Source organism: Drosophila subpulchrella, chromosome X, assembly GCF_014743375.2.
Source record: "Drosophila subpulchrella strain 33 F10 #4 breed RU33 chromosome X, RU_Dsub_v1.1 Primary Assembly, whole genome shotgun sequence".
Taxonomy (NCBI): domain Eukaryota; kingdom Metazoa; phylum Arthropoda; class Insecta; order Diptera; family Drosophilidae; genus Drosophila; species Drosophila subpulchrella.
Window position 1 is genome coordinate 11,597,001 of NC_050613.1, and position 144,179 is coordinate 11,741,179.

At 40.5% G+C, this 144,179-nt stretch overlaps 3 protein-coding genes across 5 annotated transcripts in view; 1 reads left to right on the forward strand and 2 right to left on the reverse strand.

Annotated features, from left to right (window-relative positions):
* The window catches only part of LOC119556430 (zinc finger CCCH domain-containing protein 18), a 5,622-nt gene extending 3,052 nt beyond the window's left edge, over positions 1-2,570 (forward strand). For all 3 annotated transcript variants that reach the window (XM_037868656.1, XM_037868657.1, XM_037868658.1), the window contains 4 exons: positions 1-996; positions 1,063-1,203; positions 1,268-1,405; positions 1,935-2,570. The exon at positions 1-996 is cut by the window's left edge and continues 580 nt beyond it. In XM_037868656.1, coding sequence (XP_037724584.1) covers positions 1-996; positions 1,063-1,203; positions 1,268-1,405; positions 1,935-2,245 — 1,586 coding nt within the window. In that variant the 3' untranslated portion in view covers positions 2,246-2,570. The remainder of the gene's footprint in view (positions 997-1,062; positions 1,204-1,267; positions 1,406-1,934) is intronic.
* Positions 2,571-21,341: 18,771 nt separating this feature from the next.
* Positions 21,342-22,465, reverse strand: LOC119557130. Its single transcript, XM_037869713.1, has one exon. It carries the CDS (start codon positions 22,332-22,334, stop codon positions 21,642-21,644), a length of 693 nt encoding a protein of 230 aa, XP_037725641.1. The 5' UTR covers positions 22,335-22,465; the 3' UTR covers positions 21,342-21,641.
* Positions 22,466-58,549: 36,084 nt separating this feature from the next.
* On the reverse strand, positions 58,550-108,826 carry LOC119557348. Its single transcript, XM_037870085.1, has 4 exons — positions 108,775-108,826; positions 68,988-69,419; positions 67,944-68,240; positions 58,550-63,646 (listed from the first exon to the last, which is right to left on the reverse strand). The coding sequence occupies exons 1-4, from the start codon at positions 108,809-108,811 to the stop codon at positions 60,705-60,707; spliced, it is 3,708 nt and encodes a 1,235-aa protein (XP_037726013.1). The 5' UTR covers positions 108,812-108,826; the 3' UTR covers positions 58,550-60,704.
* Positions 108,827-144,179: the final 35,353 nt, after the last annotated feature.

The window sequence follows — 144,179 nt, forward strand, 5'->3', positions numbered from 1 at the left end:
CGGGTCCATCGATAGCTGCTGCTCGGGCCGGAGCGGGTGCCTATAGCGCGCACCCCTCGGCGGCGGCCGAGTATCATGACTATCGGAATGAGCGTCCAGCGCTGCACCACCGGCCGGCGCTCCTCCATGCGCCCAGTATTTACGGTGCCCACGCTCACGACTCTCGCCCCTTGCTCCCCGACGGAGCACCGGTGGTGGTGGAGAATGCCTGGGAACGTGGCCTGCGCACTGCCAAGGAGATGATGCGTAAGGCCAACAAGCGCAAGGAGCAGGACATGGACTTTGAGGACAAGAAGATGAACTTAACCCTGTCGCCCGATGAAATGGAGAAGGATTCGTACTACCTCAAGGATCGCGGCGGCAGTAGCGCTCGTTCACCGCCCCCGCCTTCGGCCTCTGCGCGCGAGCAGCCACTCAATCCGCTCAGCATGCCGATCTCCATGCATCCGCATGCCGTTGGCCATGCCAATCCGCGTGCCCTCCTGCCCCTGCAGTACTCCGTGTACGGACCGCCGCCGGATCGCTACGGCCGCGCTCAGTATATGCCACCGCAGTATGAGGATGTGGATGCGTACGGTCGGATGGCAAGATATCGCGAGCTCCCGCCCCATCGGATGCCGCACTACGAGGACGATCGGCGATCGAGGCCAACGCGCGAGGTGATTGTCCAGCGAGTGGAGGCCGCCGGACGGGGTGATGAGTGGAGTGATCCCTGGATGCGATCCAAGTCGATTGGACGGGGTTCCTACGATCGAGAGGATCGCCGGCGTAGGGACAGGCGAAGCTACAGCAGCAACTCGTCGTACTCCACCTCGAACAGCTCGCAGAGCGACTCCAGTTCGGACTCGTCGCGGTCGAGCAGTCCCTCCGACCACAAGCGGCGCTACGGTGGCGGTTCGCACAAGCTAGCCGGCACCTCCGCTTCCTCACGCCGTCATGGTGGTCGGGCGGCCCGCTCGCCTAGCCAGATACCGCGCCGGCCCAGGCACTCTTCCAGTGAGTACTGCGCTTATCCATTAAATGCCTCGAACATGGTCTTAATCCTTTAATTTCCCTTTATAGAAGGAAGCCTCTCGCCTTCGTACAAGCGACCCGCTTTGGACAAGCGGGGCACTGGCCTTAGTCCTGCTACCAAGCGGAAGAAGATGTCGTCGCCGGCACCCAAGCTAAGGCGACGGCGCAGTTCCAGTACATCCGACTCAGGTAAGAATATTCGGTTTATCTGCCCCCATCTATCTATTCTAATTTGGTATTGAATCTTTCACAGACTCATCGGACACCTCGTACTCCGAATCGGAATCGGGCTCCTCGTCGTCGGACAGCTCGTCCGGATCAAGGGATACACCCCAAAAGCGTGTGAGAGCCACTGACAAGGCGCTCAACGAGCGCAAGCTTATTAAGAAGCGTAAGCATCACAATTGGGGGCTATAACTGAAAAACAGTCCATAATTTGATAGCTATTTTGTAGTCTAAAGAAATTTTGGAAACAGGCAGCTTTTTTAAATACGTCTAAATAATATTTTTTTTAAGTAGGGCTTTTGTAGATTGAATGTATTTAAATAATTACAATAGGCCTTTGTATCCTAGGTGATCATTGTCAAGCTTTGTAAAGAACCATTTGTTTATACAACTGTCAAACAATTGTCAAGTCTGCAATAATAACAGTTTCCAGACTAATCCAAATATTCATAATTTTGTTAAGACTAACATATATTTCTAATATACTTGTATAGTAAAATTTAATGATTATATTTATTTTTTTTATGAAGCTGACTTAAATTTAACAACTATAAGCTAACTGTTAACCAGGAGCACTAAGCCACTCGTCAGGGATGACAAAGATATTATATTATTTTAATATTATATACGATACCTTGCTTGCTCATTTTATAAAGTACATAAAAACTAATTCATTTCGATGTCCATCTCCACAGCCGCTGAACAAGCAACCAAGAAGCGATCGCCTATTTCCATTGAGATTAAGAAAACGTCGAACATGGTCGGAGTTTCGGCACTGGCCTCACCCAACAACTCAGTCGACTCCGACAAGGAGAAGGAGCACGGCAACGGCACCGGCAAGGACAAGGAGAAGGATCACAGCAAGGACAAGGAGAAGGATGTCAAGGAGAAGGACAAGGATGGCGGCAAGGATAAGGATGGCAAGAAGTCGCGTCGAGAGGAGCTGCTGAAGCAATTGCGCGCCGTCGAGGATGCGATTGCCAAAAAGCGCTCCAAGCTAAACTGATCCGACTTGCTTCCGTCACTCCGCGCCTTTGTTCTCCTACTCGCTTTCGTTTTCCTTGCCTCCCAGCTCCACCCACAACCGATCCCCACCCGCAGCCGGATGATCTTCGGTCGGCGTCAATCAATACTTAGAAGTTACGCAACATTCGCATCGTATTCGATATTGCCTTGGCGTGTCTGCAGCCACTCGATTGCAATACAATTCAATGCATTTAGGTTAAAGCATCATTATGTCCTTTTTTTTCCTCCCCTGACTACCGCCAATTATGGAGCATTAAATACTATGTTTATAATAGTTTATAAATAAAAGCCAACACTAATATTGAGAACTATTCTTTTCAACTGACGAATTCGAATCTAATTACTTCAGAAGTTTTAAAGGTATGCCACTTTAAAATCGGGCTGGAATTCGTTGAGAGGAATTGCAAATTTGGGTCACCTTTCAGTTACCAATTTGAAACATAAAGGTGACTAAAATAAAAGTGGTTCATAAAAAAAATTACTGTCGTTGATGATTGATTTCGTTGAAAATTTTTATAGAATTGAAAAGTTTTGGGTCACCTTTCTGTAGCTCCTTAGAAACTTATAAAGAGCTATCATAAAATTGGGTCAGTAAAATTAAGAACGGATCTAAACATATATATTTTGTAAAAGGCAAGTCGAAGTTGATAAACCCTGGGAGGAGCCTAAACCTAAAATGATACACGTATATTAAAGATATCGTATATTCTAAAGTTTTGTTCCTATGATCTATACTATATTATTGTTGTGCGTACTTTTTGATAACATACAAAATTCGAAATCCTGAAATCTTTACCCCAGAATGGAAGAGAATATAATCGAAAACAACGAAGCTATAATTCTGTTTCTTTTATTTTTCCCAACATTCCTATGAAAGCCATAGGATATAACAATCCTATACGGTTCATTCCGACTTATTTCATACCTGCAATAAAAATACGACTTTTTGAGAAAGTTTTATTCCGATAGCTTTAAAACTAATACAAATTTGCGTATAAACGTGGGATGCTGATCTAGAATATTCGTATTTATAGAGTCGGAAACATAATAACCTCTGCAAGGCTATAACCAGTAAAACACAGTCCCGAAACAAAAATTTTAAATACCTTAGAGGTTTAAATAATGTAAAATTCGGTTGTCAAACCCTTGGAAAACGTGGACCTCCCTTTTCATAACGAACCTGCCCAGCTGCGGAGCATTTTTCCCATAGATTGGACAATTTTCCCCGGCCAGTGTGTGCGTGTGTGTAATGCGTGGCAATTCCGCGCAGTGTGTGTGTGTGTGGGTGTGGGTGTGGGAGGGGAAAACCTATTTAGATGACGAATCACAGAAATTTGGCCTCATCAATGTCTGTGGTTCAGGGATCGGAGTGCGTGTGAGTGTATTACATTTCAGGGTTTCATTTTTTATACATGCACATATATATTATGGTTTATTTTTTTTCCTTTCGCTTTGCAATCTCTCGTTCCCGTCATCGTGTCGCATTTTTGGCAATCACAGGCGGCAGCAGAAGCTGTCAGAAGACATTGTCATCATCCAGCGACCAAGTCAAGAGCCACACCACACACCACCCAGAAAAAACACACACCCACCGAGGGGGAGGGAGCCATCCACCCACCTGGTCACGTCTCCAAGTGCGTGAAACGACCATACATGTGTCCGTAATCGACTGAGTTCGCAGCTCAGCTTATGCACTGGCAGAAAAATAATAATAAAAAGGTTATTACACTTACATATTTAATATTCCAAAGATATCGCTTTAGAAATATGTTGAAAAGTATGCTACAATATCATTTATATCAAGGAGTTCCAAGGACCTTCCATTTTTATAGCCTTCTTTTGGACATACATTTAGGACATATAGTTAAAACTTTTTTTGGGACTTGCTAACTTGTATTTAAATTCAAGTAGTGATTAATAGATTACAAAAATGTTATTGTATAAATGTAATATTATTTTTAACAAAATAATACCTAGCAATATTTAAATATCATTAAAAATGAATAATCGTATATTATAAACAAGTTTAAGGATATTTAATAAAATTTCTAAAAATCCGAAAAGGTCATAATATATAGGTATTTTTTTTAGTGTATTCCTTTCCTTTTTTTGAGCCTAGCGGACTGCTTAGGGAATAGTGTAATAAAGGCCAGCTGAAGCTCCCGTCGAAACCGCAGATTCAGATTCAGATCCAGATTTACATTCGGCTGAAAATGAAACTGAAACTGAGACCGAGTGTCTGAACTCCGCCTCCTTTACCAGGATTAGCGAATTCCTCTGCCATTTTTTTATTTTTTGGACACCTCGCCACCACCCACAGCCCACCGAAAAAAAAAAAAAACACACATGTGTGTGCGCGCGAAAAAAAAAAGAAAAAAACAATCACGAACAGATTTATCGCATTCATATTCAGCCTGATGCGAAATGTGACCAAGAGGGTGAAAAACGGGAAGGGAGGCCGCAAAAAATGAGTCCAACTCCCCCGCTCCCACCACACCGACCCCCTTTCCCTACCCCTTCCCCGCCCCTGAAGACCGCAAAATGGGATTACATTACTCAAAGAAATTTATTTTGACAGAACTAATATTTTGTCGCAGAGATCAGCCCTGGTCCTCATGTGCTGGCCTGCCCATGGAAATCTGGACTCTGATTGCCTGCTTAGTGGAGTGGGAGGGGTGGGGACTCAAAAAGGTGGCTGGAGGGGGTTAAGGAGAGGGTGGTGCAGGGGTGGTGTGCGGTGGGGTTGCGGTTGTGTGTGGGGTTTATTTTCGGGAGGTGTTCTATACGATCTGTCCGCCGAAATGTGGTTCAAAGATAAGATTTTTGTGTGTTTAAGTATCCAAAGTTATTATTTTCTTATTCCATTTGGCATATTTCAAAACTATTCCCTACGAATCACATTTTATGCATAAATATATTTTAAAATATACCAAGTGATTCCTGTTTAGATATGTTTGTTATGAGTTTTGTATACTGATCATTAAAAAGTTCTTGTTAAAAACTTATTTAAAATGTAAAAAGGTCTAATTATTTTTTTAAGCCCAACTATACACCTTATCAAATAATTCAAAACAAGTAGAAGACCTTAAAAATTACTTGCTTTTAATTTCGATATAAACTTTGCAATAATTAAATTAACTAGGTCATTATTATATCTACACTTAAGATCAATACACAGTATTTTTGATATTTTTAAATTTAGAAGAGTGGAGAATTTCTAAGGTAGATCAAAATATTTAAAGGATACTGGGAGTTTATTAAAGGTATTATTGGGATTTCCCCTGGCCAGTGTCAATATCCGCGCCTTGACTTGATAAACGTCCACAAAGTTGGGCGTAAAAATGAATTGGGGGCGTGGTTAGGGACTAGGTTGTTTGCTTGGATACACCCAGCAATACATAGATGTACAATGCATACATAGAGGTATGTACAATGTACATGTGTGGATTTGCACACACGTATTTGGCCATGTCCTTTGGCGTTGTCCCCTGTCCGTTTGTTGCCATAGCCGTTTTCTTTTACCCCGCCCGCCTTTTCCCTCCCACTTTCCCCATTTGTGCCCACTTTTGCCCACTTCTGCCCATTTCCATTGCGACTGCGTGTGGTGTGCTTTATTTTTACCCAGGCAAAAGTTTTCTTTGATGCAATATGTACAAACGACCCGACCAGCTAACGGCCACCAGAAAGGACCAAATGCGAATGGCTGATGTCCTGTGAGCAGGCTCCTGCTCCTGCTCCTGCCCCGCTGGCCTCCTCCCTCCATTTGCAACTCGACCCTCACGTACAAACTTTGGCCATAACAACAACTGTGGCCATTACGAAGCCAAGGCATGTGATGCGAAATCACACACACATGTGCACTGGGAGAAAAACGGTGTTACCTTTGTGAAATGTTAAGAAATTTGTTATCTAGAATTTTGACATTTGACATTTTTCATAACGTTATTATAATTTTCCAAAAATATTCTTATATAGTATTAATAACATTAATTAATATTTTAATTAAAACTGTAATTAATACTAATAATTTTTGAACTATTTATAACTTGACTTAGTTTTATACTTATATTCCTAAAATTTAGTATATTCATAAGGAATTTTTTTAACATTGATAAACATTGGTTGAATATATTTTAAGTTGGGAGATAACTTTTGGTATTTTCTAAAAAAAAATCTTTAGAGAAGGTATTTTTTTGAAGTAGGTATTATTAATGAAACTTTATTAAAACAACATTATACTAATATTCTTAATATTTAAGGTTTTATTTATACTAACAATTTAAGTGTGCACATCTTAGGTACTTAATGCACTTTATAAGTTATTTAGTATTTAATAAACCATTAATGGCGCTGACAGCTGGAACTTTAGGTTCCTATGTAAGTCATAGTTTTTTTAAATGTTCAGCATCATAAAAAAAGATAACAAATTAATATAAATAAATTCTAAACATGCTTGAAGAAGTTGTTGAAATTTTTTCTCAGTGTAGCGGGTCCCTTGGTCCTTTTGGACATTCCGTGCAGAGGCGCGTTGGCAACCGCCTGCTACCTTGCCAGGACCTTCCACCACCGACAACCGAACAGCCGAGGAACTGAGCAACGCCAGCATCCAGGGCAGCCATCAAAAAGGGCTTTCAATGGTAGACGAGGTCCTGCCACTGCCACCACCCACTTGCCTCCGCCCCCTCCCCCGCAGCCCCCTCCTCCTTGGCCTCGTCGAACTCGCCATCCTGCAAAGTCTACATTGAAAGTCCTGTTGTCCGTTTTCCCGTTGCCATGTTGGACGGCAATGGCGATATTTGCTTTCCTTTCCGCCATGAAAGTGGAATGAATTGCGAGGAGGCGGGAAAAGGGGGTGGCCAGGGGGTGGAAAGCGCCGGACTGGCCTGCAAAATGTGGGTGGGCCGCGCACATGGGGTGGATTTTTCGCCATTATTGTAGCAGTTTTGATCAATGGCCCTATATTTCGGGGGACGCTGTCCGCCAGCCCAAAAAGGACGAAGGACCAAGAACCTGGATTCAGGAACCTGCCGTTCAAAACGTATGTATTTAAATATCTTTTTGAAACCAGCTAAAAAGATTCTATATTACAAGAACTTTGGAATATAGTTTAATACATTACAATATTGTAATTAAATATTTAAAATCATTAAACGTATCTTTCTATTTTGCATATTTTCGTATTTAATTTACCAAGTTTTCTATATCTATAAAAGTGTTATGGGCTATAGGTACCCTATATATTCAATAACAATTTTAGGATCTCTAAATAATAATCTGATTAATATTTTAGAGTACAAATATCTTAAAGTTGTTCTTCCTCACAAATTTGTAAATATATATTTTTATAAATTTAGAAATTTGTGTGTCACATATCATAAGAGGATCCAATATATCTAAGAACATCTAGGACATTTTCGCGACTTCTTCTCATGGCTTTCCTTTAGCCACGGATAACTTCTTCAATCGGTCTACGATTTTTATTATTTATTTTTGCCGCGTCTGCAGAAACTCGATGGGGAAATCAGGGGGTGTTGGGTGGTTATTATTTGAGCCTTGGCCCCATGACCACACATATGTACGTACGTATTTAGACCCCCCTTTGGAAAACGGGAAACCGAAGGACGACACATATGTGCGACCACAGGCCATGACAACATTTCGGGCTAATCGAAGTTAACCCCTGGCTGCCAGCCCCTTAACCCCACGCACGCCCGTTGGCTTTGGCAATTTTTTATGCATGGCTCCCAGTTTGCCATTCAATTCGTTTCGATTCCTTTTCGATTCTGCCACTGCGACTGCCCATTAAATTTACGACACAAAACGCAACCGGGCAAACAAACAAACAACAGCACACACTCACGCACTGCCATGCACTGCGAAAAATTGAATAAAATATTTTATGATTTATAAAATAAAATTGTAGTACCAATGCATGTTAAATAAAAATATATTATAATAAATAAAAATAAATAAACATCTCCTAACTAATTAAAAAATAAAATATTAATTCTAATATGGAAACTGTTTTATAAAATGATTTACATTTTAAACACCAAAATTAACACACACAAGTTATGAATACTATATAAATTATTTGAAATATTGGAATAATATTATAATATCATATCATTAAGATAAGCCATAGAAATTATTTGAAATATTGGAATAATATTATAATATCATATCATTTGGGTATGAAGTTCGTTTAAGATATTTTAATCAACAGCACTTTTGGGGACATTTCATCTGGGATATTGAATATTACATTTTTTTTTCACTGCACAGACAGACAAACAAATCGAGGCATAGACAAACAAGCAAACCGAAGGGCAAACATTTTTATAAAGTCGCCGACGACGCCAATGAGCAGCCAGGAAAAAATAAGAAAGGAAGGAAAATAAAAGAGTTGCTTATGATTGGGGGCTGGGGTGGCGATTGGGGGTTAAGGGTTTGGGTTTTCAGGAGGAAGGGGGAACCCCCCACCCAAAATGAAGGCAACTGTGACTGGGCCACATGTTTGTGGACATTTATGCAAACTTTTCGCATTTCTTTTGCGCATTTGGTTTCGGGTGGTTGGGGCCAGTGGGGGGTTAAGGATATGGGTCCAGTCTGGGAATGTGTGTGTCCGGGGGGTTAAGGTCCGTGTGTTTGCCTATTTGGTGGCTTTTACTCAAATTTGATTTAGATTCGATTTGGGTTTAATGTGTATTCAGTGGGCTTGAGAAGAAAGGTAATAATGCAAAGATCGAACAATATTTTATAGAATTTTCTTAAAAAGTTATAGTAAAAATTCTGATATCATTGGTCTCTTTTACATAACCATTTACCTTCACCTTGATATCTTTCTAGCGATCAAACCAGCATATTTCCTCTTGTCCTTTTCCCCCCAACCCCCTATCGATAAGAACAGATGTTGCCTGGCCAGCATAATATATAAAATTACCGACAAGAAAACAAAGAAAGATAACAAAACAAATAATAAATAAAAATTGCCCAACAAGGTGCAAATTAAATGAATTCAAATTTCGACTGCGGTCGCCACTATTTTTTGTCGAAGGGGAGTTGGGCGAACGAGGGAGATGCACCCATATGGGACAGATGTCTTTAAAAGCGACTTTTTTATATTATTACTCACACACTCCAGCGAGTCCTGTTCCTATCTGTCCGTTTGGCTGAAGGTGATATTTAAGGACACGGGGTATATGGCCTATCGGGTTGGATTATTGCATTATATTTACAGATAAAGTGTCATAGGTATGTTATTTTAAACGATTGAAATCCTGGGATAAATAAATGTAATTGTAATGTTCAAAGATTTCAAAAACAAAATAAGGGATAGGTATGTCGTTTAAATCATTAAATATTTTTAGCCCATTAAAAAGAAAAGTCCTAAAAAAATATATTTTAAGACTCACTCAAATTCAAGTAAACAAATTAATCTGTAATATTATCTAAGTAATTTTTTTATACACACATTTTTTAAAGCAAAATAAATATACTTCATAAATAGTAAAAATAAGTTAAATACTATTTAAAAGTCAATACTTAAAACCCTAAATCTTACATTCTAAAATAATAACAATATTTGACAAATATTTTATAATGGAAAATAATTATACTTCAGAAATGGTTATAATATAAAAAATTGGATTTTAATGTCAATATATAAAACCTTAAATCATTCCTTTTTTTTTAAATAAAATCAATTTGTGTATAACAATATTTTCAAATGCAAATTAAATTCACTTTATAAGTAGTTAAAAAATCAAACTATGTCTCAAGGTCCATAAAAAAGTTTACTTATATACCCTTAATTATAATATTTTTTTATAAATATTAATAAAAATGTATTTTAATGTAAAATAAATCCTGGGCTAGGGTATTTCCCCACCGTTGTGCTTCGAAAGCAATGAGGTGCCTTTCTTGTTTTTGAACAAAATGAAAAATTTGTAAACGTTCGCGATCTCATATGACGAAACGGGACATGCAAACTACAAAGGACGAGCAATAACAACAACGCGGCAACATGAGGGCCATTTCCACACCGAGTGTGTGTGCGTGTGTGTGTGCCGCCAGATTGCCGCAAGGTAAAAAAAAAGTGCACACAAAATCAACGCGACGCGAGTATCTCGCATGTCCTGTATGTCCTGCCGTCCCGAGTCCTGTGTGCGTATTTCTACCTATTTGGCTTTCTTTTTCCACCGCTCCGCTCCGCTTCTTTTTTTTTTTTTTTTTGCATATCACAGGGGGTTGGAATCATCATTTGAATAATTCGACATTTGCGGCATCCTTTTCCGAGTCCTTCCACCTTTGATTTCCACCTTTCCACGCGCCACAGCCGCGCATCGAATGACGAAAATTTCGTAATAAATAAATAATCCTTCTCCCCCCTTTCCACTGTTCGGAAAGGAAAAACTGAAAAACTATGCCACGGCAGCGGGGAAAATTCGCTCGCAATTTGAAATTATGGATGAAAAGAAATGAGGCCATGCAAATGTGCGCTCGTATGTAGATACAATGTGGGTATTAAGGGTTGTGTGTTTTTTGGGATGGGGTTAGGGGAGTGGGAAAGGTAAAGGGAAAGGGAAAGGGTAGGTGCTGGTGCCAATATCCGGAATCCGGACCTCATAAGCCGCATCCCAGTTTTCCCAACGCACAACACCTGGCCAACATCAATCGGCAATCGATATCCGCGGACAGTTGCTAGCCGAGATTCGAAATTCAATCGGATGAGTTTGAGGATGCGGGATCTCGAATTAAACATATCTGTGTATATCCCTGGGCTGGGGGCAAGGAATTCGATTGATCTGAATTGATGAGACCGCCATTTGATCAACTTGACAGGCAAATATTGTTGAAGAATTACGCTATCGTTGTAAATATTGATAATAATAGTATTGTAATAATGGCTAAAATTCTTAAGGCATTGCTATATAACATCAAATATATAATACTGATTATAAAATATTAATCCGGGAAATCTCTTATTAAGAAATATCTAAAAATATATCTTTTTTAATAGATACTTTAACAATACAACTTTTTTATTGAAATGAAAATATAAAATTCCAGTGTCTACCTAACAATTATATTAAAATCAGTTTAAGATACAGAATGTTTAATATCTGCACCTTTTAAAACCCTTAGCAAAATTAGCATTAGTTATGTAAGTTCCTATATTATTTAGCAGGAATAAGCAAAATAATGAAAATATTCAAAACAACCCAAAAAATATTTCATTTGGATCTTTAAAAATTAGAAACCGCTTGTTACTATCAATCTGAATTACATTTCAAACTTAAATTTTCAAAAATTCCAAACCCTTAACAAATTCTCCCAGTGCATCGCAGTGGGCATTAGCATCGTTAAATTTGTGTATTCGAAAACAGTTTTTCAAAAATGTACTTTCATTCTTTACGCTGCTGTCGTTTTGCAACCCTAAAGTAAAAAAAAATCAGCGAAATTTGCCTGTTGTGCCATTTTTTAATTTTTCGCCTTTTGTCATTGTCCTCATCCTCGTCCCCTGTAACCCCCTAAAGCCCTTAACCCTTTTTTACCCACCCATCATCCTGGCAGACACAGACACACATAGAGACCCTCGAACCCAGACCAATTGCAATTGCAGTTTCGCCAATGTGCCGGAAAAATGCACAAAATCGCATAAAAAACCAAATTGTAAAAGGGTAAGGGTAAAAATTCGGGAAACCCAAATCCAAAATCCCAAATCCATCACTAGGTGTACAGTTGTGCGACCTTATCCGATCCGATTTTGCGATTTCGCTCAACTCATTAACCACTTGACTAATTGCCGATGCCAATGAATAGGATAACTGGAATGGTATTTCCCCTAGTTTTGCGCTTGTATTTTTTTCACCCAAAAATAGATAGATAGAGGAACTCAATCACAATGGGATTGGCGCCTTATCGCATTACACGGACTCCTGTTTTGGCTTTGTGGCCCTAATCGCTGCCTTCACACCTTTAACACAATGCGGCAGCATCCGCACAGCCTCAAGTTCACACGCACTTTGAACCCAGGGAGCACGGAAAACAGGATTCCCATTCAGGAGATGTGGTCCAGGTTCAGCATCCCCTAACCTCTCATCATCTACCTCTACCTCTCCCTTCCCTTTTTTTTTTTTGGGGTAAAAAACAAAGTTTTTGACATTAAACTGCAAACATGATGTTATATAATACACATAATTGCTCGGCTCATGGGACGAAACAGCATCATTCATTGGCTCATTGGCCGGGCCGGGAAGTCAAGGACCCTTGAAATGATCTGAAAAAATCCCTTTTTCCCCTCTCATCTCTTTTCTCTGTTTTCATTTATTATTTTTCCACCAATTTTTTGTCCTTTTTTTTGGGTGTTTTGTTGCTCATAAATTGCCGCTAAATGGCGCAGGGGGTAGCCATGGCCATATAGCCTGTCATTGGTTTGTTTAGGGTTTGATGTGTCAATATTTGACAGATCAAATTGATATTTATACGTTTATGGTATAATATGGGGACTCCCCCTCTTCCGATGTGCGTGTGTTTTGGCAGCGGCTACTCAAAGCCGGCTAATTGCCTGATTAATGAATTGGCCGGAATGAGAGAGGTCAATCGGCGGACCAGGGGTCAGTTGACGCCAAAGGGACCATTGGTGGGTTAATCACTTGGTGGGGGAGGGTCTATGAATTATCGATCGGAATCAATTGCTTATGTTTTATTAAAATTCAGCTAATTAATGAAAAGGGAGCAAGTGAGATTGCGCTTTATTATTCTACAAATTAATTAATGTTTATTCATTTATTTATATTGAATGGTCTATTAGGTTATTATTGTGGCAAAAATATAGATTACATATTATTAAAATAATAATAAAATTTAACATACACTGGTGAAAAAAGAGTTGTAAAATTAAATAATTGCATATCGAATTCTAAATGTCGCATTTGTTATTTAAATTTAAAACAAACATATTATAAGAAGACTTTTAAGTTATTAGACTTCATATGAAAATATTTAAATCATGGTAAAACGTATTAGATAAGTTGTAAATCATCTTCACTTTTAGCATTTAATACTCCACAAGAATAAGAATTTCCTTTAGAAATCGATGTAAAAAGTCCTTAAATTAACTATAATTATTATATTTAACATTTCCATATTTAAAATTAATAAAAATATCAATAGATGAACATCATGGCAAAATATGATTAATGTTCTTACTACGTTTTTTATCAGTGAATGTTTTCTTAATTTGGTAATTTCAAAATAATTAATAAAATTTAATATGCATACATACATACGTATATAAATTAGTCAAAACGTACGACCTTCGTAATATGAAATAAGTTTTTTTAGTTATGATTGATGATAAAGGTGAGTAGTAAGAATAGTAATTATTTATATAAAACCGAATTGAATTGAATGAATTTCTTAATAATAATAATATTTTTGATAGATATTTTAAGCCAAAAGAGTTCTTTGAATGTATCCCGGATATCCCAATAGTAATCCTCACCTCAAGCTACCCACTTACCTCCCCGGGACGAACTCCTTGAGGCAACCCCGAAGCAAACCGATTGTGGATCAATCATCTCGTTAGGGAATGTGCCGTTGTGCCATTGTTGTCTGCTCGAGGACTGTTCTATTATCCTGCAAGGATCCCGGCCCTTGGAACCTGTGAAATTAAGGATCACAGCTGGCCAAGGACCTCTGAGGAGCATCGGCACCCCGGGTCCTTCACGGCCGACCCCTTGCCGAGGGATGACGCCTCTGTCGCGGTCGGCAGCCTCCGTTATCCCTCGAAGGATCTACAAGGATCTAACCCCCCCCCCCCTGTCTCAGCCAAAGGATGCGTCCGTCTTTTCGCTGCAGCAACTGTTACCTTTTCCTTTACCTCGAACGGTACCTAATCATTATAAATTATAGATGTGGCCTCGAAGGGGTTAACAACTTTCTCACGATCTATAAAAAAATCGAAAAGAGGCTGGCTGCCAGGATGCTAACAAATGGAAATCCATTAAAACGGATCGAAGGAAAACTGCGAATGTCTTGTGCAATAATTCTTTGTTATGAAATGTAACGGATTTTCTATCCCTCTAAGAAAAATCTATAAAATTTGGGAACCCATTGACTGACGTTCGACAAATGGGCAAAAGTGTTTGCAAAGGTCTGTCACTTGGATTTATGATCGAATTTGGAAAAACAAAAAGGATTAGGGGGAAAATGGGATTTCTTATGAATTTCGTTTTCACTGAGAAATAGTTTACCTACTCTTAGATTATTCACAGTGCCATATTATTTCAATAACACATCCTTAAGCTTATATTTTTTTCTGTCTAAATAGCTGAATCAAGTTACCCCCGCAAAATGCAAAATGTTTTTCGGTTTGATTCTTGTTTGTTTGGCAACTTTTCCTATTTCCAGTTTGTTTGTTTATCGTATTTATTCTCGTTATTCGTTATTATTATTATTATTATTATTGGCATATGGGTTGTCTGTCTGTGTGACTGAGTGCAGCCACGGAAAAGTGTATAATTTCATTTATGTCCTGCCCCAACCACTCGCCGTGTCCTTGTGTCCTTGCAGAATTTAGCCGGCAAATGTAGCAAACGCAGCGCGGGTGGGCAAAAAAAAAAACTAATGCGAAAAAGCAGAGAGAAAAGTTCCAAATGAAGCAGGACCATGTAAACTGGATAACATTTCAGCGGCATCGGGTCCAAGGATCCAAGGATCATAAGAGGGGGCGAGGGGTGGGTTGGCGAACAGGAGCAGGACTCAACGATGAAGTTGCTACGGAAATTCGTTATTGTGTTACCACAGGCGATGTGTCTGTGTCCCAATGTTGCCCCGTCCACCATTACCCATCCCCCACATCAACATCCACAGTTCCCAATAACAACAGCTTACAGTGGGATGAAAATATACGATAGAAATCGAATTATTATTATGTTATTTTTAGATTTCCCCAAGCTACAGAGTAAAGGATTAATCACATATCATAAAATATGGTTTATATAATATGATTTATATCACTTATAATCACATATAATATATGATATGGCTTATATCACTCTAGCTATAATTTTCATGTTTGTGTACCAAAACAATTGATTTGGCATATTTTTTTAACATATTAAAATATAATGTCGCTTATACCACTTTCTGTCATGTATAAAATATAATATGGGTTATATCACTCCTAAGAACTAATAATATTCATGATAATTTGACAAAACAATGCATTTTGACATATATTTCTTTAACATTGTTAAATATAATATGGTTTATATCACTTTACATCATGTATAAAATATGATTTGGTTTATATCACTCTTAAGAGCTAATAATATACATGATAATTTACCAAAAAAAATGAGTTTTATTTTATTTTTTCAACAAATTTAAATTATTTTTTATTTTTTTAATTCTTATTATAATAAAATCTTAAAAAACCCACAACTTTAACCACAGTTCCCTGAAGAAACAAGCAGCGACGCACGGCGCCGGGCACCTTTTTCCTTTTTCCGTATTCCTTTTTTCCCTTCGAAGGAGCGACCTTTGCATGCACGACAATATTTTAATATGCAAAATTTCAAATACGACGCACACTCACACATACGCAGACGAAGGACCTGCCTTTTGGTCAGGACGACAGACGACAGAGGTCCGTTGAAAGGGATGGAAATGGCGAGAAGCGGGATGGGTGGGGGGAGCGGGAAGGGTAAGGGGAAGGGGAAGGGGAGTGGGAGTGCCAGCGGTATCCAATTCAAAATTTTGCAATCCAACCGGGCGGAATCGGCAAGGACGACGGAACGCCACACGGACAGTTCGTCCTGTTTCTCTCTTTCATTTTTTTCATTTCCTCTTCCGCTGGGCGGCGTCCACCCAAGCGCATCATCAACAAGGAGCACACACCCACACAACAGCCAACACACACCCACACACGCACATGTGGGGGGGGAGGGGTCCAAAAAGGACCCCAGCATTAAGGACACACCGCTGGAAAATATCACCTGAAATGGGTATCATGTTTGTATGTCAAGAAAGCTTTTAGAAAATATAAGTCCAATGCTGTTTTTCCTAAAACCTTACAGATTTTTAATACATTTTTTATAATTAAACTTAAATTATATTATTTTTTAATATTTGTATTTAAACCAAATTTTTAAAAATACTATCTTAAGAATCCTTTAGTTGTGGATTTCTAAAAAATAATCTTAATTCAGGTTGATAAATTTCTTTTTTGTTAGATTGTAAATAAAAGTGTAAAGTTTTTTTTTTTAGATATTTGGGATTTTTAACCCTAAAACCTTTAAGATTGGAAAACTATGTATTTTTTTTACAAAACTTTCTCATTTTAAAGTACAAATTATTTTGTGCAGTGCAAGCCGAGAGACACCCACTGCAGGTGGTTTTGCTGATTCGCTGGCTTAGTGGCATATTGCGCTGACACAGGAGCTTCTCTATTTGCCTGCTGGGTCGCCTTGCCTCTTGACCAGTTATCCTTTCAAGGACCGCCCCGCCAAGCTCCCCTGCCCACCCTGCCCCTCTCCCGCCCCCCTTACACCCACCCATGTGTCAGGCAGTCAATCAGAGGTCCTGCAGATCCTGATTTACGCAGGTGGGCTGCCACGGCCCATGGCATTGTTGTTCTTGTGGCCAGGACATTTGATGTGGGACCCATATGTATCACGTGGTCGATGTGTGCGTGTGTGCGAGTGTGTCCTCGTACACTATGTAACCACCTTTATTTACATAGGCATTGGGCCGTGGTGGATGGAAATCTGATTTTTTTCTCTTGCGTGCCAGCCATAATGTGTTTGCCTGGACAAATATTTTGCGCAGTCTGTGGCTTAAGTTGGTCAATGGAGTGGAGTTGAGCAACTCCGAATGCGATGAACTGACAGGACACATCTGCAATTGTAAATTCTTCAAGGGGGGTTTGAAAAATTATTGACAAATATTGGAAGAAGTCGGCTAAAGAATCCCTACAGCCTTACTGTTGTTTTACGTATTTAAATTATGAAATCTATGCAATATTTTAAATATATAACTTAAAATTTAATTTGATATTTAGTGTGGTTAGTAATATATTTAAATGATTTAAGAAATTTATATTAGTTGGCGTTTTTAATGTATCTTGCAAGATTTACTTGTCTTTACTTTAATCAACCCAAAGATACAATTTTAAATGGATAAGCTCGCGTTCCAAAATATATTTTTTAATTACAATGAAAACTAATGAATAGGAATACATGAGCGATTTTTAAATAAGGACATTTTTTATATACACATTTTTACCATCGTAAAATATTATAGAATACCAAGTACATTAAATTGCGGATTTAAGAAGATGGAAAATTTTCAAACTAGTATCTTCCTCGGTGACTAAGTAAGCCCCCAAATCCGTTCCCTTTTTTGCGCTCGGTTGGTGGTCCTTAATTGCAACAGGGTCTGTCCAATCGATTTGTTCTTCCAATCATTGTTCTTCGCAGGTGGACGATGTGCTTAAGGATGTGCCCTGGAACCCCAATTGGGCTGGTGGCGCAACAACAAAGGCTCCCTGGGAAATCGCCAACTTGCATTTGTCGCCTCGCAGGAGTAGAAATAAAAGGATGTTCAGGATGGGATGGGCAGGGAAAATGGGGCAGGACTCGCGGTGCCGTCGTTTCCGAATGATATGATGCGTGCCTCATGTGTATCAGTATATATATAGTACAATATATACCCACACACATTATATACACATACACTGGTCGGCATATGTATTTTGACAAAACAAAAGTTAAGTATACTCATAACTTGAATTTACTTCTTGTAAACTATAGGCATCAATGGAAAGGTAATTTCAATGCCGTTTGAATGATACAATACATTTCTTAACCCATTCAGTATTTATTGAAAAGGACGAATTTGTGTAAATCAACTTTTAAATTTTTTTTTAAAACTTTTTCCCTCGACTTGAAAACTTAAATTTTTTGATGCAAAAAGTTTCTTCAAACAAAAATAATAGTAACTACAAAAAGAATTTTTCAAAAATCATTTTGCTTATATTTTTTATGATTTTTTGAAAATGCTTAAAAACATGCATTTGAGCCATATTTTTCTCTTTTTCATACAAATTTTTTCCGACATTGTCACTTTCAAAAAATCATAAAAAATATAAGCAAAATGATTTTTGAAAAATTCTTTTTGTAGTTACTATTATTTTTGTTTGAAGAAACTTTTTGCATCAAAAAATTTAAGTTTTCAAGTCGAGGGAAAAAGTTTTAAAAAAAAATTTAAAAGTTGATTTACACAAATTCGTCCTTTTCAATAAATACTGAATGGGTTAAGAAATGTATTGTATCATTCAAACGGCATTGAAATTACCTTTCCATTGAAGCCTATAGTTTACAAGAAGTAAATTCAAGTTATGAGTATACTTAACTTTTGTTTTGTCAAAATACTTATGCCGACCACTGTATATATCTATATATATATATATATATTCATGTGTGATGTTCAGGTTGTTTTTTGGAGCGTGTGGCCGTGTTGTTGTTTTGACAACGGGCGAGACAAAAGGAGCAGGACACGAAGGACCATGGACCTGGGTCCTGGGACCGTGGAGCGTGGCAAGTGGTTGGCGGGGAGCTGGGCATATTTAACAGGAAGAAACCAATAAAACCTAATGATATGAAAAAATGCAATTTTCTGAAACTCGAACGAACGCTCACAAACACACGCAAAAACGAAAGGGGAGCGGAAGCACACATACTAAGAAAACGGCGCACGGTTTCGTCCTGTCGCGCCTTAAGCCCCGTTCACACAAGGCTTCACTTTATAAGAAATGGATCTTAAATAATTACTTAACTTAGTTGGATGTGGAAAATATTTATGCAATATTATTTTTATCCCTACTTTAATATATTAAAATATATTATTATTACAAATTCAAGAGTTAGGTTTTAACTATTCTTAAAAACATCTACAGTTATTATATATATTCAAGATATGTCTGTTCTTAGACGTCATCCTCATTTGTATAAGCCAATTAGGTACATAAAACCCATTTAATTTTATTTGATAACATTATTTTCAATATAAAAGTAACTAAAAATAAAATTAAAGACATCTGTGTACAATTTTTATTTAACAAGTAATTTTTAACACACAATATAATGAATACTAAAAAATATTCTATGTAATTTATATGTAAAATATATTTCAAAATTTTTCAGAGTAGTTTATTTTCCAATTCTTTTTAGCCGTATAAACAGGTCTTAACTTTGATTTTCCGCTTCAAAAATCACAAACATCCAGAGCAGCGGCGTGTGTCTTTGGCCAACTCGTCCTTCGTCCTTACCACCTCCCTTGCCGCATCCCCAGCTCATCCTTCGATTGTCCCCTGTTGTCATATGTGAAGTTCTCGTCGCGTTTGTGGATTTTATATTACCGACAAGAAGCAAAAAAAAATTGAAACGCGAACTTGGCTTCAAAAGGAATTTTTTCCCTTGGCTGGGGGACACGGGGGTCTCCTCTCAAATGATAGACAACGAGAAAACATAAACATGGCACCCAACACTTGTCCGCTGGCCTGGCAAATGGATTGGGCAACGGTATTACCCTCCACGGGAAAGGAAACCCCATCCCATTCCATCGCCCCCATCCAATGCCCAGTATTATACATAAATGACAATGTATTAGCGCTAAACGAAGGCGGGCAGCGGCCAGAAGATAGCAGACATGTAAGCAATTTTCCAAAGTACTTAGTCAGCAATTTTTACCCCTTTTCGTTTGCTGGGGTTTCTGGGGAAACCCCCTGGTGCCGCCCCCTTTGACCTCTTCGGGGTGACCACACACACATATGAGAGAAATATAAAAAAAAAAAAAACGGCGAGGAAAAGAGAAAAAGGCGCCCACGCATGGCTCACTGGAGATACCAGGGGTTATGTTATGTCCTGTCACTGGCTACAAGGATAGCGATAAGCCAGCCACACCCACTAACCACCACCCACCGACCACCACCTCCCCCTTGCCGACCCACCCAGCCATCCTGGAGGAAAACATTTTTTTCGCCAGCGGTTCGCATTTATTTATTTCCATTTTTTTAACACATATTAAGCCGCAAAAATATTGCCTGTCCTTTCCACTTCCATCTTTTTTTTGGGTGGTGGTCCAGAATTTGCAAAAGACGCAAAAAGTGCTGGAGAAACACTTAAAAAAATTAAGCAGACTATAAACATATAGTTTGCGAACTTTCAAGGGTTAATACATTTTTTATAAAAAATAGAAATATATTTAAAAATCGATTGTTATTAGCTAAGCATAAAATATATTAACTCAAATATTTCAAATTTGATTAAATGATTTCCATCTAAATTTACTTATAAACGATACGGATTTATTTTTAAACAAAAGTCTGTGGTATTTTTTCTCCGTGTAAAAGGAGATTGGCAAATGGGGACTGGGAACATTCTAGCTGGTCGTCTAATTCAGTCGATAGCCATTCATTGGAAACTCTTGATTGATGCTCTGGCCTTGTCTGCAGTTCGTTGATAAGCGGCAAAGACTATGCGACTCTTAACCCCACACAGCCCCTGTCCACCGCCCAACCCCCTTAACCCCCCATTACCCTCCTCAAATGTAACCAGGCTGATTTTTACAATTGCTTGCGATTCAATTTTTCACTTTACATATTTCATGGATTAGACGACTTCAACGGTGGGTTTTTTTTTGCCAAGGGGATGGAGCGGATGTTGTTGCGATGGATATGGAAACTAGCATAAATGGAAATTGGTTTGCCGGGGGTTAAGCCAATGGGATCGACTTTGAAGAGGCCTTTTTTTTATGGTTTCCACCTTGTTTTCCTCCGTATTTTAAATAATAAATGCATATTGTTTTATATATTTGATTAATTTTAAATTTACCGGAATGGAAAGTTAATTTTACTAGACATTACACCCGATAAAAAGGTATTGCTTTTGCAATGTTGTTATATTTAAACCATTAGATCATTATAAAAATCATTTAATTTAACATTAAAACATTCAGAATAAATTTCATTTCCTTGGAAAATGATTTTAGATAAAATTTATATTAAAAAATTTAGCGACTACATGATAATCCCAATAAATTTACATTTGGTTTTTATATCTCAAATATTAGATTTAGACCGTATAAAATCACTTGACTCTGTCTCAATTTATTAACATTTTTACCCGCTCCATTAGTCGATGGCTCCTATATAGTATATGCACTCTTTGGAAATTGATCGAAAGAGTTAAGGATATACGAAGGAAAGGTATTCCCGGAAATTGGGGGTCTTGAAGCAATTTGAAAACTACCATATAGATGGCTTTCCATTTTTCTAGACCAACAATTTCAGGGGTAAGGTCGAAAAGTTAATGCTGCTGCTGCTGCTTGCGACGACGGGAGTCCTCGAGTTTCTTGAGATATTTGGCGGCGATGGTGAGGATGGAGGGTTCCTCCACATCCGAGAAGTTATCATCATCGTCATCCTCAGCATCCAGGGCATTGTGATCCATGTGGAGTGGTGGCGGAGTTGGCAGCAAAGGAGCATTATTGCCGGTCGAGGGAGTGTTCTTCACCTGGTTCTCCCGATGGATGGGCATTACGGTGATTTTCTGGGCCTTTGTCCGGGGTTTCTTGGCTAACTGTTCCTCGGTGGCGAAGGTCACGCTTGGATTGTTATTCTTCTTGGGTCGACGACGCTTCAGATTGGCCAACTTCAAGGCACTGGAGCACTCGCCTGCCCCCTTGGCTGATTCCTTCTCCTGGACATCCTTATGATCCCTTTCTCTTTTCCTTCCAACCGAGCCACTGCCCCCCGCCATGGACCTGCCGAAACCGTGCTGCTCCAGAATCTTAAGAACCCTCTCCTCGACCATCTGATTAATAGTCGTGCTCAACTGCTGCAACTTCTCGTCCACAGCCTCGTTGACCGCCGTCCTAATAACCATATATATCTCGTCCATGTACTTAGATCGGGCATTTTCCGACTGAGATCGCGGCCGCAGCTTGTCCAGAACATCCTCGGTGATCAGCGCAAAGCGCAGCTTCGTTGCCTTCGACATGGTTACCAGAATGAATATTGTTTTTCCTAAAATTTTGTTAACTTGAAATTTTGGTTTTGTTTCTATAAAATGGGAATGTAGAAAATTGCTACTGAACTTTTTCTTGGCTTTAACAGCTCTGATTTTGGGTTTCCAACAAATCAGACTGACTGAAAATTCAAGGACTACTAATTGATATGTTTTTTTATTTAATTTTTTTGTATATGTACCAGCTACGATTTTGTTTTGGAGTAGGCCCTGAGTGGTTTATTGTTCGGTTTGCGTTTATTTGTTTGCCAACGTTGACATGTGACAGGTCGTACTCATTGTTGAGGAGAAAAACAAAGGACGAGTGATTTCAATTAGGCGAGTTGAATAAGTCAGAGTTTCTGACCGTGTGACATTTCCACTTCCTCTTCTCGTTTTTTATTCGGCTTTTCGGCGAGTCCTTGCGCTGACATTTCTCCCCTTTGCACTTCCTTCCTTTGTGGGCACTTCAGGATGCCGATCTTAACGCTGGCTATCCCTTAACCCGCGAGGAAGCCAGATGTCAGGCCGGAATGAAAAATGATAATTTCCCTTTACCTGGCGCGGGATTAACGCGATTTACCCGAAAGGGTTACGCGATCCGAAGATGTCCCAATAGCGTGTCCCATATCCATTCTTATTCACATTCCCATTGCCCAGGTAAAAAAACTGCGAGGGGAGTACTGAACCAACCCCGATTTTTGGGATAGGGAAGTGCCTAGTTAACCCTTCGCAAAATGCGGGATAGGCAAATCCGCGAGTCATCCGGCCACATTCACAAGCCGATCGACTGCCGCGAAGATCGGATGGTCGCGTTATCGCTCGACGAGCTGCAATTATCGGCCGACACCCATCGCTATCGGTGCTCCTCGATCGGATTTGCGCTTTTCGAGGTCCTCGATCGGACGCACCGATCCCGTTCAGTCAAGTGGTCCGCCGAAGTGCCATCAATTAGCCAATTCGCATTGTTCCCCGCTCCTTTGATCCCTTTGCGATCACCTCGACAGAGATCGCAGATAGGACCCTTACTTATGAGGTCTCAAGAGCTTTAGGGGTTTGCCAGTGTTAATTGTGAATATCATTAGGAACATAAGGACGTTAAACGTTTATTTTCCAAAGAGTTTGTGGACACATCCCAAATTATAATCAGAAATTATATAATACGGCTCTCTTAAATCTTTTTAATAGCTTTTTTATTAAAGTCATTATCGTAGATTTTCTTACATCTTTCTAAACTATCTTATCAATATTAAGGTAAAGATGAGGTTGTGGTTAATTATTCTAATTATATTTAACATTTTGCAAAGCTTTCAAATGAAAAATCTTAAATCACACTTTGTTAAAGTAAGTATTATTATATTTTTATTCAATTTTTTATGAAATTGGATTTTTTTAAGATAGACTCTCTTGTACATATCTAAGGACCAAGATGGATTGGGAACTTTAAGATCTCCTGGTAATGGGTAATTTATAGACTTCCAATGGCAAAAATTAGCCATTAGATGAAGGGGTGAGGCTGTGGAGCAGCCCCCAATCGAAATTTCAAGAACTTGGAGACCCTCGATTGTCTTTGCTCCCCCGTTTCCAGTGTGTTTTTCCATGTCGTCCCGTTTGGTATCGCAGCTCGGCATTTATAAATGTAATTGTACAAATGTCAGAGCGAGAAGGGGTGGTGGGTGTGGGCTGAGTTCTGTGGGCTGTGGGCTGTCCCGTTCCAAGGACACCGGCCGCATAGGGTTGAATGGCAAATGGCCGCTTCAGGTCCGTTCGATGTCCGGGGTCCAGGAGTCGCGAGCTTTTTTGGTCGCTAGCTGCTGGCCATTAGGGGTGGACTTTTCGATTTCATTCGAAAACGAAGCGAAACGCAACGCCACGCAGGACATTCGGAACATTCAGGACACTCAGGAGCTGTCCAGGATGGCCGGCCAAGGGGGTGTGAGCGGGACGGCAGACAAGGTGAAATATGTGCGATTTCAATCCACGAACAACTACAAAACTGGCAGCCACTTCAGCTCAGCTCCGTGGGCCGTCCATCAAGGGGCCACCAGCACTAACGACCAGCCCGCTCAATGTCCTTCGAGTCCTGCGAGGGGGTGGTGGTGGTGGGTCAGAAATAATGAGAGAGAGAGCCAGCGAGCCAGTCCAGTTTGGGCAGAGCAAGAAATATTTTGTACCACTTTACTGCACTTTTAAATATAAATTGTTTATTCAACAATGTTAATAAATTTAAATTGATTAACAAATGTTTTCAAAAAGTCATAAATATATATAAGCCTAATCTAATTTTGGTTTTGTAAAAATAACTTGTAGCCAATCAGGGATAGATTAAAATCGGGGTTTAAAAACTGATTTTAGATAAAATCCGATGTTTAATAATAGCCTTATAATAAGTGTTAGCTTTCACTGCTTTCTTTCAGTTTGATTTGAATTTAATTTTTATCTTCAACTTTTCACTTCTAAAAAGTTGATTGATTGGAACCTTACTTGAATTTTGTCAACATTAAAAATAAAGCTGGCACTAGAAACAACAAATTTGAATGGTATATAAAGATAGGTAATAAATAAATATGAATATCATCATACAAAATGTTCTAAAAGTTTAATTTAAGTGAGACCAAATCTTAAAATGCCAGAAATTTTAATAACTTTTTAATCCAATAACTTGAATTATAGATGGTATGTAAAAATGTGGCTAATAATATTAAATATTTATATTTTCTTCAATGTTAATAGGAAAATTATATAAATATTTCTTATTATAAACATATTTTTTTAGCCTCTAGTTCATAATAAGTTACATTTTCTTTCTGTGTGGTTTCGGTTTTGCGTTTTAGCGCTCCAACAAAGGGGTCAATAAGGGGGGCTTTAACGACTGTGACTGCCCCACTGCGTTCTGCACACCCCCTTGTCCGCCCGTGCCACCCCCTGCCACCTCTTTTCCACCCCCCGCCCCTGCTGCTTAGCCCTTTTGCGGACTGTGTTCGCATTCAACCCCCTCAACAGATTGACTTTTATGTTGATAACTCTGGAGTCGTTCCGTTCCTGCTGCCTCTCGGCCACCCCCCACCCCCTACGTCCATTTCCCACCCCCTACCCCTTTTTGTTTGTATGTGTTGTACAAGTTGTCCACTACAGAAGAGAACTCGCCGTTGGCTTTCCACTCACCCCTCAAGTGGCCATTTTGAATTTTGGCCATTTCCCTTAGCATTCCCCTTGGACATTGCCAAACCACCCACTCCGCGCCTCTTTAGCACTCCCATGCCGCCCCCTAAAACCCCCTATTTATCCACCTCATAGTCCTCCGCAGGATCCTCCTTTTCCTTGTTGCCACTTCATTGATTGAGGTAACTTTGGGGGCGACTTTAAGCCCCCTCATTCGGCTGACCATCTTCAAGTTTATACTACACGAGGAAAAACATATTTTAATTTCAGTATTTATTAAAAATAAATAGATCATTTAGACCACAAAAGGTATTTATTGACTTAGTAAATTTATTTTTAAAATGGGACATTGTTTTTTTCTAATAATAATGGTATTATATAAAATATCATTTAGATAAGAGCAATGTTTCTACCTGCATAACTTCAACATAGATATAATGGAATACTATCATATTTTCAAAGATGATACTTTCTGTAATTCCTATAGTACACTTCTTAGGTAATATATGTTCATGTTCATTTAGTAAATTTTATAAAAATATCTTAAGTTTGTGTCTTCTATTATTGTTATATTAATAAACGTATTATATAAAATATCATTTGGAAAAGAAACGATGTTTATACCTTCAATTTGGATATACACGAAGAACATAATAATAGAACCTTATCATATTTTCAAAGATAATAAGCTCTGTAGTTCCGTTAGAACACATCTTGGATAATAAATGCTTAAAATAAATACGTCAATTTGGAATATTGTATAATTATCCCTGAAACGTAACTCCTTCTGGTCAATTCCTAAGCGCTTTGAACCGTATTCTTCGCCGACATTTAAGTCGCTTGTCGGGTGTGGGTGGCAAATCCGTAAATTAGTTGCCTCCCCCAATAATACGGGTCTAAGCTGGCCCTCCTGCCACCACCTCACATACCTACATACGTCTCTATTCGGTCCGGTTTTTCGGTCCGGACTCCGGACTCCGGTCTTATCCCATCGACTTGACGATGTTTTTATGATGCCCAAGACAGGAGCTCGTGCTCGTTGTTCGCCTGGCCGTATTAAGACAAAAGGTTAAATTTAAATTTGAAATGATGAAGGGGTTGCTTCTGCTGAAGCGAGGTTTTATAGAGGTGATGGGGGATGGGGGTTTTCAGGTTCGAGCATCACGTCCACATTTGCTGGCTGCGTGCTCCAAGCACCCTGGCCATACATTGCAATATGGCTGCCCCTTCGGCTTACCAGCGGCCCCCTTTCCCCACCCATGACCCCTGACCCCATGACCCCCTCGCTGCCAAGGAAAACGAAGCTGCGGAGCATATTGTTGCCTCGGAATTGGATTGTTGGGTTAGGTGTAAGGTGTGGCAGATGGTGTGGATTTTCCCCTGACCGTGTGTGTCTGTGTATTCTGGCCAAATGCGGAGGCAACCCGAAGACCTTTGCCTCAATCCCCCATCTGGAAAACCATCTGTGTGGGTGGTAAGTTGCTGAGTGGTTCGATGGCAAAAAGGAGCGCAAGAAACTTCCAGCCAAAGGCTGCAGACGTGGCCAGGATAACTGGGAGGGTTAAGGCTTTTTGGGGGCTAACGGGGGGCACTTGCAGGCCAGCAGGGGCGTACGCATCGTGGGGTTTTAGTTGTTTATGGTATTGTTTTATTCTACAGAAGTATTTTATTTGAATACTTTATGACACATTTTAAAACTACTTCTAATTATAATATATCAATTTCGAGAGTGTTGTTTTTATAAGTAAAGAATTCTTATTATATGAAAATATTTTTGTTTGATTATGGTAATAAAAATATGGATATACAATATATTAAATTAATTAAAATGGATAAGAAACCATCTTAATAAATTGTATTTCTGTTTTAACTTCTTGTAACTAGTTATATTAAGTATATAATATTAAGAGGTAAAGTTATACTGAAAAGAAATAGGTATATTAAATATAATTTATATTTCCCCCTTAAAAGAGCTCCCCAAAAGAACGCCCCTGTAGACCGAAAACTCGGTATAGGTGGATTCGTCGTATGCTAATGGACATTCGAGATTTTGGTTTTGGGTATTTTGAGCAGTTCAGCTCCTGTTTAGTCGGTCTTCGGACGAGCTCGGGGAAAAGCCGATAAGTACGCTTTATGCCCTTAGAATGCTACGTGTGCGGCTTGCAGGGGTGGGGAGGGGGGGCGCTAGGTTTCAAAGGGGGTTTAGCAAAGGGGGTTACGACTGGACTGGGCTCATGATACTCATTTTGTGATTGTGTGATGATGGATGGGACATGTGTCGGTGGGGCGGAGAGGTCCATGGTCCTGGGTCCTTGGTCCGTGGTCCTCGGTCCTGGGTCTTGCCCAGAATGCCGATGGCTGAATGGATGGATGGCCAAGAGGACACAGGGAGTGGGCCTTGACTGGGAGGCCAAGGGCCAGTTGCATTTGTCCTTGTGCTATTGAGCGTGAGCTCTCCTGCTCGCTGGAGTGTGCCGGAAAAAGGATTCGAACGATTTAGCATTCGGAATAAGTTGTCCCGGATCTCGGGGCCCGGATCCCCGTATTCCCTGATTCCCGGATCCTTTGGCATCTGTTTGTTTGCATTCCACTCACCTGATACCTCATACTGAATACCCCATTCCTTTTTTTTTTGGGGTTTGGGGGGACGACCATTAGACCCATGAAATATGCATGCTGGATAAACATAATTCGGGGCATGCGAGTAAATACTTTTGTCAAGATTTGACCATGATTGAGTGCGACTTTGGGGTCCGGGTCCTGCAGGTCCTGCGAAGAGGTTAACTAGCCATAATTTATACGCTCGATTGGATTTCGCATTTCTATCTCCATTGTTCGGGTAATGGTTGGGGATCTAGAAATTGTAGATGGTGGGGAAATGGTTTGTAATGTATATATAGTGTGGTCAACAATTCGATTATTATTTTAAGTGATAGCTTTCTATGGAGAATATTAAATTGGATGTGATTATGATTTCTTGTATTGTTAATATAAAATGATTGTACTATTTGTTAATATATATAATATTAATAAATCGTAGTTTCCAAAGCTTGTGCTGGTTATTAAAAAAATGTCCTTTAAAATTGACCCCCTTTCCCAATTTGTATTTTTGAAAAATAACTTTCCTTTCTACTGATGAGGTATCTGGCGAATCCCCCATCCAAAAATCCTGTGCAACCATTTGCGAAAACTAAACGTTTGCATTTCGCAGACAATTTCAAAATAATTGGGCCACAAAAAGCGCGACGCTGTCAGCGATTTGAATTTGAATATGAATATGAATATGAATGTGAATGTGAATGTGCGGGAGCAAAAATAAAAAATAAATAAAGAGCACAACGAAATAATGGCTGTGTCATTTCCTTATTTTCGAGTGCTATTATTAAGCGTTTGAAATATCATACCGTCATGCGGGAAAAGGGGGGAGGGGTTGGGAAGGAAAGGGGGATCGGAAAAGGACCTAAGGACGGACGCCCATGTGTGTGATGTGTTTGTGTTGGCGCGGTATCCATTAGCTAATATTAAAATCATTCTTTTTTTTGAGAAGTATGAGGGGAGGAGTGGGGGGAGGTGGAGAGTAGACTGAATGGCGCTGGGAGCTAACCGCGGGAAAATCTCCACCCTCCTTCGACCCCCCAACCCCCTGCTTACCCCCCAAAAAACTGACAAAACAGACCAAAACATAACACACATATACGCACAATCAACAATCACGCACTCACCCACTGGATACTCAAACACTGAGAGAAATTATGCATTGGTATTCCCAAAGAAAAATAGGTTTTGGTTAGTTTTTGTAATTTTCATTATTTTAAATAGTATTTAAAAAGGGTAACAATTGGAATGCCATTGAATAACAAATAATATTAATAATCATTATTGAATCCACTTTGAAAGCCACTTCAAAAAAACATCAAGAAATAAATCGATAATGATTATATGGTCAAATAAACATTAATGAATCCATCAATTTATATTAAACATTTCGTATTTTTCCTATAACATCTAAAGCATTGTTTCTCCCAGTGTAAAGCCTGAAGAACAGGAGACCAGAGCGACATAGAATTGAATGGAAGCTGGAGTCCTAGAGTTCCGGAGTCCTGTGTGTTCCGAGTTTTTGGACCTTCGGCGGCTGAGTCGCATTGTTTAATGAAAGTTCTTTCCCAAAAACTTTCAACGGCCCTTTCCCATGTATGTTTGTCCTGGGACATTGGCCGCACGTATGCAAATGTGGCTGTGTCCTGCGATAGGAATGGAATATATGGTGATGGTGGGGGGGTCGGTGGGTCAGGGGGTGGCACTGGGCGGCGGGTGGTGGGTGGCAGGGACGTGCGATGTCAGACGGCAGTTGACAGCATGTTTATTTGTTTGCCGCGGCCCAGGAAAACCCACCCACTCCCAATCCCACGAGAAAATCCAGTATCCAGATTGTCCAACTCAAGTCCACAGAACTTTATCCGAAACCCTGATCCCCATTGAAGGAAATGTCTCATGGTCGAGAGCTCAACGACTAGCGATTAAGAGGCCTTATAAATATTTTAAGTATATGTATGAAATCCATTTCACTTGAATTTAAACTGAATAAAAATAATATTAAGATTGGTGTTAAGTTACCCTTTAATAAGTCTATCGTATATTAAAGACGGTTCTTAACTTTTAACATAAAAGAAAAATGTGTTCTTTGTTTTTTAATATTATAATTTTATGGATTTCAAACCTGAGATTACCATAAAGGAACCATACATATGATATATACTTGTAGTATAAATTTAATTTTTGTTTTTGTTATCTTAAAAATGTTATAGCATGAAGACCCGAAAAATGTATAGCTTTACGATCTTTATACCTGAAATATTAGTTGCACAACATTCTTAAAAATGAAAATGAAAATGAAAATATATTATTATGCTAAATTTCTTGTAATGATGAAATAAGAAATAATCAATCATTCCGAATGAGTACCAAACTTTCAAAAATGAAAGAACATTTATCCTTAAACCTAAAACTTAAAGTTATTAAAGTAAGTACCTTCTGTCACCTATGATAATTTGAATCGACAGAAAGGATTCTAAACGTGCTGCTGCAGGATCTGTGTTCTATATGCAGTATGCAAATAAGTACCTCTCGTTCACAGCTTAAATACGAACGATTCGAGGGGCTTCTCTTTTGTTGACCCCCCTCGTCCTTTCGCCTCCTTTTAACCAGAATTTTCTCACTCGTCCTCCATCCTTTAAACTCCATCCTCCACATGTCCACTCGTTGGTCCGACGATTTCACACAGGACATGCGCATCTTGCACTGCAAATGTGGCCAAGTGCGACGGGTGTGAGAGATTTAGCATCCTTGTGCGCCGGCATTGTTGTTGGTTGTCAGGACTTTTGGTCCATTTAACATGTCTCATAATAATTGTGATTGGGGTTTATTTCGCATTCATTTGAATATGAATTAGCATCGTTTCGTAGTTGCGTCGTAGTAGTGGTAGTTGTGGGGTTTTCAAATGGACTTCTAAGTGGAGTGGGTGGGTCACCGTTGAATGGAGCGAAATGGAATGGAAGGGAATGGATGTTTTTTTGCCAATTTAGCTAAAAGGGAGAATCTGCCAGTGGACACAAACTACACACACCTCACACGTACACACACACACATGCGCAGACACATCCTGCAGGACTTTTGAGCCCCTGAGTCCTGAGTTCCTGACTCCGGTGGTTGACACTCGTTAAGACGTAAAAAACTATGCAACATTTTTTAGCTGTCAGTACAGTAACCCAAAGGATTGTTCTTAAATGTCCTGAAGAACCAAAAAGGACTCACGACTTGTAGGAAAGGAGAGAGAGTGAATGAGAGAGGGAGAAAGGGAGATAGTCCTTCCGCTGGGGGAATTTACTGTTATTAATTAGTGCAAAACGGCCCTCGGGGGCCCCTTTGGGTTTTCTTTCGCTCTTCCATCGGTTTCCTCGGTTTCGGTTTCAGTTTTCGGTTTTCGGGCAGCAGTTAGAGATCTTGGCCTAACCCTGCGTGTCCTGTGGGTTTCCTGATTAAGGACACAGGAGGTAAAATGATTTTGCGGAATGTCTAGCCGGTCAACGGGGGATATGAGCTGATTCATCTAAGAGGGCCATCCACTTTTTAGCAGATGGGATCTGCAAAAAGGGTTTTGGAATGTAACTTATGTTCATAAAGCACCAGAAACTGTTTCATTTATTCGCCATTTTCGTTTTAATAACGACTTTATAGTTTTTTTTAATTATTAAACGGATTTTAACGATTTAAATTGCTTAAAAAAATAAATTTTCTAATGGAAAGGGTATATATTTAATATTGGGTGTGATAAATGTGGCTTAAAAATATTTTATTTTTTAAAAAGTTATCATTTCTAATACTGCGATAAAAATAAAATCTTGTTTTTTATTTTAATTAATTCTTGCTTTATAATATTAAACATTTAACAAGTACATTTTGTTTAATATTTTTTAGCTGTGATTATATATAGCATTTCAACCTGAAAATATGTTTTTAAATTTATTTCTAAATTTCTTCGTATTTAATTTTACGCAGTTTTAAGTGGTTTTCTTAAGTATTTAAATGGCTTGCAATCTAATATGTTTTTAAAAACAATAAATAAATCTGCAGATTTTGATTCACAAATGCTTATTATTCTTACTTGTCATTGTGTTTGGTAATTTGTGTTTTATTGTTTATTTCAAATACGTATTTTACCCATCCTCCTATTTGTCAGAAAATGATTTCAGCATCACTTTCACTTCACTCTCTTTGCCGAAACCCACTCCCCTTTCTCCCCGCCCCTGTTGATTCAGTTTCGTTTGTATTGCGGTGAGTTGAACCAACAAAAAACAAAAGAAAAATAGCAGAAGAGAATTATTTTAAAAAATTGCCCACCGCCCAGTGACAGGATAAAAGGGAAAAGGACACAGGACACAGGCCAAATGGCAAACAGAGCGCGTAAATTCAATCGGCAGACAACGGGATATCAGTCCGCAGATACATGCCCTTTCACACTCATCCTTCGTCCTCCGCTCCTGAAATCCATCCTGCATCCCTGCACCTCGACTCGCGAATTTTCCGATTTTCCGATTTTCCCTCGGCACATTAGATCATAAATAAAATTAGAGCGCAGTGTCCATTAGGAAGCGCATCGATATCAGATACGCCTGGTGTGCGTGTATCTCTCGAATAGGTTGTGTAATATTGATTAAATTGGTGAAACACTTTTTTTTCTCTTTTAAATTACTGTAAAATTTCGCACACTCACTGCGGACAGGAGTGGTGGAAAATGGAAAGCCACGGCTTCTGCACAGTGAGAAAAATTCAGGGATATCTATATGTTTGTGGTTAAAAAACTATAAGTATTAATAAATATATTTCATGGTTGGAAAATGAAAAGGTGACATATATTTTTAAAATTTCCAACGGAATTAAAATAAATTCTAGGAAATATTTGTAGTTATACAGAATTATTTGATTTGCCAACTTAATATTGTTTTATATTTCTGGATATTAGGATACAATTTTAAATATAGATCCTTAAATTAAACAGATTTGTCCAATATATCCAATATTATTATTATTATTTAGTATGTATTTAATATTTCAACATATTTTTTACCTTCGCCAATCATTTTTTTCCAGTGCATTTCGTAACCCAGTGCCCTGTCACCCTTTCGGCCATTATCCTTTCGATTGCTTGCTTCGGCTGCTGCTAATAATATTGACACAAAGGATACTCTCTGGTCGCGCACTCCACACAAAAGGTATGGCAGCAAAAAAAAAAGGAAATAGAAAGGACCCAGGACGAAGGACGAAAATGCAGCCGAGCCAGAGGCAGGACGGCTTTGATCGGCGAAGTCAATTGTAACACATCGAATTGTTCGCATTGATAGATTTTGATTTATTTGCAGTTATTTATAGGCTGTGTGTTGGGACGACGACGATGACTCGCCGTGAGTGGCAGATCCTTGTGACATTAGATTATCCGTTCTTATCCTCGATTTTCGGTTTGCCTCGGTTTTTACCCCGCTCCATGGCCATTACCCCATTACCGCTTGGCCCTTTTCAAGATTCGCACAGTTGCAGTTGGCAGGATGAACGTGCAGAAAGGCTGCAAAAACGGCTGACAGGACGCGCAGGACTCGCCAAGGTGGTCCACGGTCCACAGATGCTACGTGCTGCACACGGTCCACATGACATCTGCATACATCTCCCCCCATATCCTCACATCCTCATACTGGCGTCCCTTTTTTCCTTTTCTTTCCATATTCCGCATCAACTGCAACTCATTCCATGCACATGACTCCACGTCAGCGAGGGCAGCTCAAAGGGTTTTAATATTCATATTTGGGAAAAATTATGCAAGTGTCTGTTAAGCATTTATGAATATCTTTCTAAGGCCTATTTGTATGTAATTGTGAAAAGAAATCATTCAAAAAATGAATTATAAATGTAAATCATCTTTTAAGCAAGTGAATTTATTTTAAAATGAAAATGGTTTTTAAAAACATTTAATATAAGGTTTATTTAAAAGGAATAAAATAAATGATAAACCTTATGACATGTTTAAGCTAAAATTATCTTCAAGTTTTTTCGGGGACCTTTATTATTATAAGTAATATAATAAAATACAAAATTTAATGATTATTTTTTGAGGTTTACCTAATTGCTCAAAAAGTAATATTTTTATTAAACAAAAAAATATCAATGAAATAATAAAGATTCGTTCTTAGGCGATATGTTTTAGCTCAAAATCAGAAAAAATGAAAAAAATTAAGTGAAATACTTTCATTTAAATTCAAACCGATGTTCACAAGGTAAGAATGGATCCGATAATGAATTTAAACACATTCATTAATATATATATATATATATATATTTTTAACTAACTCCTGTTTTGTCAGTCCAAATTGTATTTAAGCTATAGCTTTATACCCATAAACCTTTGAATGCCCCTCGTTCGGCCTCCGCGTTGTCTGCACTAATTGAAAATGCTCATGCAGCGCTCAGCGCGGTATCTATATCTGTGAGATACTTTTTCTGCATCCGTATCTCGTGTATCTTTGTGGCTCCGGCTTTTCATTCAGAGCCCCCCATCCATTTATCCAACCACCCAGCCGCCGCCCCATTCGGCTGGCTTTTACGACTGACTGCTGGGCATGCAATGGGCCAGGATAGGAAGGATATGGAGGATGGAGATCCGGATGGGCTGCAGATGGCAATGGCGATGGTAGATGGGTCGTCGCCTGTCCAGCCTCGAAATGGGTTGCTCCGCCGACGCTGGTTATCTCCACACATCATTCCCAGTTCGCAGTTCCCCAGATCCTTGCCTCCTGGGCGTGTGTGTGTGTGTGCTTATTGCATATCCTTAAGGTAATCACATTCACAATATAATAAAACCATGTGGTGGCGTTTCTTTTGCGTTTCAGCTGCCTTTGGCCAGGCGATTCAGTTTGGTAAGCATATCAGCACCCTTTAAAAATTATATTTTAAAGTCCTATCTTAAACGTAACAAAAAATATTATTATGTTGGATAAAGGTTTATTATCTTTAGAAATATTAAAAAATAAATTCATGATTGCACCCTAAGAACTAAGAAAAATTTTGTGGAGTTAGTTAAAAGTGTGTATGACTTGGTATTAATTTATTTTATTACTGTTTATATTTTAAAAATATATTTAAAAAAAAAATGATATACTAAGTGTACTGCTTATAAAGATATTTATCCTTTTCATTCGGTCAGGGAAGAGCATCTGTGTGAATCAACCTGGCCGAATGTCCTTGCTGCGCTCCTGGCGGCTTCTCCTTCGCATACTCTTCTGCGTTTCGTTTATTTTTTGAAAAACTTTGTTGGTATCCAGCTACAAGTCCCTTGGGCAGCATTTACCACCCCATTCGCAGGCGGTCCTTCAAGAAGACAACCCACAACCCACACACACGCACCGCACACCTCGTCGGAGGGAAATTCCTCTCCAAAATGGACATATGGCCACTGGCCCACACTCACACCCCCTCACACTCACCCACACATCTATCAGCATCTCCGTGTGTCCATGTGTGGTGTATATGTGTGTGGGTTTTAAAACCTTAAACAATTTTGGCAACGGCTTGCGAATAGACTGTAAATTGGGAAATTAATGGCCCTGTTACAGCTCGTGTATTGTTTTTTAAAGGGTTTTCATTTTTTTTGTCTGTTCTTTTTTTCTCTTTTGCAAAGTGGTTGTAAAATTGTGGGTGGTATGCATTCCTGCGGCTTCCATTGAAAATGGGCAGCCTACTTTTCACTTGTCCTAAATCATTTCATAGATTTGGCTTCTTCGTTTAATCACAAAGGTTTGTTATAGAACTAAACTATATTTAAAGTAAATGGAAAATGTTATTTTCTTATATTTTATTTTTGTATTTTAACGAACATTTATAATATTTGTATAATTATTACAAAATTTTTTTCTAGGAAAGGAGATATTCTAAATATAAATTCTTGTAGTAACAAATTTTTTCTAAGATAGAATCCAGAAATAAATATAAATTGTTGATAATTAACACCTTAAAAATATTTTACAATGTTTGTGCTATATTGTAGCTATTACAGCTAAAATATTATTTAAATAATTTCCAAGCAAACCAATGACCAGAAAAAATATCTCCGCAAAGGGCAAGAAGCTGTCCGACATAAAAGTAAGGCCAAAATGGCGATAGCGCCAAAAAGGATGGGGCAGCAGGCCATATGCAAAAGGCGAGGGCAAAAACGGGGGGGACAAAAAAAGAAATACAACCGAAAACAGAAATTTAAAATAATAACAACCCAAAGGAAAACAACATTTGCAGATGCGATGATGTTGGGTTGGAAAATTCCTCATCGCGGGGGTGGGGTGAGGGGGAAAGGGCCGGAAAAAAGGGGGAAAGGACGGAAAAGGCCGGACAGGACGGCACAGGACACAGGACACACGCACACAAACGCCAACCGAGCGACAAGCAAACAAACAAACGAATGAACAGATATCCCAGCCCCAATACCATAACATTGGCAACATACAAGGCCATAAACTCACCCACACACACACACTAACACACACAGGACTCCAGGACTATAGATCCTGGCGGGCGATACATATTCGGATGCCCATCCTTGGACCTTCGGGGGTTGCCAGTTGGAACTGCGAAAGGGGAGTTGGAAGTTGGGCACTGGATACTGCCAAACTCGCCGTCGCGCAGGACGATGCAGGACCTTTTATATTTACATGTCTTAAAATTTTAAAAAGGACTCGCTGGGTGGGGCCCTCGCCAACTGGCAAAGGACCTTGGCATCTGCTTTGCATATGTACACCGGGGAAAAAGATCTTAAATTATCAAATGCAAATAATATATAAGAAACATATTTTTCTGATGTTTAAATAAACTTAAACTTTAAATAACTTAAGATTAGGATAAGCTAAAAAAAGTATATTAATGTATTAAATGTTATTTATTAATGGAAGTAATACAAATTATGCAAAGTTACGGAAATATAAGAGTTTAAATGTATTTTCACCTATCCCTTATATATTAATAGCCTAGTTAATAATAGTATAATAAGTATAATAATAAAATAATTATTTAAAAAATCTATTTTAAATGTTTTAATCCATGTAATTATTACAATTTCAATAAACCAACAAATAATTTTATTATACTTAATGTCCTTAAAAGTAAGATGTAATTAAGTTGTAGTAAATAAGTCCCATTAAAATCTAAGAAACCTTGGTATTTTCTCTCAGTGTATACGTGTGGGTTGCCTTTTTCGGGTGTAGTTTTGACAACCAAATTGTTGCTGTTCTTGTTGTTGCCGTTGGCATTGTATATGCATGTGTTTTGTGGTCCTTTTGGGCGCCGCGGTCCAAGGAGCGTCCCATGGTTCCATGGTCCCCGGTTTCTAGTCCCTGGTCCTTGGGCCTTGGTCCTTTCCCGACTCTCGGTTCCGTTTCATTAGTCGGACTCTCGTTTCGTTTCGTCCTACCTTTTCACACACTCACCCAAAAACAGCCGCACACCCCACACACACACACACACATGCCGGGGATCCTGGGATCCTTGGACCCTACATATATGTATGCCCCGCCGAATGCCGAATTGGATTTATACGTGTATAATAAAAGTACTTGACGGGAGGGCCAAAACACTAAATGACTATAAAAAGCACTTTGAAGAGGGTCAAATGGAGATAAATTTGTATGTGTGCGGCGCTTGTGTTTGCATGTGTGTGTGTGCAAAGGACATGCGACTGCGGAAAGGATATTTGCTTGTATCTAATGTGTTTTTATTCTTGAGCTCGTTTTCGTCTTACATTTTTACGATTCGGCCGGTCACTTCGAACGTTTGGACGAGGGATAGACCCTTACATACTACCCACTACATATATAGAGAGGGTTGCTCTGTCACTTCTGGTGGTTGGGGTTTTGCGTTTGGAACATGGGGTATTTTATGGCCACTGTTAAGGCTTTTTGCGGCAACAAGCATTTTTCGACCCCCTTCTACTACGCCTTTTGATGTCCCCCCGCCCCATATACATATATCCCACTCCCCCCCATCTATCATTCACTTATTTGAATAGTCCCTGCCCCAAGTCCATTTCCAATTTTGGGTCTATTCCCGCATATGTCGGGGGGATTGGGATTCCAGGCCATTGAATGTCCTAACGGGGTAGCCGGGATATTGGGCTCATTTTGTGATTAACTGAAATTCGATATACGCATTTCTTTTGGCTAACAAGCATATGTAGCGAAAGAGAATTGATATTATAAAGTGTGGGGTACGCCTTTTATTTTTGAAAAAGTTTTCGAAAAATTATCTTGATTTGTTTAGATTTGTTAAATTATCTAATTTTTCGTTAGAACAAAAATGAAATACAAAATTTTAAAAGGTATTACTTGAAATAAAGGTTTGTATAATTATAAAAACCTTAAGGAATGGCATATCTTATCTAAACTATTCAACGATTTTATATAAAATATAAAATTAGGACGGACAATTTGTATCTATTGTCAAGAAGTTGTTTATATTTAGTAGACATTAAAAAAATATTTGACTAAGTAAACTTAAGTCAGATATAATTATTTTTCAATAAATTATAATTTTATAAAGCTTAAGTTAAATTAATAAATGTTAATTCAAAGTTCGATTGTAGTGGAATGTTTATATGCGTTTATGTCAATGAAAGAATTAAATAATAAGTTATGGTATTTTAAAAGAAAATTGTTTTATGGTTTGATCCAAAGTTTAAAATTTACTATACTTAAAAAAAATATACTTAAAAAATAACTGAGAAATATTCTAGAACTTTCAAAGCTCTCATATCGATTACCCAAGAATAAAATTGAATATTTGAGGAGTCAGTGTCCAAGCATCAAGCAACACTTTGCAAATCCCGACGGGACCATTCTTTGACATCCTTAAACTGTCCCAGCTTTTACCAGAATCCATAAGCCAAATCAACTGTTTTCCAGTTGAGTCCACTTGGCCAAAAAGGGGAAAATCCCTCAACCCCTAACAAAAAAAAAGGTGCAAATTTCTTTCGATTTTCTTCGAAATGTAACTCGATACTTTTTTGTGGCTCTGGCCATTGGGCTCTTTGCATCGATTTCTAATTGCGATCTGTCAATTACTCGTAGAGTTATGGCCCAGAAAAGTTCGGGGCCCGAACTCCCGTCGGGAATTCGCGGACGTCAAGTGGCCCATCTGGCAAATGGGCAGCCGGCGAATGTGCAATTTTTATGCATTTTTATGGCTTATAAAAAAGCAATAACAACACTGACAGGCACTGGAAACCCGACACCAAGACCACCTCTGCAAAACCACCTCCATCCATTCATTTTTTAGAGTCCTGGCGAGTCCTTTAGCACCCCGACAAGGTCGCAGTGTCTGCGAAAGTTTACCATTTTTTGACGGACAAACATGATTAATTTCAGCGCTGATTTCGCTGTCAGTTGTCTTTGGTTTTTCCGCGGGAAATGCGATCAATCATTTGCATTTTCCCCGGCACTAATGAAAAGCCTAATTGGGGTTCTGCCACTTGGCCTTGGTCTTTTGACCACTGGCCAGCTGGCGAAGTGTGTCGGGGTGCCAAAAACGGCCATCTCAAGGACCTCTAAGAACCCTCAAGGACCCTTTGAGGAACCCGTTTCATCGCCTTTTCACCAAGGGGTTGCTGCTCGCCGGTCATCTTGGCCCTTGGCCATCATCCCGGGTCGAGATCTCTGCCACTGGTCATCTTGATTAGCAGCGGCGCAGAGTTCAAATTGATTAAGGCGTTGATGGGCTAAGAAAATAAGGGTTACGTAGGGGTTGCATCTTGTAAAAGTAACCTTAAGACTTTGGCCATTTCAGGATAACTTTCTAATTTATATTTATAATTATTATTAATTATCAAATAATATCGTGGACTGGTAAACAAGACAAACTTCAAATTATTAAAAAATGGTTTAAAGTACTAGTTTGTTACTTCTTTTATAAGTATAGAAATTTAAATACTAGTATAAACTGGTGACTGGTAAACACTGGTATTAAATTTGTTTAATGTGCGATTTTATTACTTCATTTAAAGATTTAGAAATTAACCAAGAATAAAGTACGGTATAAATTTGTTTAGTTATTTTAAAGTTGTTTTTTTTTATGGAGAACATATCCAATAAAGTTTAATTAAATAAAAAAGGAGAATACTGCCGGGTTTTTTAATACATAATTATACACACACATAAAGAAATCTGATTTTTAAATTTATGTATTTATTCTTTAAGGGAATAAACAATTTTTACATGAAATTGGAAAATACAATATTTAATTGCTCCTAAAAAATGTTAAAGTATTTAAATGCAATAGCTGTATTACATATGTAAGTTAATCCAACAATTTTCTTTAAATACGACCCTTTTATGTTAATAATTTTCATATACTTTTTTCCACTTACATCAGACGCTCAGGGAAGTGATGTTTTGAAACCAGTTATTATTTATTAAAATGATCCTTCAATCGTCTTAATGTGGTAAACCTTGTTGCTGCCGATGCAGCTGCCTATTCATTCGAGGGACTATCAACAACTGATGATGGAACCTAGAATTTCGAATTCCCGCACGATTCCTTTTCAACAGTCACGTCCCGAATATTGTTCCCTATCCCAGAACTAGAGGTCACGCGGAAGTCAACTCCCCGATCTGATCAGAATTTCGAGCGACCAATCACTGGTACTTCCCTAAAATTTAGGGGTTGCTAGCGATCTTTAGCGCAGATCATCCCCTAGTTTTATAAACTCAAGGACTCGCAGCCGGGTGAGCAAGGGAGATCACTATATAGCCCTAGAGGTGAGAACGAGAAAGCAAATCGGTCGGAATAATGTAACTTATAGATCTGAAATATAGACAGGAAAGCGCGAACTTGTTGGGCTATTTACATAATCGGATTAAGTTTCAGCAAGTTTTTCATTGCTAACTTAACAAAAGGTGCTGAATTACATTCTCAAATTTACATATTAAATGGTTACAACTTTCTCTTTGTAGATTGCATCAAAGGGTTAAGTAATTGTTTCTTTATAATGATATGTAGAAATTTTACAGGAATGTATTCAGTTTACATTTAGATTTTTTGTAATATACAATGAAATGGGATCTAAGAATAAGTTACAAAGATATTGATTGTCTTTATTCGATTGTTATTATAAGATTTTATTTTAATCATTTTATTAGATTGACTTATTTATATTCTTTTGTTATTATAATACAAGTACATGTAGTAAAGTTAATTTATTTTTCTTTCCATAAATTGATCTTCTCGGTTTTCCTGTAACTTAATCTTTAGCTTGCATTCGGTTTTTTTGATTACAAAAATTCCATAGCCTACGTTACAGGGACCAAGAATGTGGCATCGAGTGAAAGAAGTTTGGAGACTCAAAATCCCTGGAAAAACCCATGGTATTTAAATATCCTTGAAGAGGGACTTCCCGGGGCATCAAAGTGATGTAAGATGGGTGGTTCAGATGAAATGGGTTGATGGGTTGTCCTGGGATAGAGAGGAAATGGCAAATGTTGTCTAGACCTAAAACAATGAATGCCGAAATATCTGTTTGTGATTTGTTTGGAATACTTTTTCCCTCCCAGGATCAACTCCCCCCACCCCCCTTCACACACACACACACATGCGTTATTTAAATATTTTTCAAGTAGTCTCAAATTAATTTACACCCACTGCACACACATACAGGCGGCACACACACGCACATGCCACATCAAGTGACAATTAGAAGGCAAAAAAGCCACGCACACATGAAAGGATGCGCAGGACATGCATACATATGTATATATGTGTGCGTATAGAGCCAAAGGATGCCTGGGAAAACAAAAGGTTAAATTCGCTTTCAAATGGTCAGAATCTTTTAATGAGTATGGGTCCTTGCCGGGACTTTGAAACCCCGCACCCCGCCGTCCTGTCATGGCGAGTCCTTTAGATGGCGGACAGGCAGGCGCACTGAGTGGGTGACCCACACAAAGGCAGCGACTTCTCCACAGACCATAGTATGTGTGCTCGTGAGCTGGAAAAGGGTTAATGTGAATGCTGCCGGCAAGTAAACACCACCGGCTATGGCCATCCTTCGTGGACAAACGGACACACGGACACACAGGACTCTCGAGCTCACGGACAAAAGGGATATACGGACAGAGGGGATATACGGACACACGGACATACGGACAGCGGACCATCGAGCCGTAAATCCAGAAATCCACCCGCTGCCGCCATTATGCTCCGCCTCACTCTACCGCCTCTTGCCTCTCGCTTCCACCCACTACACATGCTAGTTGAATGGGTTCCAAGATGTCCGTTGGCCTCGGGATTACCAATAATTAGAAAGCGACTTAGCCACGCCGCCCGCCGATGTACGCATCTCATTTGGGGGCTTACGAGGCAATTGTTCCGATTATATAATCAATTAATAGACTTGCCCACTTGGCTGGGTAATCCCGGAATAGATTCCTCACTCTTAAACATATTAGACTACTTTCGCTTAATGCCATTTAGTTGTTTATTAGTTATTAAGCTTACATATGTTTTATTAAAACAAGTTTATACTGAAAATCATCAAAGAATGAATGGAATTCAAACTCATAGTTTCAGCCAATAAATGCCTCTTCTTGTAAAACCGTTTGGTTTTCTGGCTAAAATGTAACATAATAGAAATCGAACTTAGTTAGCTTAATAAATTAAGTCATTTTTATTAAATGAAAACCAATAACCCCTTCTTGAAATGTTTTTTTAATGTATTTAATTATTACAAAAGAAAACCTTTTCATATACATATATGCATTAAAAGTTAAGAACTATACAATATTGTCATGGATTGAATTTTTGGAAAAATGAATATATTTTATTTAAAAAAGAGGAAAACTAGATAGCTTTATAAAGCATTATCTAATTTTCTCTCTATGATATCTTAAAAATAATAAAGACTTATGTTATATGAGTATTATAAATGTTGTTGACATTTTTTTTAGATTTTTCTGTGCTATCTCAAAAAGTCCTCTTTTATCTTAAAAAATTAAACATGTTATGCGAATTTTAAAATAATACAGAACCATGTTTCTAATGATTTCCCATTCATATTATAAAATTCAGGGACCGTAAATAGGATTTTTTGTAATTTTTATTTTAAGAAGTATACTGTAAGTTGTATTTATTTTTTTAACCAACTAGGCAGATTTTGTACCCTTTGCAGTTAAGCGTAATTATAGATTTTTTATTCTTCATAGCCTTATTTTTGACGTTTAAAGTAAAAAATCGATGTATGATTTTTAAAATAAAAGTGAAACATATTTATAAAACTTTGTTGGTAATTCTTGAATTTAGAAACAATGCTATACATCAAAGTAGAATAGAATACGAGAATACCTTGATCTTCTTTCAAGGAAAAGTCAGAAAGATTTTCTTCTCTGCGTTGCAAACTTCTGACTGAGTAACAAGAAGACAGCAATCGACCAAAGCTAATCTCACATTGAAGAAGGACGTTAGAGAACATGGTCTTGAACATTACTAAGGTAACTGATGTGATTTAAAATACAAAGGCTTTTAAAAGCATAATACCTTTCTTAGTATTATTCTTTTATTTGTTTGCATTACCGTTTACCATATGCAGTCTTAATACCCCAACAATTAGATTGCCAAAACAATAGGACAAGGGCATTAAGATTCCGTATAAAAGCTAAAACATAGCAACGCACCTCATAGCCCAATCTCAAGTCGCATTTGGGTATTTGTAAATTATTAAATGCTACGCATCAGGAAAGCGATGTAGTTTGCATTTGGAATCGCAGTTGTTGCCGGGGTTGAATTGCCGAACTTTATAATGAGAGCAAGGAACACACGCGTGCCTCAAAATATTTACACACAACGGGCCAAGGAAGCGCTGGGCGTGGGGTGGTGTGGTGTCCTTGTTCTGGTAGTCCCAGTGGCTCTATAAGTCCGTATGCCAGGGGCTTTCCAAAGGGGGTTCCGGGGGGGGGTTGATGGGTTGGCCGCTGGTCATCCGGCATGTTGGCCTTTGGTAATTTGCTGAGCTTCTGGCTTTGCATTCGAAAGGCAGGACATTCGATGCTTTTGCAACCCCCGATGGAAACTTGTTTTCCTCAAAAAAAAACCCCCCTCCCAAGTTTCCCTTTCCCAAAAACGGGGTAGTGGGTAGTGGGTAGTCTGCTGTCATGGCGGACTTTCGATTGTTTCGAAAACATTTCACGTCTTCAGCTGCCTGGCTACAAATCGGCATAGAAAAGGACTCGCGATCGGGAACAGGAACTCTTTGGGCTCGGCCACCAACAAAAAACTGGGAGGCACGCACGCAGAGATTAAAGGTTACCACTCGCGACCTTGCCCAAAAAAAAAATATGTATTTCCACATATATATAGAGGCAAAAAACACGAAATCCGGGAAGCAGCTTGTGGCATGTACGTGCTCGTTGCCGGAGCCTCGAAATCGCGTCGTAAATCATTATGAGCTGCATAAATGCCTACAAAATGTTTCAATGTTTTCGATTATAGGCCGCCGCATCCCGATAAACATTTCGATATCGCCCCGACAGAGGTTCATGAACTTTGATCGCCAACGGGGCAGCTTAGATTTCAAAGATATAAAACTATATTTTGGAAAACGATAAAATGAATGAATGCTTAACATTATGATTTTAAAGAAATTCTTTTGCTTACATCCTTCGAACAAGCGATCTACAAAAAATATAATGGTTTAAACTATATAATGGTTATTTAATTGAATCTGTTTTTTTTAAGCCTATCGATTATTTTACTTATTTCTTTTGCTTAATTTACATTAGCTATGGGTCGGTAAGCTTAATTAATATAGAGTTAATCCACATGGCTTAAGGATAATTAATGACTTATAGATCGCTGTAGATCTCAATATGAAAAAAAAAATTTATGATTGGGAATTATTTTGAAGTTTTAAAGTTCCCAAAAATGAATATAAATTAATTTTACCTTTCTTGAAAATATGAAACCTAAATGAGACTATGTTTTCTAACTTTTCCTTTTCTCATTTACTTCTGATACAACAATTTTGAAGAAATAATGTTGATCTTAAAAGATTTAACGTATTTTATTAATCTTTCATTTAAAAAAACAAAGCCCACTGAGATTGTTTTTTGTATTATACCTACACAAATAATTTCTGAAAAATTGTTGATATCAAAAGGAAACATTATACAGGAATTGACCATTTTTGCTCCGTTAAAACCACTTTATATATTATAGAAAATATATATTATGTTATTACCCCGTTAAAACAACTATATATCTTGATGAAAATATATATTATATTATTACCCCTTATAGAAACTACATTTGTAAAGTGCGTTGAAAATGCTGAACCTAGTTAATTAATTTTGTTTAAATATGGTACGCAAATAGACATATTCTCAAACTTAAAGTCGCTAATTAAAGAGTCTCACTTTCGCCGCAACTATATATTTGCCTGGTAGCATTTTTTTTTTTAAGCCCCAACCGAATTTTCCAATTTCCGTCTGGCCAAGTGTGAGTGCATATGTGTAAGGGTTTTGGTTTGAGAGTGTGTGGCTCGTCTGGCTGAGTGTTGGTGAGCGTGTGTTTGTGCCGAGGGGCGCATCGCAGACCTAGTCAAATAAAACACTTTCTAAAATTTGACTTGGGCAGAAACCGCATTCATTACTCTTAGCCAGGAGCCGGCAGCTCTCAGTCAGGAATTTGCCGTTTTTAATCTCATTTCAAAAGTCCCTTCCACACACACACACACACATACAGTCGGGCAAGGATGTGTAAATATGAGCATTGGTCCAAAAACTTGGTGATGGAAAAATAAGTTCCTGGTCTCTTCGCTGGGGGAGAAATTGAAAATGATGGTCCGACAGATTTTGAAAATTACCAGGAGGCAGCCGGCGGGCAAGTTGCAAGTTGCCCGGAGGCCAAGGAACAGGACATCTCCACATCCACATCCGCATCCGCGTCCACATCCGCATTCGCGTCTGGTTGGCGTTGAGGCAACCGCAGGACCTGAGCCTTGAGCTGGGTAAATATTTGTGGTTACCGAAAGGATACTTTTAGCTATGCGTAAATTCAAAAAGGCAAATTGGCAACTTCTGAGCTCTTTCCCTATGTGGGGGTGGGGGTTAAGGGTCAGGGGCGCACGCAAAGGGGGCGGAGTTGTGCGAAAAATGGAAATTAAGATACAATTAAAGCATCAATATATACTAAATTACTACCAAGCTAAGAAAAAACAAGGTATATAATATCAAAACTATTTAATATATAAAACTGAAATGAATGGGAACTAAAAGCCCCTTGCAAATAACAATGTTCGAAATTAAAACATAGTTTTAATAAACTAATAAATGAGATTATATTTCGGAAACATTTAAGTATATTAATCTAAAATTACAATAGATATATTAACATTTAAAGACAAATACCTAGAAATAATATCTTCAAGAAAGAGCATTATAAAATTTGTATTTTCCAATAAACCTTAAGTCATTCGAAGTCTCCTTCCCTTAAAACCTCCAAAAAGACCCCTTTTAAAGGACATCCTGCTTCTGCCACTGTGTGTGGGTGTGTGGTTTGCCTTAATGTGTGTGCGAGTGTGTGTTTATAGGAGTGTGCGTGTGTGTGTGAAGATACAATATCTCAGGGCAGTGCGATTGCGTGAGGAATACAAACAAACAGGAGACACATGGGGCATATGGGGTATATGCCCCCTGGGCAGCCCAAAAAAGCAGATTGAAATGGCTTCCGAAATCCGAAATCCGCAAAAATCCCCCCTTTTTGGCCCTGCTGATTTCATTAAGACGGTGACCAAATAAAATTTATTAATCCTAAGGCTAATAAATAGTGCGACATTAGCACAAAAAGGCATCCAACCGCAGAGGCAGCAGAAGCAGCAAAGAACCGGTCCATGTAGGTCCTTTGGTCCTTTTGGTCCTTTTAGTCCTTTGGTCCTTCATCCTGCTCCAGGGGTTGCTGTGGCCCGACTCATTTGAATGTACTTTGGGCTTTTCATAGGGAAAGTGGCAAAATTATGTAGCTATTTTCTGGTTTTTTCTAAAGCATCCTCATCTCATTGAGCCAACAAAAAAAGGGGAAGCTGCTGGGTCAGAGATCAGACCAATTAACCCCACTGATCTCGGAAGCTGGGCCACAGATCACTCTCGAAATGAGCTGGAAAACTAGTTATTTTTCGACATCATTTTCGGGGGATTTCGCAGCGACGACTTGTTGACCTCTGGCCATGCAATTTAGAGAGATATACTCGTACGCACAGCATCATCTCATTATCACAACAAGAAACATCAGGGGGTTAAGTCGAGTGTGGAATTTAATTAGTGCCCGTGTTTGGCTTGATTTTCATCTCAGGTGAGAGCAAAAAACGTGAAGCCATGCAAATGGTACACAGGGGGAAAATGTGGATGCGAAAATTAAGATTCTAAGATTTATTCTTCCTATTGTACATTTAACACATATTTTAAAATACAGATTAAAATAAATGGTAATATAAAGAAATACATCATATAAATTAGTTACTATAAGGTCAACTGTTTAAGGTCCTAATTATAAACTTACAATTTCAATTTTTAACCCAATTTTAAAGTTGAATAACTAATTAAAACTGATCAACTTTCAATTTTATATTTTTAAATTAATTAATTATAAATTTAATAATATTACTTTTAATAATTAGTACAATTAGTAAGATAAATCAAATACAGTTTCCCCAAACACTTTGTATCACAGTGCATCGCAACTCTTTTGTTGTCATAAAAATTTCAGCATGTGCTCGAGTACCGAGTTCCCAAAAGGGGTGAGTGGGGGTGTTTATATACCCCTGGGCAATTGTCATAGGCACGCACCATCTAAATTCTCACTAATCACGCAATTAGAGTTTAATTAAACAACCTAGAACAACCCAAAAAAAAGGTTTAGTTTTTTTTCCACCATTTCCACAGCGACCATTTTATTTTATTTTCCATTTTATTTACCATAGCCATGTACACTATATATATATTCTTTTTAATTTGCCTGCCCCATCTATCTCGGCTTTTTCAGCTCTGTAATTGTGCAACAAAGTTTGGTCCAGGTGTTTGCACAGCTGTGTGTGTTTGAGTGCGAGTGTGTGTGTGTGTGTGGGCCAGGTGGACAAATGGATTTTCCAAATAAGAGAAGCGGGAAAATGGGCGGACAACAAAGGTAAAGCCAACTCGGGATTGCATTCGCATTCGCGTTTTTGTTTGAAAGAGTCCCAGGAACAACAAAAACAGCGGGGGAGACAGTGGCGGCGGGGCGTGGGTGTGGTTGGCTAAAAAGGGGGTTTCAAAAAGGGCGGGGGAGTGGGGGGGGGGGGGTGGCTGGGAAAAGAATGCAAACAACCCAGTGAAAAGTTAGAGAAGTCATTGAATGTCAGCCATGCAAGAGGAGAATAAAGCGGGCGGAGGGTCTGGGCGGTCGGAAAAGTTGCACTCTCCACTGGCCAGGTTTTCCAGGGGGGTTTCCTGACCCCACCGCCCCCTTCCCGCACCTTCCTTTTACACACACACACGCCCGGCTTAATGATTCTTTTATTCATTATTTCTCTTTTTTTACACTCACTCTGGAGCTCTTGGTTTTTTCTACACTTAAGAAAAATTAAGGTATTATTAAACCGCCTAGGAAAGAGATATGACATTTTCAGCTTAAAGCCTTCTTTGAGTTTAACATGCGGTCGAGAAAATGGGCTTTATAAAATTAAACCAAATTCCTTATTAAGCAATTGGTTAAAAATACAAAACAAAATAAGTCAACAGATGTATTATCTATATTGTTACATATTCGAATTCCATCCAAAAATTATAGATATATCTAAGGAAAATTTAGGGAATACCTAAATGTTTTCATTTAGAAGGAATATTCCAAATTTAGAAGTATAGCTCTATAATTTTTGAACCAACTGTCATTATCAAAACAATTTACATACTATGTACATGTGTTTTTTAACGGAATATGGAATATTAATTGTTATATTTAAGATAATAACAGCTTTATTAATAGTGACATATAGTTTTAAAACACCTACGAATATCGCCAAAAAAAGTAGTTAACTACAAAGTCCTGCAACCTTTTTCCTCGTGCAGATGTGTGCGTGTGTGTGGGCAGTGGCGCAAGTTAGCCAGCGCCAGTCGAGGGGGGTGCGGCTGTGCATCCCCAGGGGGGTGAGGGATCGAGGGGTCGAGCAGGATGTCGGGGGTCGGGAGCTCCCCCCTGAGGACATCGGGGGATGCCGCCGGAGCTGCGCTTTGGGGCTCTTATTAACGAACCAGCGAGTGCGCGAGCGAGCGTGCCTGGTGTCCTGCCGTGTGTCCACACACTCGCACACCCACACACTCGCAGTCTGACACACACCCACATGCAAAGACAATGTGCACTTGCACTCCATACACACACACACACAACACACAACACACAACGCTACTTTCCACCACACGAAATTCGCACACACCAAAAAGGATGCATTGAAAGGACCTCGACCATCCGCTCTCCCACTTCACCCCTCAGCCCCTCCACCACCCCTCTCTCTCTCTCTTTATGACGCCACAAAGGTTCATGGACAGTATGAGAGTCCTTAGCTGGCACAAAAGAAAGGCTTAAGTTTCCATTTGGTCTCTAGAGCACGATATCCAGCGCCAGGACACTCACTCACACATGCATGTGCACGGCTACATAATGTGCCCATGTGTGTGTCCTGCGGGGGAGTGGGTCCAACGGGTCTGGAGGGGGCGGGGGTTTCATTGCCCACTGCCCAAGCAAAAGTACCACACTCGCAATAAAAACGTATCCACCAAATTAAAATTCAAACAGAAACATGGAAAGCATATTTTTAAAATAGTACAAGCAATCACTATTTTGAAAAATAACTAAAAATTGTGTATTTTATGATATATACTTAAGTAGATGGATACTTTTACACTCTTTATTAAATAATAAAATCAATTATGTCCAGAATAAGAAATGTAATACATCGTTAGCTCGTGATTTAATCTTCAATTGTACGGTTTGAATTGGCAAAACTATGGCTGAAAAACCGCCAAAGTAAAAGTATTGACCAAAATCTGAGTTTGGCCAAATAAAGGCGTACAGATAAAAGACCGACTGTTATAAGCAGCTTGCTAAAATTGCTAACGATCCTCATCACTTTAAGGAAAATTCATTTTTGGCCAATTTTCGCATTTTTTGTAAGGGCTTACATCATCCATTTTTGCGAAAAATGGCATTACCAGGTTTGAATGCCAATGGGTTGGAAATTAAACTACGAGTCCAACGAGGTATGGCATTCCTCATTTGGGTCTTTATTTATAATATAGCATCCAAAAAACTAATTTTTTAAGGCGTACAAATGGGATTCAGATTTTGTCAAAAATACGAAATTCCGATTTTAGTCAAAAATACCATTTTCCTGGCCCGTTTTACGATCGCAGTTTGGCCAAATCAAGGCGTACAGATAAAAGACCGACTGTTATAAGCAGCTTGCTAAAATTGCTAACGATCCTCATCACTTTAAGGAAAATTCATTTTTGGCCAATTTTCGCATTTTTTGTAAGGGCTTACATCATCCATTTTTGCGAAAAATGGCATTACCAGGTTTGAATGCCAATGGGTTGGAAATTAAACTACGAGTCCAACGAGGTATGGCATTCCTCATTTGGGTCTTTATTTATAATATAGCATCCAAAAAACTAATTTTTTAAGGCGTACAAATGGGATTCAGATTTTGTCAAAAATACGAAATTCCGATTTTAGTCAAAAATACCATTTTCCTGGCCCGTTTTACGATCGCAGTTTGGCCAAATCAAGGCGTACAGATAAAAGACCGACTGTTATAAGCAGCTTGCTAAAATTGCTAACGATCCTCATCACTTTAAGGAAAATTCATTTTTGGCCAATTTTCGCATTTTTTGTAAGGGCTTACATCATCCATTTTTGCGAAAAATGGCATTACCAGGTTTGAATGCCAATGGGTTGGAAATTAAACTACGAGTCCAACGAGGTATGGCATTCCTCATTTGGGTCTTTATTTATAATATAGCATCCAAAAAACTAATTTTTTAAGGCGTACAAATGGGATTCAGATTTTGTCAAAAATACGAAATTCCGATTTTAGTCAAAAATACCATTTTCCTGGCCCGTTTTACGATCGCAGTTTGGCCAAATCAAGGCGTACAGATAAAAGACCGACTGTTTTAAGCAGCTTGCTAAAAATGCTAACGATCCTCATCACTTTAAGGAAAATTCATTTTTTGGCCAATTTTCGCATTTTTTGTAAGGGGTTACATCATCCATTTTTGCAAATAATGGCAAAAATTAAAAATTTCCAGGTTTGAATGCCAATGGATTGGAAATTAAACTACGAGTCCAACGAGGTTTGGCATTCCTCATTCGGATCTTTATTTATAATATAGCATCCAAAAAACTAATTTTTTAAGGCGTAAAAATGGGATTCAGATTTTGTCAAAAATACGAAATTCAGATTTTAGTCAAAAATACCATTTTCCTGGCCCGTTTTACGATCGCAGTTTGGCCAAATCAAGGCGTACAGATAAAAGACCGACTGTTTTAAGCAGCTTGCTAAAAATGCTAACGATCCTCATCACTTTAAGAAAAATTCATTTTTTGGCCAATTTTCGCATTTTTTGTAAGGGGTTACATCATCCATTTTTGCAAATAATGGCAAAAATTAAAAATTTCCAGGTTTGAATGCCAATGGATTGGAAATTAAACTACGAGTCCAACGAGGTGTGGCATTCCTCATTTGGGTCTTTATTTATAATATAGCATCCAAAAAACTAATTTTTTAAGGCGTAAAAATGGGATTCAGATTTTGTCAGAAATACGAGATTCAGATTTTAGTCAAAAATACCATTTTCCTGGCCCGTTTTACGATCGCAGTTTGGCCAAATCAAGGCGTACAGATAAAAGACCGACTGTTTTAAGCAGCTTGCGAAAAATGCTAACGATCCTCATCACTTTAGGGAAAATTCATTTTTTGGCCAATTTTCGCATTTTTTGTAAGGGGTTACATCCTCCATTTTTGCGAAAAATGGCAAAAATTAAAAAATTTCTAGGTTTTAATGCCAATGGATTGGAAATTAAACTACGAGTCCAACGAGGTATGGCATTCCTCATTTGGATCTTTATTTATAATATAGCATCTAAAAAACTAATTTTTTAAGGCGTAAAAATGGGATTCAGATTTTGTCAGAAATACGAGATTCAGATTTTAGTCAAAAATACCATTTTCCTGGCCCGTTTTACGATCGCAGTTTGGCCAAATCAAGGCTTACAGATAAAAGACCGACTGTTTTAAGCAGCTTGCTAAAAATGCTAACGATCCTCATCACTTTAGGGAAAATTCATTTTTTGGCCAATTTTCGCATTTTTTGTAAGGGGTTACATCCTCCATTTTTGCGAAAAATGGCAAAAATTAAAAAATTTCCAGGTTTTAATGCCAATGGATTGGAAATTAAACTACGAGTCCAACGAGGTAAACTAATTTTTTAAGGCGTAAAAATGGGATTCAGATTTTGTCAAAAATACGAAATTCAGATTTTAGGCAAAAATACCATTTTCCTGGCCCGTTTTACGATCGCAGTTTGGCCAAATCAAGGCGTACAGATAAAAGACCGACTGTTTTAAGCAGCTTGCTAAAAATGCTAACGATCCTCATCACTTTAAGGAAAATTCATTTTTTGGCCAATTTTCGCATTTTTTGTAAGGGGTTACATCATCCATTTTTGCAAATAATGGCAAAAATTAAAAATTTCCAGGTTTGAATGCCAATGGATTGGAAATTAAACTACGAGTCCAACGAGGTTTGGCATTCCTCATTCGGATCTTTATTTATAATAAAGCATCTAAAAAACTATTTTTTTAGGGCGTAAAAATGGGATTCAGATTTTGTCAAAAATACGAGATTCCGATTTTAGGCAAAAATACCATTTTCCTGGCCCGTTTTACGATCGCAGTTTGGCCAAATCAAGGCGTACAGATAAAAGACCGACTGTTTTAAGCAGCTTGCTAAAAATGCTAACGATCCTCATCACTTTAAGGAAAATTCATTTTTTGGCCAATTTTCGCATTTTTTGTAAGGGGTTACATCATCCATTTTCGCAAATAATGGCAAAAATTAAAAATTTCCAGGTTTGAATGCCAATGGATTGGAAATTAAACTACGAGTCCAACGAGGTGTGGCATTCCTCATTTGGGTCTTTATTTATAATATAGCATCCAAAAAACTAATTTTTTAAGGCGTACAAATGGGATTCAGATTTTGTCAAAAATACGAAATTCCGATTTTAGTCAAAAATACCATTTTCCTGGCCCGTTTTACGATCGCAGTTTGGCCAAATCAAGGCGTACAGATAAAAGACCGACTGTTTTAAGCAGCTTGCTAAAAATGCTAACGATCCTCATCACTTTAAGGAAAATTCATTTTTTGGCCAATTTTCGCATTTTTTGTAAGGGGTTACATCCTCCATTTTTGCGAAAAATGGCAAAAATTAAAAAATTTCCAGGTTTTAATGCCAATGGATTGGAAATTAAACTACGAGTCCAACGAGGTATGGGATTCCTCATTTGGATCTTTATTTATAATATAGCATCTAAAAAACTAATTTTTTAAGGCGTAAAAATGGGATTCAGATTTTGTCAGAAATACGAGATTCAGATTTTAGTCAAAAATACCATTTTCCTGGCCCGTTTTACGATCGCAGTTTGACCAAATCAAGGCTTACAGATAAAAGACCGACTGTTTTAAGCAGCTTGCTAAAAATGCTAACGATCCTCATCACTTTAGGGAAAATTCATTTTTTGGCCAATTTTCGCATTTTTTGTAAGGGGTTACATCATCCATTTTTGCGAAAAATGGCATTTCCAGGTTTGAATGCCAATGGATTGGAAATTAAACTACGAGTCCAACGAGGTATGGCATTCCTCATTCGGATCTTTATTTATAATATAGCATCCAAAAAACTAATTTTTTAAGGCGTAAAAATGGGATTCAGATTTTGTCAAAAATACGAAATTCCGATTTTAGTCAAAAATACCATTTTCCTGGCCCGTTTTACGATCGCAGTTTGGCCAAATCAAGGCGTACAGATAAAAGACCGACTGTTTTAAGCAGCTTGCTAAAAATGCTAACGATCCTCATCACTTTAAGGAAAATTCATTTTTTGGCCAATTTCCGCATTTTTTGTAAAAATGTTTGCCATTTTTCGCAAAAATGGATGATGTAACCCCTTACAAAAAATGCCAAACTGTGATCGTAAAACGGGCCAGGAAAATGGTATTTTTGACTAAAATCTGAATCTCGTATTTTTGACAAAATCTGAATCCCATTTTTATGCCTTAAAAAATTAGTTTAGTTTAATTTCCAATCCATTGGCATTCAAACCTGTAAATTTTTAATTTTTTCCATTTTGCTGAAAAACCGCGAAAATAAGATTATATTTGACCAAAATCTGAATCCCAAAAAAATATGATGCGAAAATGGGTCAAAAAATAATTTTGCCTTAAAGTGGTTAGGATCGTTAGCATAGGAAGCAAGCTGCTCAAAACAGTCGGTCTTTTAACTGTACGCCTGGATTTGCCAAAACAACGGCTGAAAAACCACAAAAAATGTGTAATTTTGACCAAAACCATGATCCAAAATGCAAAAATTGGTCCAAAATTAAATTTGGCCTTAACTGATTTGGATCGTTAGGGAGCAAGCTCCTGTTCGCCTTGGTTTGGCTAAACTACGATTGAAAAGCCGCTAAAAGGCCTTACACAATATGAACTTTTAAAAATATAGATATATCAAGGTTGTTTCAAATCAGTATTTATTACTTAGAGGTAACTATATTTTATTTATTATTATTGGTTGCATATCTTCTTAACGTTGGTTTATCCGTATTTCTTTCTGTGTAGAGTGGAGAGAAGAGCCGTAGTCTGTGCTTCAGATTCAGATTCGGATTCAGTTTCGGTTTTCGTTCCCGTTTTCGGTTGCCTTTTGCTTGTGGTGGCAATGCGCGTGCATCCTTTACGGTTTGTCCCCATATCCTGCAATTCGGGGTTGTATGAGTTCGGATGAAATAGATAATTTACATTAAGCGAATGCGTTTTTAACTGCTAACAAAGATTTTAATTTATAAGTAATTTAAATTTGTTTTGTCATTAAATATTGATTTTATAGGTCTTCAATAATATATAAGAAAATGAAAAAAATAACCATTTAAATAGGCTCTGTTAATAACAAATGGTTTTAAATTACTAAATATACATTTATTTACAGTATTCTTCTATTTGGCTTTTCAATAATATGCCTTGCAGTTTCTAGATATTATTTTAGTTAATGTTTTTACAGGGTTTCAGGGAAGTTTATCATTCGCTTTGTTAGCAGTCAGCGAATATGAATGTGTTTTGACTTTGGAGCCATAGACATTTGTTCTTTGACTTTCTTTGCTTTCCGGGTGAGACATCCACTCATTCCGCTCATCCCCCCCCCCCCCCCCCCCCCTTAAGCCCCCTCCATTCTGACCAAGAACCCCCTCCCCCCTCATCTCCACAAAATTCGCGTCTGTGCAAGAAGTTTGTGGTATCATTCCATTGGCATTGGCAAGCCAGAAACAGAGACGGAGTCTTTTTATTGTTTTGTTAACGAAATAAAAAAAGAACGTAGAAGTACCGTCTAAATGATAAAAAACAAAGCGTAAAGAAGTGTAAAAGTTGTACTCCTTATATATATGTATATATATGGGTGCAGGGGCCTGGGGATCTCGAGAGATCTGCGTAGACCCCCTTGGATGACGCCATGTTTGCTTAACGGGGCCCGAAAACCCCTTTCGCATTTACGGCAAGCCGCCCAGTTGGGTGGCAGTGGGTGGTTTTTGGGTGGCCGGGTGGTTCACTGGTCTGTGGCAGCCATTCCCGGCCAGGGTTTCAATTAAAACATCACCCGGCAAGAAAGAGCGACCCTCTGCCGCCCGCCACTTTGAAATTATTCAAGTGGTCAGATGGTGTTGTTCATTATTCCTGTAGTTGTTTTTGTAATTGTGCACACTCGATGGGGTTGAAAGGCGCACGCACACATAGCGTATATATGCATATCCTGGCAGTCTCCGGTCACAGACACAGATACACGCTACATCCGCTCACATTGGTAGCTGTGCGAGTGCTTCAATTCGAACATAATAAATTAATTTATCATCAGAAAAGAATCTCTGCCAGCTAACTGTAAAAGTTTCACCCTTACAGAGATGAGGCAGGGAAAAGAGGGGGAGAGAGGGAGAGAAAGAGACGCCATGTGTAATATACACACACATACTTGAATTAGTCGCTGCACGAACAAATGTCGCCTACACATCCTTCCAGCTTTACTTTCCCCAAGTCCCCCCCCCCCGAAAAGTCCTTCCTTTTACTCTACTCCTCTGCCAGAAAGTAAAGCCACAGACCGAATCGCAGTCCTTGTATACGCTTCGAGTTTTTCAAGGGGAGGGGGATCCAAGGGATACCAAGGACCAGGGACCAAAACCAAGGACCCCATGCAAATGGAGAATGAATAATGCGCGCCAAGTGGGGTCCACACATTCGGCAGGGCTCTGTTATTAATTGCCCACCTTCAACCGCGGCACGCCACTTATCCGGCAGAAAGCAGTCCGATAGAGACTATTAGAGATATAGAGTGGCTATACATGTGGTCCGAACTTGAGTATACCGAATTTGATGCCTCGGAACAAACAAAGTACATCAAACTATAGTTTACCATATGATTTGATGCACAATAACAGTTTATATAAGAAAATCTTGTTTACCAAATTCACATACATAGTTATTTAATAAATTCTAACAGAGTTAAAGAACAACAATACAAATAATAGTTAATACATTATTAGTTAATCCAAATTAAGATTTCTTAACCTAAACTTAATTTGCACCACTTTCAATGGGAATTGTTTGACCAATATCACGCATATAATGGTGTTCAAAAAATAAGTCTTTGAAAATGCGATTTAAATCGTTAGCTTAAGCTGTCAGCTACATAAACATTCTGTCTGTTAATTGTGCATCTTGTTTTGACTAAGTTACTATAAAAAAACACTTTAAAATAACAATGTGTTGTTATTATTTTTGTTGACCAAATAATATGTGTTTTGGCCAAAACAATACAAAAATTGGCTAAAATATGTAATGTCTTACTTCGTTTAACTACTACAAAAATAGCCAATCAGTTGGATATTAAATCTGTTAATTTGTATTTTTAAAAAAAGATGCTATAAATGATAAACAAACATTTAAGTTCAAAATCAACAGGCAAGTGTTTTGGTTAGTTAATAACGACTAATTAGCCAAAAAAGCCATAAAAATGTTCCTAATGCGAAATTCATTTACTAACAACCGATTTCCAGAAGGACTTGATAGGCTTAAAATATAATACATTTTATCCGTAATCCAATTATGTTATAAAAAAAAACCATTTATTTCTTGGTCCTTAATGGTCTCTATTGGTTATAAGGACCAAGAAAAACCTAAGGCTTAAAAAGAAATCTTATAAATAATTTCCCAATATATACATATGGACTAAAACATACATAACAACTTTTTATGTTTGGTCAATCTATGCACTATTAGTCTATTTGTTACCTTTATAAAATAAAATATGCGATTCTTTCCAATAATATTTGCTTCTTGTGTTTAAGTCCCCCTAATATATGATAACAAACTTATCACCGATTGGTACTTCTTGAATTGGATCGAAGACAAATAACAAACTGTCTTTTCCGGCAGCGGGATAGTTAGAAAGTTCCCCCACCCCGCAAGGACTTTTCCCACCAGCCGTTCGATGTCCGTTTGCAACCACCGGAGAGTCAGCTGCGTCGAGCATGTTCGACAGCGGGCAGGTTCGAACTGGCCAGTGGGCGTCGGTGGGCGGTGTTGTGTGTGTGTGTGTGTGTGATGGTGGTGGGTGGGCATTTCTGCCGCAGTCGACGTCGGCTGCGCTGCTCGCGTCGCATGTGTGAGGTTCGGTTCGTTTTGGCTGGGTTTCGGTTTCGGTTTCAGATGCCAGATGCCAATTGAAGTTTCCGCACATGACAATTGGGGCGGCCAGTGGCGCTTGGATTGGTCACCGGCTGGTCGAGTGGTCACCGGGGGGTGGGGCAACGGTGGGCGGCCAATGGGGTCATTCGTTGGCGCTCTCTTTCTCTGCATTCTCTCATTTTCCTCCCCATTTCCCCAGCCCTTTTCCTTGCACCCATTTTTAGTGCGCCACCTGGCGTCCGCATTTGCCATCCCCCCAAATGTAGGCAACACTTTCTCACCGCACGATCGCTTCCCAACTTTTATGGTTGCCTACTTTTGGGCTGCCCTCTAGGCACCGACGCTCTGCTATAAAAAAATCCTACCTTTTTATAGCAAATAAAAATCGCTCGTTCGCTTACAGTTTTTCAATTGTATTTTTATATTTTTGTATTTTCGTAACACAGACAACTATCTTTTAATTATTAATTTTTAAATTTGTGGTTTTTTTGGGTTTCCTTTTTCGTATTTTCGTTATTGTTACTTTCAAAAAATTACACACATTTGAAAAATATTTTTTTTTTTGTTTTTTCCATTCGTTTTGTTTTTTGGTTTTCGTTCTTAATTCGCCCTTCCTTGCAATTGCTCTCGGCCAAATGAGACAATGTCCTGGTTTTTGAATCGTTTTAGTATAAAGTTTTCTTTTTTTGTTTTTAATAGCTACAATTAATTTTCTAAGATTTAATGATAGTTTTAGTTTGCTTCGTTTCGTTTCGGTTGCCGTTTCGCCTCTGCTCTGCTTTTTGTGGAAGAAATCAATGTTGTCAATGGGTTAACCAAAAAAAATAAATTGCCAAATAAAACATAACTCGTGTGTGGGTTTTTTTTAATTTTCATGGATTTTTGTTTATTCAGTTTTCGCTTTATATATATGTTCTATATATGTGAAACATAATGCATATTAAAACCTCATTCTTAAATTTAGTACATGTCGAATTCCATAAATTATGTACGGTAAACTTCGTCGATAAAAACGGAGGAAATCGCCCGTAAAAAGGCAATTACGGATATAACTGCCTTGGTAGGGGGATTTCCAGGTGGGATTTTAGGGGGACTCGAAACAAAACAAGGTTTAAACTAATTTTGCGCCTTTGAATTTTCGCTCACAAAAGGGAAATTTTCACTACAAAAACAAACAATTAAATATTAATTAAAATTTTGGATCTCAATCTTTTGTTTTAGTTTCAATCAAATAACGAAAATCAACAGCAAAAAAACAATTCATAAAAAAATGCACTCTCTCGTGTCCTTTCAACTCCATCCTTCCTTTTCAATGTCCGTTTTCCAGCTCTCTATCGTCCTTTTCGTCCTTCTGTCTTTTTATTTTCATTTTTTGTTTTGTAGCAAGAAAACAATTTTCGTTCTCAGTTCTTCAGTCTTCTAAATCTAGTTTTTTGTCGTTTTTGTTTGTTTGTTTGTTGTTGTTTCGGTATTTTTTCTCGTTAATTGCTTCCTTATATTTCTTATATTTCACTTGAAGTTTTACGTACAAATTTGCATCTTCGCCTTCTTTCAATTTGCCTTCTGCCTCAATTTTTTTATGCATGATTTTCCTTCTCAGCTTAGACTAAAATTGTTTAAAAAAAATTTGTGTTTTACATTTATATTTATTTATGTATGTAAAAAAATTTGATTATTTTTCGTTTTTCTCATTTAAATTACATTTAATAATAGAATTATTTCTAGGCAAAAAAAAAACGAGAAGGGGTAGGTGGAAAGAAAATAAATCAAGGGGAAATCAAAGGGGAACGAATACATATACGATAATCATAATTAGAATTAGAGTTAGGATTTTTACAAGTGTTCGTCTTTAGTGCTAGGGATCTAGATTTACTAAAAAATGTACATCGATGAAAAAAATATTCATTCACTCGCCCATATCGATAATATTCATATAGTAATGCGTTTAAGTTTAGAGTATAATTTTGCTTATTTTTGTGGCTCGCTGGGAGCAGAATTTTTTCATATTTTTTTTGTTTACTTTTAGTTGTAGTAGGTTTCCTCCATTCAATTTATACAAATCCTTTTCTTTCTGTTTGTCTTACTTAGGTCCTAGAAAATACACTGGAAAATGTGTGTCCACACAATTACTCACTAAAGCGATTATATTATTACATTTACGTATATATTTATATACTATTTATTTATATATATATATAAATTACAAGCACGAAAAAAAATTGTTGGAAAAAAATGTGTGTTGTGTGTGGGTTTTTGTTTTCATTTTCGTTTTAGTTCTTTAGTTTTAGTTTAAGAAAAAAAAAAAGGTTCGAATCTTTAAAATTATATTACATAACGGTTATTGCTTTGGTATTAAATGCCTCTGGTCGTTTTTTTTTTTCGTCGCCTGGAAGGAGCTGGATGGGGGCTTTTTTCAAAAAAGTCATATTTACAGGGGGCTTGGTTCGGGGGGTTTCTTTCAAGAACTTTTCAACACCTTTAGAAGATGCGCGACATGATGCGACTGCGACTGGTCTGCTGCTGCGGCGACTGCTGCGGATGATGCTGCTGCTGCTGCTGCAGTGGCGGTGGTGGCGCCAGCGGCACGGGAAAACCACTGAAAAGTCATGCCTCCTCCTTCAGCGAAATGGGATGGACGCCGGTCATGCTGGAGGAGGCATTGGAGTCGTTGTCCCCGCTCACGCTGCCCGGCAGTGAGAGGTTGTGACCGCCGACGAACTGCGGCGGATAGCCAACGACGCCCATGGGCGACAGTTGCTGCTGCTGCTGCGCTGCTGCCGCCGACTGCTGGGCCGCCTGGGCCTGAACCGCCTGAGCCTGGACCGCTTGCGCCTGCTGGGCGGCGGCCTGAATGTGCTGGGCGGCAGCCTGGGCCGCCTGAGCAGCGGCCACCGCATTGGCAGCCGCCGCCGCCTTGCCCTGATTGACCACACACTTGCGCATATGCTTCTCCAGCGTCGAGGGCACGCTGAAGGGCATGTCACAGAAGCGGCAGCGGTACACATCCTTCCCGGTCCGCCCGTGCGTCTTCATGTGCCGCGTCAGCTTGGAGCTCTGGGCGCAGGCGTAAGAGCACAGCTCACACTTGTAGGGCTTCTCGCCGGTGTGACTGCGCCGGTGAACGGTCAGGTTGGAGCAGTTCTTGAACACCTTGCCGCAGAACTCGCAGGTGTCGTTGCGCTGGCGGCTCTCCTTCTTGAGCAGCGGTCCCTGGATCAGCGAGTTGGCTCCGCCCAGGCCCAGCGGCTTCAGCTTGAGGTTCTCGAAGAGCGCCTCATTTCGGTGCAGGGCCTGCGACATGCCCCACCAATCGCCACCGTCCATCTTCATGCGCTTGCTCAGCTCGAAGGGATTGGGAAAGGGATTGAATAGGGGGACCTGCGAGGGTGCCCCGCCATCCTGCGGCTGCTGGAACATGTTGCAGTTCTTGGCGAACTCATCTCGCAGACGCAGTGCAGCGACCGGCAGACCGTTCAGCTTGTCACTCAATGGGGCACCCGCTCCGCGATTATTGTTGTCAGCAGCTGCAGCTGCGGCGGCGGCGGCAGCGGCTGCCTCCTTGCGTCCGGACTCCTGCAGCGCCTGCTTGTAGGCCTCACTGTACTGGGCAATGTTCGACAGACCGAACTTGTCCATCAGTTCGCCCACCAGCGAGGTGGCTCCCGAGCTCGTCGTCTTGGGACTCTGGCTCTTGCCATCAATGCGATTGCTCACACTGAGGTCCTCCGCCTTGTAGTCCATGTCCTCGCACTCCTCCAGCTCATCCTCGTCCTCATCCTCACCATCGAGATCACCATCGCCATCCGGATCATTGTCACCATCGCCCATCTCCTCCTCGGACTCATCGGGATTGGGATCCTCATCGTTGTCCGCCTCATTCGTTTCCAGCGAATCGGCATTGCTGCCATCGTCCTGGTTATCCTGGTTGTCCTGCTCATCCGCCGGACTGCGATGCACCCGCATGTGCTTCATCAGCTTCTGGATGTGCGAGCACTCGAAGTCGCAGGCGGTGCACTTGTAGGGCTTCTCGCCGGTGTGGGTCCTCTGGTGGATGATCAGGTTGTTCTCGAAGCGGAACTTCTTGTCGCAGTAGCTGCAGGCATAGCAATTGGCCGGCTCCTGGAGCAGCACATCGGCGGTCTTTGAGGGTGGCGTGCTGGCCGAACGCGGAGTGCTGGCCAGGATTAGGCCCAGGCTGCCGTTCTCTGAGCTGCCATCACCCAGTTTCTCGGGCGGAGTTAGGGAATGGGGTCGCGGGATTGCTGCCAGTTGCTGTTGCTGCTGCTGCTGTTGCAACTGCTGTTGCTGCTGCTGCTGTTGCTGTTGCTGCTGCGAGGGCGAGGGGCTCGCGAAATGCGGCGATTGCTTCTGTCGAGGACTCGGCGAGCTCGAGTTAACAGTGCTGCCAGCTCCAGGGCTTGTTGTGCCCGCAAGCTGACGCAATCGCTGCGAGTAAAAATCCATCTGCTGGGGTTCCAACTTCAGGGAGCCACCTGCTCCGCCCACCAAACCAGGTGTGATCTGCTGCTGCTGCTGCTGTTGCGCCTGCTGCACACTCTGCTGCTGTTGCTGCTGTGCAGTTTGTTGCTGCTGCTGCACGGATTGCTGCTGTTGCTGTTGCTGCTGCTGCTGCTGGGAGCTGAGCGATGGTGGCGGCAATGCTGCCGGTGGCACCGATCCCCTCTGGCTGCCTGAGCTGCTGGAGGATGGGGGACGAGGCTCTACCGAACCGGGCACCACCTGCCCATTGGCATTGAACTGCGCCTGAGCGGCCGCAGCGGCGGCGGCCAGATTGAAGCCATGGTGGCGGAACTGCTCGCTGACCAGCTGCTCCATGCGGTAGTGATCGGCGGGCGAGGGGCGTCCGAAGAGCGGCGCCACCGTAGGAACTACATTTCCGGCCTGGGCCAACGCTGGCGGCAGTGGCATCCGCAGCAGCTGGAAGGGATTGGCATGCATCGCCTCCGGCGGCGGCAGCAGCGGATGATGACGCATGCCGGCGGCCATGGCGGAGGCCAGATTCTCCCGCTGTTGCTGCTGCACACGCTGCTGTTGCTGCTGTGCCTGCTGCTGCTGCTGCTGTTGCAGCTGCAACTGTTGCTGCTGCTGCTGCTGCTGCTGCGGTGAGCCAATGCTGCTGGTGTTGCTGATGCTGCCACCGCTGGTGTTGACCAGCGAATTGGAGCAAGTGGAGCTAACCGAGTTGTTGGACAGAATGGCCGATCCGGCTGCCACCGGACTGCTCCTTTTGCCCGCCGATTGAGATGCGGTATTGGGATGCGGATTCGAATTGGGATTGGGGCTAACTGCTGGCTGTGGACTCGCCAAACCGGAAGCGGAAGCGGCAGCGGCAGCGGCGGCGGCCAAGGCCAGAGCACTGCTGTTGAGGGCGGCGGGCGTGGCCACCGTCAGGGTGGCTCCTCCACCACCTCCTCCGGGACTCTCCACGTAGATCTTCACGCCGTGCGAGTGCTGGACATGCTGGATGAGGCGCCAGGCGGAGGTGTAGCGGGTTTTGCACGTGGAGCACGTGTAGTTGCTGGGTTCTGGAAGATACAACAAAAAGATATCATGTTAAGTACACCAGAAAAATAAAGAAAATATTAGATTTTATAGGGTAGAATAGTTTAGATAAAAGTGGGAATATGTAAACCATTCAATTTCCGATTTTCAAGCAAAGATCTTTAAATTCCTATAACCTGTACTCCTAAAAACCAGCTTTAACCCTTTAAAATAACCCACTATATGTCTCATATTATAATAAAACACCTTATATTTTCCGTTTCTTTAGTAAATAAATACTTTTAATTAACTTTAAATTTGCTACTTTTCCTAGCAATCTCTTTAAATTGCATTACCCGCTTAGCTAGAATTTTGGTCGTGTGTAAATTCAGGTTGCCTGGCAATTTCGTTATTAATTATTAATGAGCATTTTGCGGTGGCTCGAAAAGAGGGAGGGGGGAGGGCGGATCCTAGCCAGTATTTATTTATTTATTGATTTTGCAGAGCGGTTGGCATGCCAAAATGCGCCAGGACACGCATGAAGCCCGGGACGGAGATTGCCAATATAGCGAAGGATATTGGCCCATGCCAAAGCACATATATGTACACACATGTGTGTCCTGTAGTTTGTTGCGGTTTTGTCGCGACATTTGTTAATTTGCCATGGCGGAAATGGCATCCCTAAAAACCACCCACCGAATGTCCTGCGTCCTGCGTCCTGTATCCCATATCCTGCCACACATGTGCTGCCCCGCGCAACAGATGTAAAATTGGAAAATTTATGAAAAATGTGCAAGCAAGACACTTTCGTCCTTTCGTTCGCTTTTTGCGCCGCCACAAAAAAAATGAAACGAAAATTTTCTAATAAATAAAAATTGAAAGCCAAGGCGCAGTAGCGAGGGCTAAGGACCTGGCCACATGTCGCCACACCGAGGACAACAAGGTGTTAATGCCATCGAAACTATGCCGAACGAACTACCCCCGGGATGAGGACGCTCTCTGCATTTAAATGACGCCTTTAAAACGCACGGAATGAAAATTTCCCGAAAATTATCCATAAAATTGAATGGCATTGGAAAGGCACGAGACAGGACACGCATTCACCACACTTTTCCTTTTTTTTTTTTATGAGAATCCACATTAAAGTTGTAGTTGCAGAGGTGGCGGTGGAGGGGGGGTTGAAAAGTGAAACAGCTTCCTGGCGCTGTCAAAGGTGAGTCGTGTTCAACATGATTTCATCGCGACCCTTTTGGCAGCGGGGTATGGGTTCAGGATCCCGAGATCCCGAGATCCCGAGATCCCGAGATCAGGGATCGCTGGCCCGCATGCCACAGGAAATGCAAATGAATCTGACAGATAATACGTTTTCAATGCCTCATCCTCATCTCCATCCCCATCCCCCCCGGTGGCAAACACAAGGAGCAACCCTTGAGTCCTGCCAGCGGAAAGGGTTGCGCGATCGCCACAAAAAAAGAGGTAAAAGTTGTCGAAAAACATCAGGCATTATGTATTTTTGTCTGATCTGATCCTTGATCGCCCAGCTCGCGATGCGCACGCGCTTCAAAATAATTATTTGGATAATAAAAAAAAAAAAAAGGAAAAGAGGCGAAGAACGGGTAAAACACAAAAGGCGCGGGCTTGGCACGTTCTGATTCTGTCAGCTGTCGAATGCGGCAAGATCCGACACGGAAAATAAATTTAAATATTACTTTCTGTTAAACTGATGAACAAAAAAAATAGAAAAAAGGTCTCATAAATACATTTTTTTTTGTTACATATGGAAAATGCCTATTTAGGCTGAGGAATAATCATAACAAAAATATATTCATGTCATGCACGAAAATTTATTTACAGCTGCCGCTTCAAAATTATTTATTTTAAATAAAAAATGGGCATTATGAGGATTTCATTTTGGTATTATTTAAAAGAATTTTTAGTATTTTGAAAATATTCCCTAATATTATCTATATATTTTTCCCTATTAGATACTAACAATAATCATAACCAAAATATGTTCAAGTCAAGCTTGAAAATTTATTTACAGCTGCCTTATCAATATTATTTATTGCAAAAAATTAGGGTAATTAGTATTTAAGAATATCATACTTGGGTAATCTGCCCTAATATTATCTACATATATTTTTCCCTCTGCACTTCTCTCTCTCTCGAGACAAACAGCGGATGTCCTGCCACCGGAAATGGCAAATTGACCGCCCGGAAGTGCAGTCGTCTCACAGTGCGTATGAGCGATTTGGCCAGCGGGTGGCGATGGAATAAAAGGGTTGTGCGCGTAATGGGATAATTGTTGCAGCTTCGCCAACTGTCAGCATCCCGTAAGCCAGTGTTTCTGTGTGTGTGTGTGTGTGTGTGTGTATCCTTTTCCGGCTTTTTCCGCAAGGGACAAAGGACAATGGGGCGACATCTAATCCTCCGCAGGACGTGGAATTGCATGAGCCAAAGGCATTAGCCATTGATTTCGACCATTCGACCGTTGCTCGTGTTTTTTGCACTCTCTTCTTTTTTTTGCTGGCTTAGTGCCAGCATGAGTCAATAATTGCGGTCTGAGCCTTAACCCCCACCCCCTCCCCCGCCCGGCACCTGTGCCGGTGACCCTTAACCCTAAACCCCTGGCCGCCGCCCCCGCATTAACCCTTAACCCTTGATGGGGTTTCATTGTCGCTGCGGTCGCGACATGCTGAGCCTCGAAATTGATAATTAACACGGCTCTTCCGCTGACAGGTGAAAAGTCCTGTGGCAAGGACATGTTGCATTTACATTTTTGCAACAAATATCCATTTTGTTGACAGTTGTCGCCGCTCTCCTTTTTCTTTTTATTCTGGCTGGCTGGCTCACTGGCTGACTGGTTGCCATGGCGTATTTATAATTACCAAATGGCCAACAATGGCCCAAAAGGAAGGAGTTAGGTTGGACAGCCCAGTAAAATAAAGTACGGAAAAAAAACTGGAAATAAAAACAGGCAGAACAATGCGTAATTAACGCAGCTCTGTGCGATGTATCTTTGTATCTGTATTTCCAGATGTACATATCTGTATCTATATCTGTTGTGTGTATCTATATATCCGTGTATCTGTGCATCTCCGTTGAGTTGTCAGTTGGCATTGTCAGAGTGAAACAACTTTTTGCCTTATTGTCAGTGACTTTTGTTGTTCGCCGTTCGCTGTGTTCGGTGTCAAAAGCGCAAAAGTTCAAGGGTTAAATGGCGTATGTGTAGCGTGTAGCTTTTAGCTGTTCTTTCCCCCCGCGAACCATCTATGGGTATAGTATTCAGATACATATATTCAGATATACCAATTTTCAATCGCTTTGCTGGCTGACACGCGACCTTCAGCTACCTATATGTGCTGACCTCTCTGGATGAAAAAAAAAAACACACAAAAAACACCTCTTTTCTAGGGAGTTCAAGTCAAGGGAATTCTTATCCTTTCATTTATATATATTTATACATATTTTTTTGTTGAAATATTTTCGCTTTTGTGCGTGTGTCAAGTCCAGTGCGATGTCCTTTGTCCAGTCAAGTGGCCTTTCACCCCCTTTGGCATTCCTTAGCTGTTTTTGAGGCATTCAAATTAACCCCGAGGGCAGCTTCCGAGCTTCGGAGCTCCGTCCTCATTGTCCTATGGTTTATGGGTTATGAGTTAGGGGTTACGGGTTACGGGTTAGGGGTTAGGGGTTACCCTTAACCGTTGCCATAGTCCTGCCTGTATTTTTTTGCTTTGTTTTTGCTGTGCTGTCTTTGGCTTTTCATCAGCATCATCATCATTGCATTGAAATGTCAAAGTCAAAGGCCGGCAAAGGGCTTCGATTGTCGCGCTGTCCGAGTGTCCTTTTTCGTCCTGCTGCCACTGCCACTGCCACTGGCACTGCAGTTTATCAGCATTGAGAGCTGCGCTTTGAAGTCCGCAGTCCATGTCCACATCCCGAAGTCCACATTTCGCACAGCCCGCAGTGTCCGCGCTTTTTATCCCCGTACTATTATTTTTTGTGTACTTTTTCCTTAGCCCATTGGTTCCCCCGGTTTGCTTTGCTTCTGTTTTATTTTTTTTATTTTTGAATTTTGTATTTTGTTTTTTCCCTGATTTAATGCAGCTGCAGCTTATCGCTGAGGGCCCGCGGCCCGATCATCACATCAAACACATTTTTTATTCAACGCTGCTGCTGCTGCTGCTGCTTTGGAGGGAATTTTAATTTTGCCACCCAAATATGCGCCATGTTATTTGGCCAGGATGGGGAAAATCATCATCGGCAGTGTCATGGGCGGAGGGAATCGCAGGGAGTGGGGGCGGGGCCGGGGCATAAAGGACTCGATGCTACGCAACTCACCTGTGTGGACTGTATTGGCCTCGGCATCGACCAGCTCCATTTTGGGCCGCTTGGCCAGCGACCGCTCCTCCTCCTCCTCCTCCTCGTCGTCGTGGTGATGGTGATGGTTGAGACCCTCCTCCTCGTAGGGCTCCTGCTTGACCTTGGCCTGCTGATCCTGCCGATCCTGCTCCTCCATCTCGCAGCTGCTGTCGCCGGAGGACTGGCGCTCGATGGCCGCCGGACTGGAGGGGGCGGCATTCGAGTCGAGGGTGGTGGCGCCCGTCTCGCTGTCCTTGGGCGTGGTATTGTCGTTTTCTAGGGGGTCAACAAGGGGTCAGGGCATTAATACACTGAGAAAAAGCAGCTTGTTTTACAACTACACAAATGCTATCAACCTATGCTGTATGTTAAATGTTAATATTGGTTTTTGGCATGTTTATTTTTGTTATTATATGTTTTATTTCAATGACAAGAAAGTTAAATTTTAAATTTAAAAGAATGTCCATCCATGGTTTTTAAGAACTTTTCATATAATATTTCATATGCTATCAACCTTTGTTTTATCCTAAATATTCTTATTATATTTCTGTTTTTATCCATTTTATTCCAAAGATAAGAAATGTAAATTTTGAATTCAGAAATATTTTTATAATTATTTTATGATATTTCCATATCAAGTGAATCAAAGGGTTAAGATTTAAGTACACAAAGAAAATCCAAAGTAAATATAACATAACTTTGATGCTTGTCAAATATTATTTTTTTAATTGTTTTTATATTTATTTTTGCTATTATTAATTCTATACAACAAAAATATATTATACCTTGTTTAACATCTGTACATAAAATGGAATACATTAAGTTACATTTTAAAATATAATAGATAGTTTGTATCCATGAGGTTTGTATATATTTTATCTTTAAAGTCTTTCTTAGACTCATTGAGTACATTTAGTTAGTTTTAAAATTTCTATAAAAATGTAAGCTATCTTAATAAGTAAATCTATAGTGTGTATCTATGAGGTTTGTTTTTGTATCTTAAAGATATTTTTAAGAACTCACCATCTACTAGCCGCTTGGGCGTGCTGCTGGCTCCGTCGGCCAGCAGGTCCGCCGGACTCGGTGGTGGTGTGTGTATCCTGGAGCCGCTGGCCGTGCTGCTGGCCGCCGCCGCCGCTGCTGCCGCCGCTGCTGCAGCCGCTGCCGCTGCCGCCGCGACCGCTGCTGCCGCCGACGCGGGAGCGGACTTGCGACCGGAAATGGGGGCGGAGATCGAGGGGCGGCGGTTGACGAGGCTGAGCGGACGACCCTCCTCCGCGTCGCGATCCATCTGCGGATTCTGGGTGGCGCACTGGCCGTAGTTCTCCTTGTTGCACTGCAGCACCTTGTGCTGGATGAACTTGAGAATGTCCGAGAGGGCGAACGCCTTCTGGCAGGCGCCGCACGTGAGGATGTCCTGTGTGGCCACGGCATCGTTCTCTGTGGAGTCGGAATCTGCAAGATACAAGAGGGTCTCCATTAGCCATGGCACTCAATAAATATTCCCCGGTTTATTTGCCCAGCCCGCAATTTATGGAGGGCCGCATCTTCATTAATTGTTTTCAGTGCAAGAGGAAAGTCCCCCTTCTCCCAAATAAGCAAATATGCCAGCGAATGCCGAATATCCGTGCACTTTAATTTATTTGCCGAAATGCCAGGGAATACAACAATAAAAATAGCCCAACAACCGCCCCCTAAAACCGCCTCAGTATATTTGCATATGTGGGAGAAGGAGATTCCCAGTTCCCAGTTCTGAATTTAGGATTTCGGTTTGGGTTTTTCGGTTTTCGGTTGGTGGTGGATTGATTGTGTGTGCATGACCATAAATTCCAGTAGCTGTGCAATTAATTCGGTTGCTTTTTGCCACATAAATGTACATACGTACGTATAGTATCTGCGGTTGTCATGGCTTATCTGGCCCAGAAATTAGCAACACCAGTGAATGTGGAACAGCCAGCCCAACAACTTAAGCGCCCCGAAGGCAGTTGAACTTTTGTTTTCGATTCCATCGACAGGACTTGATTGACCAGAATGGTTTTTGTGGGTTGGAGTGGGGGGGTTTGGTACAGAAAATATAGAAGAAATACAGGAAAACGGAAAAATAAAATAAGGGAACACCACTGCTTTCGCCGCAGGACACTCGGGGGAAAAAGTTGAAATCGAAAATGCACAAGTTTTCGGTCAAGCGAAACTTTCTTTCTATATTATTATCATTTCTTTATTTTGCATGCCCTCGTCTAGAAAACCATAAATATGCTCTCTTATACCAAAAAATCTCACATATATTTATTATCTATCAACTATTTAGTACACATTTTCCCCTTGTTTTTTATCCATCAATTGAGTGACTTTAATCAAAGACATCATCCTCAATTACACAGGACATTCCCCGCCACAGTTGTCAATTAGGAAATAGATCTATGAATTATTGACTCCCTGTCGCTTTGCCACTTGTCCTCTCTCCTCTTATATGGGATATATATGGTATGTATTTTTTATGTCCATTCCGGGGGCAGTTCGAATTGCCAGCAATTTGCGGTTTGCCGGGTCCAAACAATAACTAATGCGCCCTAAGCGGGGATATCTTTTCCCCGCCCTTCCAATTGTCCTGCCAGGAGCTACGCTTTTTTCCGTCGTCCTCCTTTTTTTTACCAATTGATTGTCCTGCGAGGATGAGGGTGATACATCCACACACACGATGTCGCCTGTAATTTCTGCTGATTGAATGGGTGGGCTATGCTCAATTTTCGCTTTTATTTTCTATCATAAAATAGTATGCTATTTTTCTAACCAAAAAAAAAATATGTTCGATTGACCTTTTTTCTCGGGCATTTTCCAGCTGATTATTAGTGTTTTATTTATTGATTGGCCGGCCTGCCATTGGCCAGGCCCGAAAACAATGGCAAAACAGACGCCAAACAGGTAAAAGTAAAGGTATCTTTTACCTGCTGTCTTCTCAAAAAAAAAAAGGGGGCGTGGTTGTGGTTAGATAGATATAGGGGCAAATGGCCCGGGGGCGTTGCCCTATGATATTTGCCTAAGCGATTAGATTAGATATTTGCTCAAAGATTAGCAAAAGACACAGACTGCAAGTTACGATTGTTTATGAAAAGGAAAACTTATTGACAGCATGATGCACAATATTGCGCCAGCTGAAGAGGGTTAATAATATCGAAGAGGGGTGGAGAGGGGCAGAAAAACAGGAAACAGGAAAAGGTGAAAGGGTGTGAAGCTGTCAAACGTGTCAGTTCGGCTGACAAGTGTCAACAGAGTCCTTGCCAAATAGATTTCATAAAAGTGCCAGCTTAGCGAGACCGAAAAGTCATAAATTGCATTAACCCTTTTTCGTTGGGCAGTTACCAAATCGAATGCGATTTAAGCAGATCAAGCAGTCAATATATCTATAGTGCATATAGAGAGAAAAGTAGTATAATTCTATTGATAATATTTCTAGAATTTTTGCAACAACTTCCAACTAATTTGGTATGCATTTCTTCACTCTCTCGATAAAGTCTCGCATTTTTTCTGCCTGTAGAAATCACAATTTATTAGCTGGTCTGATGTCATTGGCATCTTTTACCCTCTTGCATGTATGCGTAATTAATTCAGCCCCCGGAACTGAGAAAATAAATTGAAGTGCGTCGATTTGTTAACCGCGCAGCTTAAGTCAAATATTTACGAGCTGCGACTTTGGCCCAAAGCACTCCTGGCCATTTAATGCAAGCCTGCGGCCATTAATATCCCCCCCATGAGGATATATATATATTTATACATATATGTGTGTGTTTATATCGCAAAGGGGGCTAGCCAAGTAGGACAATTAAGAATTAACATATTAATAGAAGTTTTGCGCAAATTATCAGGACAAGAAAATATGAAATTCGTTCGGCTCCTTGTATTTTTGTTATTTATAACGTTCTCGTGCTATTGACTGTCCAGGGTTGGGGGCGTGGCAGGGCGAAAACAATACGTTGATTGTGCTAATTTATTCCCCCATCCTAACCACACACATATATATACACACACATACACATGCCAGGAGTCGAAGGATTCGAGGGATTCGGTTTTATGGCCCAAAGGTTATGGGTGGCTGGTATATCTGTGGGTATGCCATAAAAACCAGGCAGAGAGCGCCACATGGTCGTCCTCGTCGGCTGTTTTTAGGTGCTCGCAGTCGCAGGACGAAGGACGAAGGACACGGGATCCCGATGAAAAATGGCGTCAGCCACGAAAAACTGGACCACCAATAGTGGTGGGGAAAGTCAGGGGCGAAAAACTTAGCTAAACTTAGGCCTCTTTAAGGTCTCTCAATTGGTTTCAGTTTTGAAGAAAGCTACATTGCTATAAATATTTATTAAATCCTTATATTATTATATAAGATATTACAATCCCAAATCTAATCGGCAAAATCGAAACCTAAAGACAGCTGACTGGGCATCCAATTATAATGACTCCAAGTGCTCCACTTCGTTGACGGGTGTTTAAATAAAAAACAACATGGAAATAATAATAACGAACGCCCCGAAAATGCTGAGTAAATATTTAAAGACAACACTGAAAGCGTTCCTTGTAGTATTGTCTTTTGGCCAGCTCATTTAAAAGTTTAACAACACAAAAAAGGGTTAAACAAATTCAAAGTTCTTTTTTTTGTGGCGATAACAGTCGGCGGGGGCGTAATATAAGTAGTAGTAAATACATATATCTATATGTTGTGTCCAACAGGCAGTTGGTTATTTTTTTTAACATTTTCTTTTTTCTTGTTTTTTGGCTGACAGTGACAAAGCGACGTCAGCAGCTGAAAAACTGAAAATCAACTGGAGTCAAGCGGCCCCCGACTTAATTTGTTTAAACAAATTACGTGTGGATAACACAGCGATACGGATACTCGTACATGGAAAGGTGTTTAGCAGCTGAAACTATAACAAACAGAGCGGTATGTGTGGCATATGATAATGTGATATATATACATATATATGTGGTTATATAGTAACGAATGTGGAATCACAATGATTTCTGTTGTGCGGGGGCGCAACAATACCGAGTATCGAAGCCCCAAAGCCTTATCACACGGGTCGCCTTCGCAAAGTGTTTTAGCATACAAAATTTGGTTTTATTTGCCTACTGTCCCCCAATAGAGCCCCCTTTTCCTAGGGGTTCAGGGGGTTTTTTCGGTAAAAAAAAAAAGCGAGGAGAAGAAGCGGTTAGCCAAAAGCTAGCGCTGACTGCTGATAACACCCGCATATGGCGGCAAGGTAAGCGACTGGATATCTGGACAAACAAATGAGCAAACAAATGGAACCTGGAACCCCGACCGACCGTAAACCGGCGACCAGAGACCAGGGACCGCAGACCCGTGGGCGGACGGTACGGACGGTACGGGCGGTACGGACCCACAGTTACCCCGCCAGGTTGAGTGAATGAGCCATATGCAAATATGGTCGCGGCCTGGAATCGGGCATTAACATATAGTCCACGTGTGCGACTGTCTGTGTGTTAAAGCTGGACACACATGGCGACTGATAAGCCAAAGGAAATGGGTACAAGGCATGACTACGAAAAAAAAAAAAACAGGGCCTTACAAATTCACAGCAATTAATATTTATATATAGCCAGGTGAAAACTGAAATACATTTAGTGGCAAAACGGTTAAGCCTTTTGCAAGAAGTTTATTTAAAGAAACGAAGCCCAGTTAATGCCACAAAAAACAAATTAGATTAGAATGGGTACATAACAAATATTGATTCTTTAATTATAACCAGAGATTAAGGAAAACTCTTCTATCTCTAATATATGATAAAATTCTATATATTTATTTTAGTTTATAATCTTATTTTTTACAACACATTATACTCTATCTATTGATAAAAGATCTTCTTAATATTTCCCAAGAACCCATCTAACCCTTGGTTAACTATAACTGTACTTCCGGTTAGCTAAAATCCAATTGGTCTTTTGATGTCGCGCGTTGTTTGAACATCCGTTTGTAATCGAAATGTAAGTTTTAGGTGGACCGATGGCAAAAGACCCGCTCTATTTGCTTAGAGCCAATGAAATGTTCCCATTGTTGTCCCCTGCTCACTTCTTTTGATAAGACATATGTGGCTTGTAAGTTTTACTTTTCATTTTCAGGTCGTTGTTATTTTGTTCTTGTTTTTTGTCGCTAAAATATTTGTATTTGTATTGTGAGCAAGGTGCAGAGAGGCGATATAGAGAGGTTTGTTTTATTTCCCGAAAGTCAACGACAGCCACGACGGACATATGTAAATATAGCTGCGATCCATATAGGTAGGTAAGTAGGTTGGCCCCTCTGTACCCTCTGTACCCCCCATACCACTAACTGTGTGTGTGTTGGTGTGTGGTTGTGGGTGCGGGCGTTGGCTTATTGTTGTTCTGGTTGTTCTTCCCAGTACAACGCGCTTATCAAAAATTGTCCGCACATTTGCCTGGTTTTCTTCTTCATTTTTTTTGTATCTATTTGGGGGACAACACGGAGCTACAACGGCGAATGATTAAAGAGACACCCATGAAAACCATGGTAGAAAGAAGTACCGCACCAGAACAGAACAGGAAGAGCTGTTATACGAATTTCTGGGAAGTTCCAAGAAATGCTGCGGTTATCTCGGACCAAGATACACGCCTTTGGGCAATTGCTTATTGGGAAATATTCTGGGATACTTTGTTTACCCTTGTGTTATAAAGATTTTTGGGATGGTCACTCGATATATCCAAAATTTTAACACAATATACAGATTTATAATTTTGGGATCGTAAACCATAACACTAATTGGGATATATGGAATCCACTTTTTAAGGGGGGTCTTTTTTTGAGGGAAAACTTACGGCTCAGCGAACGGAATCCATGATCCTCACTGATTGACAGCATTTTGTTGTACATCTTGAGATTTGTTTAAAAAAAATAGTTTGTGTTTTTGGTTTTTGTTTTATGTTTTGAACTCTTAACACATCACAAGTATTAAATGTTTTTGTGGTTTTTGGGTTTAAAAAAAATTGTTTTTGTAGTAAAAAAAAAAAGCGAAAGGCACAAAAATATTGTAGTGACAGACACACACGATCGTAGGTAATCCAATTGTCCTGCGTGTGGTTGTCCTAGAGTGTTTGTTTGTTTTTGTTTCTCTTAGGATTCTCTTGTTTCTTAGCACTTTCACAAGACACGAAGCGGTAACGGTAACGGTTGGGTATCGGTTGCGTATCGGTTAAACCGTTTCGAGTGATTGTGGGGAATGCGAGGTAATGGTTGGTAAAGCAGTTGATAAATCGACGTGTTTGGCCGAAGGATCTGAATCAGAGTTGCTGAGGTCGTGTGTAGTGTGTTGTTGACCCCTCGGAGGCTTCACGTGGACTGACAGCTAGTTGGCTTCCTGGGACGCTCGAGGGTCGACGGTCGTTCAGTCCTGCCGCTGAGGCTGTGCGGTCGCCGTCGCCGCTGACGTCGGCAGAGGCAGCATTTTTTACTCACACACAACGCACTCACACCGCTCCTCTTCTTTGCCTTTGACCCTCGAGGGTCGGGGCTAAAAAAAAACATATAGGGAAAAAAACGTGTGTAGTCACCACTACACACACAGGCACACATGCAGGGGTTGCTGGTCTGTCTCTTCCTCTCTCCCTCTCGCACTCTCGCCCTCTCTCCCTCGCACATGTTCGAGTTGCGAGTGGACCAAAGGAAATGTATGGGAAACAGGGGGATGAATTCATCTGCGGACGGCTGTCCGTCGCTGCCGGCGTCGACGTCGACCGAGACAGCGACGGCGACGGCGACTGCTCCCCCGTTACCCCCCCTTCTATAGGAAAATCTCCCCTCTCCGCTCTGGAAAATGGAAAACCGTCTACTGTCCGCCGCTAATCGCTGCCCAAATTGAGTTGTTAGGCAGCAGGGGGTTAAAACGCCGGAGCAAAGGAGTGAAACTATAACTATGTCATGGACATAAAATGATTGGAATGGGGAATATTTGGGGAGGGGGTGAGCGAGTTATAGAGCAGCTATCAACTGACCAATGGCACGGTTTTGCGTGGGGTTGGTCACTCGAGGGATCCTAACTAAGGATATCCCAAGAAAGAACTAGATTATAACCTTACTTAAACTTTCCAACTTAACATACCCCAAGAAACTTTATTTGCAACGATATATGTTTGTATTTTGATAATCATAACTTAAAGATGGTCGTTCCTCAATGGATCCTAACTTACAAATTTTAGTTTACGTTTTAAATCCTATTAGTCATATGTATACTAACAAGGAATCGTCCTAGTTGCTTATTATTATTGGCATTGGTATATATACAAATTAAGAGATAACTAAATTAAAAGAACTTCTCCATAACACCCCGTAAACCTCTTAATAAGCATTAGATCATTGAATGAAGGGTATTTTTTAAAAGTGTTTTAATAACCGTTTACCCTAAGTAGCTAGGGAATACTTTTTTATTGTCGCCTTTCCTTATCTTTAAAATCAAGGAAGTTTCTTGAAATACTCTATATTTAATTCTTATTGGTCACTCTAAACCTCAACAAAAAAACCTTATTGTTAATGATCAAGTATTGTTTTCTTACTTTGAAGATCAATATTTTAAGAAGTAGTTTCAATAGATCATAGTGTTCCAGTATTTTAGTTGTGATTAGTTTCAGATAGTTTTTATTTTTTGGGGATCATGTTTAGCAGGGAGATCAGATGTACTACATTTGTGAGAAGGGATCTTGTGTAGCGAAGGGGATGCTCGAGTTCCGTTTCAGTTGAGTGAGCTATTTATGGAGACAATGCTCCACAGATCCTGGCAGCGCCGGAGTTCCTTGAACTCTCTGCCATTCTCTCTCGGGAATCCCAGTGTCATCGCTTATCCCAGCATGGGATGTGCGCAGTTCTCTTTCGCTCTGGAGTTCCCATCGCGGAAGCTGCGCAATAAGTGTGGCGACCAGCCCCGATCTCGCGATCCCCTACCCTTCTCCCAGGAATACACATATATCTAATAATAGAAGGGGATTCGGGGAAGGAGATGGAGATGGACAGGCGGATGCGTAACATTTTCTAAGATTTTCTTCTTCTGCCTCGTTGCTTAATCCTTTCCCTTTGTCAGGGGGTAAACGGATTTTTTTTTGTTCCTCATGTGTGTTGTTTTTTCTGTTTTCTTTTTTTTTTTTTTACTATACCAAGGCATGCCATAACGAACCCTGCTTTTTTTTTTGCGCGCGCATTTGATTTACCCCTCGGCAGGACGAAGACGCGGCGGCGCCTGCGCAGATGCGAGCTGCCTTGTAAAAGGATGCTGCTAATGTCCTGGAACGCCAAGAAGAAGAATGCCAGAAACAACAAAAAACTCGTCTCCCGTCCTTTGTGCGCTTTAATCAAACGCAAGGGGAGGACATCCCCGCACAGGACATCCAGCCCGCGTCCTGTCGCCTTGCAATTATTTTTTATGCAATTTTTACCGATCGCCGCCTGCTTTCGTTAAAGTTTCCTTTTGTATTTCTTTGCGATTTCCTTTGTCCCGGGGTAGTGTGATTTTTTTTCCATCGTCAGACGGTCGGTCGTTCCTTTTTGCAACCCCCGAAGGATCTGCAGGGAGTTGCGAATTCTGTGAGTCCTGCGAGCGGTCCAGGTAGCCTCCCCGTGTGTGTGTAACGGCATTTTTTGTTCTATGCAAATTTTTTTTCCTTCCCCGATATTAATTTTTTATGCCCCTCGTGCGTGTCCTTATTGTTTTTTTTTTGCCTCCCGACTTTTTACGTGTGTGTGTGTGTGTGTGTGTGCCCGCCTTGGGTTTCCTTTCCCTTCCCTTCCGTTTTTTCATCGTTTTTTGGGTGGTGGCCAAGATTTTCCCAAGATATGAATCGCGAGGGGTGTGGGGTGGCGTTTGTGTCACATGTGAGGCAGGCAAAGGTTTTTTTTTTCGCCTGATTTAGATAGGAGGGTCCTGGACGAGGACAAGGACGAAACAGCCGGCGCAGCTTCGCATTGATTACCGTCGCTTTTTTAATTCAATTCAAACAATGATAAAGAGGAAGATGGTCCTGGGTTCCGTGGGTCTGGCACCCTAAGACGGGCAATTGTCGTCTCCCCTCCTTAGTTATTTTTTTACCTTTACCTTTAGATTTTTTTTACCTTTGGCTGTCATTCTTTTGGATAATTTTCCCTTGATATTCATGTTTTCCTGCGCCAGCTTCGGTTTAAATGAGCAAATCTCACTGGAAATGCATTCGTTTTTAACGGAAAATTTATGGCCCACAGGAAGGGTGACCGGTTTTCGGGGCTTTGCTCCTTTCAGTTTTTACGGTTTTACGTTTTTTCTAGGTTTTTTGGTTTTCTGGGTTGGCTGGTTTCTGCGTGTTGCAGATAGAAATCCTGCGGCAAGGACTTGGCATTTTTTAAAGAAAAAAACCATAGAATGAATATGGAAATTTGATCGGTTTGTAACGGTTTCGGCGATGGATAAGTTGGAAAATAAAGAAGATTTCAAAAAGAAAGCTAAGGAACCATGAACTCGGCTCAAGAAAAAAAGTGTCTTAGGATTTACAAAAGAAAACTTGTTTTTTTTTGCCCTCACAGAGCATTTTTTTTTAAATAGTGTATTGCAACCGTTTTTAAGTTGCATAATTTGAATTTTAGAATTATAAACTTAAAAATTCAATCGAAAAAAATCTTCCCTTATTTCAAATAAAGGTACGGTAAATGTAGCTTCTAATGTTCTGGAACTATTACTTCTTTTTTTTCTCCTAATATTCCCAAAAAATTTCAAAATTATTAAGTTGCGTTAATAGTAATAATAGTTTTATTAAAAGATGTTATAAAAAATAAGGTATTTAAAAATATAGTTCTAAAATCATAGCTACTTTTAGGTTTTCCAAAACTGAAATATCCAATTAAGATTTGTACTGCCTACACAGTAAACATTATACATTTTCCTAGAAAACTTGCACTTTCTTGTGCCCAAAATCAGAACCAGTTTCTTTGATCAGTTTCGGGTGCAACCGTTCGTTATCTTTGCCCGACTATCGCATTCTTGACCCTCAACCTGCTGCTGTCCTCCTCGAGAAACTCGCAGGACTCTATTGTTGTTGTGATTGGATTTGTCATCTTCACGCATCGTGTCGGTCGGTCAAATCAATCAGTTGCCCGGCATCTCCTCCATATAGATTTTCCAATATTTTCAATCTTTTGTTTGGGAATCGGTTGAGTGGCCCTGGGAGACGTTTGCTAATTCCCAAAAATAAGGTGAAACACGTCACTCTGCATAATGGACCAACAACAAGAAGAAAAAAAAAATGTTGAAAGAGAGTGAGTGAAACTCCGAAATTATGATTATTTCTGTAGCAGTGACAATTATTGTTCGGGGTGCTCCTTTCACGATCATCACGATGATGAAATGTTGTCGGCGGACGTGGACACAGGTCGCTTCGGTCCCAAAAGACCGCTCAGACCCACACACACATGTATGTAGTATAGTAGGGGATATGGTATCTATATGGTATAGCAAGGGGCATCAGATACAAAACACGCAGCGTTACAGATACAGATACGGATATACAAAGGCGCTGCCCAGATGCGAATGCCGAGATATGGAGTTGCGGGGGCGAGGGACAAAGCCACTAAATAGCTGCACGTTGGACAGACTCGCATCTTGGACATGCCAAACGATTGGAGATCGGAGGAGTTGGAGGTGGAGGAGTTGGAGGAGGGTCTGCAACTGGAACTGGGACTTGGCGTTTCTCTGGGGAGCAGCGTCATCATTGACACGCAGATTGTGCAACTACAAAGGCGCTTTTCAGGCCAACCGATGTCCAACGTCCAGGGCGAAAATACACAGGAAAGAATTGAAATTATAAAGAAAACACAAAGGAAATCACAATATTATCGAGCAGGAAAATCAGACGAAATAACACAATTTCAGAAAATAAACAATTATATAATAAACAAATCTATTTACACAAATCTATTTAAATGGGAATACTTTGAATAATATATCTTTCATCTGTATAAGTTTTCTTCTTATAAATCCTATAGCAGTTTAAAAAAATATGTATAAAAAATCCAATCATATAGAAAAAATACTCAATATTATCCCTAAATATTTTAGACTTTAAGACCATATCAAGATATATTTACTCCTTGACTTCAATTATTTTTATTTTAATTATTTTAAGAAACAAATTTTAAAAAACCTTAAGAAAACCAATAAAAATTAATAATTATAATTTGTGTTCCTGTTCCTATTCCCATTCGTTGATCACCAATTTGTGTGATATATGGTATATTTTTTTCCTCTCTGTAAACACACACATTGAAAACTTTCTTCGCTGACGGCTTTTGTGTGGCAGGTAATGAAAATAGGAAAATAAGCTGAGCGGCGAGCGTATGACGACAATTACTCAAGTGACATCTCCATCAGCGAACGGAGATCTCTTGGTCGCCGGTGGACGTGGACGTGGACGTGCCCATCTTTTGGCCTCGACTTTTGGACCTGGTCAAAAGGGGTCTTAAACTGAATGGTTTGCTGCCGTAGGTGTTGCTGTTGTAGCCGTTGCCCCATTTCGGATTTACAGACTGAACCGCAGCCTCAATGCGGCTGTTCCCACCGTACGTGTCTCGCATATTGAACGACTATAACCACTAAATATCCATCCCCAGCCGAAAGAAAGCAGCCAAAGCGGCCAAAAGCCTCAGAAACGAGGAATGCGATGGCTATATGCCGTGGCGAATGGTCTACGAAATCGATATTTATGGACTAATCAGAGACTCGGATTTATGCGATGGCTCAAAGTCAGCCCAAGTTGGTAGTTCGGTATTGCTAGCTCAAGAGAACCAATATAAAAGGGGATATATGTATGGTATTTTTTATTTTTTAGATCATATTTAAAACCATTTAATGATATATTATCTCCTTCAAGCAATTAAAAATGCATGTAACTATCTTGAAATTAAATTTAGATAGAAACCCATTGCTAAATGGAAAGTCATCTAACAATTTGATTGCAATGATCTGAGTTCAAATCGGCAACATCTGCAAGGATGTTGAGATCCTGCTGATCCCATCCTTTATCCCATTGCCGCATCTCCTAATGGACTAATGGGCGTGTCATTGCCTACAACACCCACAAATATCCCTCGCTCAACGAGATGATTTATCCGCAATAAAATCGAGGACAACAGGAGTAAATGTTTTCGAAATAAACACGGGCACAGGCAACCTGGCGAGTTGCTGACCATTTCGGGATTGTCCTGCGAGGACAATAGCGGCAGCATAACAGGATAACGCCCACAGTAGCGGTGGCACAGATGGACATTCAGGGAAATAGTCCTATATATATAGAAATACAGAAGGATGTGTCCACCAGTCACAACAACAGGCACGTACTCACAGTCGTAATCATAAATAAATTGCACAGGGTTAAGACCACACCATCAAACCGCAAATGCCGACGGGCAGCAGGGGGTTAAGGCAGGACTCAGAGGGATAATCCCAGGACAAGTGGCGCCTCGTTTGTACTACAATAAAATCTTGGCTAAGCTTAGGTAAAGCAAAACAAATCAGCTATTAAAAATAACAATTAAAAATATATTTTCTCTACAAAACATTATAATGAATTCCATATATTGATAATAAATCCTAGCTATCCAATAAAATCGTCTAGCCATAAAATACAAATAATATATAACAAATCTTAACAGCTCATTTAATTCATGTTGGCCTTAAACCTTAAACATTTTCAATTGAACCTCTGCCATAACCCTTTAAAATCTCCAAAAACTCCCTAGACCTATATCATTAATCACATTATTTGCAACTGATAATCGTCTATAGATCGAGTGCAATGGCATATCGAATTGCCTGGCCGATCTGCTGCTGATGCATTATTATGTCAGTCAGTTGAAAATGAAAATGCGGGCGCATTGCAGCACCGAAAAAGGGTTAAACCGAATCGCACTCCACGAATTATCTAAGCTAATTTCGTTTTACAATTTAATTAGTTTGAATTTCCACATGTCCCGCATATGACCGAATTTATTAGCAACGGGCTGCGCGCATGCGTCTCGCCCCCTTTTTATTTTGTTGTTGTTGGGGTTTCGGAACATTTTTGTTTTGGGCTTGGTCGAAGGTCCGGGGTCTTATCGCCGTCCCCGGCTGGATGATTCAGTCAAGGTAAGGCCCGCAATTGGGTCAGGGAGCCACAAAAAAAAACTGGGCCCCGAAAAATATAAAAAAAAAGTGCCAAGGAAATGTACAAGTATGTTTATATACATATACCAAAACCGAACCGAAAAAAATAAAAACAAAACCAGACTGTTGTTGTCATGCGTGAGTGGGGCGTACTCACTTCCGGCCTTTTTCTTATAGCTTTCATACTCATATTTCACGGCTGATTGAGGTGGAAAAATCGGTCGGGAAACCTCTTCGCTCTATAAAGTTCAAGAGAGTCTCCACACAGTTGTCTGCGAAAAACTAGTTATATTCAATATCTTATCAAAGTTAGCTCTTACAATCCATTCGTTCAGTTAACATCTATTAGAAATCATTTCAAAATGATTGAAAAACTTTCGTCTTGGTTGAGAAAAGAGTTTAATCTAAACTGTCGTCTGGTGAATGGAATTGGTCTACTCGGCATCAGTGTTTATCTTTTGGCCCAATCGAAAAAGTGCCCAAAACGACTGGATAATTATGGAGTGAAAAGCTTGGCCACCGCCTTTGGAGTGATGGGCGTGGCCCGTCTGGCAGATGCTGGTTTTTTCAAAGAAGAACCAAAGAATCAGGAAATCGAGGCACCAAAGACTACAAAGGATCATAAGTTCTTCAGCAGACGCTAGGCTGATTAAGCTGTGTTTTTAGTTGATATACGTATTGGCAAAATTATATGTTAATGTAAATAAAATATATAGAAATTGGAATGGGAGATAAATTTTAAAGATACGTTTTTAAAGGTATATTTTCTAACGATTTACCTATTATTTTGATCATGGCTGTGGGTTTTGGGTTAAAAAGAAAGAGCACAGGCTTGTCTAAATTTGGCATTAATTGCTTGGAAAATGTCGCTCTGCCGTGGAAAAAAAGGGGGCGGCGAGTGGGCGGTGGTGGTGGTGATGGTGGTGGGGGTGGCCAGGCCACCCGAAGTGGGTGGTGCGGGGCGGTGGTGCTCGTGCAGTTCGCCAGTTGCAATTCCAGGTTGCCAGCGTCTGCGCCGTCTTCGTCTTGAGGACAATAAAAGTTCGTGAGAACTTGATGCTTATCGAACTGAACTTGCAGACAATGCCGCAGTGGGCAGCGGGATCCAGTCGGGAAATTGGCTAGGAAAATCAACGGAAAAGAAGAGGGGAAAAACGGTTGGGGGAGTGGGTGGGGGAGCTTGCTTTGATTAGCCTGAAATGGATCAAAATCAGACACCGATGCTCGCTCCCAGAATTTCCCACAGTCGCCAGCCAGCTGGCCCTTCTTTTCTTTCATCGCCAAAAACCAAAAACCCGAAAAAGAAAAGCCCCCCCCCCTCCTCCCCTCTGTCATTTTCCACTATTTTTGCACACCTTCTATACCTCTTTCACGTGACAATCCTGCCATGTACTATACCATATACCATACATCTATACTTAATCCTTTTTCTCACGCACCAAAAAACATTCAATAAAAAGAGAGAGAGTGGTTCTCAAGCATCCTTCGATCGATGACACGTCGCAAATATTGGACAGCCTGCAAAATGCGCACTCATTGTCCTGGCGATTTCGCCACAACTGCCCCTGTCTCAGTTCTGAGTTCCGAGTCCTGGGTCCTGAATATCTGGATCCTCGTCCTTGTTTCCCCTATTTTTTTTTGCCTTCAGGTAGCGAGCTATCATAATGATCATCGTGGCTGCATCTGCATCCTCATCGATCGACAATGGCCACAAATCCGAATCACGATCAATTCAATTACCAACTCCCCAAGCAGGACGATCTAGCCAGGATCTGCGGAGAATCGCAAGAGGAGCCACGTCACCTGCTCGCCTTTCCCATGACAAATACTTCTGGAGTTTTCGAGGTTTATTTTTGCAACTTTTCCGCTATTCGCGGACCCTCTGCACTACCAGAAAATTTAGATTTTAATCTAAATATGAGTTATCTTGCCTTAAATAATGATATGTGCTTAAATTTCTTATAATATCATTTTATGGACAAGATATAAGACTGAAAAATACATTTAATATAGGGCATGCAATAGGTAAGCCTATTTAAAACTAATATTTATTTTTGATAGGCTGGTTTTAATAATCCCTTTGATTTTTTATGATATATACAAATATTTTATTCCATAAAATTCAACCTAATTTCCTGAGAAAACCCAAGATTTTCTTTCCCTGTAGGGGCTAATCAAGTGGCAGCGGAGCTGCGCGAAGGACATTGTCCCAGGATCTTTTCGCATTTTCCAACGGCGCTGCATTGTCTGCGTCTTTTCTGCTGAAACATGAAGCGGCCAACAAGTGTTTTTGGGCCGCAGGATGCAGGACACAGGAGTCCGGAATTCAGAACCCAGAACCCCGACACAGGACTCCTGCATATGCGCTTAGTGTAATGGGATAAGCTGAAGGCCCGCTCTTTATATTTTATTCCATTTTATTCCATTTCCCCTCCCTTTTCCCGTCGTCTTGCAAGTGCGCGATAATGAAATTTTATACTTGTTCCTGCCACTGGGCATTTCGATGGTACTTTGCTGGGAAATTGTGGGAAAATCTTTGTTAATCCCCGCCTGATGAATTGTTCGATCGATTGCAGGTGCAGCCCCATTGTTCGATCGCAAAACGAGATCGCTTCGGTTGGGTTTGCTTGGGTTTTGCTTGGGTTTGCTTGGGCCCGCTGGTGTGAGGGCTAAGCTGGGGTTTCTGGTCTCGATTTGCACAATTGCGATCGCCGATCGCCGATCAGCGATTAACCATCGAGGATCTCTGGCGGTTCGGTGGGGAAAATAAAATTGGTTTCCCCCTAAGGTGGCCCAAAGTGTTTGCACATGATCGAATCAATGATCATTGGGTTCCTTTTTTGATCAGTGAAAAGTTTTATCACCTAAAATAATTAGAATTATAAGCTTGGATTTTCATTTTCTTTTTGAAAAAGATTTACTAGAATATAGAAACCCTTACTTTTCATTGTTCAAAAGGTTTAAAAATCAAAAAATATCATTAGTTGTTGGTAATAGATTTTTGGATAGGGATAACAAGTTCTGTTATATAAATTAAAGTGGTATGCAACTTTAAGTAACACTATAACATATAAGAAATGATCCTATCTTTTGAAATAAAATTATCTGAGATAATGTTAAGGATATTACGTCTTGAGAAAACCACTTAAATTTTGTATTTTCAAAAAATTAAATTATCAAGTGGACTGATTGCCTGGTCCCTTGATATAATATCCCCCAAATCTGTTCAATTGATTCCTGTTCCGTATTCCCGGGCATTTAAATAACCACCAATTAGAAGCACTTGCTCATTACTCACTGGTTCCTCTGGCTTTTGGACCCAACATGTGGGAACCTGGGAACCCTTGGCGGACGCACAATGTGGTGCAAGTGCTGCCGGTGGTTCCGGTGGTGCTGCCATTACCGTTAGACTCACCTGCAAAGAGAAAAGCCGAACATAAATTATTAATTAAGAAGGTATAGTATAGTAACATCGCACAGGTAGAGCGAATTCCAGTGCAAATAAATTAGTGGTGGGAAGGTGGTAGCTGCCACGTGTGGTGCACGCAAGAACCGTTCTTTCACCCACCAAAGAATCTTAAAAAAACGAGAAACAACAGCAACAACTGGTGACCAGTAATGACCTCTAGGAGCTAAGGGCCGCCACCGATTCCATGTGAATGCCAAATGCGGAATCTTTTCACACTGCACTTGGGATAAAAGACAAAAGAAGTTCGCATAACTGGAATTAAAGCAGCGCCAGCGGTAAACAGCAGCTCGTGGGTAGAGAGCTACTTGATGGTAGTGCTAAATGGGCCAAGAGGAAAGGGGCTTCCACCTTCTCCACCGATCCTCGCATGCAATCGAAGTGGACAACCCACTCCAAGAGCCAAGTCAGTCACCCCGAAAAAAAGCAGAAGAAATAGAGGAGCTCTGGAGCTGTAGAGCTCGAAAGCCTCATCAGCGAAAGAGACAATGGTGGGAATATTCTCATATTAAGAAATCGCGCGATCTTCAGCGCCAGATGTGTCCGTGTCCGTAAGTGTGTGTTTGTATTTAGTGCAACGCCAGGTCAGTACACCACCCAAGCCACCCACTGCCTCCTCCCACTTGCAACCAGCAGGCAGCAGGCAGCAAGCAGCGACTAACAGCAGCTTCCCCGCAGCAACTAGCAACAGCACAGCAGCAACTTGCAACAACAACTGCTATGTTCATGGCAAATTCGCAACGTGTCGTGGTCGTGTCTTTGTTGTCATGTCCGAGAGTGTAACAAAGACCTCGACGGAGTGCCCCGCCCACCGCCCGCTACCGCTGAAGCCACCCACTCCTCCCCCTTCCCTTAAAACCCCCCCTCCAAAGTAGCGCGAATAAACATTCAGGCGGCAGCAACAACAATAATTGCATTACACATAAAAATAAATTGTAATGAACTAAAGGAAGAGACTGCAGAAGAGCAACAACAACAACACAGTGGCCAATGTGAAAATCGATGCGGAAGCAGCAGCACAGAAAGGGCACAGCAGCAACATCAAAAGCAGCAGCAGCAACAGCACAGCAGCAGCAACTGCAGCAGCAACACTACCTTGTTGTTGCTTTCGGCTGAGGAATTTCCTCCAATTCGTCTAACTGTAATTTTGTGTCGAGCTCTCTACCTGTTTTAAATATATTTAAATAACACGCCATCAACATGAGCAACAGCAACATAGGCAGCAGCAACATTTGGGAACACGGCGGCAACAATGAGACATATTTAAGTAGGAATATATCAACAGGATATTCGGAAAATGTAGTTTCTAAAGTGCCAAATAATATAAGGATATATAGATTTTCCTTTAAACTTTAACAAATTGCCAACAACATAATAAAAGGTCTAAAGTTTCCTTGCCAATACAAAAGCACACCGAGTCCCAACAGCAACTTGCAACACATGTGCCTTTGCATATGTATTCGTTTGTTGGACAATTAATTAGCCATGATTCTCACGACCTCAAATTAAGAGAAAAGCCATAACAAATACTAAATGGAAACGGCAGCAACATTAGCAGCAGCAGCACCACCAATTGCTGGCACAGCAGCAACATCAAGAGCACAGCAGCAACATTGAAACGGACAATGGACAACGGACAATGAAATGGCCCTTCCAAGACTTTTTGGTTGCTAGTTGCTGGTTGCAAGTTGCTAGTTGCAAGTTGCCGGTTGCAAGTTGCTGGTGGCAAGCGCCAGGCATTCGGGATTTTTTGGGGGAATGTTGGCGGAGAGTTTGTCGAGCTGGAGAGCATGTCTGCTGGAGCTAGATCTGATTTAAAGCGAAATTAGGAATAATGGCTATGGCCTGCACATGACAAACACACACATATGTATGTACTTATACACTGGGCGAATAATCGGGAGGGGGGGAATAGGTTTCAAAGGGAGGCGTTGACAGGCAGCAAATGCGAACAAGACAGTTTTTTTTTATTCTTCCATGGGTGGGGGATACCCCCCACTTGAAGAGAAAAAGAAATTATCTCACGGATAATCCGAACAACACGTTCAAACTTTTTTCCACCAGCTTTTCCTCTCTTTTCATCTGCTTTTCGTTTCGTTTGGTGGCCTTTCTTCTCGAACTGCTGCCGTTTCTCGAGCGGATTCCGCCGTGGGTGGAGGATGGAGGATGGCGGTTTTTTTGGATGGAGGAAGGTGGGCGGTGGGCAGGTGATGGGGTCTCACCCTTTTGGGACGGCCAAAAGGCATTGACAGTGCGGGGGCGCCTCGAAAACCCGGCTGAAACAATGGCAAACTCAACTCAAATGCACCTGACGGTCGCTCTGTCCAGGCAGCGACGTCGACCGCGACACTGAGCGAAAATGTAGCCGATATAATAAATATTATTTAATTAAATAAATAGATTAGGAAACATTTGACTTATCAGTATCTAATATAATATTTAAATAGGAATCAAACTACTATTTAAAAGGATCTAAAATTTAATGGATCTCAGATGAACCTACTCGAAATATCCAACGTTTAGGACATTTTGGCTTCTTTAAAATTGCTTTAAAATATTTTTTGGAACAAATAAAATAAAATAAAATAAATATTTGACGAAAAATAATCTTCAAATTAATGGATTTGAGATACATTTTATAGATCACACAAATTCCAATCGTTTTGGTTAAACTGGTATTGAAAAAATTCCTATAAATGTGGTTAAACCAATTTAATTTTGTTTTCTAATTTTCGGGTTCGTTGGCAGTCTTGTTTTTGGTTAAATATATTATTTTAAATTCTAAAATAGTTCCTCTCAGTGTGCATACTGGAAAGTGTTGGGATGTCAGCTCTGTGGCTCTGTGGTTGGTCGTCGCTCATTGTTGTTGCAGAAAGCCATTTCGTATTTGCTTAGTCGCGCTGAGAGAAAGGGTAACAGATTCCCACAGTCGGCGAGACAACGGTACTCGGTACTCGGCCAGCAGCAACATCTCCGGCCCAAGAGCAACATCTAGCCAGCAGCAGCAGCAGCAGCAGCAACAGCAACATCAGCAGCAGCAGCAACAACCAGCCGTTGACAACTCGCAGGCCATTGTGCCCATGAATGAAAAGAAGCCAGAGTGTTTCTGTTTCAGTATTTTTCTCCTTTATTTTTTTTTGTTCGCTGATTGATGAATGTCAGCCGAAAGTGTGAGGGCAGGGCAGGTGTCATGGGAACCTGTTGGGCGGAAGGGAAACCGCGAGGGGATGGGGAGCCCAGCTTAAAGACCGAAGAACACTGAAGGTCACCCAACGTGAGAAGCGAAAAATGTGGCACACTCTCTCATTTTTTTAGTGTTGTTTGCCTAGCTTCTGGCCAAAAGAGTCAACACTCGAAGCCTTCAATTCCTTCAATTCGAACGGCAGCAAACAAAAGGCACAAGTGACGTGCGAGCCACGAGCAACCTGCAACATGCCACGAGCAACATGCAACAGGCAACGGGCGAACGGGCAACATGCGGCACACTAACGGATTTGGCGGACTTAAGCAGTCTAACCTACAAATCATAAAAATGTACAGAGCAGAGACACCCGAAAAGGGAATAAATAAACAACTCAAATAAATTCGCATGGATGCAAAGTTGAAAGTTGAAGTCGAAGTTGAAGTCGCCACTTGAGCCGAAAGCCTTATAACTGAAAGATACTCGTACTTGAAACGATGCGCACTCTGCTCCGCGTGATCGACCGACTGTCGAAGGGGTTTACAAACTGGCGGACGGACAAGCGGACATACGGACAAACTGGCGGACAGAGCGGACAAGCGGACAGAGCGACCTAGGTGCCAGCCATAGGGCATCCATATGGATGAGCTGTTTGTATTACGTTTGAAAGTCATGTTGCAGATACTCTCCGTACATCTGCATATCTTGGGGCACCTGCTGCCACCCGCCGACGTTGATGTTGCTGTTGCTGTTGCTGCTGCGATGTTGCTGCCGCAACAGCAACATTGCCGTTACCATCGCTGCCGCTGTCGTCACTTGCATATCAATGTGGCCGAAAATAAAATGTGACGTCTCGAGGTGCACGATTAAGAGACTGCATCATGAGCCCAGGCACAAGTGCAGATGCAACTCGGATTTGGATTTGTATTTGGCCGCGGATTCGGATTCGGATTCGTATTTGGATTCAAATGCATCTCAGAGTCGCCCAGTGCGTCGCTTGTCGGCCTGTGACGCAATGCAAGACGGGACTGCATTATAGAATAAACAAAGCAGCGATCGGGACACTGAGAGAAAGAAGTGCTAACTTACTTAAGAAATAAAAACTGAATAATACTTTTCTTAAGCTACAACCACCTTTCAAAAAAGAATATGAATGGAGTGGAGATACTTGAAAAAATTAAATATGAGTTCTTTGTAGTTTTTCCTATTTCCTATAAAATATATTTTATAGCACTTAAGAAAAAATAATAAGCATTTCTTAAAACAGCTTTTTTATTAAATATAATTTTTTTGAATAGCATAAAAACAAATAAAATAACATTTCTAATTAAATAAAGTACATTTGGTTTTAGAAAGATATTAAAAATAAATGTATTATTGAAGTACACTTTCTAAAAGAAACGAAATCTATTAGAGAAATACCAATTATTCCAAATATCTTTAATGTTTTTTTTGCAGTGCCCCATAAACTGGCAGATTGCTTAGGGTAACATTGAAAGTGCAGCTTCGATGGCGTCGTGTTAGTTTGGTTTGTTGTTTCGGTTTTGTCTGCCATGGGTTTCTTCTATTTTATTTTATTTTACTTTATTTTACTCTACCTTATTTTATTTTATTTTATTTTTACCCAGTGCCATTTGCTTGGGTCCACAGCGACTCTTGCCGTCTGCGGTCGTCGGCAATTGAATTCATTGAATGCCCGACCGACTTGGACTTGGCCAACCAACCAACCAACCAACCGTCTTGAGAGTCGACCGCAGAGGCAATCGTTACAACAGCAAAACATCAACCAATGTTGAACAGACCAAAAGCTGAGCCTGCGTCGCGGTTGCCTTTGCAATTTGTATTAAGGATTTGCAGCTGAATGGGGCAGGGAAGCAAATAGGGACACGTCTGCGGTCTGGACGAGCATAGCGCATTTAACTAAGTCGGCGGAGGACGGACTCCCCCATCTATCCCCAACTCCACCGCGCTGTCAATCCAATTTTCGGCTGAGCATTGGCAACATTTGCATTTACACGCACTTGCCGCAAGTTGGACATGCCGCACAGTCCGCAGTCCACAGTCCACATACATATAGAACCCCAACCACCCACCCATCTACCAACCCATCGAAAGGACACACAGGACAAAGAGCTTGTGGCTCATCCTCGCCGCGGGTATCAATCGGATTTGAGCTTTGAAAGCGGCCAAAGGACAATGGCCCAAATGGCAGGGTGAGTGGGTTAAGTCCCACGCCCCATTGTGCAGCGAAAGAGGCTTGAATTAGGGATGTCAGGGGATATTATGGTATTGATAGGGAACTGGGAAATATTAGCCTCATATATATATTTTAGTAAGCCGATAGGGAACTGGGAAATATTAGCCTCATATATACCTATATTTTATGAAACCGACAGGGAACTGGGAACTATTAGCCCTCATATATCTTGTAAAACCGATCCGAATGTAAAAGAGTTCGGACTTCAAAATGTAGTTAGGGTTTTATTTCGGTGTTAAGAAGCTTTTTTATAAGAAGAATTGTAAATATCTTATGGAAAATAAGCAGCATCCAAAAAAAATTATTGAAACTAGTTTCCAATTTCAAATTGTAACGTTATAAAAATCAATAACTTAGAAAAATCCACTTGATATATCAATTTTGTAAAACTAATCTGAAAGAAAAATAAAAAACTTTGAAACATCAAAGTATTGTTTAATTATATCTTTTTTGTTAAACAAATTTTATTTTATTTATGGATCTATATTAATCAAAATTCAATCGAAAAATTAATTTTTTTTGATTAACTGATACAACTGAACAACAACTACTTTAATTTATTTATTGACTTAAGTTACATAGTTAAGGTTAATTGACAGGCTATGAATAATTGAATTTGATTTGAGTTTTCCAGCCGCACACGCATTAAATATTAAGCAAATTTAAGCATAAATTATGGCCCAACAATGAGCTGCCTGAACTGAACCGAGTATTTGTGGGGCTTTGGATTTAGCGCTGCTTTTTGGCCCATGAACATTCACATTCACACTCATATTCACACCCACCGATAAAATTTGGCACATACTCGTGTGCACTAGTATTCGTATATTTTGCACATTTGCAAACTCCACAACCGCCAGCCACACAAGCTTAACCCCTGACAGCCCCCATTCAGCCGGCTGACAACTTCTCGCCCTGCATTGACACCTTCCAATAATTTTCGGGGGGGTTTTGGATGGTTGGGTGGTGCAGGGTGGTGCAACACTAGTGGGTGGTGCACAGTGTGTGTGTGTGTGTGTGTGGCATGCAGGTAGCTGCGTTGCAGCTGCGATTTGTTTCACTTAGTTTTCGCCCTCGTCGACTTGTCGCTGGAAAATTTGCGTACGGCGTCGCTGGGATTTGGATTGTGTAAGACATGCACGCAACATTACCACAACTCCCTCCCACTTCCCCGATTTTCACTGCTTTTCCCGCTGCTTTTTCCAGCTGCTTGGATGTCGTGTAAGTCAGCCGGTGACAAACAAAATGCACAGAAAGAAATATTTTGGATTGGTATATAGAGATATTTTAATGCTAAGTTAATCTACATGGTTTTAAATTTAAAAAACAGGTATCCTTAAAATATTATTTTTAATAAAAGAAAAATGGTATGCTTAATATTTTCAAAATACATATTACATAAACAAATCTAGGTAGAGTATTTCTCAGATTTAAAAAAGAATTAAATTTTATAATTGTTTAAATAAAAAAAATGTTATATCTCAAAAATTATTTGACTTGAAGTAAACACTATTAAAAAGAAGTCTAAGACAAATTTTGTAAAATCCCAAATTATTTTTCTGTAAGTGTGTACGAATAGAACTTTCAGCTTGTTGGCAGTTGGATTTCGGGGCAGGTTAAATGCCATTCCACGGCTAACGTCCATCCAACCATCCATCCATCCATCCATCCATCTATCAGTCAGCCAGTCAAGGCCACTAATTAGGTGTAGTACCCACCGCCCATCCCAGTCCATCGCAACCCATCCCAGCCCCCTTCCCGCCCACTGGCCACAACTTTTCCGATGCTAATTAAGCGACGATGCATCAAAGTTGTTCTGGAAAAACCTGCGTTTCGCTGCACGAAAATTCCGATCGGTTCCCAGCAGCTAAGGCAACAGAATTAGGAACACGAGCAGCTAAACTACCTGACATCCACATCCCCATCCACATCCCCATCCACATCCACATCCACCTCGGACATTGACAATGCGCCCTCTGAGGTTTTGACATGGCTGCTCCATTGCTCCATTGCTCCATGGTATTGAGATGTCATCGGGATTCAAACACACCGACCCGGCCAACAAGCTAACGAGTCCCGGCTTTTGGCCATGGCTTTTAGCTTTTAGCTCTTAGCTTTTGGTTTTGGTTTTGGACTTACATAATTAGAGGCAACCCAGTCGGGCCGAAGGAGACCCCGGAGTTTGTCCAGGCCAGACGATTACACGCGCTGGCAATGTAATGGGGCCATGTTCGAGCCCATCTGATTGAAATGCCAAAACAACTGACACAGCGACCGCGGCCAAGGACCCGATTTATACACTTAATACTCAGCCCATGACATCCACGAAAATGCTGGGGAACTATGGGGGGGTTTTCTTCAAGAGCAACTCACCTGTAAATATATAGAAGGGGAGAATTTTTGGCATGAGTATAGGGTTAATTTTGGGAAACAGTTCTACAAAAATATTATCAGTTTAAGAGACTTTAATCTTAGGATTCCCAATTATAATAATCAAAAGTATTACTATGCTAGAAGATTCCAATTGGATTCTAGTTCGAAACCTTAATTTATAAAAAAAATAATACGAAAAAATCCAGAAATCCTTAACCTTATAAAAAATATGTCTATATCTATATCTACTTTACTTAACATTTTTAATCTTTAAAAACAAAATCATAAAACTCTACCTTAGAAACATCCGTAAGAATATAACTAAACCCTTTAAGAGCTTTGTTATTTGAAAAACATCCTTAAAATATCCATAACTTCCCTTATATGATTTAAATTGTTCCCATAAACACAGAAAGAGTGGCCAACTTTTACTCGGACCACAGGGCACGAAAGGTTTTGGCACCTGGAGGGCCCGAAGCTCAGGTGTGTGTCATTAAGATTCTCCCACGCATTCAGTGTCGGGTCTGAAGTGGCCGCCTGGCCAAGATCTCAAGCCCCCAGTTGGCCCCTAAAAGAACAGCAACAACAACTAGAAGATCGAGCTAAACAAAGGCAATTGGACCTGGTCTGGTTCAGATCGCTTTGGTTCAGTTTGGTTTGGGCTTTAGTCTTAGTTCACCTTAGAGTTCTGAGTCTCTGAGACCGGTTCTGCGGTTCTTGCGGCTCTCGTTGCTCTGCCCGCTCTGCTGTTTGTTTGTTTGTTGCAATAAAATGAAACGTAAATGAAATCTATTGTATTCCATATGAATAATGAGACAATTTTAATAATTTATAGACAACTTTCGGTTAACCGCAATAAGTTAGCCCAGACTCAGACTCCAAGTGAGACAATGGCTAAAGCTGAAGATTCCGCATCCCCACCGCAGAAAAGAAAAAAAAAAGAAAAGAGAAAAAAAAATAAACAGTTCGATGATCCTACAACTCGGATACGGATATATACCTATATACATATAATCGTATATACTTATATATAGGGTTTCTCAATCTCTTTTCGCTCTATGCAGTCCATCGTTAGCCGTGATAACAAATCGCGATTGGCATCGCTTCCGATCGATCGCACAGACAAAGGTGAGAAAACTTTGGCCCTGAGGTCTGAAGTCTCAAGTCTGTAGCCTTAGGTCTTTAGTCTGGGGTCTGGGGTCTGGGGTCTGGAGTTTGGAATACGGATGGGGTCTATGGAGTCTCGGGAGTGGAGTGTGGATGTGGATGTGGACCATTCATTCATTCATCCAGCCATTCAGCCATTCATTCATTGACCGCAAGACCCGCAGGCCAGGCCATATAGCCCATCGTTTGTAATTGTATCTGTCGCAGCAATAAGTCAAAGTTGTCTCAACTCCCTTTGGCAAAAATTGCAACATTGCAACTTGGTGGCTCCTCGGAGGATTGCAAATAAAGGTAAAAAAAAAAATTGTAAAATGTGGCCCGTGGTCCAGGGTCTCAGTTACAATTCGGTTACACGATCCCCGCCTCGATTTGATTTGCCTTCTGGTATTGTTTTATGGCTTGGCTATTAGTCGAGGAAGAGCTAATCTCCGCCAGCCACAGGTCGAAATGGTCAGGAGTTCCGTCTGTCGTCTGTCGTCTGCCGACTGGCGGCAATTAAATGGCTTCAGGGCACGGGCGATGCCTCGGGCACAGGTGAGAAGGTGGGAAGATGGGTATCCCTTTATTTATAGGATGCATTGCGGTTGCCATCTGACCAAGTTAAGGTATTTGCAGCAAATTATTGTAATTGATTCTATCCACTTGGAACTAGTTATGAATATATACTTGAAGAAAAAAATTAAAAATAAAACTTAACACTTAAAAAAAAGGGAATCCCAAATCTTCAATTTATATAAAACTTCAATAGCCATTTCAAGAATCAATACAAAGCTCAAACCAGTAAAGCTACTGCTTTATAATTTTAACCAAATATTCTTTTTGTAGTGTTTAAATGACCACAAACAGCTTTAAGGAAATACAATCGTTTTTTAAGCCATCATATGAAATTAAATCCTTGCTAGTTACTTATAAAAGTCATGTATCTCAAAATATGTAGATAACCGATTCCAAGTAAATACAAAATTTCCGAGCACATTTCTTCCCCTGGCAAAAACCACTCAAGATATGGACTCTCATTTACCGAAATTGCCAAATGGGCGGAGTCCCAAACCGGACCCACATACGCATATAGAGGTATGTACCTACATCCATATATACATACACACATCCCCACTGACCGCACACGCCCATTCGTCCAGTTCCAGTTCCATCCGAAGGCTCCATCTCAATAGCCAGAAGTCCCTGGTTTTTTGGGTCCCAACCCCCGGGGGCGTTCTTCGCATCCCTTGTGGACAACACTCAGCTCCAGCCAAAATCAATAGCGCCCCAATGTCGGGTTATGTTTGCTTTCTCTGGGGGAAGGGGTTTTTTGGGGGGCCTTTCTTGGGGTGGGTGGTTGGGTGGTTAGGTTGGTTGGTTCGTTGGGTCCTTCCTCTGCAGGTCCTTGCGTTCGGACTCGAACTCCAAGTGGAAGTTGAAGTCGAACTCGGACAGCCGGATGCGACACTTAAACGATGTGCAATGCCGATGAAGATGAGGCAAATGGGGTGGTTCGGGGTGGTTTTAGGGTGGCTCAGTTTCTCGGCTGACGCTCCTAGTGAAACCGAGAAACCCGCCAGGGACAGACGCCGACCAAATGTGGCCGATGACGTTGATAGTACACGTTCCAGATGCACATACACATAGATTTTTAGCAGCCACCGCACCAAAGATACAGATACATATGTGCTGGCTTGTTGGAACTGCAGGCGCATCCTTCGAATCCTTCCTTCCTCCCCAAGGCAACAATAAAAACTTGAATTTTGTTGATTTTATTTGCCGGCTAGGAGTTTTTGGTATCCAGCTACGTAGGACACAGCTCTTGAACTCCATCCCCATCCCCATCCCCATCCCCATTCTATATCCTTGAAGGCGGCTGCCTGGCAACGATTCCCCGGGAATCGCCCAACTTGAACTTTATGCGCTGCGGCTGAGTGATTCGTGTTGGAGTCGAGTCTCCTCCTTTAGCTACCCAAACTTATATCCACACAAAAGTGGACCTCGGACGTTGTCTGGCGGAGAGACATCGACTCCGGACTGCAGGACTCCGGGTCTCCAGAACTCTGGGACTCCATTTCCATTCCCATTCCCATTCCGAAAACATCTCGCCCATCGAACGCCCAACTCCATCTGCAGATGACTAGATAGCACGCGTCGTTTTTGCCACTTATTGGACAGTCTCCAGTATCCTGGATCCAGGATCCGAAACTCAGACCCAGAAGCAGAAGCAGAACCAGCAGTAGACTCATGACCAGACCCCTTTCCCTCTCGGCACCCGACCACCCGAGGATGTTATGTATTTGCCGGCCATGTTACCCCACCGATTTCCAACCCAAAGAAGGGGGTTTATGGCCAGACTGCTGACTGCAATTTGGAGAACTTAACCGCAACTGGCAGCCAAATGGGGGGTTTAGGGGGGGGATTTGGAGGAGCAGGACACCGCAGGGCAGGACACAAATTGCGAACAAATGAAAGTAGCGAAAACGTTCGACTGGAGCGGCGAATCTGCTGCACAGGAAGAAATTACAATGTTAATTGAGGTTTTTTCATATATTTTAAGAATGGTTTTCTACGAAAAAAAAACATAGTTTGCAACTAAATATAGCATGGATAATTATTTTTAGTCCTAGCCCAAATGTATCTTTGTATCTTTATTTACAAAATATATTTTTTTACATTTCCTTATAATTTAATACCAGCATAAGTTGAATTTTATAGTTATTGTTATAGACACATCACATTCAAATACTAGAGATCATAATATTTTTTTCCCTCAGTGCCTTTTTAGGTTGTACATGTGTTCTGGTGCCCTGGGTCTTAGTCTCGGTTCTGCTCTTGTTTCTGTAGCAGTTTCTGTTTCAGCTGCCTCCAACTTCCGCCCTCACCTCCTATTTTCAATCTTGTGCCATCATCGGAGCTCCTTTTTTTCGGCAGTTTAACTGGAGGTCAAAAGACCACTGTAAGCCATGAATCCCACCAATCTGCTGAGGCATCACCTCCTGGTTTTCTAAGGGTTAGGATACTATTCTGCAATTCCTGGTCAAGGGGAAAGATCTGCATTTCGAACTGGTAAACTTAATATAATATATTCATTTCCCAAAATATCTTATGTTTTATAAATCGTTTTTCAAATATGTAACTTTATTTATTCTATCTTGTCATTTTAATAATTTTACCAGTGAAGAATTGTGCAACTCAAGACCTTTTTCAGTTCTTCGCAATTCATATGAATCATTAGCTTCCTTTAACCCTCGACTGCCCGCTCTTAACCCCCTGCAGGTCTTGCCTTTTAAGCCAGTCACAGCTGCCATATTCAAATATGCGGTTTGGCACTCTTCAATTTACAACAAATCGTTCAAAACAACAGCAACAACACCATAAATCATACACACACTCACACAATAGGGCACCCATACATACACTCATATACATATATGTGTGGGGATAAATGCATACGTGTAAATAGTGTGAGTTGGATCCTCTGCTTGCATTTTCTTACACACAATTGTCTCTTTTCTTTGGCCTCGCACAATGCAAAAGTGGGTGGTGCAAAATGGGGGATGAGTGGGTGGTGCAAGTGGGGAGGTGGGTGGTGCTTTTGGCCTTTTGTGAATTGGTGTCCAAGCGTTTTATGTTTCAATTATGCGCAACTTGCGCCCAACAATGGTGCTGCCTTTGCCGCTTTTCCCTTCAAATGAGGCTGTAAAAGGACCAAGAGACCAAAAGGATCCACCACCTCCATTTGCCTCTCCACCTCCTCCTTCTTCTCCTGCTTTTCCCTTGGCTTTCCCTTGGCTTTCCATCTTCCTCTGCTTCTCTTCGTCTGTATCTGTATCTGTAGATGTATCTGTAGCTGTCTGTGTGTTTGTTGATGCATAAATTCCATCCACATATGCAGCCACATCACTCATACGCATATGTGTTCGTCCTGCAGGAAGTTGCCCATGTGCAATTTTCCCAGAAAGGAGAGGCCTTTGCACTTTGTGTGGCCCGAGCTCTCTTGGAAACTGGCCAGAACCGGCGGCTAAGTTGGCAACTGTTCGCCAAGTCCAACTGGGAATTCAATTAGGAACCTCTTGACTTCCCGAGGTCAGCGCAACTCAGTTTTTTTAAGGGTCTTAGGATCTAGTTATTTACACAGCAAGTAAAAATATTTATTTAAAATACAACAAATGCAGAAAATTATAATATAGCTAAGGAATGACCAAATCTATTATGATCGCAACAAAAAAATCTTAGGAAATACAAAATTATAAACAAAAAATGTTTTTCTTATCTTGGCATTTCAGGAAACGGAAGTACCCTCAACAGAATTTAGTAAATACATAAAAACTGTTAAGAAAATGTCTTTCCCTTTGAAATAAAATTATAACACAGATCATTTGTGAGGGATATCTATAAAAATAAGTGTTATAAAAATTATCAAAATTTTATTTTATGATTTATAGTTTAAATTCGAGCTTAAGTAATACTTAAAAATAAAATGCTTTTTGACTGTTAAGAAAATCAACACTTAAAATGGGGAAGTTCACCAAGATCTTGAGCGATCTCTGGAACCCAAAAGCGATTTCTTTTTCGTTCCATTTCTGACCAGTCGAACCCTTTAACCCCTTATTTTTTCAGCCAATGGAGTTGGGCGACTTCAAGCTGTGAGAGGAACTTAAAGATGTAATTTTTTTGGATTTTGTTGTAATATGAATTTCTTGTAGGCATTCCAAAATGGCGTTTTCCCCTTTGGAAGTGTGTGTGTGTGGGGCAGAGCAGAGCAAGCTGCGCAGTCGCAATAACAAAATCGCAAAATCTCGATCGAAAATCGCAGACGATGACGATGCTGTGGCCAAGCCCAGAAAGAGACGGGGCGATCGGGCATTGAGTGGGTGCGCGAGCGGGACAGAGGACGAGAGACCGCTGGGCTTGGCCCGAGTTTTATTTTTTTTTTAGTTTTTTTTTCCATTTTACGTTGGCTTTATCAAGGTCTGGCCAATCAAAAAGTCCAACGACACAGACGCACAAGCCAAATGGAGAAAGAGTGGGCAGATCTTCGGAAAGAGAGGCAAATAGCTGGGGGGAAAGAGACAGAGAGACGGGCGAGAGCGAGAGGGGGCAGCGGCGATCGACAAACAGACAGGTGTGAAGCAGTTTTAGCTTTTTGCAGCCGAGACAATAACAAATATCGTAATACAGTTGCAGATAAGGCAGTGCGAGGGTATTAAAAAAGGGGTAGGGGTACTACAAAACCTGTTGTTGTTGCTATTGTTGTCCCCCCAACCGATATTCTCTCTCTGTATCTCTCTCTCTCTCGCTCTCTCTCTATTACTCGAACAGCCGATCGCCAACGAAGACGCCACCGATCGACACGACACGAAGGCGAATCGGGCCCGAACCGGGCAGGGCCAAAAAAAAAAGCCTGAGCCAAAGCCCCAAAGCCCCCGGAGTAAATAAGTTATCAGCGGAATTGTAACTGGAAACTGAATGAATAAATAAAAAAGGGGAGGCGTCAACAAAAGCAAAAGCCAGCAAAGCGAAGCAGAGCAAAGTGGACGGACGGATAATAAAGATCAGAGCGCGTCTTTGGGGATCGCGGAGAAAATCTACAGAGGGAGAATAAGATCGTTTCGGAACCCATACTATAAGTTCAATACGATTTTTCTCTATAGATTTTAGGTTTAATAGGGTTATTTTATTCAAATTATACTATTTAATAGAAAATATATTCAAAACAAAAACCATTCCCATCATATATTGATGTTTTGAATTTAAGATAAGCTATAGGGGTTGTTATGATTATAGGTTCATTATATTTTTTATGAAATGTTTTATCATAAGGCTATAATTTATTATTAGGTATTTATTTTATTTTAAGATCACATCAGATCACATAGATAAACATAAATATAGTATCTTTAAATTACAAGGTATCCAAAATTGTTTTCTGTGTGGAGACTGTAGACTGGAGACTGCAGAGAGCCACTTACGCACACCAATGGAGAGTGGGCTGGGAAAAGGTGGGCCAGAGGTGGGTGGGGGCCAGAAAAGTGGGCTGGGGAAGGGGTAGAGAAGGGGTGGGGAAGCGCAGCGAATGGCGAGCGAGCGAATCGAGAAACGGGGCAATTGAAACGCAGCGAAACGAACGCGTGCCCATGGAAAATGAAGCCAAGACGCATTTATATATGGGGATGGGCAAAAAATCAGATAGTCACTATATGCTTATATGTGGTTATACTTATGTATATAGAGAAGAAGCTGGAGCTGAAATATGGATAGGATGGAGTCAAAAGTTAAGAGATCTCAAGCCAAAGATTGCACTCACTAAACTCACGATGAGATAAAGGTTATAAATAATAAGTTATGCATCTCAGAAACTAAATCACTTTGGAAAAATGTTATGTACTCAAGGTGACTTATGTTTAGAAGAAGTACTTTGACCAAACCTTTACTTTATACCTAAAATTTAATATATATTTATTGAAGTTCTTTATAAAGTTCTTTAATAGAACATAAATGCCACCTTAAATTATATATATTATATTTCTGTTGACTTCACCTTTAATACGCATCGAAATGATGCAAGCAATTTATAAGAAAAGTCCCGCATCACCCACTTCCTCCCACAGGAAAAAGTCGATACTTCCCCCACAACTCCTCCCTCATCATTTCCACCCAGTCTTTTTTTCCCCGGAGGAGGGATATCATCCAACGTCATCCAACGCATTGCTGCCATCCCAGCTGCATATCCCCTTCGATGGCTCTGGATCCAGCTCCACTTTAAGGTGTGCAATGCAATGTGACAATGGCATCTTAATGATAATAATTATGCTGATAAGATGCGTGGGGCTCAGGGAGAGAAAGATGACGAGGGAATCGGGATTGGGGATTGGGGATTGGAGATTGGGGATTGGGGAATGGGGCATCCATCCAAGCGCTGATATAAATCGCTGGCAAACGGAAATGGGGAGTGCCGTGGACCCAAAGAACCATCGCATGCATTTGAGGTGGGGTCCCCCTTGAAAACCTCTAGAGTCCCTCACCTACCCCCTAACCGACTCGAAAATCCCTCCAGAGACCTCAATCTTTACGTTCAGAGGCCTTTGATTGATTTATTTATTTGTGCCGGGGCAACGCACATACGGTTTTTTGGATTTGGATTCGCATCTTGGTTTCGTTTTAAATCGGTAATCATTGAATTAAATTATGCCGGGGCGCAACACGAAATGAGGGGCGGAAGAAGACGTTGGAGACCAAGATCCATCCATCCATCCATTTATATATATTCGTCCAAGCCTTTTGGCCGCACCCACACCCACAACCTGGAGTACGACAGCAATCATCGAGGAGGAGTTGGTCACATGCCAAAATCATCCAGAAACAACAGCAACCCAGCCACCATCTCCATCCCAATCCCAATCCCCATCTCCATCTCCAGCTCATTGGCTGTGAAGTTTTTATTGAATTCGCTGCCAAAACACCCACATGGCCTACGGTGGAGAATCCAAAATCCGAGATCCGTAATCCAAATCCGAAAATTGTTACCAATATTTGAAGCTACAGTGCGTTATGAAAGTATTATATGATGGTAATTTAAAGAGTTTAGATCTTACAATTAATTAAAGGAAAATAGGAATATAGCTTTTCTGTATGTATTATCAGTTCCCTAATCGAAGACTTATAAATTTGATTACCCATTCTTGGGTCATAATAATACATAATCTTTAAGAGATATTCTTTTCAAAATTTAAGAAATATTTGAATAATTTAAAAATTTGTTATAAGAAAGTTAAAAACACCTTCAAAATAATATGTATATTTAAGGTTTGTCACAGCTTTTAAGATAATACTTATAATTTTGAATATCAATCTTTTTGTAACCTTAACCAGACCTTCAATTGCGAGACGCACTGTACCCAGACCAACAGCTGGGTGTGTGCACCGACTGGGTTCGACTTCTCGGGGGATCGGATCGGAGGTTTCGGTGGTTTCGGAGGTCCGGCAATCCAACGGATTGCGTGGGCTTTGCATTTCCAATCTGCTCTTCGGTCGCCCGGGCTATTTATAAACGCAATGAATGAGCAAACGGATCAATGAATGAGCGAGTGCGCGCTGAGCCAGCAAAATAATAATTGCTTGGCTCAATTAAAAGCAAAAGGCGAAGAAAAGACGCGGCCCAAGAAGACCCCATGCCGAACCTAGCTGAAGAATTGAAGAAACCAAAAAAAAAACAAAAAAAGACCCCGAAAGACAAAAGACCGTCAACACAGAGAGCTTTGGAGGCTTCTTCTCGCTTCCTTCCTCTGCGGTCGGTCTTTCGGTTTCTTCAGGTTTCTTTGGATTTCTTCAGATTTCCTTGGGTCTCTTCAGGTTTCTTTGGATCTCTTTAAGATTTCTTTGGGTTTCTTTGACACTGCGTAGGCGCTGCCAAGCCCGTGGATCTTAATGAATGACTGCCACGGCCCGAAACTAATCACGCTGCAGCTTCTCTTCTTCGCAAAGACCCCGCCCATCTCTTGCGCAGCTGAGTTATTTGATCTTGGCCTAATTTATGCAAAATAATTATTATTTCATTTCCAAACTATAATTTTGCTTTTTTTTCCATCTTTTTTTTTAGTGCGTTAAACTGTTAAACTGGGGGATCTTCCGCATTTCCGGTTCGCTTTTGGCACGTGCTCGCAGGGGATGGGCAAGCAGATGTGCTGGAAATAGTAAACAAAAAACAAGCAAAGCCAAGGAAAACCCATTGAAATTTTCGTTCGCGCCTAGGCAAATTTGTAGCGCGTGCGCAGGCAAAAAGGAAAAAAAATAAAAGGGGGCGGCGTGGGGCGGCGGGGGCGTGGCAGGATACTCCACCCATCATCACTCACAGTCAGATGTTCGCCTTCGAACATTTTGCGGTTTGTTTTGCTCGCCGGCTACGCGTTAAAAAAATGCACAAATAATAAAAAAGGAAAGAAAGGAAAAGAAAAGCGAGTAAAAGAAATTGTGTTTGCAGAGACACAGAAAAAGAGCGGGGGAAAATTGGGGGGTTCGGGGTGCTCTAACTATGACAAAGGTGCCAAGTTCTGCTGCACCACCCAACCACCACCCCCCGTTTGGCCGTTGAAAGTGAAAAGTTTGCCAAAGTGCGGGGAGGTAAATCATACAAAAAATAAAACACAAAAAAAAGGAAAAGCCAGCTCACAAAAAAATCGAGAAAAACCCCCTAAGAAAATTCGCGTCAAAACAAATGCCGGGAAGAGAGTAAAAGATTCATTAACTTGTTAGCTTCTGTTTCAGGTCATTTTCCGGGATTCCCCGTTTGGGTTTTTTCTTTTTATTTTTGTTTACACTTGGCAATGGTTAAGTATACGCCAAGTTGGCTGTCCAAATAAAATAATAATAACAGAATTAGGCAGAATTATTTACTGCTATTTGCAGGGTAATACTATCATTGTTTGGGCAATTTAAAAATACAAAATGGTATGGTATGCTATCTGATTCTTACCAAAATCTTTATTTCTTTCTTTTTGTTTACTCATAAAATGGGCATACAAATTATTCAAGCAAAATTTACTTAAATTCTAGTTTTATTTATTTAAAGTATACATTAAAAATAATAAAATAATGAATAAATGGCACCAACTAATTCGATTTTATTCACACCTTTGTGATTTCCCTGCTCGTAAAATGAAAAACGAAATCAGAAAAGCCAAGCTGGTTAATAAAAGTCAGCGAATAACAAGCAAGGCATTCACACTTATTCGCTTTTTGTGCCAGTAAAAAAAAAAACTTTAAAAATTAAAAAAGTCGGCAAACAAAAAACGGAACAAAAGCCGAAAGCCGAGTGGAAAACAAAGGCGGGTGCAAAACAATTCAATGGGATGTGAAAGGGGCGAAGGGGGGCCATACAGGACTCCCAGGACTCGTAGGACTTCCCAGGACATGCAGGGCTGGCCAAAACGGATGCACCTAGCGAGACAGTTTGGACCAAGTCCTGCGGATCGCAGTCCTGGCCCTCGGTTTTTAGTTCCAGATTCAGATTCGGATTCAGTCGCCGTCTAAATTCTCAGACTCGCCGCAGCGGAAGTAACTCGCTGAGCGCTGTTGTGGCTGATTATGCTGCCAGTGGCAGTAGTGGGAAAAGGGCATAGAAAAAGGGGGTTCCAGTGGGGGTTTTTGTGTTTTTTTTTTCGAGCGGAAAGGGGGACCGGTGTCTGGACCATGTGAGCAAAGCTGGCGTCTCTCCCGCTGAGCAGCCCAGAACGGGCCAGTTTCAATTTATATCCGCCATGTCCTTGCCCCCCGCGAGCATTCAAAACCAGCAGTTACTCCTTCTACACAGAAAGAAAAGATGACAACCCTATGACAGCAATTTGAAAATATTCCATAAATCACTTGAGCTTTTAAGGCAATGGAAAAGTATTTCAAACATTTTTACGGCTGTGAAAACCACAGTTTATGGCTCATTATACCATAGAAATCTGATAAAGGCCTGATAGGTTATAAAACGATATGCCAAATGATTGAAGACAATCGAAATATGTTCTGTAATTCGAAAATGTTGTTAAATGTTCCAATATAATTTTGAAAACTAGTAATAGATTTAATTTATAAATTTATAAATTCTATTTAGAATAAATTAAAAAATCCAAAATCCAAAGGCTTATAAATATATATAAAGTGCAAATACACTTTATAACACTTTAACATTTTCTGATCCAATACAATTTTTAAATACCAATATATGCAATTAAAATATAAACTTATGAATATTGAGATAATTATAGGAAGAATGTTTTAGGAATATTTAAAAAAATGCTTATAAATATGTGACTTTTATTTAACCTAATATAAGTTTGATAATGATAATGAGAATGTTTAAGGAGTTTTGAAAGAAAAGCTTATAAATATGTCACTATTATTTAATTGAATATTAGTTTTTAGCTTTATCGTAGTGTTGAGTCCAGTACCTAGTAAAAGTTTCTTACCCATAATTTGTAGGACATTTTTCCCTATCTGTGTCCTATCTGCGAGCAGTTTAATTATACATAAATACGAGAGTTGGCATTCCGCCCGGAGATCCCTATTCCCCTGCCCATTCTCCATTCTACCCCCTTTGGGAGCCAACATCCAAAACTGCGGCCGCAGCTGGACAAAAGTTTGACGTCCACATGACGACACGTTGACACTGCGGGTGCAGGACCCTCGGAGAGTGGGTGTTTTGGGTGTTTTTTTGGGAGTTATGGGGTGATATGGTATGGGTATGGAACGGGGCACCTCTGTTATTTGTTATAACAATTGCAAACGGCTGAAAACGCGAGGAGGACGTTGCCATGGCGAACGGGAGCAGGATAACAAAAAAGGCAGCGGTCGCCTGGTCGGTCGGTCGCTCATTTAATGGACACTGTTTGGTCGATAATCAAATTAAAAGAAAAACCCAAGGTACCTAAAAAGGCTAAAGCTTAAATTGGTAAAAAAAAAAGAAAAGAAAAAAACAGCCACACAAAAAAGAAGAGCAGGCGCCAGGACGACCGTGAGATGTCCACCCATTGGAAAAAAACAAACCCAAAACCCCCTGGTCAGTCAGTCAAAGCGGGGGGTTAAGGGTTAAAAGTTAACAGCGGGTTAAGTGTGGGCACGTGGGCAGGTGCATTCGGTGTACCCAGAAGCCAAAAGCGTGCCGCTCGATTAACGCTGACCATATAGAATCGAACCCCATCCCAAAATCCCCATACCCGCCAGGATGTTTGTTCACCCAAGCTAAACGGCCTGCAGGATATGCAGGAATTAACTGGTCGGCAGCTGAAATTTTATTGTTTAATCGAATATTATAATTGCCATCGATTCATTGATTAGTTGGCTGTTTTATTATTGGTTGTTTGTTTTAGAAACTTATGAATTATCATATCATATCATAATAGATATGGGATGGTAAAAGAACCGACTCCAATTGGAAGCTCAAGTTCCCAAGATCATCCTACTTTCTCACCCCCTTTTGTGTTGTTTTATTAAATATAATAATTGCCACCGATTCTTTAACCAGCCAACTGTTTCAGCCAACTGTTTTATTTTGGGTTTCTGGTTGGTTTTCAGAAACTGATGATATATCATATCATATCATTATATTAAAGGCTTTAAATTGGAATATATGGGATGGTATAAAAACCGACTCAAATTGGTACCTCAAGTTCCTAGGATTTGCCAACTTTATCACCCTCTCTCTTTTTAAGTCGAATATTATACTATCATATCATAATACATATGGGATGGTTTAAGAACCGACTCCAATTGGAACCTCAAGTTCCTAAGATCTCCCTACTTTTCACCCCTTCTTGTTTAACACCCCTCCCATTCCATACCATCCCATCCATTTTAGGCACTCTCAATAACTTGTCGTACATGAACATTGCGACTTGTTCTCGGAAATTACTCATCAGGCCCATTGTATCACAACTCCCCCGCAGCCACCCCATTTAACCCATGTTCCCGATAAGAAGAGCACCCATGGGCGGCATGACGAAATGCTGTAAAACTCATATTGTTTTTGTTGCTGCCGGAGATCAAAAAGATTCCCACTACAAGAAAAATGTCAACAAGCGAAAAAAAAAAATCGTGAGGGTTGGGGTAACAAAAAAACGAAAAAAAAAAAAAACGAATCGAAATTGAAATTGTAGCAATTAATTATGATAGAATGGATATTGGGGGGATGGGTGGGTGCGCTGGAACGGGGCTAACAACAGCAATTTTGGGGACAATAGATATCGATAAGGATGGGTTTGTACCACTCCGGGTCCGATGCTCTCCATCTGGAAAACACGTCCAAGCTCCGATCGTCAGCAATTAGGCCTCTTCTTATCACACACACTATATATTACCTGGAAAAAAAGGGCGGCAGAGCCACCCCGCTTTGTTGATTTTGATTTGTAAGACAAATAGACCGAAAACGAAGAGAAAAAACCCAGAACAGCAAACAACTTTGTGAGCAATTAAAATTGTTTGACGACATGGGGATGGGATCGAGAGGGGCTCCAAAAGGCGGATATCTATACAACTGGGGAGTGGGCAACTGGCCGAGTCAAGTGCGTCATTGTCCACTCGCTCTGTGTTGCTATCTAGATAAGATTGATAACACTGCTTGCTCACTCGGCAAATGGAAAATCTGTGCAAAAAAAAAAAAAATACAGCTAACCGCCCGCGAACCGGGCCCCAAAAAAAAGCGAGCGAAAAAAATGAAGTTATGACTTTATGGCGCGGGACAATCCATATTATGACAATGATATGGATATGGCCAGGGCATATGAATGTGGCCCGCTATACCAGCTTTTTATGGCTTTACGGCCCTGATTTCTCTTTGAACTAAGCCGTTTTCCGACTCCTCCACTCGACCAGTGTCCAAATAATCGCAACAATTTGTAACATATGTTCACGGAATGACCACGGGGAAATACGGCAATTTCTTAGAACAACAATTTTACTTTACCTTCGTAGTGAGTGGAAATAAAAGAAATCTGAAAAATCATTGCAAAACACACCTAGGCGGGCTCTGATTTAGGCATGGCGATATCACCGCGATAACTCGACTAGATACAAAACAACAAAAAAAAGCGAGCTGAGGAGACCTTCCATATGGCAACGAAGAGGGGTGCGGGTGTACGATAGGTGTGACACGGTCGACTGATATGGCCTGACCATAGGCAAACACATCCTAATTGTCTAGCAAATGGGTAGTATGGATGTGGTGACCCCAATATTTGTAGAAATGTCCAGTTATCAAGTCCCTATCTCTACCAACTAGATGATTACTGTATTACCTTTATATGGTTAAGATTCAGCTGTAATATTAACAATATTGTTGAGTGGTCAAGTCATCCCAAATAAAATGGTGACCCCGATTTTTTCACTTCGGGTTATTTTTTAATACATCCCAAAATAATACTAAATGTGTTAAGTAATACCTTAAAATCAAAGCTATCTTAAAGCTGTTGCTGCTCTAAATAAGCCTCAATAAAATCAAACAACTTAAAACAAGATATTTTACCAAAAATGATTTTATGCGTTTTAAAGCCCTTTAATATAACCCATTACCCACGTTCCTTAGCCCATAATAATTTCATCAGCACCTGACAAAAACTTCCATCAGCTGTTTGAGCTTTGCCGGAAAGAAAACGAAAAAAACATCCCAATTGGGATGTCCCAGCTGGAAAAGTTTACCATCCCAGTCCCAATTCCATCCCACTTCCACTTACCTTGTGCAATTCGAACCGCGGGCATTTTAATTCTCATTTTTGTTTCCAGTTTCCGAAGGTGTTTTTCAAACTTCCCAGACACAGGCACACAAACCCAGCGAAGGGCAATGTCCTGCCGATCTCGTTTTTAAGGTTCTTTAAGTTATTGTTTTACTACTCCTCTTCCTTTTCAATTATTTATATTGCACGTGCCTCGATTTTTTTTGCTTATTTGGTTTAAAAAAAATCACACATTCACTAATTGGAATCCTCTAGCTTTTAAATTTTCTAATCAGACAGCTTCAGTTTGGTTTTTGGGGGCTTTTCCAGGGCTGCCATTTTCAAAAAAAAAAGTATTAGATATTAGTAAAACACTTGTCACTTGGGTTTTTCTTCCTCTTTCCGTATGACTTTTGTGATCTGTGATTTTAACTGTAGTATAGGAACCTTTTCCACGGGGGCGCTCTTTGTTTGATTTCTTAAAGGATTTTTTGTTTGTTTGGCAGTTTTGTTGTTGTTGTTGTTGTCACAAACGCACGCGGCTTTGTATTTGTATAGGAAAAAAATGGAAAACCAATTGGCTTTTTGTGGGCTGTATGTGTAAAAACCAATTGGATTTTGTATTTATTTCTTTGATTTTTTTTTTGATAACACACGCCGGAGACACTTGAAAAAAATTGCACAAAGTGTGTTTATGTATGTATTTTTGATTTAGTTGAGTATGTAATTTGGTTTATATTTCTTGTATTTTTATTTGTTTGTTTTTGTTTTCGGGGAGTTGGTTGGATTGGCCGCGACGGCTAACGGTAAAAAGCGGTGTTGTTTTTTTTTTGGGTTTTTGGCGGCGTTTGTAGTCTAGCGGTTAGCAGCTCCGTTTTGTGTGTGGTGCTAACGGTAACGGCGGAAGTACGCGACTACTTGCGACGTTTTAGCGGCGAGCGCGTCTTCGCTGCCGCTGCTCTCGGCGGCGTCGCTGCAGCAGCGCGGCAGCTTTTGTCCAGCGGGCAACAACAAAACAGCGTGCGACAAGGCACACAGACAAGCTCACACACGCCACGCCACACACACACACACAGACACACACTTGAATAACGGACAACCCACACGGGCGAACGCGAGCGAACACGAACGAACGCGAACGAACGCGTTGCAAGCGAGCACGAAAGCTTGCTTGAAAGAGAGCGCCACAGCGCCAGAGAGAGACAGGGAGAGAGAGTGCTAGAGAGAGAGTGGCGACTCCGGAGCAAGCTTGAGCTTAGGCGAACATGTCCGAACGCGACGATGTCCTGCGAGCGACTGCAGATAATTCAATTTTATTTCAGGCTTTTGCACTTTAATGCCAATCTGGCAATTTGATTTTCGGTCGGCGACGACGACGTCAACGCCGACGCAACGTCGACGCCAACGCAGCCCTTTCTTAACGGTGTTTTTGGGTGGTGCGGCGGCGGTGGTGGTGGTGGTGGTGGGTTGTTGCTGTTGTTGTTGTTGTTGGGTGGCAACCGGGCGTTTGTTTATTTGCCGCCGGTCATGTGTGTGTGCGTATGTGGGGGTGGACAACGAGCACCCGCTCGCGCGTTAGAGCGAGACAACACTTGCGATTCGCAGGGGTGGTGCCGTTTCGCCTTTCAAACTGGTCACTTTGGTCAATCGAAGGATTCCTGCTCGGATTTACATACAGATAGCCTTGGCTTTGGCAAAACCAGCATTTGCAACCCTCTCGCCGGCAGGACACGGGCACAAACAAGGACAACAACAAAATAACCGCAAGTTCACAGGCGTTTAGGGCGCGCGCGCACCTTTCGCGCGAAAAATTAACGCAATTAAGGGAGCTTGAGAAAGGATCGCGTTTGTAGGTGACGATTCACATCCGATTACTTAGTACTGTAGTTAAAGTTCTTAACTTCAAAAAAGGTGCTTTACTTTAAACTTCAAAAATAAATGAACATAAATCCAAAGGCAACACAAATAAGAAAAACAACTTTTAATTTATGTAATTAAATGTTTCAAGGCTAGAATTTATAAAAACTATGTCTAGGCTTTTAAATTTAAAACTTTTTTAAAAACCACTTTTCAGAGTGATTGCTTGTTTCTTAAATCATTTCTGTATGATGTTTATCTGTAAGTGTTTTTTAATTATAAAACCGTCTTGTCTAAATATAAAGATATTGTCTTTATTGTCTAAATGTAATTGACACAATAAAGAAATCGTTTAGGAAAAATTAAAATAAACCCCTGATTTTAAACAGACTTCTATATTATGATGCACCATTTGACAATGTCAATACGACCAACCCGAAAACAATTTTTGCTTAACAAATATTCATATTTTGTTGGGTGCAAACATATTATAATGCTATTGTATGACTTTGTTTTGTCAAAATATAGAGTGTCTATTTAATATTTTAATGAGGGTTGTACAAAAAATGTTAGGACTACAAAATATTTAAGATTTAAGAAGTCATCTGTTTTTTAAAACTCAATAATTTTGATTTTTATATTAATAAACAAAGCTGAACTTTAGGAACCTTTATAATCATATCATTCCGCTTTTTGTAAAACGTCCTCGTCGTTCGACTGTCGAAAAGCGTCTGATGGAGCTTCGTACTTATCGCATGCAACTGGATGCGCCAGCCGAGCCGATGAGCTTGCAACCTCCAACATGTTGCAAGCTCTCGGAGATCTTCAAAGGTCATGTGGGTGGGGGGTGGTGGGGTAATTTCTATTGGCAGCTAGCCATGGGTTAAGGTGCATCCCTGAATGAATGATCTTCCCCCCTTTTTTTGGCCCCATCCTCACACCCTTTCAACCGCAACATCGAACATGTTTGCCCACTGGACCACCCCCTCACCACCCCCACCCACCGAGAAAAAAAAGAGGCAAACAAAACAAAAAACTGGACGCTCTCTGCCGGCGTCGCAGCCGCGGTCGGCGTCGCTGCTGCCATTAATGTCAGGCTCTTTGATATGAGAATCAGCGCACTCTCACATATGAGAGCTCCAATTGTGCGCGAGTGTGTGTGTGTGTGGTTTTTGTTTTTAGGTGTGAGTGGGAGTGTGCGTGTGTGAGCGAATTGTTTTTGTTGTTAATTGTTTTGGGTGGTTGTGGTGGTTGAGGGGGAGGGGGAGGGGGGTCGTGGTATAGGGTCCGAGTTTTAACCCAAACTTTATTCCCCTCGTAACCCGTTCACATAAGATTTGGTATCTGAAATGGATACTTATTGCGGTTCATCTAATCTTGTTTGTTTCAAAATGACCAATTTCTTATTAAAATCATATTAGCATATTATCATATAAACTAGCGCTTTGATATTTTATTTTTTAACCAATAAAGTATTTTTTATACAAGTTATTTAAAAGTTTTCAGTTTTCATAAGCAATATCTGATTATTTTAAGTTCCGGTTAAGTAAGCTAATTAACTTGTTTTAGAATGACGAATGTACTCAAAACTAAGGTTTTCAATTTACAGAAGATATACGGACAATTGCAATAGACCATGATATAAAATATACTCTTGCATCGTTGTTTTTGCCAAATGAACATTTATAAATATTTAAAATTAATCAGCTATCAATCATTGGATCCCAAAATGTTGATCCTACGTTGGGTCCTTGGAGATCTCCTAGTTTTTCCGTGTGTTACATATATAGCATATATATTGGCGCTCTGGACTTGCACACACACTCGCACGCATTTTCGCACACACACGCACACATATGTGGCGTCGCACACGCGCGTTCGTCATCGATTGGCTCTCGCACATTTGTTTGACACTCCCCCCGCCCTCCGCCCGCCGCCTCCCATCGCCTTAACCCATCCACAAACCAACCCCCCACCGCCCACCTGCCGCCTCTCTCTCTTTAAGTTGCACACAGGTAGCTGAGAGAGAGAAAGAGAGAGGAAGCGAACGGCCGCAAACAGAAAGATTGCGGAGAGCGTGAGAGAGCCACCCCAAAGTGGGTGGGAAAGGGGGGCGGCAACAATGTGTGCCACCAAGTTCCAAGGTGAGGGCTAGTGGGTGGCAGGGGGCGGGAGGGGGCAGGCGGAATAGGGGTCGCCGGGCATGGCCATAACTCTTATCAGTCGAACGGTAACCGCTCACATGGAATAGTCGGTTGGCGGAATGAAATGGAACGGCAAAGGAACCCATTTAATAAGCTATGATACAAAATCGAGGGCTCTTAACTGAATTAAAAACCATAACAAATAAAAGATATCCATACCACTTTAAAGAACATTTCATAGAATTTTTGTTCTTTTGTTATTTCTAATTATCTTCAAAAAGCAGCATGAAATCATCTACTTTTAAAAGCACATCCTGAAGAGCTTAACAAGTTTTTAAAGTTATTCCCATCACTTATGTTTTAAAAGGTAAACCGAAGTTTAAAATGTTCCAAATTGGTTTTTGTTAAAAATTTTTGATTAAAGTTTTGTAGACCAAATATAATAATAGTTTCCATTTATTTAAATTGAGCTCAAATTATTCTCAAAGTGGCTAGGGATCATATTAGAAAAACTTTTCACTTTTAATACATGTAAATCTTCATATTACTAACAGGATTATTAAAAGACTTTTTCAGTAGTTTGGGTTGTCACCTGAAAATATAGCTAACTGACCTGATTCGACATAAATATATTACTGCAAAAGGTAAAACCTTGTGGGGGTGGCTACGTCTGCCCCTTGAAAAACAGTTATGCGGATGAGATTCCGATTCCAATTCCGATTCGGCGAGATCAAAGGATCGCGATGGAGGGTTAGGGAAGGGAGGGTGGAGAGTCGCGCAATTACCCGCGAATCCGAAAGGCGAGTGCGAATTTGTCAGACTTGCGATTCGCGACTTGAGAGGAACCTTCGAAATTGCAACGTACGCAATTATCGGGGTTACACTTACATTACACATGCATGCACTGAGAAAAATGAATGGCTTCTGTTATAAAAAGCGAGTCTCCTGATATACAATATTTCCTAAAGCCTTTAAAGTAGATATAATCTTGGGAACTCAATTTTCATTTGATTATATCTGGAAAACTAATATTATAATATGTTATGAAAATTGGTATACATCATTATTTAATCATCATTAAAATTAAATTAATATATTTCCTAACAATTACCAACTCTTTCAGTTGGAATTAAATTTAACAAAGTCTTAAGATTAAAAGAAATCTGTCTTACAGTATGTATATTTTTTGTGATAAGGTAAATTCAATTCAGGGGCTACCCCAGATATTTTTTGCAGTGCATATTCATACCTTTAATATATGCAGATGGAGGCCCGGCTCCGTCAGCTATCGATGGACGCCTGCTCTAACCGATCCGATCCGAAGCAAACCGATCCATTGTCGGCGAGATGTGAGATTTTCGCTTCCATTTTTGTTATTTCTTGGCAAAGGCAAAACCGAAAACTGAAAATAAAAACAAAAACTGAGAAAAAACAACACAAAAACCGCCATTAACAATAACGAAAATTGCAGAATTGCCGACAATTACAAGGGGGTGGCGATTTCGGAGGCGGGAGGGGGGGGGGGGGCGCTTTCAAATTGCATGTGACATATGCAAGGCGGGAAAGTAAGGCAGAAAAAAATGAGAGGAAGCGAGGCTTGAGATTTAGAGTGCACTCCGAAAGTGCAGTTGCAACTGGAAGTTGCAGCAGGAACCCGCCAGCAACAACTGCTGCATCATTATGTCAGCTGGAGGTCCTGCGGCTGCCATCTCTCCACCACCAAAAGACCAGAAGACCCGTGGACCCGAAGATCCGAAGACCAGAAGACCAGAAGACCAGAAGTGTCTGCAAATTGCCCCAGAGAGCCCCTCAATCTGCTATCCATCATCGACGTGGCCAGCACACTTGGCCAACGGCCAATGACCACTTCATAGTTCTTGGCCAGCTCCATTAGCTCCGTGATTGCCGCACGGCTAAGTGGCCATCTAGCCAAGTGGCTAGCCGCACTGCAAAAAATAGCTTCTTAATCCTTGAAAATATTAAGAAAATTAAAGCTGGGATTCTTTTCAAAAATTAAACATTTAAGATTGACTTTATGTCTTCAAAAAATTAAAAAGCTGAACATTTTTGATAACATAAGAACAAATAAATCAATCAGCATTAAAAATAAAAAAAGGATCCACTAAATTTGTCCATATAAAAAAAAATTGTAATGATTGTTAAATTTTGCCATATAAGATTTAAGATCTATTTAGTAAACGATACATTTCTTTATTGTCAACAAGCAAATCATTCATAGGAAAATAAAAAAAATTTTTTTTATAAGAAAAGAATTGTTTTTAAGTTTTGTATTTGGTATACCAGATAAAAAGAAACTCAACATTAAAAATGATTGTTTACCTTTTCCTTTAAATTATATGACGAAAATTCATACCTACATAAGTTTTCATCGTTAATGTTATCATGTATCGTTAATTTCTCATATATTACAGGATTTTTTCCCAGTGTATCGGTGTTCGTTGGATGGCCATAAATCGTTTTGGCCAACGGCTGACCATTATCACAGCTACCGGTTCTGGGTTCATCGCTATCCGCTTTAAAGAGGCAATATCCCTATGCTCCCCAGTTTGATATCGGTCTTATGTTTTTTTTTTGGCTGCCACTCATCCCATTATTATTCCATCATATCTCTCCCACAATTTTTTTCGACTATTAATTGTCGCGTGAACAGCTTTGTTAGATCGATTTGGGGGTCAGGCACACCAGTTGGCTACCGCTATGTCAACCACTGGAATCACCCACTGGCACCACCCACTCACTGAGCCACCCATTTCGGTGGCACCGATTCCCATTCGATTCTCAATGCCAGCGGCCATCCGTTGATCGATTAAACGACCTGCCGAAAGGTGAGAGGAGGAGTGGATGGATATTTTGGGGACTGGGGTCTCCAATGAGTTAATGTCACACCAAGAAGGAGAAGAAGTCACAGTCCGCTCGCCAAGTTGACAAATTGTTGATTGACGCAATCCAGCCAACAAAAAAAAAAGTATAATAATGTATCCAAAGAAAGGCCGCGTATCCAAGGAACTGATGGCATTTTCGGGTAAGAGTTGAGATGGTAAACCATGTGCACAGGAAAAAAATACCCTTTTCAAGGAAAAACTTATCGCTTATATTGACTAACTTATAATCCATATATCATCCATATGTTTCTGTAGTTGAGTGTAAATAACAAATGATATTAGCTTTTTATCTAAGTATCTTTTAGACATACTGCTAATAATCCTTAAGGAAATAGTTCAAGATTGATCTTGGTATTTGTGAATAAGGAAATAGATATAGTTATTTCAAAATAATATTTTAAAAATGTAAAATTGCTTTTATGATCCTCTACTTATATTATATTGATGAGGAATTTTCTCCGAGTGCCCGGATGGTTGGGGAGTCGGTCTCCTTTTGGTGCTTTGTGGTTTTGGGACGGGGTCGCAATCGCAATCGCCCGGTTGGCCGCTCTTTCGACCGCCCGACTGGCTGACTACTTCTTGTTGTTTCCGCGCACTAAACAAAGTTTATCGATTTAACAAATTTAACATCGGCCAGAGAAAGAGAGCGAGTGCCACATTTCTAGTCTGCCGTCCGCGTCTCTGAGTTCCTCTGCCCCAAAGGCCTCTGTCGACTTTGTTTAGATGACCCAACAAACTCGGCCTGTGTCCTGGCCACCCAAGTGATCGATTATACATTCGATGGCCATGAAGGCTAACAACAGGCGTCCTGGCCCCTCGTCCTTTCTTCCATTCGTCCTTTGGCCCGCGAAAAACCACCGGCTGTCCTCATTGCCTGCGGTGGTTGCTCCGGCGGACCTTGTTTTTTCGGGCCATTAAGGTGGGTGTTTAGGGCCAACTAGGTGAAGGAATACCAGCGGAAACGAGGCTGGCTTGCTTTTGGGGCAGGAGCGTCCTTAAACGTCCTTAATAGATCTCACAGAGTTAGAAATGCATATATTATAAGTGAATCTAACGAGAAATGGTTTTGGTTTCACAGTTGAATGGGAAATTATGTTTAGAAACTATAAGCTTTTTATCAATGATCATCATAAAAATTATTAAATATTTCCTTATTATTTTTGTCAAGCTATTATAAAACATTTTGAATTTTAAAATTGTTTTCATATCTTGACGTTTGCATATTTAATTTTTTCTTAAAAGTTAAAAGACTTTCTGCTCTATCTCAATGATTTATACCTTATTTTAGAAGATATTTTCATTTAGGATTCCCATCTGGCCTTCTCTGGCCTGGGAATATTACCCCCTTCGAAGTGTCGGCACATCTTTTGGGAAAATAGTTAATTGAAATTCAAAATTTCGAGACAAGTGCACCGAGCACTTGAACGTACTTAAAAGAGTCCTGACGGTATCCGCGATGTCCTGGAGTCCTGTCAGTAATCGGAGATTCCACTCGAGAACTGATGCCTTTTCAATCTGAATTTTTGGGAACCCGTCGCTCGGTCTACATTCAGCTTCGGTTTTCAGTGCGGTTAACCAAAAGGCGGAGAAGTCGCAACCAATCACCCACTTCAAAATCGGTATATTGGAGGTCAGGCAAATATAAATTAGTTTAAAAATATTTAATTATTGAAAAACGTTTTAATATAGATAGCTAGATATATAGATATATATAGAGATAGTGATATTGATAGATAGACCGATAGATAGATAGACAGATAGATAGCTAGATAGATAGAAAGATATTATAGAATTAAAGGTACCTACTAATTGGAAATGTTTAATACATTAAATGGTCACTGTTTGCTTTAAAATATTAGATATATAAATTATATCTAGCTGAGATTGATTCATCTTCAAAAATCAATGAAATTCCCTTTGGATTACTATTATTTTGACCACAAGTGTATGTGAATCAGAATTTCACTCTTTTTCCCCGTCAAGTCCCACTGTCTCCGTCTCTTTTTCCCTCTGCGATGATGCGATCACTGTCCAAGTGACAATTTTTGGGATAGGGATACGAAACAGTAGCACTTGGCCATAAATAAAACCCAGTGACAACAACAGCACTTGATATGTTATGTAGTTTGATTTGCCTGCCCGGCCCGTCTTGAAATTTCCGACAAAATGAAAATATTTGGGAATTAATGGAATCTCAAGTGTGTCCACAAATGGAACATTGACAAAGGCAGCCATCTTGGGAGCAGAGTGGGAGATATAGGATGATCGGGGGCGATCGGGGAGATCGGAGATACTTGGGTATGCATGGGATATGGCATATATAGCGTATAGTACAGCCCCACGGCCAGTCTGGCCGTTTGTCCCACGGACAAACATATGGCAGACACATGTGAGCAGCCGAACTCAACTCAGGCCAAACAACGGACCCGGGTCTCCGATCTCCGATCTCAAGACCCCGCGTATTGTTATTTTAAGCCACGCCGCCGTGCAGATCACAGATCCCGTGGATGAGACGAGGGTTCGGAGGGGGGAACTTGGGGTGGCTGCCTATACGCTATGCGCTATAAACACTGGATATGTTGGATATGCTGGATGGAACACTGTCAGTTGGCTTGACACCGACAATGCTATGGCAATGGAAAATGGTATGGTCTTTGGTTTCGGTTTCCGAGACTCTTGCGACTCACTCGCAACGCTCCACTTTTGACCAGCCCCTCCAGAACTGAGAAATCCAGGAGGGGGAATTCGGACAGATAGAGATGGTACGCATCGGGAACATCAGAACACATTCATAGCAGGGGGTGAACTTGAAAATCTCATCGTTATGTGCAAGAGATATTTATATACATTTTCACATTTATTATTTATAGGTCCCCGATATGCGCTGGAGCATTGTGGAAGTCAGGCGTTAGGAACTTTTTCATATTAGAAATTTTTATGGGTATTTTAAAGGTTTTTTGTTCATACTAAATGTTCCTAATAGTTATTATGTGGATATCTACATTATATTATCGTATCATTATCATATTATCTTATTATCTTATATTACATAGTATAGTACACCAACAAGATCCAATGAGAAAACATATCTGGGAACTTGAATAATTGGCGAATATTTTTACCGCCATCTGATATGATATATCATTCTGTAAATACCAAGTGGTGTTTCTTTCCACTTTAGCTTTGTTTAATGTCACTATTAGACTTAATCGGGCATTAATCTTGTGAGTGTGTTTAAGTCTGGTTGGTCAAATCCGGAAGCTGGCCTTTCCACGGGCTTTCGTTGCGTGCGCTGGGAATGAGGATGGAACTGGGGACACAGAAGAGTGTAGACTAGGGGGACTGAAGACTGCAGACCGTAGACTGTAGACTGTAGACAACCGCAGACCCAGTCACGAACGAAGGGGGAGCGGCTCTTGCGGCCTGGTCTGCATTGGTTTGCCTTAGCTTTTTGGGTTTCTCTAGCCGAAAGCCGGCTTATCTTAATTGCAATATCGCTGGGATATCTTCCGATGGCAATCAGCGTGCACACAATGCGAATTTATCGTTGGGCCAGTGGGCTATAGTCTACAGTCTGGTTAACATATATATTTATATGTATGTTGTGTATCTCCCGATCTGTCGCCGGGTCGCTGAGATCTCGGTGGTGGGTGTGTCGCCGCCCCCCAAAATGATGGACAGATATGACAAATGAGCTGCTATCTCTCCAACAGAGAGCAGGTTAGGGTATGCACAGTTCACCTGAAGCTTATTAACTACAAAATCTTTTGTTTCGCCTTGCTCTTTAGCTTTTAAGCGACGACAACCCACGCAGTCTGCGCTATGAATTCGAATGACTTGCCCCGGCCAGATCTTCCACATAATGAATGAATCGGTCCCTGGTCTATACACCGGAAAAAAGCCCATTAACAAATATGGTATAATCATCAAAGAAGAATTGAAATCAATAAACCCGTTCTAGAATTAAGAACAAATACACAATCAGTTAAACTTAACTTAATAATATATAATAATCCTAAGTGAGTTCGCAGTTTATATGATCTCACGAAATTTCAAATATTATTTGTACCTTTAATCTATGCATTCTTTTTTGTAGGAAGGTAATGTTTAAATTTGTATTATTTTTTGAAATATATATAAAGAAATTCCCCAAACGTGGTTCTTTTTTCCGGTGTTTAATCTTCGGGCCTGCTATTTTATTACTATTTTTTGTACTTGCGGCCTAGCCCGACTCCAATGACAAATGGCTGGCTGACTGGCTGGCAAAGGCTGTTAAGGTGGCGCATGACACCACCGCACAACTACTGGGCCAAGTCCAACTATTTAGCCGGAGATGATTAAATATATATCCAGGGGTGGTGGTGATGGTGGTTCCCCCAGCTTTTGGGCCCACTTCCTGCTGGATTCGATCCTACACAGATCTCTTGGCCGTGCCCCACATCGATGAATATGAAATGAGCTTGTGGGCCTACTCGAATCGGGTTCGGTTTCGGGATTGAGACTGGGATTGGGATTGGGATTGGGATCGGGATCTCTGGGTCCCGGGTCCTATGTCTTATGTCTTGCTCCCATTTGGCCAGATATCGCGGCTGCTGCATCTGCACGCACTAGAGCGAGATATCCATAGGAAGATAAAGATATAGCAAAGAGAGATGGGGCTATGGGTTGCCCAAAAGCGTAGGCTGGGACAATTTTGTACTTGTAAGCGATCGCACTTTTTGGTTTTGGTTTTGGTTTTTTTTCGTCTTATTTTTTTTTGTTGTTTCATTTTTTTGGGTGTGCCTGCCCCTCTGCACCTCAGCAAAAATGAAAATGAAAAAAAACCCTGCCCAAGTTGGGCAATTGACGGGGCATGCCGGCCACGCCCAGCTTTCCTGGTCATCAATGGCACAAGCCCAAGAAAAAACAAAAAAAAAAAAGCGACGACGACGATGATGATGTTATTTCGCTTGGTGGCAGGCCTGGGCCAAGATTTAGTCGGAATCGAGGAATCAAGCTGGTGTGGGCACACTCACATAGCCATCGCCATCTGATGGATTGTCATGCATCGGCGACGCTCCGCTAATCATATGGCACCAATATGCGTGGACTCATCGCCAGGGACCCAAAGTGGGGCTTCACTTGGAAAAATATATGCATTTATGATAATATATCATTTTTTACCCTGGCTGAAAGACATTTTCAGACCACTATGTGGCATATTAAAAAAATGGAATGCCTTGAACTCTCTGGTTGGCCAAAACTTATTGTCAAAAACTTCTTCGGCTTGAATCCCATTCTTCCACCCGAAATTATCAGTGTTTTGGCAGGCATATTGCGAATAAAGGTCAGAATAAGGAATGCCATACCTCGTTGAGATCGTTGTTTAACTTCCAATACTTTGGCATTCAAACCTGGAATTTTTTAATTTTTGTCATTTTTCGCAAAAAAAACCCCTTGTAAAAAATGCATAAATTGGTCAAAAAATAAATTTTCCCTAAAGTAATAGGGATCGTTAGCATAGGAAACAAGCTGCTCAAAACAGCCGTTCTTTTAACTCTACGCCAAGATTTGGCCAAACTACGCTTGAAAAACCGTAAGAAAAAAGAGAATTTTTGCCTAAAAATCAAGTGTTTTGGCTGCCATAAGGCAAATAATTGTCAGAATGAGGAATGTCATACCTTGTTGAGCTCGTATTTTGATTTCCAATCCATTGGCATTCAAACCTAAAACTTTTTAATTTTTGACATTTTTCGCAAAAATATCACTCCATTTGAAAATGGCGAAAATTGGTCAAAAAATAAATGTTCTCTAAAGTGGTAAGGGTCGTTAGTTTAGGTTGCAAGCTGCTTATAACAGTTGGTCTTTTAGCAGTACGCCTTGATTTGGCTGAGCTACGGTTAAAAAACCCAAAAAAATAAAAGTATTTTTGCCTAAATTTGTATTTCTATTTTTCACCCTAAAAAATCATTGTTTTACTAGCATAATGCAAATAGAGGTCAAAATGAGGACTGTCATATTTCTTAATTTAAATTTCAAGTCATTGACATTCAAATCTGCAAATTTTTAATATTGGACATTTTTTGGATGTGACCGTTTTCGAAGTTTTCATATCAGTTATTTTCTCTTTTTTCTACAGCTAACTTTATTTTCCCTATTTTTTGCAAGTGTTCGGCCAAGATCCCACGAAAGTCGGACCTCAAACTTATGATTTTGAGCACCTCTTCGATTTCAGCTGCCTTACTTTTGTATTTTAGTGGCAATTTCGCGCTTGAGCGGCGTTGACAAACGAAAAGCAAGAGGCCAGCGCGAAATCGATAGTGAAACCGGGCCAAAATCAGCTGGACATTGAGATTGAACCTCCGAACTGTCGAACTGCTGAACTGCTGAACTGCTGAACTCCGGATGACGCGGCACTTTGCATTGTAGCCACATAGTTGGTAATTCTGGATTAGTCATGGCAGGGGCAGAGATTGGGCAACGGCAATTGCCCAATGTGACAGCTGATCTCGGAGGAGGACCCATGGAGATGGATCGATCCAAGTCGATCCAAAGCAAACCAAAACGAACCGACCCAATCCATTGATGACTTGCCCTGACAGATGCGGAGGTGTGGGCATGTGGCTAGAAATAGAGAGAGAGATGATGATGTTGCCGGTTGGTGGCCTCGACCCATGGGCTCATTATTTAAACGACGCTGCTTTGGCTGCTAAAAGTCATCAATAAAGGCTAGCTGACCACCGGTCTGGGCTTGGCAATTGCCTCGCACATGCAAATGCGAGTGGGTGGCACTGAGTTCTCCAGTTCTCCGCAGCCAATGTGAACCGCACCCACAAAATGCAGGCCACAGGCGGATGGGAGCAGTCACAGCTAAAGAAACTCAAAAGTGAAAAACTCAAAAATCGAGAAAAAAAAAACGGGGGGCGAAAAAACTTTAAGGAAGAGCCACACACACACAGATTGTCGCCGAGATTTCACTGTAAGAGATTGCGGATCAGGCACAGCTTCTGTGTGCGGACTCACATTTTTCAAAGGGGGTGCTCCATTAGCTAATGGACTCGATGTCCACTTGTTGTGCAAACTCAATTTCGGACTTTGTGGACAGAAGTCGCATGACGATTAAACACCAAAAGCCAAAGATAAGCCACAATAGCAATGCACTGCAAATATTTCCTATCGAAAAACGAAACAAATAAATACAATTAAAGTTTAAAGAAGCTTAATAGTGTGGTCAGATACCAATATGTGCAGCTATGCAAGGTCACACTGTTAAAAGAATAGATAGACAGTGTGGCCATACTTTCAAATAATATTAAGTGTAACCATGCATGGTAATTAATAACGTAAATATTATTTCCAAATACGTTCTTAGTTCCCAAATTTCTTTTCTCTGTGGCGCATTCAAAAATAAAACTTTTGGGTGGCTTAGGGGGAGGCTTTTCCTGTTGGCCACTTGTGCGGGTCGCTGTACCTGACGGTGGGTTTTCATGTGGTTCACACTCGAGTGCTCACAATTAAAATACAGCCTGTCCAACTGATAAGCCTTCCTGCATTCTTTTCTTTTGTCAAGGCAAAAGCACAACAACACAGGAATAAATAAATACAAAAAAAAAAGAAACGAAAAAGAATTGAAAAGTTTTGCCCTGAACCGAAAGGAAATTTAAAGGGGAGGACACGCACCACACATAACACATGACCAGAACACAAACACCCACCCACCCCAGCACCACTTTTTAGCCCACATTCAAAGAGTCTTTGAAAAGTTATGCGAACGCAAACAAAACTTTTAATTTGGCCAGTTTGAAAAGGTGAAAAGAAAGCAACGAGCTGGGGGCCAGATAACGATGACCTGGCCAAGACGACCTGGCCCCGTATGAAATATTAATGCCGGACTCTTCTTCACAGATGAGATATGTGATGTGAGATGAGGGTGTTGGGTGATGGGTGATGGGAGGTGGGCGATGGGCGAAGGGTGATGGGTGATGAGTGGGTGGTTTCCTCACTTTTTGGTCTGTTTGGGGGGGGGAAGGGAATTTTTAATCACCCGAATGGACTTCAATCGAGGCGGGATATTCGATGGCATCGCGTTAGTCTAGCTGCGATTGTTGTGTGGGCAGCAGAACATTGCAACTGCCACTGCGGCAGCAACAGCAGTACAATCAACACACTGGAGAACATTTTGATAAAATTAAAATATCAATATTATGAAAATCATACGTTATATATTATTTTTTGGAACCCAAGCTCCGGAATAATTATTATTTTAGATATTATTGAGATTTTGTATCGAAATAAACTTTTAATTTTTAATCTGGGTTTTCAATTTATTATTTTATTAATAGTCACTTTTTTGGGTTAAACTTAAAACAATATAAAATAAAAAATTCAAATTTGACTTTTAAGCAAGTGTACTTTTATGATATCATATGGTACATATATGATGTATGTTATCCCTTGAAGAATATTATACATTTTAAAGTTATATCGTAGTCCCATTCTTCTGGTATTATTAATTTCCCCAAAAATTATAGAAATCCTCTAGGCCCTTGGACCGTTGATATAGTTTTTTGGTGTGCAGGGAACTGCATCGCTCTACATGCCACATAATGGGGCATCATCGCCGGCTGTCTGGATGTGTGCCAAAGTGCAGAGCGGAAGTCATGACTAGCCAAACACGAAGCGATGAGTTGGGGATGGGGTATTTTGGATGAGCTAGGGATCGCCGGGGAATCGGTGGGACTAATCGGGGGGCCAGGGATATTTTTTTAAGGGGGCCCCGAGACGTTGAGCTGAAACCAAAATAAGAAAGTTCGTACATTATTTCGGGCAGACACCAAAAATTGCGCGACCGTATAATTTGTGCGCGTGAAAGTGAGAAAGGTCCCAATTACTCAGGGGGGGAAGGGGGCGGGGGGGAATTACCGTGGTGGTACAGTGAAGCACCCACATCGCCGGCAACCGACCGACTGACTGACTGACTTAGCGAGTGGTGCATCGAAATTTGTCATAACCACGATTAGGATTTTTTCCTAAGTGTTTTTTTTGTTATTTTTGTTGGTTTTTATGGCCAACAGAAGTAACCAGCGAAAAGTCGGTGGTGCGACACGAGCTGGCTGCACCACCATCTAAAATCCGAGAGCCCAAAGCCTGTGAGCTTGTGTCCTAATCGTGCCGCAGATAGATTCGTGAGTTTAGCATACATATGTCGGATGTAAATCATTTGACAATTCCGCAGACGTTATGTGCCACGTCTTCCAGACCTCTTTTTGTTTTTGTATTTTGCTTTAGTTGTACTTTTTCTCCAGGTGCTACTGTTTCCAGGGGAGGCGGGGGCGGCCAAGGGGGGTTGACACCTCCGCAGTTTGGAAAAAAAAAGGTTTTCCTTCACTGCACTTTTCCCAGAGTCTGCCGTTTTTCGGGGGCTTTCAGTGGGCGGCGGACAACGGATGTCTAACGAGACCACGGGTTAGCAATTAATTGATATCGATATATTATCAGGAAAGGTTTTATAAAAAAAACTGAATTAGATCTTACTGTTTTTGGGAGAACAGATCATATTAAATTGGGACTTGTAGATATCCCTAACGAAATTTCTAATACATAGGTATATGCATTCCTCTAAAATCCGGAGTTATGTATAACAACTTAAAGTAAGGTATACCAAAAGAAGTAAGATACTATAAAATACTTTAGATAATAAAAATATTAAAATATTATATTATATATAAAATATTCCACTTTGTAACAACATATATTGGTTATTTTTTGGAAAACTGCCAAACAGTTGTTCTCTATAAGTGATAATACAATTCTTTGTATATATATTGTACATGCATATGATGGTATGATGGCAATTTATTTTATACTACTCATCATTTGATTGGAAGTTATTATTCATTGAATGAGTTATTTCCCATTAAGGTGGAAAACTGGAGCCATTCTGAACAGGATCGTCGTCTTTTGGCCTGGCCATTATTAATATGGCTGGGCATTTTATTGCCCAGATCGTCGTGGTCTGTTCTAGCGTTTTTCGTGATTTATTTTTTAAGCAAATTGTCGCCAGTAATCCAACAATCCGGCAATCCAACAAGCCAACAATCCAACCATCCAGCAATCTAGCAACCCAGCGGTTCAGTAGCAGTGGAGCTGTCGCCGAATGGCTGCCATGTAACGGGGTCCACAGGGCGGGTGGTTGATGTTATGCCCAGAGGAAAGGGGGCTTTGGTGGCTCTGCGGCTTTTGGACTCCAGGGGAATCGTGCCTGCCCAGCGGAGCATCTGTATCTGTATCTGCGGCTGCTTCTGCTGCTCCTCTTCCTGAGCAAATGTCGCATGTGATTTCCCAAAAACTGTTTCCACGCTCGCTGCCCACCGAAAAGCCAAAAGCAAATGTTTGTTCAGTGGTGCTCTGGTGGTGCTCTGGTGGTGCAGGGGGGCATCCAGTGCTGGTGGTGCTTACTGCCTGGTGGTTGCCAGTTGCGGGGACCCGAGGACAGCCGCTGATTATCATCAAAAGATCGGAACTGAGCGGAGAGACAAAAGCGAAGACGCTTCTTCTCGTGTGAGTGGCTGCCTAGCGAGCTTTGTTGTTGCCCCATCGCTTGGCTGACTGTCGCCTCTCGAAGGCCCAAGTCGCCACCACCGGCAGCACCACCACCACCCCCTCTCCAATTCGGAGCCACCTCCCCCTGCCCACGCCCCTGGAAAGCAGAGCGTTATGCCCTGTACCCACACTCCTCACAACAACAAGAAAAAGACAAGCGCTAGTGCACAGCAAACAATTGGGAAGATCTATTTATAATCTAAAAATATTTATCTAGAAAAATAAATCAATTCTAATTTTTTATAATTATTTGATAGTCACAAATACCATTTTTCATACACAATTGTTTTTAATCTGATATTTTTTGGAAATATTTAAAAAATATGTGAGGTAAGTTTACCAACTTCAAACTAAGAACATTAATCTTAAGAAATATACCAATTTGAATTACATTGTAATAATAGATATACTAATGTGTGCTAAGAACAAATGTGTTTTTTCAGGCACTATATTTTCTGATCTTATATTTTTCCGAAATGTTTAAAAAATGTGTGGCCCAACCTAACAACTTCAAAAATCTCCTTAAGCATGTTTTTCCCTGAGAAATAAATCTATTCAGCCGTAATTTGTAATAATAAACCAAGATATAAAAACCTTCTCTCACACAGATATTTTCTCAGTGTAACTTTGGCTTCTGCGGCAAATTAAAGTCCAAGTGCGAGTCAAATTATTTTTTTACAAGTGAGTTACTGTTTTCATTGCGGCTCTTAATGTAACTAACTGTTTAGAAATATTTATTATTATTGTGGCTCTGGGCTGTTTGTGTTTGTGTTTTCTGTTGCTGCAGGTGACGCTGCCTCGTTTAATCGGTTCCAAAGCCTTGATGATGATGATGATGCGGCTGCCAAGACGACGGCTACGACGATTATTAAAAATCACTCCTAGCCTGGCTAAGCGCATCTAAGCGCTGACTGGAAATGCCCAGATGCCCATGGCCCGATAAAGTGGGCTCGAGTTTCTACTTAGATAAATGGGGAAAATGGGGAATATGGGGGCGAGTGCCCACCGAGCGAAAACCAAAAAGCGAAAAGCTCAAAGGGAAAGCCCGAGGAAAATTTCAGCTTGATATCTAGGTGATCTTTAGCCAAATACCATATATAAACATTTGTCAAGTGTGGTCTTAATTATGCTGATTTCACTGCTATTAGGGAATTTCCAAATCTATTAGAGAAACAATAAATTGAGAACAATAAATAACGTAAAAACAAAATGATAGTCAAATATTACTTCTTAATTAATAAAAAGGATATCATATAGTTAAATAGCAACACAGCCTTATAGTTTAATTATTTAGATAACTTAACTAACAAAAAAAGGCTATCATTTTTATAATTTAAATATTATTTATAAATCTATCGGTTTATATTACAGATATCTTAAAATGTCATATTTCTCCAATTAAAAGTACCGCTTTAAATTTTCTTTTATTACATACTTTCCTTGTTTTTGGGTCAGTTCATATACCAAATATAATTGTTTTAAATATTCAGACCACCAGCATGTGTAGACCACTTTAAAGGTAATTTGGGACAACACAACCCCACCTTATAAGCAAATCCTCAAAAGCCAGGCAAGTATTATTTGGCCTACTCATCGGACACTCCAGCTTTCAGAGAGCGATTACCCGAGGTTTCACCCATATGATGACTGCACCATCTAATTTTTATTGGGTATGGGGTTTTTGGAAGGGGTCTTGAACAAAAACTTTTGGGCTGGGGGTGTGGGGGTGTGGGCAAGGTAGGGCTAATTGCAAGTGCAATGACTTCCGCGACTCCACTTAAATGCAACTCGCACTTGAGCTTTGTCATTTATGTATGTATAAACAGATATACAGTGGAACCTGGACAGTTGCCGCCAAGTTGTTTTGGCCGGGCCGAGGGCAAACACACATGTTTAGATACCGAGACAGAGATAACACTAAATAGAGGAGCAGGAGGAGGTGGGGAGTGGGGGGGTGCTTGGTCTTGGCCTGGTCGGTTTGGGCTGGCTGCCCCTTGTCGCTTTCGCGGCTCAGTTAATGTTAATGTGCTCCAAAGTATTCTCGGCTATCTGTTTTGTGGCTGTGCGTGCAATTGTGACCAGTGGGTTAAACCAATTTCACGCCGGTAAAGCGCCAAGAGCGCTGCAACCCCGGATGGTGTCATCTACCTTGTGCCTGCTGCCTGCTGCCTGCCGCCTTCTCCAGGAGAATCCACATCCAGAAGAAGGGCTAGCTGGTGGCCCTCTGCTCGGAACTGTCTAAATGCGCATGACGTAGACTTTTTGGACTCGCCGAATGGCGAATGTCGCCAACGCGCCGTGATCTCTGACGGAATGGAACTAAATCTAGGGCTACATTCAAAAAAATGTTATGCAACAAATATTTAAAATTACATAAATAGCTTAACTGAAATTTACAGATTAAATTTATGGGTTAAAAAATCCAAAATTGTATTTATTATAATTGTTGTTATTTTTTTTATTTTTTAAAAATTAAAAAATTAAAGCCTTTAATGAATTACTTTCCTTAAAATGTTAAATTTATAATAGTTGACATGATTTTTGTAAGTATTTTGATTATTAGAAAATATAAAAATTATATAGATATGCAAAAATAGCATGTACCTTGAGTTTATAAATATAGAATAAATTTATAAATAAGAGATTTGCTTAAAAAAGATATTGTTTTTAAGGAACAAATTTTTATGCCACCCAAATTTATAGATTTTTTCTAGACTTTGACTTCTTTATAAACCTTTATCTTTATAGAAAACCATTTTAAAATGTGGCTTAAAATAAAAACATTTTCTAAATTATATTGAAGTTATTTTAGATAGTTCTCTCAGTGCAGACAATAGACCTTAGAAATGACAGTTGGACTGCGACAAAAGCGAGCTCTTCCAGTTTCTGGGTTCCCCGATCTCCGGCTCATTTTTTTCTAGTCAGTCAGTGGAGCGCGAAGGAGTGCGACTTTAGACCGGGGATGGTAAACTACGATGGAATGGTATGGCATGGTATGGTAAACTATGCAGTACTGGGGACCAAGAACCTAGGGTTAGGGCCTGGCCATTATCAACTGGCGCTGGCCACGGCGGCCCCACAATTGTCAATGTGTGTGGAACTCATATTAGGCCATTAAATGCAGGGCGATAAGAAAGTTCAGCGGAACTGAAGCGAGCAATTTCAGGCTTAGTTTAGTCTGCCATATGGTATATTACCACGAAGGGTAAAGGGGGCTTACTTTGAGGGACTTTGGGGGACTCTTGGGGTCTAACTCTAACCAACGTGTGTCCACTACGAAAAGCATCACGATCTGGCCCAACATGCAGACATGTGTCGATACATGCTGGAATATGTGTACCCGGGTAGATATATTTTAGATGTGGCCACAGCTTATACAAACATAAACCACTCGGCGTGCTCAGCGCCAAAACATAATTTTCGCCAGCCGAACATACATACAGCGGACCTCGAGGCAGTTCCAGATCCATACATCCATATGAAATCCATTATACGTACCCCAAAAAACCCGATTCAGATCCTAGCGAGCGGCTCAAACAATTTTATTGATTAATGAACCATAATTAGAGACATTTACAATGAGCCACAATAATTCTTCATTACCAAAAGGCGAGCGGGATGCACCACACGCTCCTCTAGTCGACAGTGGGCATCCGCTAAGGAGTCCATCGCCCCCTCAGGCGGTCTCTTGAGCCAACCAATCGATTTACTCGAATCACTACTGTGCTCGCTTTTCGGCGACCCCGCCACGCAGTTGAAATGCAGGTTACAGTTGCCAAGGGCACTGCGAGAAAAAGGGGGCTCGAACAAAGGACTAACATGTCTGAAAGAATTCGGGGCTAACTAGGAAGTGAATTATTTTCAACTTGATAAAAATCTATCAGTAATTTATGTAAGAAAACAAAGTATAATTAAAAAAAAAACATTTTACACTTATACAACATTTAAATTAATGAATCAAGGTTATAACAAATTTTTGTAAATTACATTTTAGAATTATTAAAATTGTTGTTATCTGAAAACTATATATTTAATAATGTGTTTACATATACTAAAATGAAATTTAAATGTATAATCCACTATTGCATTAAATATTTATACTAAACACAGTTTCATCAATATAGCTTATAACAACATTTGAGTATATTAAAAATTTAAATAATTATATTTATTTTTAATGAAAAATATCCAACTTATCCAACCAATTTAAAAATTTTATACAACAAGGGCATATTTAACTAAAATGTATACTTTTACTTGGATTTCCGATAAATAGATGCCATATTTATTGGGCCTGATATACATTATACTTGCTTATACAATAATGATAATTTTAAAGAACTTGATTTATGTTTATAAATGCAAGACCGACCGCTGTTAAAACACTATATATTTTCTTGATAAGTTGTAATTTTTTTTTGGCTTAATTTATACTTTTCCTGATATGTTTTTCGCTCTGTGTAAACTCCCACCGCACCACTCTTGACCCATCTGCATTCGCGGAGCGATCGTGGCTCACGCGCACAACTCATTCAATTTCAGCACAGACACGACTCCAGCGGATCGCTCTGCACCACTCCATTCCGTTGCCCTGCGCCACTGCACCACTGCACCACTGTCCCCCACTCTGCAGCACCACTGCACCACTGCAGCACCACCACAACATCCACGAGGATCAGAGATCCACTTCAATGAATGAATTCGGCGTCTGCGCATTGCCAACATTCGCATTCGCATTCCCATTCTGCGTGGTGTGTTAACTTTCAGTTGGGAAATCAGGGGGAAAATCGAGGGAAATCGGGGAAAATCGGTCTTGGAACGTGTCAATCGAACACGAAACAAACAGGACGGACAAACCGCCAGGCGAACTCGGACACACACTCTCCATAAATACGATTATAGATATATATCTTTGTTTTGGGGGGGAGCTCTAATCACTTCCGACTACGAGTTCATAAATCCTCCAAGTCTTTTTCTCCACCTGCATTTCCACCTGGGAATGCATTTTCCCAGGTAAACTTCGCATTCGACTGGTCATCGTTGCGATAGGTAATTGAAAGCGATGGGAGTCACTTGATTAATCGACAAGTGTAGGCGATTTAAAACGACAAATGTGCGAAAATAAACGAATGAAGGCCATAAATTGATTTAAATGGCCAGTGATTAGGCTATTGAATTTAAGTGAGTTGCCAAATGGGTGGTACAATTAATCTTTTTATAATATGCACTATTTATATTCCATCTGAAGAATTAAATAACTCATTACTTAATTCATTGCTTAACTCATTACTTTACTCATTAACTTAACATGTCTCGTAACCATTAGAACTATGGGTACTTAATCACCCCTGCTTATCAATAGCTTGAATATATTTCAAATCTCTGGAGTTCTAGGTCCCTGAACTCACGCCCATTGCTTTTCAATTATTTATATGCGATTTGGTTTTAGTGTAGGCCGGCGATCGATTAACGATAACTCAGCCGGGCAGCATCATCATGGATCCAGACTGACTTTACTTTTAGCCACCGTTTTTTTTTTTGGTTTGTCTTGTCTCCGAGATGGCCGCTCGATAACCGCCGCCAACAAAAGGAAAATCTATAGGAAAACTGTAGGAAAACTGCACAACAAAACAGTTGAGAGCCTCAAATGAGTTTTCTGCACAAAACGACGAGGAGGCCAATTTACTATGCATATTTATTTGGGAAAATAAGTAATCAATGGCGGGAATGGCTAAAAGGGGAATGGGAATCAGGTATTGGATACTATTGGGAATGGGGAAAGGGGGAATGGTAATAGAAATGGCAATGGCAGGAAGCCAAAAACACGACACCCATCCCCATCCCATTCCGTCTCTAAATAAATAAAAGCTGATTTATGTAATTTCACAAATTGCCTCGGCTTCTGGATTGCCATTGCTCCCATGATCCACATCCACATCCGAAACCAAATCAATGGCAATTATTAGCGGCCAGATCGGCTGACCAGAGATCAAAAAAATAAAAAGAAAAATAAAAAGAAAAACCTGACCCACCAAGTCATGGCCAAGAGCCACAAAAAGCAAAATCAAAAGCAGAAACCAAACCAAAACAAAGAGCCGCTCGGTGCGAAATTTAAATTTTTCGCTCGAAACGCTTCTGGGGACATTGTCGCCCAGCGAAGGAGGGAGCGAGTGAGAGGGTCCGAGGCGGAGGGAAAGAGACGGCACTTGCCGTGGAGCGGAGACGTGGGAACTTACTTACTTGTAGTCCAGGCCAGTCCGAGCCCAACTCCCCCTTTCCGACCCCATTCCGCCCCCTGGGCAACTGCAACTGCAACTGCCGCCGCTGCTGCACGCTGCTGGGAGCAGGCTGCACTGGGAGAAAAACATTGCAAGAAAGGCCTAAAGCCAATATAAAGGATGGTGACCCAAAACTTTACTTCTAGGGCCAACAACTTTACTAATTTAAGGCCGATTTCAATGTGCTCTACCTCTAAAGAATTGTTATTCAATTTCCTAACAATCTGCGTTTACACATCAATATCATTGAACTGCAATTTTTGACCCATTTTCACGTCTGAAATTTCGTAGTATTTGGTAGCTCGCCAAAAGGTGACCCCAAGCAAGACTTCTAAATTACATAACTTTACTAATAAAAGTCCGGTTTTAAAGTGTCATACCTTTAAAGAATTGTTGTCAAATTTCCTAACAATCTGCATTAACACTTTTCGGTGTCATTGGGGCGCATTTTTGGACTCATTTTCATGTCTGAAATTTCCTAGTTTTCGGTACTTTGCAAAAGGGTGACCCCAAACTAGACTTCCAAAGTCCATAACTTTACCAATTAAAGTCCGATAATAAAGTGTCATACCTCTAAAGAATTGTGATTTAATTTGTAAAAAATCTGCATTTGCACTTTTCTGTATCTTTAAGGTGCATTTTTCGGCCCATTTTCATGTCTGAAATTTCGTAGCTTTCGGTAGCTTGCAAAAAGGTGACCCCAGACTAGACTTCTAAGGTCCATAACTTTACTACTTAAAGTCAAATTTTAAAGTGTGATATCTCTAAAAACTTGATGTCGAATTTCCTTTCAATTTACATTAAAATATTTGTATTTCATGGCAGATCATAATTTGACCCATTTTTATGTTAGGTTCTCCCAAAAAACGCACGACTACCGAAAGGTAGGACTCAAAAACGCCATTTAAAAATCCATAGCTTTAACAGTTTAAATTAAATTTTAATGAGACTTGGAGGTTTATTTTTAACCAACTTTCGTGTTATATAATTTCCATTTTAAATGGCTTGTAGAAAGGTGACCCAAACATCACTTCTAAGGATCCCATTTTGAACAATTTAATCATGATTTTAAACAGAAATACCTATAAAATCCTATGACTGCATATTGAATTTAGTTTTTGTGGCTTTTTGCACCCCATATTTTTTCTCGGTGCTACACTGGCCGTGGGCTGCTAGGCTTGCCGCAGAATATCGCGCACGAATTGCGGGGCAATGAAACACAATGAAGGCGAACCACGCGGCCCATCCAGCTCGGCTGCCCCAACTTGTGCTCCCACTTTTCTGCAGCTCCTACTACTTGCAGCTCCTCCAGCGCCAAAAGCCAAGTGCCGAGTGCCGAGTGCCGAATGCCCACTCCCAGTCTTGGCCACATAGCCACATGGCCAAAACGAAACTGAGCCAAGTCAGGTAACTCAGGTAACTCGGGTAACGCTGTTGGGCAGCCAACAATGGTGCTATGGCAGCTATGTGGCTGTGTGGATCGATTAAATTGGTCGCTAAAGGTCGAAATTAAATCACGAAATAATTGTTACACCAAATAAGTTCTTCTATGTCTTCTTCTTCGCGGCTGATCTTCTTCTTCTTGCTCTTTTTGCTCGAGCCAGGGTCTAAGCCATCGTGCTGGTTCTTAACCGAACTGAACTGAACTGGCCCCTTGATCTATCTTCGGCCCTGATGACCGTTTCTGGCCCACTCGGAACCCCCTTTTCACCATCCCCATCCACTGCCACAATTTTCCATGGGACAGTGATGCTCTGCTCGAGTTGCTGGACTCGGTACAATGCCCTTATCGAGTTGCAAGTTGCAAGTTGCTAACAGCTAGCAACAGCAGCAGCAGCAATATCTGCCCCAGGCAATTACCTCGTGTCACAATAAATTGTTTCGTTTTGGCTTTTTTTCGGGGGCCCAATCGGACCCATCAGCCCACCAAATCACACACAAAGAAATATCCATTTTAGCCCTTCAGATGATTATATTATTATTGAGAGTGTAAGGACGAATAGGATTTTATAATATCAAAACATATCTGAATTAAGCATTGTAGAGAAAGTTTAATTCAAATGAAATATCATAAGATGATCGATTGCAAAATAATATATTAACAAGTTAATACATACATATATATTAAGCTCATAATAAAGTAATTGTATTTTTATATTGACTATTTAAGGTATTAATGGCCTTATAAAACTTTATTTATTTTTAGGTAATCTAAAAATGAATAACATAATTTAAAATATAAATTTATATGATGTAAACTCCTTTTCTCTAGATTGCCCAAGACCTTTTCAAAATAAATCCATCCAGTTCGTTAAAACTTGAGCAACTATCGTAAGGTCTCAAATACCTTAAAAAAATAAGAAATACAATCCCAGAGTTCAAAAAATAATTAAATTAATTAATAGCCAATTTCTTTCAGTGATCGCCGATCCAGCAAACGGGCGACCACAAATCTTTCGCTTGTTTGACTCGCCGTGTAATATGTAAATTGAAAATGCTAAACGCCAGACACTCGACCTAAACGCTGCACAGTCATAGATACAGATACGCGATGTCGATACAGATACAGATACAGCTAGAGATACGGCTTTGGATTGGGATTGGAATTGGGATTTGTATTTGGATTTCGGCTTGGAAACAGATGCAATAACAATATCGGACAGGGAAACAAACAGAGGATCAGGTCCGAGGATCGCCTGGGGCTTCCAAAACCTCAGAGGCCGTGCGAATATTGATGGAATTAGTTCAGCGGCGGATATTGGGGAAGGGGTCAACTCGAAGACGGGTCAGTGGCTACAGGAAAAGATTGAAAAAAAAAATGTTTAATAAATACGAACATTAAATAAAATTAAATATTCAATGGATAATTCAAGGCTGTGTTAATATGATTACCAAAAACTAAACCTCAGCTTTGGTTGTGTAGAACTCACATCCATCTTTGCTGATTGATCAATCGCTTGGCCTGCCTACAGTTGGACCCCATTAAGACCGACCATTCTCTTTGCCTTTCTCTTTGAATCGCAACGCTCTACTCTACTCTGCTCTGCGGCTAATTGAAAACGAAAATAGAGACCGAAATAATATTGAAAAACTCCCCAGAGCGGGGCAGAGATTTTTCCAACCCCCCCATTCCATACCATCCAATCCCCTTCCATTTTGGGGATCCCCCGGGAAATCCTCTCGAAGAGCACAAGAGCGGGACAACAATTGACAAACGATTGCCTGGCCGTACAAATTGAGTTATTGTAATTGCCCAAAACGTTCAAATCCATCTTCGGTCTCTCTGTTTTTTCCGTTTCACTCCATTTGGTCTCTTTCTCCGGGTTGGAGAATTGGGGGGTATTTAGGGGGACTTAGAGGGGTTTTCGAGGGGGAGTATGGGGGCCTATCCAGTGCCACGACTTCTTGAGTGGCATGTGAACGAACGTCTTGCGAAATGCGACCAGGATTCGGGGATGTGGAACTGCGCCATGGCGATGGAGATGGATCCAAGTCGCGTTTAGTGGGTGACTGATGCCCAGAATCAAGGTGCACTGCAACCGAAAGTCGCAACTGTTGCAACCGCAACAGCAACTGCAACTTGGCCCTGCTCAATGAGTGATTGTATTGGAGTCGAGCGGAGGTCAGGTGATGGACGACGGCGAAGACTCCAAAAATACAAATACAATTACAACTACAACTACATAGACAAATACCAATCCAATTCCAAAGACCGCGGCTCGAATCCAAAATCCGATTTAGACGGTGGCAGCAGCGTGCACCGCCATCCCATCCCCACATGTTTGTAAATTACACACGATCATTAAAAGATTGTATTCATGTCGAGATATTTCGCGCTCCACTGTAGTACCTATTATTTTAAAAAATGAACATGGGTATTTAAGGCAAGGCCTATGAGTATGGAAGATAAAACCTTACAAGGATGGGACTTAGGGGTTTTTTGAATCTTAGTCCTTAGATACAAAGCACAAAGGATTTTAAATTTTTATAAAATAGCTGTTTTGTTTAAAAATGTTTAAGGACTTAAATAAGGATTTAATAATATTCCGATTTATATTTTAGATTTTTTTAAGGTGTTGTATGTAATGAGAATATTTTTATGCAAAGCATTAGTACGAAATGTCATGCATGTTTCGTATACTCAAAAAAGTAGTACATCCAAATATTTTATATTTAATAATATTGTAATATTTTTCCTTAATTTTCCACCTTAATTCGAATACTTGCATGTTAAATAAGGCAATTTAAGTGTTTTGTATTACATATAATGATTTTTGGGTTTAATTTAGATATATAATACGAAATGTTCTATTAAATAAGCAGATATTTATTTTTACTAACTGAAATGACATATATTATTTCCTACTAGCATTTCCAGGGTATGCCTTATGTAGGCCCAAAATTGTATCCAAAATTCTCACTTGTTTAAAGTTGGTTCGGTTGCATGTCGGTGGGGCAAGCAGCGGCATCGCCTGTCATAAGCGGCAGGCTTTTTGGCTTGGGCCGCGGCTTCAGCTTCAAAATCCAACCTCGACTCCGACTTTCGTCTTTAAATTTGCTTTTGGCTTTAATGGAGCAGCACAAGCTATGCTGGTACGATTTGCAAGTACGGCCACATTAGCGCCACGAGGAACCACTGACAGGGGGCAGTGGAGGGTTAAGGGGACCGGGGGACTAGAGGCCCAACATGCGATACACGTACTCCATAGACCATACCCCGAACCATACCCCAAAACCACATCCCATACCCCATACACTCCAGCCAAAAGGCAACAAGGTTGTTTGTCCGACATGATGATGAGTGTTTTAGGCGGCTGGAGTCGAGCAGCTACACTTTGGGAAAAGTTATACACAATTCACCACTAGTTTAAGATCATTTCAGTACGATATTTTGAAATATATTTCTTGAATAAACGTCTGTCGTATCAAAATATTTACATATATGTATGCTTTCTAGCATTTAAATATTTATCATGTTTAAAACGATCAATGTAAGTGATCATGCTATATTTTTAAACAATATTATTAAATATTATATCAAATATTAAAATGATATTTAATATTTAAAATATAATATTTAATATGAAAAAATAATAATTTATTTTAATTAATAATTTTTTTTTTAATAATTAGTATACATTTGCTTATCCTTACAGGTATAGATACGGGATTTTTATTAATTTCTTCTTGAAAATATTATTATTTATTTATTTAGATTTTTTAAGAGCTGCCTATATTTTTTCCCAGTGCCCAATGTTCATGACTGCCCAAGATGTTGCCGAACTTTCGGCCAAGTCGCTTTGGGCCCGGCTTTTAGCCAGCGAGTAAGCATGTAAATGAGCGGCGATGCGAGATGCGAGCTGCGAGCCCAAGTTGCATCTGAATCTGAATCTGAATTCGAATCCGAATCTGAAGTTGCAACTGTCGAATGTTCGATGATGATCGCCGGTGACGCTGATGACTATGATGATTATGATGGTGTGCGGTGGATGGTAAATGGTGGTGGTGATGGCGACGTTATTGTGCCAAGGTAAGAGATCGTTGCCAAATTGTTTTCGACAAAAATTCTTAAAATAGAAGGTACCGATGGCAAGGATTTTTTTATGCCAGTCACTGCCAAAAATTACAACAAAAAGCGGCCGAAAGACGAACCTCTCGCCGAAATCGATTTCACAACTCAGCAGATCCACTGATCTAAGACTAAAGGTACAGATACATCTAGAGAAAAAATAGTTGGGGCTTAGGTAATAACTATTCACATTTAAATATAACTAAGGATAATACAAAATTATAAATAAATACAAATATTCATATTTACTAAAGTTGACAATCTTGTAAGTAAATTTTTGGTAAAAATGGAATACTAACTAGGATAGATACATCTGTTTCAGTGCACTGCACGAGCGATCTCCCCCGCTTGGCGGCAAAAGGTGAAGAATCCTTTGGATTGTCAAAATATTGTATGCCAAATACGGCTCACGAGTTGGCCAAAAAGTCTGACTGTCTGCCTGATTTTCCCAGCTTTCGGCTGGAAGTCGAGGAGCCGCATAAATACCAAATAAATGTCCGGCTGAAGCAATTGACACATTTGCATTTGGCCGGCGAGCGAATGTATCTGTATCTTGTATCTTTTGGCTGTTTAGCTCTTTAGCCTGCACTTGCAATTTGTCCGCTTGTGAGAATGTGTGAACTTGAGTTAGTATTTTTCTTGTTTCTATTTCTATTTCTATTTCTTTTTTTGGTTTTATAGTGGGCAGTTCCCGGCGAGAGATTTCGCACCAGCTGGGGGCTACAAGGGGGCCTCGGCCTCTCAGTCATTTTTCAGAGTCTGCTCTTTTTTGGGGGCGCAGCTGGAGCCAAGCCCGCAAAATGTTCATAATTCTCCAGTTGTCAACGGGAGCGGCTTCTGCACTCATCGGTCGGAGATACGGATATACACGGCCCTCGCCATTGCCAGCCAATAAAAGCAATTGTGCCATTTGCCGGCTAATGTCTGAGGTCCATGTCGCAGACGCTCCTCAGTCAGTCAGTCAGTTAGTCATTCAGTTAGTCACTTGGTGGGTTAGCCACTTTGCCACTTTAGCAACTTGGTGGCTAGCAAATGCCATCATGGGCTGCGCCACCAGAGACCCAAAGAGCCATCGTCAGCGGTTTGGGTCCTACTGCATCACGTTTTCGTTGGCCAGCCACCAAAAAGATTTTGACTTTTGATTGCCGGCAGAAGCAGCCAGGCAAATTTCAGTCAACCCCAAAAAGTCTGACCGAAGCGAAGCTGCAACGAAAATAGCAAGGAAATGCACTCGAACCAAAGATCGATTCGGAATTGGGAATAATGTAATCTAATACATGAATCCATTAAGTAATATATTTTAATCACAGTATAATTGGCCACCAGAAGACTAGTTTCTAATGAGGAAATGATTATGTTTTCGTTATCTAGCCAAGTTGCTATGATTTTACCACATTTCATTATTTAAAACAAATTATTTTTATAATATTAAACATCTTATAAATTTATCATAACGGTTAAAATCATATGCACATTTTACTGATCTATTTAAATCTCCAATGAAAGATTTTATTTTGATATTGAACTTCTCATATTAACCATAATATTTTTAATCATTTGTATTATTTGTCTTTCCTTATTAATATTTTAGAAAAGAGATTTTCAAGAAACCTAATCTATTCCAACTCTTAACTTCCCTATTTAAAGGACACCTTTTATTTTTCTCTGCAGTGAAAAATAGCAAAGTGCAAAACAAAAAAAATCGCTAAGCAGAAAAGCAAAATAGCAAAACCGAAACCGAACTGGTCATAGAACGATTCCAATTTCAATTGCGATTCATGACCGCTGGTCATGCTTGCATGCTCCACTGCCGCTGCCCCTTCTCAACCTCCACCTCATCCTCTCGAGAACCGAACTCCCCCCTTCGAATCGGAATCTCAGGGGTGCTGGCCAAAAAAGGGACAACCCGGCAGGTTGCCCCCGTACCGATGGCGATACCAATACCGAATTGGCCAGGTCCAGTCCTCTGGTCTATTTGGAACACCATAAAGTTCAAGCAATTTGAACTCTTCCCGCTCTCTGGCGTTCCCAAGTTTCCACAGTAACAGTAACAGGCAGCTAACTGGCGAGTCGTGAAATTCACAGCAGTCACATTATGTGTTCCGGGCCAAAAATAAAAAGAAAACAGAAGAAAAGGGGGGGTTTTCGGGGGATTCTGGTGGCCAAGAACGTTGAGAGCGGAAAGTGTTGGGCCCACTCAAACAAACAGTCCACAGCAGCCAGCCATTTCTCAAGGGGCATTAATTGCCCACAGTTTCTGGGAATTTGTAAGGCATTCCCAAAGTCCAAATAATACGCCCTTTAAGTTACTTGCTTAAACCAAGAATATAAGAAACATTTTAAATATATTTCAGTACCTTGAACATCATTATAATGATATAGTAGTAAAAACCGCTTGGTTTACATGGGAATTTCCAAAACAATTTGTGCGACTAGCAAGCACCATTCAACATTTTACAAGTTCATATTTAAAAAGCTTTTAAAAAAAGGAATTACTGTACATATAGGATTTTTATCACATCATGTATTATAACCCACAGTGTAGCATTAAGCAAAGATTCTGGTTAGACCTAGTTGGTTCCGCTCATCTGACAATATAATTAGAAATGGAAATTTTCGGGACTAAGCCCCTTTAAGACCCCGGCCGTTTACACATGTAAGCGATCGTGTCCGAGCCAAGTTAGCATGTAAATGACGAAACATGATCGGACCCTGGATCTCGAGATGGGAGGACTGGAATCTCAATTAGTCTGTAGGTCGGTGGTGGTAGGGCCCCTAGGGAAAGTCCATTAGCGAGCCGAAGATCAAGGAGATGCCACCTCGCTCCTCGCCCTCCTCCATCTGCCGATGATCATAATCCCATCGAAACGATCTAACGATCTCACATATCCAATGGATTTCGCACACATTCGGAATAGATTTTGGCAACAGATGCCGAAAGGTAGCCGAATATGTCCCCAGATCTTATCCAGCATGTGTATTCTCGGCAAATGGCATTACGTACTACGCCTACGAGGGAGTAGAAACGAAAAGAAACGAAACCCCAATTAAAATCAATCACATTTTCCCCGGGCAACGGACCGAGCGGCCTCATAAGCAGATAAGCCATCCTCATCATCGGGATCGTGGCGAGTTTCCTTTCTCTTCGCCGGCCCAATCCCATCTCGTCGGTATTTGCTATTATTTTATTTTCTCTCTTTTTTTATCGGGGCCCACACAAAGAAGTCCCTATTTGGCGTGCGAAAAACGTGTATGGGGCCAGGACTTCAGGAAACCCTAGATCATTGTATAATATTTGTAAAAAAAAAAAAGAAGAAAACTAGAGGGAAGAATAGAAGAATGGAGAAACCGCTAGGCATTTGTGTCTCAAGTATGCGTCCTGCGTCCGGCGATCCTTCAATGTTGTATCAGGATGTTGGTACCGCTATAAAAACGATCCGATCGTCTTAAGTTTCGCATCGGTTTTTTGTGCGTTTCGCTATTGAGTTTTTTTTTCGTGCGGCCCTTGAAAGGACTTGTAGGTGGATCCCTTGCGCAAGAGGGCATTGTGATCTGTTTTTTATTAATCAAAGAACTAACTGTATTTGGCAGGGAATGCCGAGGGTCTAGCGGGGTCAGAGTTCGTTTCAATACACCTCGCTGGTCATGGGAGAAAACTGAAGAGGCTGCCAAACATGAGGGACTAAGGCTCCTGTGGAGAAAGTTGTGGGATCCTCCAGTTGCTGAAATTAAAAGCAAATAGCTAACAAATAAGGGGGATAAAGGTTCTCAAGCCCTATTAAACTTTCCCTCGTTAACGATATTGAACAGAAAGAAAAGAATTTAATATTTTAAGAAAAAGCATAAAAATCATAGGCTTAATGAAAATGGCTTTAAAGTATTTTTTTTGCTAAAGATATTTTTCACTTTCCCTCGAAATCAAATATAACAGGTTTCCCACTTGTATGCGTATTTACATCCATAAATAATTGGTTTCACCTATTGTTTCCTCGCATATTTTACCATTCCCTTTCAGAGGTGCTAATCGATCAACCTCCAAACAGACTAATCCCATCTGGACATCTATAATAAGCCAGTTCTTGACCCTTGCGTGGGAATTATTCTAATCGAGCACTTTCACTCCATGGAGAACCCTTCGAAAAACCGCCAGAAACACCTGATGCACGGATTGGGGCGAGAGAGGAAACGCCTGACGAATGAATGAATAGATGATCCTGGAGAACATGTGTGTTACAAATTCAGAAATCGCTACGCTATAAACCATACATATATGGGGAATTGCTACAGACCCTAATGGCCAGCAAGATGATGATTTCCGGTGGTTCCCACAGCCGATCGCCAGTTGATGATTGCCGTGCACATGCACACCCGCATCACAAGTGCCAGGATCCACAGGATACCAGGTTCCTAACTGTTCCTTTCTCTTTTTCGGTATGCTGATCGCGTTCGTATACTGGCACTGGGAAAAAATCTATGTTTTAGGGAAATATGAACAGAAGGAGTTGAATATTCCAAGATGTAATAAATATCACGATAGAAAACAGCTAATATTATAATATGATATGTGATATGACATATGATATGATATGATATGATATGATATAATATAAGTAAGCAAACATACTAATATTACAATGATACTAACAAAATAATTTTTATACCCGTTACTCGTAGAGTAAAAGGGTATACTAGATTCGTCGGAAAGTATGTAACAGGCAGAAGGAAGCGTTTCCGACCCCATAAAGTATATATATTCTTGATCAGGATCACTAGCCGAGTCGATCTAGCCATGTCCGTCTGTCCGTCTGTCCGTCTGTCCGTCTGTCCGTCTGTCCGTCTGTCTGTCCGTCCGGATGAACGCTGAGATCTTGGAAACTATAAGAGCTAGGCTATTGAGATTTGGCGTGCAGATTCCTGAGCTTCTTACGCAGCGCAAGTTTGTTTCAGCAGAGTGCCACGCCCACTTTAACGCCCACAAACCGCCCAAAACGGTGGCTCCTACAGTTTTCATGCTAGAATAAAAATTTTAACTGAAATGTATTGTTCTCATCAATACCTATCGATTGACCCAAAAAAAAGTTTGCCACGCCCACTTGAACGCCCACAAACCGCCCACAAACTTCAAAAAATCGTAAATATGATCGCGGATATCTCGGAAAATATCAAAGATAGAGAAATGGGATTTCAGATTTAGATTCCGTAGGCTTGAGCGCAGCGCAAGTTTGTCACGCGAATATGCCACGCCCACTCTAACGCCCACAAACCGCCCAAGCCTGTGGCGCCCACAATTTTCATGCTAGATAAAAAATTTTAACTGAAATGTATTGGTCTTGTCAATACCTATCGATTGATTTAAAAAAAACTTTGCCACGCTCACTCTAACGCCCACAACGCTTAAATCTGTCTACCGCCGGTAGGTGGCGCATTTGCTGCTTGCATATCTCCATTTTCCTTTGGTCCCTTTAGCTGAGTAACGGGTATCTGATAGTCGAGGTACTCGACTATAGCGTTCTTCCTTGTTTTTTTAATATATTTTATATGAAACCGGTATTCACTATAGATATCTTATAGATAGATATCTTTATATTTAATTCGGAAAAAAACAGGTTACCAAAACTTAAGGAAATTTAAAAGAATTGTATATATATCATTTTGGTTTGACGAAAACCCCACATTATTGAACTCTCTGAGCATTTTTTGCTTTGAAAGTACCTTTTCTCGCACTGTATCTGTATCTGACTGTGATCTATTATTCTATTTTCAGCGTGTTTACAAACACATCACAGCTACACACAGATCGCCGAGCTCTGAAGGCAGCGCCAGGATGCTATTCTACCTGAGTTTTGCCCGTTTTATGTTTTCTGGGCACATCTGGTACCGTTAAGCGGGCCTTGAAATCGAAAAACCGAAAGAGAACTGGACCCAGCAGGTCATCGCAGGTCCCAACCTTCACATTGCACTTGGCAGCCGATTCATTTTCGTGTCGACTGCGGTCAGTGGCAGGACTTCCTGCCAGGACATTGGCCCTAATTCCTATTTCACAGCGACTGCTGCTGTCGATGAGCGAAAATTGCTTAGCTCACCGAGTTTCCCT

Excerpts from the sequence above, each read along its gene's own strand:
- LOC119557130 (XM_037869713.1), bottom strand. The coding sequence starts at position 22,334 with ATGTCGAAGGCAACGAAGCTGCGCTTTGCGCTGATCACCGAGGATGTT.
- LOC119557348 (XM_037870085.1), bottom strand. The coding sequence starts at position 108,811 with ATGAGAATTAAAATGCCCGCGGTTCGAATTGCACAAG. Across the intron at positions 69,420-108,774 it reads CGCGGTTCGAATTGCACAAG|ATTCCGACTCCACAGAGAAC; the intron begins GTAAGTGGAAGT and ends TGTATCTTGCAG. Across the intron at positions 68,241-68,987 it reads GCCCAAGCGGCTAGTAGATG|AAAACGACAATACCACGCCC; the intron begins GTGAGTTCTTAA and ends TTGACCCCCTAG.